The sequence below is a fragment of the Pongo pygmaeus genome, chromosome 2, assembly GCF_028885625.2.
Source record: "Pongo pygmaeus isolate AG05252 chromosome 2, NHGRI_mPonPyg2-v2.0_pri, whole genome shotgun sequence".
Taxonomy (NCBI): domain Eukaryota; kingdom Metazoa; phylum Chordata; class Mammalia; order Primates; family Hominidae; genus Pongo; species Pongo pygmaeus.
Genome location: NC_085930.1, coordinates 205,585,048 through 205,706,943, shown reverse-complemented (window position 1 = coordinate 205,706,943; position 121,896 = coordinate 205,585,048). Strand labels below are relative to the sequence as shown.

The window sequence follows — 121,896 nt, the reverse complement described above, 5'->3', positions numbered from 1 at the left end:
GCTTTCTGTCCCCAGTGATGAAAGGAGAGGTGGCAGACCTTTCTCCGATGAGCTCAGATGGGCCTCCCAGAGTCTCCTGGGATGCACAGGATTTCAAAGATCCAGGAGGAGCTGCCAGGGGCTGTGGGATCTGATGAACCTCTCACCTTCCCTCCCACACATGCTGTTTTCCTGTTTCTGTGAATGCTTTCCCTGTCCTTGGCTTCCTGGACTCCAGACCTCAGGGTCATCTTTTGCTTCTCTCTGCAAGGTGCCAAGTCTCTCTAGTTTTTTGTTTGTTTGTTTTGTTATTGAGATGGAGTCTCACTCTATTGCCCAGGCTGGAGTGTAGTGGCACGATCTCAGCTCACTGCAACCTCCGACTCCCTGGTTCAAGCAATTCTCCTGCCTCAGCCTCTGAAGTAGCTGGGATTACAGGTGCCTGCCACCATGCCTGTCTATTTTTTTTTTACTGATTTTTAGTAGAGATAGGGTTTCACCATGTTAGCCAGTCTGGTCTTGTTCTCCTGACCTCATGATCCGCCCGCCTTGGCCTCCCAAAGTGCTGGGATTACAGGAGTGAGCCACTGTGCCTGGCCATCTCTCTAGTTTTACTCTGCCATATCATTCATATCCATCCCCTTTCTAGTCCCACTGCTGAAGTCCTAGGTCACAGCCTTCTAACTGGTCCTCCTGCCCTAACTCCTCCCTGACTTGTCCTCCTGCCCTAACTCCTCCCTGACTGATCCTCCAGCCTTAACTCCTCCCTGACTGGCCTCTGTCCAAGCAGAGCTTGAGGATTGCTGGTTCCCTGCTCAAACCCACCACTGGTTGCTGGTTCTCTGCTCAAACCCACCACTGGCACTGGCTTCCCATCATCTACAGAATAAAGGCTAAATGCCTATGCTTGGCAAAGAAAGTCATCAACAGGCCCCAGGGCACATTTCTAGTGTTATCTTCTGCTAATGCCCTGCACCCACTCCTATGCTGCAGCTAAATGGAACAAGCCATTATCCCCTTGGGAACACTGGCTTCTCAGTAAATGATTATAGCCCAGAAGCCCTGTCATCACAGAACCCAGCTATTGGCTAATTGGCCAGCTTTAGCTTCATTTCTCTGAACAATTTATTTCAAAACATAATCCCAAGGAACAAGGTTAGGAAAAGGGGAGGGGAGACAGGGACAGAGGGAGAGCCCGTGCAAAGATGTGTTATCCATTCAGCCCCTGCTGTGGCTGGCTGGTTGCGCGATCCTGTAAGATCTTCTAAGAAGCTTTATGAGATGTAGTGAGAACCATCTGTCCTGGGGTGAGTCTGTCTGTCGCCTCCCATTCCTCATGGGTTACGAGTTGCTCCACAGGATTCTGGATGTATACAGATGTTCCTCATCTTAGGAAGGGGTTACATCCCAATAAACATGTGGTAAGTCAAAAATACTGTAAGTCAGAAACACATTTAATACCCTGATAAGCCCATCATAAAGTCAAAAACTTTTAAGTCAAATCACTGTAAGCCGGGACCATCTGTATACCCAAGACATATACAAGAATGTTCATAGCAGCTTTATTCAAAATAGTGAAAAACAAAACAATCCAAATGCTCAGCAATTGGAAAATGGACAACTAAATTGTGGTATATTTATACAATGGAATAATATGCAACAACAAAAAAGGATGAAGCATAATACTACACACAGCATGAGTGAGTCTCACAGACACAGTGTTAACAGAGAATCCAGACACAAAAGAGCCTGTATATGCATGATTCCATTTATATGAAGTTCAAAGACATGCAGAGCTAATCTATGGTGATAGAGATAAGAATGGTGGTTACACTGAAATGGGAGGATCACTCGAACCTAGGAGGCGGAGGCTGCAATGAACCATGATGGCACCACTGCACTCCAGCTTTGGAGACAGAGCAAGACCCTGTCTCTAAAAAAAAAGAAATAAAGATTGTTCCATTCTGTGGTCGCAAATGGGGGCTTGACTGGAAGGAAACACAAGGGCACCTGAGGTGCTGAGCACATTCTGTATCTTGACCTGAGTGTTGGATACATCCTGGGGACACATACATACATAAAAATTCATCAGGGTATAAGCTACTTAAGCTGGGCATAGTTTACAGTATGTAGGTTACACCATAAAAAAGAAGTGAATGAACCAAAGAATACTGGGCTCCCTGGCATTTCCTCTTCTGCAACCCAAGGAAATAAGCTTCGGTGTGGAGAGGGCCTGTCCTCAGGGCCTGGCAAATGCAGGTGATTCTTACCATGTCTCCTTCAGTAAGCCTGCCTGGCAAGTTCTCATCCACATAATCTGTGCATGCTCAACATTTGAAACGAGTGGGGACCCATTCAGACCCCAAGTGTTGGTATTAAAGATCATTTCAAAGTGAAAACTGGCCAGGCATGATGGCTTACACCTGTAATCCAAGCACTTTGGGAGGCTGAGGTGGGTGGATCACATGAGGTCAGAAATTCGAGACCAACCTGGCCAATATGGTGAAACCCTGTTGACTCAGGATGACTCAGATCAGAGCAGGTGACCGGGGGTGACTCAGGATGGAGCAGGTGATAGAGGCTAGGAGGGGGTTGTTTACTGAAACTAGGGGCAAGGAGATGAAGAAAACGAGGAAGTTAAACTTTAAAATGAAGAGCTGAACATACTGATACATTGATTCTTTGGAGAGGATCTCAGAACTCATTGTACTTAACAATTTACAGGCTAAAACCTTTGAACAGGAATTTATTATATCCTACAAACCTGGGAGGCAGAGGTTGCAGTGAGCCAAGTTCGGTCCATTGCACTCCAGCCTGGGCAACAAGAATGAAACTCTGTCTCAAAAAAACAAAAGTTGGCTAGGGCCAGGTATGGTGGCTCACACCTGTAATCCCAGCACTTTGGGAGGCTAAAGCAGGCGGATCACCTGAGGTCAGAAGTACAGGACCATCCTGGCTAATATGGTGAAACCCCATTTCTACTAAAAATACAAAAAAAAAAAAAAAAATTAGCCAAGCATGGTGGTGTGCGCCTGTTATCCCAGCTGCTCAGGAAGCTGAGGCAGCAGAATCGCCTGATCCCAGAGGCAGAGGTTGCAGTGAACTGGGATTGTGCCACTACACTCCAGCCTAGGTGACAGAGCAAGACTCTGTCTCAAAAATAAATACATAAATAAAGTTTTAGAGCAGGAATGAAAGGAAGTAAAGTACACTTGGAAGAGCTGTGTTGGCAACTGGAGAGATCTGAGTGCCTCATCTGACCCTTGACTTGGGATTAATACATTTTGGCATGAGATGTGAGCAGTGACTCGAAGTTGCTCAGAAAAAAATCTCTCCCCCGCTATTTAGTATTGCAGCTGGCACCTGCCCTTCCCAGACACTGCAGCTGGCACCTGCCCTCCCCACGCCAGTGCTCAGGATTCTTTCTCCCTGTTTTTCTTTTTTTTCCATAGTTTTCACCTTTCTATAATTCACTTATTTATTATGTTTATTGTTTTGTGAAAGGAAAATAAATCTTGGGCCCCCAAAATCACTAAACTAAAGGGGAAAGTCAAGCTGGGAATGGTTTAGGGTCAAACTGCCCCCCATTCTATTCAAAATCACCCCCTGCTCACTGAGATAGATGCATATCTGATTGCCTTCCTTGGAAAGGCCCATCAGAAACTCAAAAGAATGCTACCTTTGTCTCTCACCCACCTGTGCCCTGGAAGCTTCTCCTGGCTTCAAATTGTCCCACCTTTGCTTGGCGTTGCCCTGCCTTTTCCAGCCTGAACAAATGTTCATCTTACATATGTTGATTGATGTCTCATGTCTCCCTAAAACATATGAAATCAAGCTGTGCTCTGACCACCTTGGCACATGTCGTCAGGACATCCTGAGGCTGTGTCACGGATGCGCATCTTCAACCTTGGGAAAAAAAACTTTCTAAAATTAACTGAGACCTGTCTCAGATTTGGGGGGTTCACATGTTGGTAACCATGGAGGGATTCTGAGTGGAGATGCCCCTGACCTTTGACAGAGCTATTGGTGCTTGGTAGCAGCACGAGCTAACCTTATGGCTCAAACCAACAGGACAATTTGCTGAGGTCTGGGAGCACCCGCTCCAGAGAGTCCCTGATCTCTCACAACTTGGTCATGATCTAAAGTTTATTTGATGTACAACTCCCCCTCCCCTTCTTTTGGAGTTTTATTTGCTTCCAAGATTTCCTGGATCCGTGATGATGGAAGGCTGACAACTCTTTTATGGATTTTGAGCTTGCTCCCAGTAGGGAAGACAAGTTCAAGTTTTTTTCCTGCTTCAAGGATGGTGGAGAGCAGTCTTCAGCCTGAGACCCATCCCTAGGTAAGTAGCTGAATTGAGATTTTGTCTGGGCTAAAGGTTAACAACCAGCTGGTCTGAATTTCTTCTTCCCATTAGAGCAGTCTGTGGTCACATCATTTGGCTTTTTTTGTTGTTATTTGTTCTGGTCTTTCTCTCATCAGGTTTGACCAACTACCTGACTTAGTCAAATCCAAGTGAGAATTCCAAATTGTGGGTAACAAAACCTCTCTAATTTGGCTAAAATTCCTTGCAGCTGCAAAAAAGGAAAAAAAACTAAAGCCAAAAACCCAACAAATCATGTGCTTGGTTTCTGCGTTTGCTTTCTGTCTTAAAAAATGAACAAAAAAAAAAAGAAATGCTCTTTCACTTACTTTTCTTCCTCCCTATACCTCCTGCCCCCTTTGCCATCTGCAGTACTAAAAAATCTAGAGAAGGCTTCTACTGACTCGAGCCCCTTTAAAGGATTCAGAACAAAGGGGCCATTCACCCCTTCTGGAGTGCTCTGTTTTCTTTGTGGAGTTTCAAGAGTGATGGGCAGATTCTTCCTAGATCTAAAGCTCTGTCTTCCTGTATGGCATGACCTGACCACTTTGGCTTTGGGGGAACCAGAGATGACCCTACACTGTGAGAGGATTTGACCTTGGCGTGTGTAATGGCAGATGAGAACTACAAAGAAGGGTTGGCTGAGCACAGTTTACAGGGAATGGTCTTGGCTGGGTTTCTTTTTTTTCTCTTCTAGGAAGCTGTGATTTAAGGATCCTAATTCTAGTTCAGAGATGCATCCTAAAGGGTCTTCTCTATTGCTTTTTCTCCCAAAATGAATCTCCATTTGGGTTGTCTGTGTGTATTTGCATGAGTAACTGAACTGTTGTTGTCATAGGTAAATGAGAGATTGAGTTTTCTCAGCTCCAAAGAGAAAGGGCGTTTGCTCCTCCCAGCTGAGTACTCCATAGGGTTCCTGGTGCCTCTACTTGCCAGAGTTTGTGTAAAGTGGAAGTAATATGGACTTTGTGCACATTTACATTAAAAAAAAAGGAGCCCTAAGGTTGACCTGCAAACAATAGAGCTCCTGAGTTCTCTTTTTTCTCTATTTTCTTCTCTGCCTGCTTTAAATTTGCTGTTATTTTTCTATTAAGATAAAAAATGCTGTTTGGATCTGACAGTTTTTCTGTTGGTAAACTGGTGAATTTGTATTTATTTCATGGCTACATTTCTTTTTTTCTTTTCTCTTTCTCTTTTTTTTTTTTTTTTTGACAGAGTTTCACTCTTGTTGCCCAGGCTGGAGTGCAATGGCATGATCTTGGGTCACCACAATCTCCACCTCCCTGGTTCAAGCGATTCTCTTGCCTCAGCCTCCCAAGTAGCTGGGATTACAGGCATGCACCACCATGCCTGGCTAATTTTTTGTATTTTTAGTAGAGATGGGGTTTCTCCATGTTGGTCAGGCTGGTCTCAAACTCCTGACCTCAGGTGATCTGGCCACCTTGGCCTCCCAAGGTGCTGGGATTACAGGCATGAGTCACCATGCCCAGCTTTCATGGCTAAATTTCTGAAGTAAAAGCTATAGGATCTTTGTGTGTGTATATATATTTAAAAGGCCTTTATAATTTCTATAATTTTATGTTTAATTGGCAATTAAATCTGTTTTAATTTCCCTCCAGCACACCAGACTTTTTCTCTCCATATGTTATGATGTAAATTTTGCTATTCGATTTTCACCTCAGTTTCCTTAAAATGCAAATTCAAGGCTATTTAGCTGACAACTGCTTAGAGTAGTAAAACAGGTTATCAAGAATTTGAAGGTGTGGCTGGGCGCGGTGGCTCACATCTGTAATCCTAGCTCTTTGGGAGGCTGAGCCGCAAAGATCTCTTGAGGTCAGGAGTTCAAAACCATCCTGGCCAACATGGTGAAACCCCATCTCTACTAAAAATACAAAAAAAATTAGCCAGGTGTGGTGGCAGGTGCCTGTAATCCCAGCTACTCAGGAAGCTGAGGCAGGAGAATCGCTTGAAGCAAGGAGACAGAGGTTGCAGTGAGTCGAGATCAAGCCATTGCACTCCAGCCTGGGCAACAGAGTGAGACTCTGTCTCAAAAAAAAAAAAAAAAAAGTAAAAAAGAATTTGAAGGTGTAAGAAAAAAAGCTCTTTATGAATCTATAAGGTGAACTTCTTTCAGCATACCTAATACATCTATGTATTTATGTGTTGTGTACACATGTACACAATATTTTGCTACTGAAAATATATAAAAGAGCTCTAATTACTTGGCTTAAGAAAATAAAAGCACTTGGCTGGGTGCAGTGGCTCATGCCTGTACTCCCAGCACTTTGGGAGGCTGAGGCGGGTAGATCACCTGAGGTCAGGACCAGCCTGGCCAAAATGGCAAAACCCTGACTCTAATAAAAATACAAAAATTAGCCAGGCATGGTGGCATGTGCCTGTAGTCCCAGCTAATCAGGAGGCTGAGACAGAAGAATTGCTTGAACCTGGGAGGTGAAGGTTGCAGTGAGCTGAGATCATGCCACTGCACTCCAGCCTGGGTGACAGAATGAGAATCCATCTCAAAAAAAAAAAAAAAAAAGAAAAAGAAAATAAAAGTGCTTGAATGAAATACGTTATCAGGAAAAAAGAAAAGACTAGTCAAAGTCAAATGCTTGTTCAAGTTTATATAACTTAAGTAAAATCTTTAATAAGTAAGCTAGCTTTAAAATTATTGGTAAAGTAATATTAGAAATATCTTAAGAATTGCCAGCATACATTTTTGATTGCATTTATTAATCAAGCAATTTTATACTTATCCCTGCCAAATAATACAAAGTGTCAAAATTTGGCACAGAGGTTACAAAACTATGAACACAGCCCAAGACCGGATGATCTTTGCTTATGTAATTTTTAATAATTAGGATGTTGATATGGGTTTAATGAAAACAGCTACATCGTAAATTTGGTAAGATTACCATAACTTCTAATCTTGTGGTTTTAGGCAGTCTAGTCCACAGGGAGTAAGGTTTGTTTTGGGAAAGGACTGTTATCCACTTTGTTTCAAAGCTAAACTATAAACTAAGTTCCTCCTAAAGTTAGTTTGGCCTGTGCCCAGGAATTAACAAGGACAGCTTGGAGGTTAGAAGCAAGATGGAGTTGGTTAGGTCAGATCTTTCTCACTGTCTCAGTTATGATTTTGCAATGGCAGTTCCATAACTTTAAATGATGACTATTGCAGCTTTCATAAATAATCTGGGTAAACAACTAAAATAAAATAATTAGGCAAAGTAATGGGACAAATACTTGTAGACAAACTCATCATAATTTGGAATCTAAAGTTATATTAAACTAAATAATAGATATTTCATTATTTGAGTATTTTCCAATAAAAATATATTGTAGAAAAACATTCTAAGAAAATGTGTATCCTTTTTAAAAAAGTGAACAATATTTGTCTAATTCAAGGTTTATTTAAAGGTTATGTATAAAACAAGTAAAAGGAACCAGGAAATAAGAGAGTAGTAAAGAAAGTTATAAAAATAAAGAGGTTTTTTTCTCTTTAGTAAGAAAGTTAAAGAGACAGAATTTTATATGAGAAAGAATCTTGTATGGTAAACATAGTCCTAAAATAAAATGACTGGTTGTTTAAGAAAGAGAGATGTTCAGGACAGGCCAGAAAATCCAAGCATATCATGAACAGTCTGTGTAAGTCACAACAAGAGGATTTTTTTAAAAAACCAAACCAAAAAACTTTTATATGATTAAGTTGTCTATAATTAAAGGGAAATTATAATGGTCTTTCTAGAGATTGGGCTTGATGTAGAAAAAAACACTTATACACTAAATAATTGGTTAAAACAATGAAATTTTATTAAGGGATTTATTTACTCTTAATAAATTATGAGACTAATTTTTTTAACCCAAAGTTCAACTTTTATTGCATCTCACCATTTTTTATTTTCTCTCCTCTTTGAAAGGGTGCAAAATATTAATGCTCTCCTTCAACTCATTTTCAGCTCATGTAAGTTTTTTTCCTCAAGTTCTGTTTGTTGTGGCCTGATGCTAACAATATTCTCTTAAAGGTCTAAAGGAAATGTTTTCTTCCATCATAATATTCTGTGCAGTGCAGAAGGTCTTTTCTTTTGCCTTTGGTAACTGGCCCAAGAGATTTTATGGTTTATTGAAATAATTGCCATTATTATTAAATTTTGGTTTGCTTAGGAAAAAAACTGAGATTGAAAAAATTTTCTTAAATTAAGGTTATTACATCCATGTGTCTTTCTGTATGTGCTTTTCAAGTCCTTGCAACATGAAGTTACAGAGCTTTGACTCCTGGATCTAAAAAGGGCACCAAGTCCTGCTAAATCTTAAACACTGACAGTAATTAAAGCCTCATCTTCAGGCCCAGTAGAAAATCTTAAACACTGACAGTAATTCAAGCCTCATCTTCAGGCCCAGTAGAAGATGCCAGTCAAAATGAACTGCATCCTGAGACACAGAATTAAAGCTGTTAACTCCTCAAGGCCCAGGGACTAGCATGGGCATGTGAGATTGTAAGGGCCAATTTTCAGAGATAAAATAAGTTGAGTTTCCCTGTAAATTAATCATTAATGTCAAAGGCACGCTGACACAAGACCAGCATATGGGCCCCTGTGTCAGATTAAGAAGGTTTTCTTGAAGCAGTAACTGGCTCCTCAATAAAGATTATAAAAGGCTTATGGAAGTTGTATGCTATGGTCAATATTACAATTTTATAGACTGTTTATAAAATTTTGAAAAACAAATTTAATTAGCTTCCTGCTGTTTTTTTAAATGAGGGTTTATTGTTTGAAAAATTAAGTCTCCTTTCCCAAACAATGAAGGCTTTTGCCTTTTTTGAAATCCTTGAGCTATCACTGTGGTCAAATGAGTGACTTATTTTACAATGACCTGTGATATCAAGTGTTTTAAACCTTTGATATCTGACAAACTTTCCAAAATCAAATTATAAATTATGTATTTTTCTGTCCTAATCATTTAAGATACTAGGTTCCCTAAAGTTCAAAAATGACATAATTTGGCTTATTTGGTATAAAAATTATACAGAAAGCATTGTCAAGTATGAAATTGTGTTTGGTTTTCTTTGAACTCTATTTGTATAAATATGTTATTGGTATGTGTTCTAAAATTACCAGAAACTCCTATAATTCTGATATGACTTAGTGTACATTATCGGTAATAATTGTTATGTTACATTATTTTGTGCCACAGAGCTAACAAATTTCCTTGTCCATTGTGTCTTTGACTATGGTTGCCTTAAACTTTTTGTTATCCACAGACAATTGTCTTGTTTTGGTCCTCTTTAGAAGGTGGTTTTATAGCTGGGTGCAGTGGCTCACACCTGTAATTTCAGCACTTTGGGAGGCCGAGATGGGTGGATCATAAGGTCAGGAGTTCAAGACCAGCCTGGCCAAGATGGTGAAACCCTGTTTCTACTAAAACTACAAAAATTAGCTAGGCATGGTGGCAGGTGTCTGTAATCCCAGCTACTCGGTAGGCTGAGGCAGGAGAATCACTCGAACCTGGGTGGCAGAGGTTGCAGTGCACTGAGATCACACCACTGCACTCCAGCCTATGTGACACAGTGAGACTCTGTCTCAAAAAAAAAAAAAAGAAGGTGGTTTTGTAATCAGCTATAAAACTCTAAAAGGTGCTCTCAAATGCAGGTTTCTGATAACTTTGGATATTGTGACATCAGAATAGAGGAAAAACTTTGGGACTCATGGAGAGCTGAGATGTTCATGAATATCAAGCAGAACATGAATTAACTGCATGGACTGAACTTATAGAAGACTGAAGTAATCATCTTTTTGACTTTTTGCTTAAAACGTTGTTGATCCTTTGTTTTATTTTTTCAGAGTGAGGGAAACTTGTCTTTTGAGCTATTGACAGCTTTTAATAAGTTATTATACTCCTATGAACAAAATTTGGAGCATATTTGTTTCTCTCTGCCTGATTTCTCCAGAATTTGGAAACTATTTGTGAGTATTCTTATCACAATATAGTTATTTGCATAAGTGCAATAATAATCTGTTTTTATTTGTAACAGGACACAATTGGAGAAACTGGTTATTCTACCACGGCTTTGACTGGAATGGTGTGCTTTCCTTTAAGGAATTAAACTTGTTTTATGGAGCCAGTAAAAGCCACATGCCCTGTCTACACAGTCCCTGAACAGGTTTCCTGATCTGTGGTAAATAAAGAATGTCACTTTCCGACAGGCCCAGGAGCCCCAAGTTTTATCTTGGAACCTCAAGAGGAGAGGAATTCATGCAACTCATAGGTATTAGATGGTACAAATCCATGGCAGGGCTCGGCTTTAAACAAGTCTTTTCTGAGATTCCTTCTATGGAACAAAGTTCCATCAAAGCCAATTTAAAAGCCTGTGTAAAAAAATAATTATTCTTGCTGCACTGTATACAAATAATCAGGCCAAGTATAATGAAGGAAATCAGTCCTACCATGATTTGTCTTTAGTAAAAATGAGAAACTGGAGAGAGAAAAACTATGTTTTAAAAACTATAGTACACCTGTTGTTAGATTCTAGTCTTGCCTAATGTTTTTCCATTTTTATTATTTTCTATAGTTTGGACCAAATTCTAATTTCTCTTGGCTACAAGCCTTCAAAATAATGTTTTCAATTTTTTTCCCTTTCTTTTTTCCCATTTTTCCTAATTTGGAATCACTGAAAGCTAAGCTGCACTTTTTGAAGCACTGTGAACTGAAGCTAGACAACTTAAACTTCAGAAGAAAATAACAGCAGCCTATTTACATGTATAAGCTACTTTCATACCTGCCTACTGACATATGGATTTCAGAGTAATGTGGCCTATATCGATTTTCTAGGATCGTTATTTTGTTTGTTGTTTTCCTCTCTTCCTCCCCCTATTTTCTCTTCATAGGACATGGGTATTCTCAACCTGCTAATAATGAGCTGCCTATCTAGGGTAGCTATCGGGACCTACCTATCTATGAATAAACTATCCTAGCCATGAGAGACCCGATGAAACCTGAGACCAGAGACTCGTTTTCTTCTAAAATGCTTTCTCCAAAAGATGTTTTAAAATAAAAGGGGAAATATGAAAGGAAACTATCTTGGGCCCCCCAAAATCACTCAGCTAAAGGAAAAGTCAAGCTGGCAATGGCTTAAGGCAAACCTGCCTCCCGTTCTATTCAAAATCACCCCGTGCTCACTGAGATAGATGCATATCTAATTGTCTCCTTCGGAGAGGCTCATCAGAAACTCAAAAGAATGCAACCATTTGTCTCTCACCTACCTGTGACCTGGAAGCCCCCTCCCTGCTTGAGTTCTCCCACCTTTCCAGAGTGAACCAATGTTCATCTTACATATGTTGATTGATGTCTCATGTCTCCCTAAAATGTGTAAAACCAAACTATGCTCTGACTGCCTTAGCACATGTCACCAGGACCTTCTGAGGCTGTGTCATGGACGCGAGTCCTCAACCTTCGCAAAATAAACTTTCTGAATGAACTGAGACCTGTCTCAGATATTCAGGGTTCACAGTTTGCTGTCTCTCTTCACTAGGAGAGTTGTTCTGTGAAGGCCGGGATCTCTTTTACTGAGTGACGTATTCCAAGTGCCTGCAGCGATGTCTGGCATATAGAAGGAATTCCATACATGTGTTAAATTAATGAACTAGCCTCCTATGCTCATTCAAGGTGAGAGCTGAGTTTGGCTAAAATATGGCCCAGGAACTTTCTGCATAAGACTGTTATGGCCCCCAGGGCTAACAGTCATCTGCCCAGGCTTGTAAATTTCCCAAATACTGAGGAAAATGGTCAAAAATTCAGCAAACCCAGGGAAGCTTTCAGCCAGGCTTCCTTTCCAGGGATTCCTCACTTCCTCATCTGCAATGGGCTGGGGTGGACTCACCTGCTGCTGGAATGAGGAAGCCCCTATCCCTGTGGGGGCGGGGCTGGAGGAGGGCTGGGGTGGCTGAGAGGAGGTGCATTGTTGCTTAGTCTCTTCTCCATCTTCCCTTGGGCTAAGGCTAACAGTGGATCGCAGCTACTAGATGGGTCTAAGAGAATACAACCCCTGCTGTGACCCTGGCCTCCTCTCCCTAACTGACTTCTCCCAGCGGGGGGGGGGGGGGTCCTTGTCTCATTTGATAAGCAAAGAGCTGAGGCTGAGTGGAGGATGGAAGGGACTCAGCCTACAGATCAATGGTGTCCAAGATCCCCACCCCAAGTGCTGGGTTTTGTCCCCTATGGACCCCCCTCAAACTCTTCTGGGGAGTCTTCCTCCTCCCATTCCCTCCCATTCCCTCCCATTCCCTCCCATTCCCTCCCATCCCCTCCCATCCCCTCCCATTCCCTCCCATTCCCTCCTTCTTCCCAGCAGCACAGCCCAGAGCAGAGTAAATTTCTGGAAGACAATGTCACACACCCAATGCAGAATCCCAGACCACGGGGCCAAAAGGACCTTGTAGATCACGTTGACAGAGGCCCAGAGAGGGCAGATGACTTGTACGTTCAGACAGCTCCTGGGTCAGTGTTAAGAGTAAATTTCTGGAAGACAATGTCACACACCCAATGCAGAATCCCAGACCACGGGGCCAAAAGGACCTTGTAGATTATGTTGACAGAGGCCCAGAGAGGGCAGATGACTTGTACGTTCACACAGCTCCTGGGTCAGTGTTAAGAGTAAATTTCTGGAAGACAATGTCACACACCCAACGCAGAACCAGACCACAGGGCCAAAAGGACCTTGTAGATCATGTTGATGGAGGCCCAGAGAAGGCAGATAACTTGTAAATTCACACAGCTCCTGGGTCAGTGTTAAGGAGAGAGCTGGAAATGGAACCTGGACCTTCCAATTTTCTTTCTCTTTTTTTTTCAGACAGAGTCTTGCTCTGTCACCCAGGCTGGAGTGCAGTGGAGCAATCTCAGCTCACTGCAACCTTCACCTCCCAGGTTCAAGCAATTCTCCTGCCTCAGCCTCCCGAGTAGCTGGGATTACAGGTGTGCACCACCACACCCGGCTAGATTTTTTATTTTTAGTAGAGATGGGGTTTCGCCATGTTGGTCAGGCTGGTGTTGAACTCCTGGCCTCAAGTGATCCACCCACTTTGGCCTCCCAAAGTGCTGGGATTATAAGCGTGAGCCACCATGCCTGACTAGTTTTTGTATTTTTAGTAGAGATGGGGTTTCGCCATGTTGGTTAGGCTGGCGTCGAACTCCTGGCCTCCAGTGATCTGCCCACCTTGGCCTCTCAAAGCACTGGGGTTACTGGCATGAGCCACTGCACCCGGCCTGGTTTTAAAGTTCTTTCCAGTTCTGAGATGTTGTGATTCCCTGATGCAGATCCAGCAGGCTTTCTTCTACCCAAGAGCTGCCTTCATCAGCGCTCCTGCCCTGAAATTCCCAAGCTACCTTGTCTGGTCACTGGCCAGTGGCCATAACAGTTCACGTCCGTGACACATGGAGGGAGTAAGATTCTTCTCTAGGGCGTTTGGAAATATATTCGGTAACTGCATGTCCCTTCTCATGGCTGAATCTCTAGCTTGGCTGAGTCATCACCCTCATGCGTCCTCTCTTCCTAGGCCCCAAGACTCAGATAAGCGCCCTCACCTTTTCTCTCTTCCCAGCTAGTCTCTTCCCCAGCCCCGTGCCTTCAGCCTGGCCAGTGTTCCTGGCTTTGACTGGGATGCAGAATCACAGGATGATGAAGATGGAAGGTTGTTAGCATTAGAGTTGTCCCACACTGGGGAGCCGTCTCTTCTCCCCAGCGCTTGAGGATCAGAATGGATGTCAGGGTTCTCGCTCATTTACTGAGCACCTAAGATGTATATATTTTTGATGAGCATCAACTGTGCAGCAGGCAATGTGTGAGAGCTTTACTATCACATGTGAACCTCACGACAACAGCCCAGGGAGGTACGGTTTATCCATTTACAGAGCAGGAAGTGAAGGTTCAGACTGGCTCTGAAATTTGCCCTCGGTGATAGAGCTAATCATGCCCAGGACCAGGAATGAAACCCGGGTCTGACTCGAAGCCCAAGCTCCAGGCATGGGAGGCGGTGGTGGTGAAACGTGACCTCCTGTGGCTTTCCCAGCACAAGACTGAGGGGTCAAGTTCACTGTGGAAGTGATTTGGCCAGGCGCAGTGGCTCATGCCTGTCATCCCGGCACTTTGGGAGGCCGAGGCAGGTGGATCACCTGAGGTCAGGAGTTCGAGACCAGCCTGGCCAACATGGTGAAACCCCGTCTCTACTAAAAATGCAAAAATTAGCTGGGCATGGTTGTGCACATCTGTAATCCCAGCTACTCCGGAGGCTGAGGCAGGAGAATTGCTTGATCGGGAGGAAGAGGTTTCATTGAGCTGAGATCTCACTACTGTACATTCTAGCCTGTGTGACAGAGCGAGACTCCATCTCAAAAAAAAAAAAAAAAAAAAGCTAGTGATTCCATATCTTCAAATCAAATTTCAGTGGAGTGTTTACCAGGCAAGGAAGGCAGGGGGGTCAGCTTGCTGACAGCCTCAACCTGCCAGCCCTCAGCCAGCACATTTGTGATCACCTGGTCACACACCTGGGCAGGAGGCTGCCCCTCCTCCCTGTTTGAGGAAGCAGGAAAAGGTACCCGTGAGAGACAGCCAGCAGTTCTGTGGAGCGGCGGTGGCTGGCTAGGATGGGCTCTCTCTGGGGTCTGGCTCTGCCCCTTTTCTTCTTCTGCTGGGAGATTGGGGTCTCTGGGAGCTCTGCAGGTAAGGAGGCCAGAGGGGCCTGGTGGGCCTCTCCCCTAGTGGGGCTCTGGGAGTGAATTTCAGTATGAGCCGCCATTCATGGGCAAGGGCAGGCTCTCTTGGGTTGATTATAATGAACCACAGTGCTACCTGTGAAGTGCTATTATTGTTGATAAAGAGTGTGCAAATGACAGTGTGAGTGAGTGTAAGAGTGCATGGCGCTGCAGTACACACTAATCAACCATGATGGTGTGTGTGAGTGTAAGAGTGCATGGCGCTGCAGTACACACTAATCAACCATGACGGTGTGTGTGAGTGTGAGTGTGCCTGGCATCGCAGTATACACTAATCAACCATGACGGTGTGAGTGAGTGTAAGTGTGCATGGCGCTGCAGTACACACTAATCAACCATGACGGTGTGTGTGAGTGTGAGTGTGCCTGGCACCGCAGTATACACTAATCAGCCATGACGCTGCCATCGTAAAGGGTGGCTGAGAGTTTGTCTTTATGAATGTGGGACAGTAAGTGGGGCATGGAGCGGGGGTGCAGGGAGGTGCCAGCTGGTGATCATTGTGCAGAAAGCTGAAGAATGTGGCTTAACAAGATTCTGACTCCTCCAAGTTTATTACCTAGCATGGATTTCCTTTAAAATACAGATTTTGTGTGAAAAGTCCAATTGCCACAAACTGCTTGGGAAGGGTGGATACTGAGAGGCAGGGCTTTTGTGAAACACGGGAATGAACCCTGACCTGTCGCCAACAGGAGTTGTGCCAAGCTCATCACATACATTAAAAAATAAAAAAGGATTTATTTTATTTATTTATTTTTTTAGAGCAGTTCTAGGTTCGCTCTAAACCTCCAGTGGAGAGGTTGGGTGTGGTGGCTCACACCTGTAATCCCAGCATTTTGGGAGGCCAAGATGGGTGGATCACCTGAGGTCAGGAGTTCGAGACCAGCCTGACCAACATGGAGAAACCCCATCTCTACTAAAAATACAAAATTAGCCAGGTGTGGTAGCAGGTGCCTGTAATCCCAGCTACTCGGAAGGCTGAGGCAGGAGAATTGCTTGAACCTGGGAGGTGGAGGTTGCAGTGAGCTGACATTGCACCACTGCACTGCAGCCTGGGCAACAAAAGTGAAACTCTGTTTCAAAAAAAAAAAAAAACTGGAGTGGAGAGTATGGAATTCCCATCCCCACCACTCACAGCCTCCCCCATCATCAACATCCCCACCAGAGTGGCACATTTGTTAGGACTGAGGAATCTACTTTGACACATCATTATCATACATTATATTTTTAATCCTCACAATGACCCCACAAGATCGGCCCTGTTCTTACCACCCCCCACCTCCACTGCTTTAAGGACAGGGCCACTGTGCTTCTGGGGATCCAGTAACAACTCCTCGGAGCCAGGATCTGACTCCACACAGGCCTGAGCACTGCACCCCGCAGCCTCCTGCCTGTGCTCACCGTGGCCTGGTTTGTGCTGCATGTGTCCCGTGAGCTCCACTTTGCAGGTGCGGAAATGCAGGCTTGGAGCTGAGAGACTTGGCCAGGGTCACAGAGCAGAGAGCAGATTCTCCACCTCAGGGTCCCAAGTCCACATGCTTTCCTCTCCACCAGATTTGAAGATTGTACCAGGAGAGCAGCAGTGTTCCAGGGCTACCGAGGGACTGGGTCGGGCTTTGCTGTATTTGAGAAGACCCCCCTGGACCCGAGAGGCTGTGGGCTTGGGGAGCATGAGGAGGTTTCACAGCAGAAAGGACACTCCGGGGCTACCGGACAAGCCGGAAAATGTGCCAGGGGAAGTCAGGCTCCAAGGGCACCACTCTGGGCTTCCAGCTGTGTGGACTGGACCAAGAAGGCTCAGAGAAATGATCTCAGGCCTGGAAGTGGGGAGAAGAAACTGTATTATGAAGGCAGATGAACAGTTCCTGCAAAAGTGAGATTTGTGTGTGCAGCTGGGCTGCACCGGACCAGGGATGAGAGTGGGTGCCCGGGACTCGCCTACACTGCCTGGGGGTGCAGCCCGCACTCCTCACTACAGTCAAATCGACTGTGCGTGCCTTCCAGTGGCTCAGGAGAGGACTCCAGGGGGAGGGATGCTTACCTTGTGGGCTTTGGAATATAAGCCCTTTCACCTTCTCCGCTGGTCCTCACCACCTTGGCAAGGCAGGTATTGTAACCCTGTTTTCTCAGGTAAGGACATGGAGGCTGGGAGGAGTCTAGAGACTGGCCTGGCTAGTAGGAGGCTGAGTCAGGATTTGAACCAGCAGATCATCTGGCCCCAGAGCCGGTAGTGGGTGGCACAGCAGGAGCTGCAACCGAGGCTCTTGACTCCTGCCTCGTCATTCCCTGAGGTCCACAGGACAACCAGCCGGGGACCTGGGACCCCATCTTGATGCCCTGGGGAGAGGTGCTAGGCCTCTTTTGGGTCTATGGGCTATTTTTGGGCCAGTGGAGCCCAGTAAAGACCATCTCAAACCGTGTGCCAGGGGAGGTCAGACTCCAAGAGCGCCACCTTCGGGCTTCCAGCTGTGTGGGCTGGACCAAGAAGGCTCAGAGAATTAGGAGGTTCATATCTGATCCTTTTCCTTCCAAGACTGGGATTACCAGATAAAACACAGGGCATCCAGTTACATTTGAATTTCAGGTAACAATTTTTTTTAAGTGTAAGTGTGTAGCCAATATTGCATGAGAAATACTCATGCTAAAAAGTTATTCGTCATTTATCTGAAATGCAAGTTCAAATTTAACCAAGTACCCTGTATTTTTATTTGCTAAATCTAGAAACCCTCTCCAAGAGGCTCCTTGCCCTACTCACAGGGAGAGCCCGATCTCCCTCTAGACAGGGGAGGCCCCCTTTTTCAGGCCGGAAAAGATCTTGTAGTAAACTACTCAAGAGGCTGAGGCAGGAGGATCGCCTGAGCCCAGGAATTCAAGACCTGCCTGGGAAACAGAGCAAGACCCTGTCTCTGGGGAAAATATCATACCATAGCCTCCCTCAGGGACTCCCGTTCCTCCCACCTCAGGGCCAGTCAAGGGAACAGGCCTCTGCTCTAGGCAGAAGTGCCAGCAGCCGCTCTCTGAAAAGCTAGATTTTGCCTGAGCTGGCTCCCTGTGTCCTGTGGAAAATGCCTGGCCACGGTTTCTATGGTTCCCAGGCTCCAACCCTGCAGTCCTCAGCCCTCATCAGCAGGGGCCTCGGCAGGGTGGGGAGTGCCCTCTTTCCCTTGCCGGAGCCCCAAAGACTCTGCCAGCTCCCTCGGTTTGGCAGCAGCACTGCCCACCCTGTCTCAGGAGGTTCCTCCCCCTCAATCCACCCAGCTACCATGAAAGGCAAATCATAGGCCTTTCTCATCTTTTAAGTGTTTTTACTTCCATGGGGAATCATGTGTTGGATGAGAAAATTATCCAGGGAAGGAGACACAGGTTCAGAAAGCTCTGCGAGTCCTGGATGCTGGTCTGCCTTCTTGGCTCACCCTGGAAGGTGGACGCTGGCCCCACACATCCCCTCTTAAAGATGCAGGCCGACAGCCAGCAGATCCCGGGGCTTGCTGGCCCCAAGTGAGTTGTCAGGGCTTCAGAGGACGCCAGTCACGGCAACCCCAGCTCCGTGGCTGCCACACCGGCCTGGGCTTCCCAGGACTGCCTCCTTCTTGTTCCCTTATGTAGATGAAAAATGAGGTAATGGCACTCCCCCTCCCCACCCTCCTCCCAGAAGTGCCCAGGGTGTAAACGCAATAGCTTGTGTGAAGTCCACTGGAACCCAGGCTCACCAAGTCAGTCTTAACCAACACAGGCCCCAGCACCCGCAGAGCAGACACTGCGATGACAACAGACGACACAGAAATGCCTGCTATGACTCCAGCACCAGGCCACGCCGCTCTGGAAACTCAAACGCCGAGCGCTGAGACCTCTTCTAAGGCCTCAACCCCAGCCAGCCCCATTCCAGAAGCGGAGACCAGAGGAGCCAAGAGAATTTCCCCTGCAAGAGAGACCAGGACTTTCACAAAAGCACCTCCCGACTTCAGGGTGCTGATCGCCACGTCTGTGGAGACATCAGCCACCAGTGGCAGCCCCAAGGGAGCTGGAATGACCACAGTTCAGACTGTCACAGGCAGTGATCCAGAGGAAGCCATCTTTGACACCCTTTGCACCGATGACAGCTCTGAAGAGGCAAAGACACTCACAATGGACATATTGACATTGGCTCACACCTCCACAGAAGCTAAGGTGCTGTCCTCAGAGAGCAGCACCTCTTCCGACGGCCCCCATCCAGTCATCACCCCCTCACTGGCCTCAGAGAGCAGCACCTCTTCTGACAGCCCCCATCCAGTCATCACCCCGTCACGGGCCTCAGAGAGCAGCGCCTCTTCCGATGGCCCCCAACCAGTCATCACCCCGTCACGGGCCTCAGAGAGCAGCACCTCTTCTGACAGCCCCCATCCAGTCATCACCCCGTCATGGGCCTCAGAGAGCAGCGCCTCTTCCGATAGCCCCCATCCAGTCATCACCCCGTCATGGTCCCCGGGATCTGACATCACTCTCCTCACTGAAGCCCTGGTGACCGTCACCCACATCGAGGTTATCAATTGCAGCATCACAGAAATAGAAACACTGACTTCCAGCATCCCTGGGGCCTCAGACAGAGATCACATCCCCACGGAAGGGGTGAAGGCCTCGTCCATCTCCGATCCACCAGCTCTGCCTGACTCCACTGACGCAAAACCACACATCACTGAGGCCACAGCCTCTGCCGAGACCCTGTCCACAGCCGGCACCACAGAGTCAGCTGCACCTGATGCCACGGTTGGGACCCCACTCCCCACCAACAGCACCACAGAAAGTGAAGTGACAGCACCCAGGGCCACGACCCTCAGTGGAGCTCTGGCCACAGTTAGTGGGAATCCCCTGGAAGGAACCTCAGCCCTCTCTGTTGAGACACCAAGTTACGTCAAAGTCTCAGGAGCAGCTCCGGTCTCCATAGAGGCTGGGTCAGCAGTGGGCAAAACTACTTCCTTTGCTGGGAGCTCTGCTTCCTCCTACAGCCCCTCGGAAGCCACCCTCAAGAATTTCACCCCTTCAGAGACACCGACCACGGACATCACAACCCAGGGGCCCTTCCCCACCAGCAGGGACCCTCTTCCTTCTGTCCCTCCGACTACAACCAACAGCAGCCGAGGGACGAACAGCACCTTAGCCAAGACCACAACCTCAGCAAAGACCCCCATGAAGCCCCCAACAGCCACGCCCACCACTGCTCGGACGAGGCCGACCACAGACGTGAGTGCAGGTAAGTGGCTCCCACTGGTGATCTTCGGGGATTTGGGATGCGGAGTTTCCAGGAGGTCTCCTCACTTGAGGAGTGCAGAGGAAGGAAGGATCTGGAGCCTATTCAGAGCCTGCTCCTGATGTTACCTCTTTGTAATCTTCTAGTGGTTCTTGGCGAAATCAGGAAAAGGCAGATGGAGGGTTGTGTATGGAAAGATGTGGGGATGGAAGTCTGGAGAAATGGTTTGCGGTCTCGGCTCTGCCTCTAACAACCTGAGTGACCTTGGGCAAGTCCCCATCCCTCTCTGGGCCTCAGTTTCCCCACCCATAGTTGGAGAGGGTTGGAATGGGCACTGAAGTCCTGTCCAACTCTGACCTTCTGTGAAGTGCACTGTTGAGCAGCTCTGGAAGCTTCTATTCCAGCCATAGCCACACAGAGGAGCAGCAGGCGGGCATCAGGCCCAAGCTGCTGCTCTCTGACGGGCTGGGACCCCATGAAATTGGGGCCTGCTGGATGCATTTCCTGGGATTTATGCCATAGATAGTGACTTAAAATAAATTAATACAGGCCGAGTGCGGTGGCTTATGCCTGTAATCCCAGCACTTTGGGAGGCAGAGGTGGGCGGATCACCTGAGGTTAGAAGTTTGAGACCAGCCTGACCAATATGATGAAACCCCATCTCTACTAAAAATATGAAAATTAGCTGGGCTTGGTGGCGGGCACCTGTAATCCCAGCTACTTCGGAGGCTGAGGCAGGAGAATCACTTGAACCCGGGAGGCGGAGGTTGCAGTGAGCTGAGATGGAGTGAAACTCCGTCTCAAAAAAAAAAGTAAGATAAAATAAACAAATAAATACGGCGAAGGCTTGGGAGTTTAAAGCTACATCTCGGAGGCAACAGGGACTTCTCAGGGGAGACGTTCATTGTCAGAGGCTGCTTGGTCAGTCCAGCTTCTGGTCAGCCTGTAGCCTCCACCTCCACACTTCCTGTCACTCTGCCCTTGGGCCTCATCTCTGTGTATCCGCAGCTTGTTACCACCTTTCTGGGGGAGGTGGGAATACAAATATTAATCACAACCACTCAATACATAAAGATATTATTGAATATCTTTTGTATTGTAGGCAGGGGTTTTATAAACATGTTTCACACCCAGTAAGCATCAGCCCCAGGTGAACATTCTCTCCAGTGCCAGGCAGTGTGCCACCAGCTTTGCATATGTTATCTCCTCTATGTAACCTTCAGAACAGCCTGAGGAGGTGGGTAACACGACCCCATCTGACGGGGTTAAAGATGGTAGCTAAACTGCCCTGGAAAGTGAAGGGGTGGCCTGCCCCTCCACACCTGTGGGTATTTCTAGTCGGGTGGGATGAGAGACTTAGAAAAGAAATAAGACACAGAGACAAAGTATAGAGAAACAACAGTGGGCCCAGGGGACTGGCACTCAGCACACCAAGGACCTGCACTGGCACCGGTCTCTGAGATTTCTCAGTTTTTATTGATTATTATTTTCATTATTTTAGCAAAAAGGAATGCAGTAGGAGAGCAGGGTGATAATATGGAGAAGGTCAGCAAAAAACATGTGAGCAAAAGAATCTACATCATAATTAAGTTCAAGGGAAGGTACTATGCCTGGACGTGCACGTAAGCCAGATTTATGTTTCTCTCCACCAGAACATCTCAGCGGAGTAAATAATAACAAGGCAGCATTGCTGCAAACATGTCTCACCTCCTGCCATAGGGCGGTTTTTCTCCTATCTCAGAATTGAACAAATGTACAATCGGGTTTTATACCAAGACATTCAGTTCCCAGGGGCAGGCAGGAGACAGCGGCCCTCCTCTATCTCAGCTGCAAGAGGCTTTCCTCTTTTACTAATCCACCTCAGCACAGACCCTTTATGGGTGTCAGGCTGGGGCATGGTCAGGTCTTTCTCAACCCACGAGGCCATGTTTCAGACTATCACATGGGGAGAAACCTTGCACAATACCCCGCTTTCAAGGGCAGAGGTCCCTGTGGCTTTCCACAGTGCATTGTGCCCCTGGTTTATTGAGACTAGAGAATGGCGATAACTTTTACCAAGGATACTGCTTGTAAACATTTTGTTAACAAGGCACGTCCTGCACAGCCCTAAATCCCTTAAACCTTGATTTTATACAACACATGTTTTTGTGAGCTCAAGGTTGGGGCAAAGTTACAAATTAACAACATCTCAGCAAAGCTTGTTTAAAGTACAGGTCTTTTTTCAAAATGGAGTCTCTTATGTCTTTCCTTTCTACGTAGACACAGTAACAGTCTGATCGCTCCTTCTTTTCCCTGGAAAGAAAAATACTTTATTATTTGTTGATTAGATAAGACTTTCATATGATCTGAAATGGAAAGGCACAAAAAGGTTCGCCATAAAATATCTTTCTCCCCTGGCTGTGCCCCCACCCAGTTCTCTCCACACATGTAACCCGTGAGATTGTCTCGTGTGCAATTTTCTGCAAATGAAATGTACATACGGAAGCAAATATATGTGTCTATTTCATCTTCCTCTTTTTTTTTTTTTGAGACAGAGTTTCGCTCTTGTTGCCCACATTGGAGTGTAGTGGTGCGATCTCAGATCACCACAACCTCCACCTCCCAGGTTCAGGTGATTCTCCTGCCTCAGCCTCCTGAGTAGCTGGGATTACAGGCATGCACCACCACTCCCGGCTCATTTTGTATTTTTAGTAAAGACGAGATTTCTCCATGTTGGTCAGGCTGGTCTCAAACTCCCGACCTCAGGTGATCCACCTGCCTCGGCCTCCCAAAGTGCTGGGATGACAGGCGTGAGCCACCCCACCCAGCCATATTTCATCCTCCTTTTTCGTGCAAATGGAGCACATGATAAGCTCAGAAGAAAAGGTTTTCATTTACTTTGTATTTTAAGTTCATATTCGTGGCCTTGTGTTTTGTTTCTTTGACTGATGTTATTTATTTATTTATTTATTTATTTATTTATTGAGATGGGGTCTCACTCTGTTGTCCAGGCTGGAGTGCAGTGGCCTGATTTTGGCTCACTGTAACCTCTACCTCCTGAGTTCAAGCAACTCTCCTGCCTCAGCCTCCTGAGTAGCTGGGATGACAGGCGTGAGCTACCACGCCCGGCTGATTTTTGTATTTTTAGTAGAGATGGGGTTTCACCATGCTGGCCAGGCTGGTCTCGAACTCCTGACCTCAGGTGATCCACCTGCCTTGGCCTCCCAAAGTGCTGGGATTACAGGTGTGAGCCACTGCGCCCAGCCCTGATTTTGATCTTACTGTTCTCCATTTGCAGGTGAAAAAGGAGGTTTCCTCCTCCTGAGGCTGAGTGTGGCTTCCCTGGAAGACCTCACTGACCCCAGAGTGGCAGAAAGACTGATGCAGCAGGTGAGCGGGCACTTTCCGGGTGGGGGGAGTAGAGGAAGGGGTGAGGTTCACAGGGGCTGCTGGGAAGACCCACAGGACACAGAACAGCAGCTGCCGCACTTGGAAGGGAGTCTCGTTTCTTATGGAGAATTAGGAGCTGAATCTGAGGATCTGCCTGGCTTTGCTTCTGCCTGCCTTCTCCGAGTTCTTCATTTCCTTCTCTGCAATGTAAACACATGACTCTCAGAGCCCCCAATTTCTTCTGGTCCTTGGAAGCTTGGCCTTCTGGCCCCTGAGGCGAAGGTCGGTGATATTGATGGGAGGGGAGGCCGGACTCTTGGTTGTAAGTGGCAGAAACCCAAGTCAGAGCAGTTTATGCAAAAACAAACAAACAAACAAAAAGGCAAGGTCTTAGAAACCTAGAAGCATCTCTTCAGCTTCAGTACGGCTGGATCCAGCAGCTCCAACATGATCACAGGGATTTTCTCTCCCTGTACCTCTACTCCCTTCATTCTTCAGTCTTTTTTCATATGTATGAAAAGGCAGCCTTGTTAGCCACAGATTCACAAGGCACTTCCCTCTCCCCAAATTTTCTTTTCTTTTCTTTTTTCTTTCTCTTTCTTTCTTTTTTTTTTTTTTTTTGAGACGAAGTGTTGCTCTGTCGCCCAGGCTGGGGTGCAGTGGCGTGATCTTGGCTCACAGCAAGCTCCGCCTCCCGGGTTCACGCCATTCTCCTGCTTCAGCCTCCCGAGTAGCTGGGACTACAGGCGCCCGCCACCAAGCCCGGCTAATTTTTATGTATTTTTTTTAGTAGAGACAGGGTTTCACCGTGTTAACCAGGATAGTCTCAATCTCCTGACCTCGTGATCCGCCCGTCTTGGCCTCCCAAAGTGCTGGGATTACAGGTGTGAGCCACCGCGCCCGGCCCCCTCTCCCCAAATTTTCATGTCATCTGGGGAAGAGCAGGTCTCCGTGGCCTGCAAGGGTCACCAGGACTGACAACCCAATCAGGATCCCACAGAGGAAGGATGAGCTCCAAGAAAATAGGGAGGCTAGGCAGAAAAAAACCCAGAGATGTATATTCTAGATGAGGACCATGATTGGGATGTATTTGTACAAGTTGGGAAAATTATCCTAAAACCCACTGGACAGAACTTCCAATGGTGAAGTTCCGGGGTCAGGGTTTTGAGGATGGGTATGGTGTGGCTTGTTGGAGGTTAGACTGGGTCAGCTCAGTGCAGATGTCACGGGCCTGGCATCGCTGAGGGGTAGCTGGTTCTCCTACTGTGTGGTACAAAGTAGCAGATGGGGCATGATGGGAAGTGTCTAAGCTCTGCTCACAGATGTGATCGTGAAAACAGGCCCAGTGCACAGTCTGATGTGGATTGCCTCTTTGACAGTGCCCTTGCTAATATCTGAAGCTTGCATTTAGCACCTCTCACAGTCAATGGGTGCTGCACCGCTTAAAAGTGGCTCAGGCTTCCTGTCATCCCTTGCAAGGGTAAACCTGGCAGAGATGCTGGCTGGGGGTCTTATGCCAGGTGTAGAGTTCATAGCCAGGCTGGACAGGTGGAATGATTGCCCTTAGCAGAGGGAAGCAAGATATGTCCATGAAGAGTGGGATCCTTTGTTGCAGGCGAAAGAAAACCTCTGTCTGTCTGTCGTAAGTAAAAGGGGGATTTGTTGGCAGCATCCCAGAGTGCATAGAATCAAAGCAATGCCAGGACAGCAGGCTTGGAAAATAGGCAGGAGGGCCCCCAGGGGCTCTGGGGGCCAGACAGTGGGATCAGGCTGGCTGAGACACTGTCCCTCTTGCTGGTGAGTCACTATTGGATGCTGCCACAGCCAACGGGCATCACGCGGCCTGCGCACACGTTCACACAGGTTCTCGCTGCCTTTTTGTCTCGCTGGACTTTTTGCTCCAGAGCCAAAGTCCTGAGTAGGAACATTCGCTAGTCCGAGCTTAGCCCTTGTACTCCCATGAGCCCACAGCCAGGAGCCAGGGGTTGGGAAGAAGGGATATCTGCGTCCTTGGAGTTCTCTTAGCAGCAGCGAGACCCATCATGACTCCCACTGTAAGGAGTTCCCTAAACATGGCACGGGGTTCGACACCCGATGGCCAAATAAATGACAAATGCCCCTGGCACGTGATAATCAAAGTAGCGAGTGTGAATCCTTGTGGGAGAGGGAAGCCAGTTGCTTTTGTTTTGTTTTGTTTCGTTTTGTTTTCTGAGACTGAGTCTCACTCTGTCGCCCAGGCTGGAGTGCAGTGGTGCGATCTTGGCTCACCACAACCTCCGCCTCCCAGGTTCAAGCCATTCTCCTGCCTCAACCTTCTGAGTAGCTGGGATTACAGGCCCGCACCACCATACCTGGCTAATTTTTGTATTTTTAGTAGAGACGGAGTTTCAGGTTTCAGCATCTTGGCCAGGCTAGTCTCAAACTCTTGACCTCGTGATCCACCTGCCTCAGCCTCCCAAAGTGCTGGGATTACAGGCGTTGAGTCATTGCGCCCAGCTGGGAAGCCAGTTTTGTTTTCTTTTTCTTTTTCTTTCTATTTTTCTTTTTCTTTTCTTTTCTTTTATTTTTCTTGAGACAGATTCTTGCTCTGTCGTCCAGGCTGGAGTGCAACGGTGCAATCTCGGCTCGCTGCAACCTTCGCCTCCTGGATTCAAGTGATTCTCCTGCCTCAACCTCCCTAGTAGCTGGGATTACAGGTGCACACTACCACTCCTGGCTAATTTTTGTATTTTTAGTAGAGATGGGGTTTCTCCATGTTGGTCAGGCTGGTCTCGAACTCCTGGCCTCAGGTGACCCACCCGCCTCTGCTTCCCAAAGCACCAGGATTATTGGCGTGAGCCACCGCACCCGGCCGGGAAGCCAGTTTTGAATCTCAGGTCTAAGCCCCCAAACCAGAAACGATTTCAGGAATCAGAAAAAACCGGGAGATCAGGAGCAGGTCAGGCAGCTGAGGCGCACTCACCAGGCCATGTGGGGTTGGGTGTCAGTTCTCATCTGGGGACAGCCCAATGGTTTGGGCTCAGGGATTAGACAATGAGCTTCGGAACCAGCTAGATCTGGGTGTGAATTCTAGTTCCCAACTGTGTGATCTTGGATGAGTTATTCCATGCGACTTTCATCCCTTATAAAATGAGGATCGTAACACCTGCTTTACAAGGTTGCTGTGAGGTTTAGATGACATAATGTGTGTAAGGCACCAGCCTGTGTCCAGCATGTAGGAGGCCCAGGAAGGGTTGCTGTCCTCCGCATGCACTCTGCCCCACTGTCCCTTCCTGTCCTCTGCCTGTGGCAAGCTCATGGGCCAGATGGGCTGAAAGGACAGCTGGCTCCCTTGCTCTCCAGCTCCACCAGGAACTCCACGCCCAAGCGCCTCACTTCCAGGTCTCCTTACTGCACGTCAGGAGAGGCTAACAGACATCAGCTGCAGCCAGGCATGTCCTGTACGCCAAAAGAGAGTGCTGCCCCTGGCCTGGGCACCCACCGACAGACTGCAGCTGCGTTACTGTGCTGAGAGGTACCCAGAAGGTTCCCATGAAGGGCAGCAGGTCCAAGCCCCTGACCCCAGATGTGGAAACAGGACCCTTGCTCACGTCCACCGGAGCGTATGTGTGGGGAGGGGCTTCACCTGTTCCCAGAGGTGTCCTTGGACTCACCTTGGCACATGTTCTGTGTTTCAGTAAAGAGAGACCTGGTCACCCATCTGTGTGCTTTCATCCTGTATTAGAATTCACACAGCATGGCCCAGAGGCTGTCTATTGATCTGCATGCTTTCGCCATTTTCACAGTAAGGGATTGTGTATAGTCTCACTGCTACCTCCTCCTTCCACTCCCCCAGGTCTTGGTTTGGACTTTGATGATAGCATTTGCTGAGACGGGCCTGGAGCCTGTTGAACAGCATGCTGCGGCAGGGCAGGGACCACCTTTGTTCATCTCAATATCCCCTGAACTAGCAGAGTGTCTGGCCTGCAGTGGGATTGCAGAGAATGTGGAATTGACCTAAATTTAAATTTCAAGTTCTGGACACAAGCCTCAATTATTCCTCTTATATGTTATAACTTACATGCTATTATTTTTTAAAAAATTAATATGGTTTACTTTTTATTATAAAAGTAAAACTTGGCCAGGCTCAGTGGCTCATGCCTGTAATACCAGCACTTTGGGAGGCTGAGGCCGGTGGATCACGAGGTCAGGAGTTTGAGACTAGCCTGGCCAACATGGTGAAACCCCGTCTCTACTAAAACCACAAAAATTAGCTGGGTGTGGTGGCAGGTGCCTGTAATCCCAGCTACCCAGGAGGCTGAGACAGGAGAATTGCTTGAACCCAGGAGGCGGAGGTTGCAGTGAGCCAAGATCCCACCACTGCCCTCCAGCCTGGGCAAAAGTCAAGACTCTGTCTCATAAATAAATAAATTTAAAATAAAAGTAAAACTTGTTTATGATTTCAAAATTTTGAAATATTCCAAAGACCAAGCAAAGTAAGAAGTAGGAAGAGGAGAAAGAAAAACTTTTCTATAATCCCACCTCTTAGATACAACGATTTATTTTTTAAAATTGAGACAGGGTCTCACTCTCACCCAAACTGCAGTGCAGTGGTGCCACCATGGCTCCCTGCAGCCTCCACCTCCCAGGCTCCAGTGATCCTCCCACCTCAGCCTCCTGAGGAGCTGGGACCACAGGTGCGCCACCACACCTGGCTAATTTTTGTGCTTTTTTTTTTTGTAAAAAAGGGGCTTTACCATGTTGACCAGGTTAGTCTCCATCTCCTGAGCTCAAGCAATCCTCCTGCCTCAGACTCGCAAAGTGCTGGGATTACAGGCATGAGCCACTGTGCCCAGCCTTATATACAGCTATTATTATTAATGTATACTGTGTATTCAATTCAATTCTTAATCTCTCCACTTGGATGTTGATGAAATACATACCTCACATTCAACATTTCTTTCTTTTTTTTTTGAGATGGAATGGAGCCTGGCTCTGTTGCCCAGGCTGGAGTGCAGTGGCGTGATCTGGGCTCACTGCAAGCTCCGCCTCTTGGGTTCACATGATTCTCCTGCCTCAGCCTCCTGAGTAGCTGGGACTACAGGTGCCGCCACCATGCTCAGCTAATTTTTTGTATTTTTAGTAGAGATGGAGTTTCACCATGTCGGCCAGCCTGGTCTCAAACTCCTGACCTCAAGTGATCCACCCGCCTCAGCCTCCCAAAGTGCTGGGATTCCAGGCATGAGCACCGCTCCCGGCCTCCACATTTCTAAAATTGAAGTTCTGACCTTTTCTTCTGGACCTGCCCCACTTGCATCTTCCCTATCTCAGTTAACGTCAATTGCATCCTCCAGTTGCTCAAGCCGAAATCCTCGGCACCGTTCTTTATTCCCCCTCACATTTTGCACCGGGAAATTCTGCTGGCTCTACTGCCATCTAACTATGCCCAGAATGTGGCCCCTCCTCAGCATCTCCAGTGCTACCACCGAGATGGTCCACGATGTCATCATCTCTCACCTGCACTACTACAGGTCTCCCTGTTTCCAGCTCAGCCCCCACCCCAGTCTAGTCCCAGTGTCAGCCAGGGCTGTCTTTTCACAACATAAGGCAGACCACACCACTTCTTTGCTCCAATCCTCCCATTTCACTCAGAAGAAAAGCAGAGTTCTGACAACAGCTGCAAAGCCATGCACGACCTGCGCCCCTCCCCTGCCTCCTTAATTTGCTCACTGCACTGCAGCCACACGGATGTCTTTCTTGTCCCTTGAATGCACTGGGCCTGCTCTTGCCTTAGGACCTTTCTGTGCATTGCTTCGTCTGCTCAGAAGCCTTCTCCTCTACATATCCACTCGTCTAAACCCTCTACCTCCACCTTCACGCCCCTTCTTAGCGAGGTCTACGATGACTGTGTTGCCTACAAATTCAGTCTCCGCTTCTGTACTTTGATGTACTTCATAGCGCTCATCACAATTGAACATCATACGTATCTTATTTGTTTTCTTTATTATCTGAGTCCCCCAACTAGAATGAAAGATTTTGCCCATTACGCTTTCCCTAGTGCCAACAACAGTACCTGGCACATACCAGGGGCTCAGTAAACATTTGTTAGATGAATGGAGGAAACAAGGAGACAATGTTGATGTTGCTGTTGCTGTGAGCACGGGGAGTCTGAACGTTTGACGGATCCCTTCCATTTCTGGAGTGGGGCGGAATGAGTTTCATAAAGTAGCCTGGACAAAAATAATTCGCTCATCTTGGCATATGTGTTGAGCACCTGCTACAGAAGAGAGACTGAGCTATGTGCCGTGGAGGATTCAAATCTGTCTCTGCTCCCAGGGATTGAAGTTAGACATGTACAGCAATAATAAGTTGAAAGAACTTATTTACACCACACATAGCAACAACAGGATGCTCTTAATATATAGAGAATTCTTACAGGGTAAGAAAAAAAAAAAAGACAAACACACCAGTAGAAAAATGGGTAAATGGCAACAGGTAATTCACAAAAGAAGAAATACAAATGTCCTCTCCTCCCGCCACCACCCCCCCATGAAAAAGAACGTGTGACTTCAGTAGCAAAAACAGGTCCATTAATACAGTGAGATATTGCTTATTGTATGTCTGTACTGATCTATACTTGGTGCTGGGCAAATGGGCATTCTTAAACACTCCTAGTAGGGAAGAAATTGGTACAACCTTTCCGGAGGACAATTTAACTGATTTATTTAAAGCCCGAAAAATGTACATATCTTTAACTCAGCAGTTTCATTACTGATTTATCTTAAGGAAGTAATTAAGAATCTGTGCCTAACTGTTTACAACAACTAATAGATGAAAATGGCAAAACGAAACACAAATAACCTCAAATCTCCCCATGTAACAGTTTGCTTAAACACTGTAGTGTTATTTTACGCAAGCTACGGAAGCGTTGTTGAAACATATATTTATTAGGACGGAAAAAAGTTCATGAAATGTTCTTTTATCTTCTTTTTTCTTAAAATGGAACTTAAAAAAATTTTTTTTAACTCCAAGCTACCTTTTACACCATCTGCAGAGCTTTCCTCTCCCAAATCAAAGCTACTCCTGTTCCTACCTCCAGGATGAAATCCCCACCTTGGTATGCAAAGGTCTTCATGATATGGCCTCAGCCAACTACCTTAGCTCCAGGTCACGGCCCCATCTTCCATATCCTATGCTGCTTGCACAGGAAGCAGCTCGCTAACCCCAGGCACACCTGCTTTCATCTGGAGTGTCTGCCTATCATGATTCCTCCCCCTGGTCCCTTCACCTGGAAAACTCCTATTCATTCCTCAAAGCCTAGTTCAGATGGCACCTCTCCATGACTTCATCAGATTCCCTACAGAGGTGCTGATTTTCTGGTCTCTTTACTTGTGTTTCTGTTGTAACACTTAACATGCTGTACTATAATGTGCTTATTTTATTTACAAGTTTTTTACATTGTACGTGCTCTAGGACAAGCAGCCGGTAGTATTCACCTCTGTCATCACAGAAGCTAGCGTGGAGCCCTCCACGTGAGGGCACTGATGTGTTTGCTGAGTGACTGGGACAATGGTGGGCCACGTGAGCCCCGAAACTTTCAGTGGGCTCTGAAAGTTAAGAAAATGGCATTTGGTATTGAAGTCACACAAAATGTAAATTTAATGATATCATTGTTCTGAAGCTGCACTGTAGTTAGGCATGAATGGAGAGCAGTTTACAAAAATGACAATAACACCGCTGTTATATAAACCCAATTCTTAAATAGGTTTTCTCCTCTTGCTTTGTATTTCCTCAAATGGGTGATACCTAATACAGTAGCTCATGTACTCTTAATTACTACATATGAGGACACGGACATGTACATATAATGCTGATTACTGTTATTTTTGGAAGTAAAAAATTGTAAAATTTGACTAGTTTAACAAATCTGTAAAATATAGGATACACAAATTAGAGGCTGGGTGTGGTGGCTCACGCCTGTAATCCCAGCACTTTGAGAGGCCGAGGCGGGCGGATCGCTTGAGGCCAGAAGTTTGAGACCAATCTAGGCAACATGGTGAAATCCTGTCTCTACTAAAAATACACAAATTAGCTGGGTGTAGTGGCAGGTGCCTGTAATCCCAGCTACTCAGGAGGCTGAGGCAGGAGAATTGCTTGAACCTGGGAGGCAGAGGTTGCAGTGAGCTGAGATTACATCATTGCACTCCAGCCTGGTGACAGAGCGAGACCCTGTCTCAAAACATCAACAACAACAACAACACAAATTAGAAGCATTTGGGAACTAACGTGTATCATTACGATTGCATGTGGGTGGGTGGGGGGAGAAGAAAGAGGAAGAGAGAGAGTGTGTGTGTGTGTGTGTGCACGCCTGTATTACTGGGGATAACCAAAGATAGCAGGAGTAATGTTACCAAGCCAACAGGAGCCAGAAGTACCTGGAGAAAACTCTCCAGCTATTTAAGATTCTAAAGTGTGTGTATATGAGGTAAAAATGCCACATGTTTTATAAAGACAAATTTAAGCATGGACCTAAACAAGATGGCCTGTCTAAAGTCACCTGTGACTCGGCGTGAGCTCTGAGGTGGTGAAGCTCCACAGCAATGATGAAGACAACGTGAGCTGGAACTTCTCTGACCAGAGACCTCATCTGAAGCTTCTGCCACAGCCAGTCCTGCCTTCATCCTTTGAGAGGGGGATTGGCCACCAAAGTATGCAGAGCATTTGAACGGAAACAAATTCCATGGGTGTGCCCCACACTTTAATAGTGGGCATCATATCACTTTCTGGTGCCAGTAAATGCGTAAAGGGGTGTCTCATGCCAGTGACCTATTACTCATCATCCCAGTCATTAAGCCACTTACTTCAGGCCTACGGGGAGTTTCTGGAAGGCTCCTTTGAAGCAGGGAAGAATGGGCAAGGGAGTCTGTGTATTTGGCTAAGCTTTGCCCCAGATAGCTCCCTTTGCCACTCCCGAGCCCACTGAAGTTGTCCCAGCTGCTGCCACCAGCAGGGGACGGGGGTCTGCACCCTTCTCTCTTCCAAGCAAACTCACACCTGGCACCCTGGGGAAGGGTCAGTCAGTTATTTTATTCCAGGGGCCAAAGCGACAGAATCCAGACCACTCGTAGCCAGGGAATGAGCTGACGAAAATGGATGGTTGTGTCCTTGTCCTTCTAACTGTCCCACCCGTGAAGGGGAAGCTCCCTGTCCAGCTAGAGAAGGGTGTCCCCAGCTGCCCTCTCCTTTCCCGGGACGCCTCCTCCTCCTGTGTAGTCAGGGCCTCAGCGGCTTTGACTCACCAAGAAAACACAAGACGTCCACTTAAATGAGAACCTCGGATAAATGGTGGACACTTGAAAATATACAAGAATGTTCCAAATAGTTCATGGGATATCTTTAAACTAAAACAATTATTTGTGGTTAATCTGAGATTTAAGCTGGGCTTCTTGTATTTTCATTTGCTAAATTGGACAGCCCTACTTTTATTATTATTATTACTATTATTATTATTGTTATTGAGACCAAGTCTCGCTCTGTTGCCCAGGCTGGAGTGCAGTGGTGCCATCTCGGCTCACTGCAAGCTCCGCCTCCTGGTTTCAAGGGATTCTCCTGTCTCAGCCTCCCAAGTAGCTGGGATTACAGGTGTGCACTACCACACCCAGCTAATTTTTTATATTTTTGGTAGAAACGGGGTTTCACCATGTTGGTCAGGCTGGTCTTGAACTCCTGACCTCAGGTGACCTGCCTGCCTCGGCCTCCCAAAGTGCTGGGATTATAGGTGTGAGCCACCACACCTGGCCCAGACAGCCCTACTTTTAATGCATCCTCTCCCACGAGGGTCCCTGCCTCCTCTCTTCCCTCCAATCTGTGGGTCTCCTTCAGGGGTAGCAAGCTTCCAACCCTCTCCCAGGTATTGGGCCTCTCCTCTGCCTCGGGAGGAGCTGTCCATCAAACACAGACTCTGTCCTCCCACTCCCTCCATTGCTTAGTGTCCGAAGGTGGACGGGGGAGGAGGGACCTCGGGTTTGGGGTGGTTCTGCTCCCCACTCGCTACTTTGCTTTTGCTCTTTCTGGTTTCCCTTCTCCGCAGTTGCTGACACAGGGCACCCACAGCACTCACATACCTTCCACGGTGGGGGTGAATCCTTTGCCAATAGTGCCTGGTGCATTTCAGGTAAGTTGTAACTTTTGGACCTTCTGCTGTCTCTGACTTTGAGTCACATGACAAAGTCCTCATGGAATTGGGATTCCGGCGGCCAGGTGAGGGCGGTCTCACCAGCTGCTTCATGCCTGCAGGCCTCCCCCTTCCTCACAACTGACGGACGGTTGGCTCCCTAGCCGCCCCCTTAGTGCCATGTGTGCTTAATTCTTTTAAAAATTTAAATATATTAATTTTAAAATCATCTTTTAAATAATAAAATTTACTTTTTAGAGCAGTTTTGGGTTTACAGCAAAATTTTCCTGAGTGGAAAATACAGAAAGTTCCCATATACCCCCTGCCACACACGCATATACCTATGCCCAGCCTCCCCCACCACCAACGCCCTGCACCAGGTGGCACATGTGTGACAGTCGATGCGTCCACGTCAACATATCCTCATCAAAGTCCAGAGTTGACAGCGCATTTTTGGCGTTGGATATTCTCCATTCTCTATTCAACAATGTATCGGCTGGCCAGGCGCAGTGGCTCATGCCTGTAATCCCAGCACTTTGGGAGGTCGAGGCGGGTGGATCTCTTGAGATCAGGAGTTCTAGACCAGCCTGGCCAACATGGCGAAAACCCATCTCTACTAAAAATACAAAAATTAGCTGGGTGTGGTGGTGCACACCTGTAATCCCAGCTACACGGAAGGCTGAGGCAGGAGAACCGCTTGAGCCTGGGAGGCGGTGGTTGCAGCGAGTCAAGATCACACCACTGCACTCCATCCTGGGCGACAGAGTGAGACTCAGTCTCAAAAAATAAAATAACATAAATGTTTCTGCCATTGTAGCATCATACAGAAAAATAACTAGTTTCCGTGCCCTAAAAATCCTCTGTGCTTCACTTATTCATCCCCAACCCCTGGCAACCACTGATCTTTTCACTGTCTCCATAGTTTTACCTTTTCCAGAGTGTCATATAATTGCAGTTGTAAGGTAAATAGACTTTTCAGATTGCTTCTTTCACATAGTATATGCATTTAAATTTTCTGTATGTATTTTCATGGCTGTGTAGTTCATTTCATTTTAGCACTGAATAATATTCCCTCGTCTGAATGTACCATAGATTATTTACTCGTTCACCTGCTGAAGGACATCTTGGTTGCTTCCAAGTTTTGGCAATTATGAATAAAGCTGCTATAAATTATGAATAAAGCTGCTATAAACCTCCATGTGCAGGTTTTCATGTGGACAAAAATGTTTTCTGTCCCTTTGGGTAAATACCAAGGAGTGTGATTGCTGGACTGCATAGTAAGAGTATGGTTTAGTTTGGTAAGAAACTGCCAAATTGCGGGCACCTGTGGTTCCAGATACTCAGGAGGCTGAGGCAGGAGAATCACGTGAACCCGGAAGGTGGAGCTTGCAGTGAGCCGAGATCGCGCCACTGCACTCCAGCCTGGGTGACAGAGCCAGACTCCTTCTCCAAAAAAAAAAAAGAAACTGCCGAATTGTCTTCCAAAGTGGTTGTACCATGTTGCCTTCCCACCAGCAATGAAGGAGGGTTCCTGTTGCTCCACATCCTGAACAGCATTTGAAGTTTTCAGTGCTGTGGATTTTGATCATTCTTTTGTTCTTTTTCTTTTGAGACAGGGTCTCACTCCATTGCTCAGGCTGGAGTGAAGGCTGGATCACGGCTCACTGCAGCCTCAACCTCCTGGGCTCAAGCAATCCTGCCACCTCAGCCTCCAGAGTAGCTGGGACCACAGCCACATGCTACCGTGCCCATGTAATTTTTTAATGTTTTGTAGAGATGGGATCTTGCTTTGTTGCCCAGGCTGGTCTCAAACTCCTGGGCTCCAGTGATCCTCCTGCTTCAGCCTCCCAAAGTGCTGGGAGTACAGGTGTGAGTCACAGTGCCTGGCGATTGTGGTCATTCTAACAGGTGTGTATTGAGTACAGGTGTGAGCCACAGTGCCTGGTGATTGTGGTCATTCTAACAGGTGTGTATTGAGTACAGGTGTGAGCCACGGTGCCTGGCGATTGTGGTCATTCTAACAGGTGTGTATTGAGTACAGGTGTGAGCCACGGTGCCTGGTGATTGTGGTCATTCTAACAGGTGTGTATTGAGTACAGGTGTGAGCCACGGTGCCTGGCGATTGTGGTCATTCTAATGGCTGTGTATTGGTTTCGCGTCGTTTGCGGTTCCCTAATGACATATGATGTTGAACATCTTTGTAGATGCTTATGTGCCATGTGAATATCTTCTTTGGGGATATGTATGTTCAGTTTTTTTACCCATTTAAAAAACTGGGTTGTTCATTTTCTTATTGTTGAGTTGTAAGAGTTATTTGTATATTTAATTAATTAATTAATATTATTTTTTGAGACAGAGTCTCACTCTGTTGCCCAGGCTGGCGTGCAGTGGTGCAATCTCAGCTCACTGCAATCTCTGCCTCCTGGGTTCAAGCGATTATCCTGCCTCAGCCTCCTGAGTAGCTGGGATTACAGGCGTCTGCCACCATGCCTGGCTAATTTTTGTATTTTTAGTGGAGACAGGGTTTCACCATGTTGGCCAGGCTGGTCTCCAACGCCTGACCTCAAGTGATCCGCTTACCTCAGCCTCCCAAAGTGCTGGGATTTCAGGTCTGAGCTAGTGCACCCGGCTCTTTGTATATTTTAGATAAAAGTCTTTAATCAGATGGGACTTTTGCAAATATTTTCATTCTCTTGCCATTGCCTTTCACAGAGAAGAAGTTTTTAATGTTAATGAAGTTCAGCTCATCAATTATTTCCTTCATGGATCATGCCCTTGCTATTGTATCTAAAAAGTCATCACCATACTCAAGGTCATTTAGATTTTCTCCTGTGTTATCTTCTGGGAGTCTTACAGTTTTGCATTTTATTGAGGTTTATGATTCATTTTGAGTTTTTATGAAAGGTATAATGTCTGTGTCTAGATTTTTTTTTTTTTTTTTGCTTGTAGATGTCCGGTTGTCCCAGCGTCATTTGTTGAAAACACTATCTCTGCTCCATTGTGTGGCCCCTGCTGCTTTGTCAAAGATCAGTTGACACATTTATACAGGTCTATTAGAAATATTACTTTTAATATTCTGGGCTCTCTATTCTGTTCCATTGATCTATTTTTCATTCTTTTGCCAGTATCATGCTGTTTTCATGACTATAGCTTTAGAGTAAGCCTTGAAGTCAGGTGGTATCAGTCCTCTGACTGTTCTCCATCAATATTGATTTGGCTATTTTGGATCTTTTGCCTCTCCACATAAACTTTAGAGCCAGTTTATCAATATTTACAAATAACTTCCTGGGATTTTGATTAAGATTGTGTTATTATGTAGAATCTGTAGATCAAGTTGGCTATCTTGATCTGCTGCTATCTTGATAATATTGAGAACTGCTATCTTCATATTGAGTCTTCTGGCCTGGTGTGGTGGCTCACACCTATAATCCCAGCATTTCGGGAGCCGAGGTGGGTGGATCACCTGAGGTCAGGAGTTTGAGATCAGCCTGGCCAAAATGCCAAAACCCTATCTCTACTAAAAATAAAAAAAAATTAGCCAGGCGTGGTGGCGGGAGCCTGTAATCCCAGCTACTCATGAGGCTGAGGCAAGAGAATTGCTTGAACCCGGGAGGCTGAGGTTGCAGCGAGCTGAGATGGCACCACTGCACTCCAGCCTGGGTGACAGAGGGAGACTCTGTCTCAAAAAAAAAAAAAAAAAAAAAAGTGAGTCTTCTTGTTCATAAACATAGAATGTCATCCCATTTATGAAGTTCTTTGATATCTTTCATCAGAGTTTTATAGTTTTTCTCATAAAGCTCTTGTATATATTTTGTTACATTTACACCTCAGTATTTCATTTTGGGGGATGCTAATGTAAATGGTAATATGTATTTAATTTTATTATTAGTTTTTCTTTTTTTGTTTCCTGTCTTGCTCAAATGTTTTTAATTCTAAATTCCAGTTGTTCTTTGCTGGCACACACAAAAGCCGTTGACGTTGGGACACTAACCTTATATCATGAAACTTGGCTGAAATTGCTTCTTTGTTCTGGGTTTTTTTCCTTTTGTCAACGCTTAGATTTTTTTACATAGATGATTGTGTCATCTGTGAACAAAGCAGTTTTATTTCTTCCTTTTTATTCTGTATACCTTTTATTTCCCTTTTGTGTCTAGTTGCATTGGCCAAGACCTCCAGCAGGATGTTGAGAATTGATGGTGAGAGGGGACATTCTTGCCTTGTTCCTAATCTTAGGGGAAAGCATCTAGTTTCTCACCATTAAAGATGATGTTAGCTGTAGGTTTTTGTAGATATTCTTTTATTTATTTATTTATTTTTTGTGACAGAGTCTCACTCTGTCACCCAGGCTGGAGTGCAGTGGTGCGATCTTGGCTCACTGCAACCTCTGCCTCCTGGGCTGATTCTCCTGCCTCAGCCTCCCAAGTAGCTGGGACTACAGGTGCCGGCCACCATGCCCAGCTAATTTTTGTATTTTTAGTAGAGATGGGGTTTCACCATGTTGGCCAGGCTGGTCTCGAACTCCTGACCTTGTGATCCACCCGCCTCAGCCTTCCAAAGTGCTGGGATTACAGGCGTCAGCCACCACACCCGGCTAAGTTTTTGTAGATATCCTTTATCAAGTTGAGGAAGTTCCTATTTCTAATTTACTGGGAGTTTTTTTTTTTTTTTTTTTTTTATCATGAGCAGGGTTGGATTTTGTCAAATGCTTTTCCTGTGTCCACTGATATGATCATGTGATTTTTCTCTTTTTTTTTTTTTTTTTTTTTGAGACAGAGTCTCGCTCTGTCACCCAGGCTGGAGTGCAGTGGCATGATCTCGGCTCACTGCAATCTCCACCTCCTGGGTTCACACCATTCTCCTGCCTCAGCTTCCCGAGTAGCTGGGACTACAGGCGCCCGCCACCACGCCCAGCTAATTTTTTGTGTTTTTAGTAGAGACGGAGTTTCACCGTGTTAGCCAGGATGGTCTCGATCTCCTGACCTCGTGAACCGCTCGCCTCGGCCTCCCAAAGTGCTGGGATTACAGGCATGAGCCACCGCGCCCAGCCAATCATGTGATTTTTCTTCTCTAGCCTGTTGATGTAACGGATTGCATTAGCTGATTTTTGAATATTGAACCAGTCTTGCATACCTGGGATAAATCTCCGTTGGTCATGGCCTATAATTCTTTTTACATATTGTTGAACTGTATTTGCTAATATTTTGTTGGTAATTTTTGCATCTATGTGAAAGATATTGGTCTATAGTCATCTTGTAATGTCTTTGTCTAGTTTTGGCATTAGGGTGACAGTGACAAATGACTTAGGAAGTATTCCTCCTGCTTCTATCTTCTGGAAAAGATTGCAGAAAATAGATATTATTTCCCCTTAAATATTTGTTAAAATTCACCAGCGAACTCATCTGTGCTGTATGCTCTCTTGATAAATGAATGCTGTGACTACAGTTTTGTATGGAGACTTCATTACATTTCACTTTGGGGTGTATGAGGGTAAAGCTACAGCTTTGTACATAGGAGAGTGGCTTCACCTATTGGGAGAAGTCATTCTCCATGTAAGTTTGGAGTCTGCTCAGATCAAAGACTGTGAAGGTTAATACTGAGTGTCAACTTGATTGGACTGAAGGATGCAACGTATTGTTCCTGGGTGTCTCTCTGTGAGGGTGTTGGCAACGGAGACTAATATTTGAATCAGTGGACTGGGAGAGGCAGACTCACTCTCAGTCTGGGTAGACACAATCTAATCAGCTGCCAGCGTAGCCAGAATAAAGCAGGCAGAGGAATGTGGAAGGATTACACTGGCTAAGACTTCCAGCCTTCATCTTTCTCTTGTGCTGGATGCTTCCTGCCCTCGAACGTCGGACTTCCAGTTCTTCAGCTTTTGGACTCTTGGATTTACACTGGTGGTTTGTCAGGGGCTCTTGGGCCTTCGGCCACAGACTTAAGGCTGCACTGTCGGCTTCCCTACTTTTGAGATCTTGGGACTCAGACTAGCTTCCCTGCTTCTCAGCTTGCAGACAGCCTATTGTGGACCTCACCTTGTGATCGTGTGAGTTGATACTCCTTCATAAACTCCCCTTTATACATACATCTATCCTGTTAGTCCTGACCCTCTAGGGAACCCTAATTCAAAGATTATATATATATATATATATATATATATATTTTTTTTTTTTGAGACAGAGTCTTGCTCTGTTGCCCAGGCTGGAGTGCAGTGGCACAATCTCAGCTCACTGCAACCTCCGCCTCCTGGGTTGAAGAGATTCTCCTGCCTCAGCCTCCTGAGCAGCTGGGATTACAGGCATGTGCCATCATGCCCAGCAAATTTTTGTATTTTAGTAGAGACAGGGTTTCACTATGTTGGCCAGGCTGGTCTCAAACTCCTGGCCTCAAGTGATCTGCCCGCCTCGGCCTCCCAAAGTGTTGGGATTACAGGCGTGAGCCACCGTGCCCAACCAAAGATATTCCTTTGGGAGCTTCCTTCAGCAGCACTTACCCACCCGCAGGAATGAGCTTGAACACCTGCTTTGCACCATGTGACCTCCTTTCTGACCCATGACTGCATTTTATTGGACCAGGCATAAACAACTGATGTAAATTGGACCAGTCAGATTCTCTCTTCAGGGATTTGGGATTTAGAACTAAGAGGCAGCTACCTAGTTTCTGCATAAAGTTGGAATTGAGATTTTCTAGACACAGGAATTGTGGACCAATTGTGTTGGAGTTATTACACCAGATAGGTGTAAAAGTCCTGCCTGCTGAGAGGATTATGTGGAAGCTGATCAGGTTGCTGGGGACAAGTGGAGGCAGGGTAGAGGTGAAGGGCTGTGGGATGGAGAACCTCAGAAGACTCCATCCGGGGTCCAGGAAAGGACAGAGAAGGTATATTAGGGATCGGGTCCTCCAGATCTAAGGGTGGGGTGATGGCAGGTTTCTTGAGTTGGTCCCTGGAATTGGAGCTGAAATGGTTTAATACCTCTTCCATGAAACACAGGTGGTGGGGACAGCCACCAGACAGAAAAACACACTGTACATTGATCCTTTTATGACTTTTGTGAAATTGATGGACAGGCAGGCAGGGAGGGGTCCTGGGAGAGAGTCTGGGAGAGAGTCTGGGGCACTCCATCTTAGGGTATCTCTTTCGCTTTCCTCCTTAGCGGGCGAAGCTTTGGCCTGTGCTGGGGTGGGGGAAGAAGAAGGTGATGTGGAGCATGAAGCAAGGTTGGGGTGCAGCAGCTGAGGGTTTCCAGCATGGGTAACCGCGCTGATTAGGACTGGATCCAGCTGCCCCTACTGCTCCACCGCCTGCCCAGCACTTAACCTCCACACACTGTGCCCTCTGATGGTTGGGAGAAGCCTGTGCCCAGCTCTTCGGCCACCAGAAGAAAATCAGGAATGGAATTCCTGGTTTTGACAAAAGGTCAGAGAGACTTTATTTAAATAGAGTTTAATTTGAAGTAAACCAGAGAGTTTTGTGTGCAGAAGCATTTTGCTTAACTTAGGGCCATCACCACATTATGAACTCTTGTGTGTGTGTGTGTGTATGCACGCGCGCGTGCACAGGCTAGTGTCCTTCTGTGGGTGTGTCTGCGTAAGGACCCATCCATGCATGTTTGATCTTTATGGCCTCCCCTGTGCACCTGCGCCTGTGGATAAGGTATAGTCTTGTCTTGATTCCCGGTATTCATTCTCCTTGAAGAATCCTGACAGCCTTCAGTCCCCTTCCCTTTTCCAGTCTCCCAAAAGCAATGGCGCCTTAAGTGTGTGGTGAGGATGAGGTGGGTCTTGAGGTAACCTAGGCCACAGCTGTCCCTTCAAGGCAAGGCCTCAGCTGAGTTCAGGAAATAGGAGAACCTGGCCCTGGAGCAACCCCAGAAACGCAGGACCACGAACGTCCCGACCCCCAGCAGCAAGAGGCCGCCCAGGGCCCCAAAGAAGATGCCGAAGAACGCGTCGAGTTTCATGCTCAGGTGCTCACAGTGCTCGCCCCAGGCCGTGTAGATGGAGAAGGACACACAGCTGGGGACCGAGAGAGAGACAGGTGGTCAGAGGCGGGAGCTCAGCCTCCCAGCCCCTTCTCTTCTGCTGGGGAAAAAGAGGTTCTGTAGGAGAGGCTGGGCTCGCCCCACTCTCCGGAGAGACTGAGTCAGCCCTGAGGCCGTGCTGAAGTGAGACCACTGGGCAAAGGAGGCACGTGTGGGCTTTAAAAACATGGGCCTGGGCCGGCGCGGGGGCTCACGCCTGTAATCCCAGCACATTGAGAGGCTGAGGCGGGCGGATCACTTGAGGTCAGGGGTTCGAGACCAGACTGGCCAACATGGTGAAACCCCATCTCTACTAAAAATACAAAATTATCCAGGTGTGGTGGTGCGCACCTGTAGTCCCAGCTACTAGGGAGGTGAGGCAGAATAGCTTGAACCTGGGAGGTGGAGGTTGCAGTGGGCCGAGATTGCAACACTGCACTCCAGCCTGGGGGACAGAGCAAGACTCCGTCTCAAAAAACCAAAAACCTTGTGTGAGTTCAGCTGCACGTGCAGTCAGCTGCACCTGGGCAGCAAGGATGCCGGCCACAGGTGCGCAGTCACACCCCCGGGCCCGGCCCCGGCCCCGGGCCCGGCCCCGGCCAACGCATTTGAAGTAAGCCTTCAGCGTGCTCACGTTCACTGTCGGGAAGGACACAGATTAACACAGAAAGCAACTGATGAATACTAAATCAATACCTTTTCAGCCACGAATTCCTTTTCGGGTGTTTATCCTGAGAAATAATTAAAGAAGTGCACAGATACGTATGTCCCTGGACATTCAGATCAGCGTGGTGGATAACAGTAACGTTTCAGAAGTGGGGTCTGGTTAAGTAAACTACTGCACATACTTACCAAGGGATGGTGGTTCCTATGGAAAAAGTTTCCTAGGGAAAAAGGTTCCTATGGAAAAAGTTTCCTACGGAAAAAGGTTCCTATGGGAAAAGGTTCCTATGGAAAAAAGTTTCCTATAGAAAATGCTTTCCTGAAGAGCACATGCTTTGAGGGTGGCCAGACCTGGGTGGAAACTGAAACTCTACTAGTAACTAGATGTGGAATTCAGGGAACATTCCTTCACTCTTTCAGCTTCAGTTTCCTTATCTTTAAAAGGAAATGATCATAATAGCACTTATGCTGCTGTGAGATCTAAATGAGATAATGTGTCCACAGTACTCAGTACACTGCCTGACACACAGTAAGCACTCAAAGAATGGTAATGATTATTATAATGTATTTTAAAATGTGACACTATATTCAAACATACCATTATAATATGTCGAATGGGAATATGGACACAATATATGAGACAATCTCTTCACAATTGTTTAACGAGCAGGTTATCCAACATTATGAATGATTTGATCCTTCAATAAAAAATGGATGTATGAAGGTTTCTAGGCATAAGAGAAAGTTCAGAAGGATATGTACGAAATATTGTTGTCTCTCTGGGGGTTGGGATTACAGGGTTTTTTCCTCTTTTCTTTTTGTTAAGTTTGTGTTTCCTAAAGTTTCTGCAATAAGCATATGATGCTTGTATAATAAAAATTATAGGTTTTCCTTAATTGCATAGTCAGGGCTTGCCTCCCTGCACCTCCTACCCCAACTCCCCAACATACAGTAGTTCTGAGGGATTTCACTCACTGCTCCGGGAGAGAGCTGGCTTAGCCTGGATTCTGGGAGAAGCTCTTGCTTGGTCCCAGACCCAAGTAAAACAGCAGTTTCTGTTGTGTTTGAGGCGGCCCCTGCCCTGTTCTCTGCCCTATACAGAAAATAGGATGTGTTATTCCTTTGTTTCTCTGACAAGCTTGCCAACTTATTCCTGTTCCGGGAGAACCAGGGGCTGTCAGCACTGAAAGGGGGCTCAGAAATCCCATCTCATTTTCAGATGGGGGTGCTGAGGCCTAGCCTGGGGAAGGTGCTTGGGGGTGTTGAGGCCTGGCCTGGCCTGGGGAAGGTGCTTGGAGGTGTTGAGGCCTGGCCTGGGGAAGGTGCTTGGGGGTGTTGAGGCCTGGCCTGGCCTGGCCTGGGGAAGGTGCTAGGGGGTGTTGAGGCCTGGCCTGGCCTGGGGAAGGTGGTGGGGGGTATTGAGGCCTGGCCTGGCCTAGGGAAGGTGCTTGGGGGCGTTGAGGCCTGGCCTGGGGAAGGTGGTGGGGGGTGTTGAGGCCTGGCCTGGGGAAGGTGCTGGGGGGTGTTGAGGCCTGGCCTGGCCTGGGGAAGGTGCTTGCACAGGGTGACATCATTTCAGGGAGTAGTTGCCTCTGTCCCTGGCTAGTCTCCAGTCTCCAGCTTCAAATCCTCCCGCTGGAGGGCAGAGACGATGGGGGTGTCCCTGTGTATGTTTAAGTGCAATGGCATTTTAAGAAAACTATTAGCAATTTTATGAAAATAAACTGCTGCTGTTTTATTAGCAGCCATAGTCAGCAAGTACCCTGGCTGGGTACTTGCTCCGTGAAGCTGTGTACATGACTGCCTTAGCAGTGCTGGCTGCTCCTGCTCTTGAATCTAACAAGCAGCTGGATAAAATGTTCACATTTTCGCTCAAAACCAAACAAACAGAAAAACTGAATTAGCTTGTTTGTGTGGGCTGAAGCACCTCTGTTTACCCGCCCCCCGCAGTGACCCCCATAGTGTCCCCGGAATGGACGGACTCACGGGCTGTCACATCGCGCACGTCTTCCCTGGAGATGGGCTGGAAGACCACGTCGTTCCTGGGCTCCTCACTCCTCCATGGAACGTGGTATAAGAACGCCTCCACCACCGCGGCCAGCAGCTGGTTGTTCAGGAAGTCGATGACGGGGCCCCGAGGACGGTACTGGAACTCCGAGATGACCATCCACTGTTGAATGGGGCTTCCCGAGGCCGGTGCTGGGGAATTACTGTGTGGGAGGGCGACGGTGAGGGGGCCTGGGGGGCTAGGGGGCGGGGGATGAGGAAGAGGATCTGGGGGCTCAGGGGGACACAGTCCCACTTACATTCGTTTCACTTCGCTGTTGCGGAGAAAGGCCCGCATGTCCAGGGTCCCCAGTCTGTATGCCACCTAGGCCAGACGATGGCAGATGGGGGTGGGGGTGAGGCCTCATCCAGAGGGGAGACCCCCTCCCACCTTGATGGGTGTATTCATCCCTGTTTCCTCCTGGAACGGGAGCCCCAGGACCCCAGCACCTTCCTCACCCGTCTCTGCACCCTCGCAGTCCAGCCTAGCGCAGTGACTGTCATGGGTCCTTGCTTAATAATGTTTGTTGAGAGTGAAGGGTTTTCCATTCTGTCCCCCTCCTTGGCCTCATATGACGAGCGGAGACTCTGCCATGAATGGCCCCTGCCTTGCCTCTGACGCGTGACTCATGACCTCCTCCCCAGTATATTGAACACGGGTTGTTTAGACCTAGGAGATGGTCAGGGGCTGGGGGTGTCAAGGTGACTTAGGTGGAGTCTAAACTCAAAGAGCGCATTGTCTGGCGCAGGTGAGAAATGTCAACAGATTTTACCGTGTGGAGTGTGGAGTGTAGTGGGGAGTGGGGAGTGGGGAGTGGGGAGTGGGGAGTGGGGAGTGGGGAGTGGGGAGTGGAGTATGGTGTGGGGAGTGGAGTGTGGAGTGTGGAGTGTAGTGTGGAGTGGGGAGTGGGGAGTGGGGAGTGGGGAGTGGGGAGTGGGGAGTGGAGTGTGGGGAGTGGAGTGTGGAGTGGGGAGTGGAGTGTGGAGTGGGGAGTAGAGTGGAGTGGGGAGTTGGGAGTGAGGAGTGGGGAGTGCTAGGCTTGCAGTAGTAAAATAATCATCATGTTTGAATACCTGTGTGTCAGGCACTGGACTAAATGCTTGACACACGTTCTCATTTAAACGGTGATACGGCCTGTTGACTCAGGTGCTATGATTGTCCCCGTGTTTACAGATGACCTGTTATATGATGTGTCTAGTTAGCACACCTGCTCCAGTGAGGGGCAGAGCAGGGATTCTGATTCTGAGTGTGCAGGGTTCTAGAGCCCCAACCACTCAGCAGTTGTGCCACTTTGCCTGTGACTGAGGTATGGCATGGCAGCCAAGAAGAGGGAGCTGCCCGTTCCCTCTGGGAAGTCAGGGAAGACTCCCTGGAGGTGAAATGTCCTTTAGTTTCTTTCAGATCATAACCAAGATGCTTAGAGGTCTCGGCTGGGGTGACTTGGCACCCTGGCCTCTGCTTATGATGAGTTGAGGTTTCTGTCCCGGGCCTTCCTCACTTCCTAATGCCCTGCACCTCCCATGGGGCAAGAGGCTCCGGCCTCCTCTGGCAGTTGAATCCAGATGGATGACAAGACGAAGGCCGCACAGTGATGGTTCCGCCCTCGCCTGAACCCGCCAAGCGCCCCCTCCCACCCAGAGCTCGGCCTGCAGCACTGACCGAGGCGTTGACCTCTGCCATGGAGGCATTTTCCTCTTCACTGAGCAGGAGCTGGATGACTCTTAAGGGAAGTTCTGGAGATGGGAGAAGCAAATGTATCATCACCCCACGGTTTACCCAGACTTACCCAAAAGTCTGTCGGGCCAGCCCAGGCCGACTGCTCCATTCCAGTGACAGAAGGTCACTGAAGAAACCGGGAGAAGTGGCCCTCAGCCTACATTCCACCCTGACAGAAGGTCGCTGAACAAGCCGGGAGAAGTGGCCCTCACCCTAGCGCTCACTCCACTATGCTCTGGGCCTCCCCGACGCTCATCTCACTGAGCCAGCTGTGAGGTCTCTGCCTCCGTCCTTCCTCCATAGGCCACACAGGCCCGTGGTCCTTGCCGTGACAGCTTTCCACAGCCCGCACCTTACACCATCCCAGAGAAATCTGGAGCTCTGTCCTGTGACCCCAGAGCTTCCTCATCTTCCCCAAAGGTGGGCGGAGTGCGGGGGTGAGAGTGCGGGGCCCAGGCGGGGTGGGGGGTGAGAGGGCGGGGCCCAGGCGGTACCTAGGTGGACAGTTGGACTGAAGTTGTTCCCAGCCAGGAAGCAGCGGCTGTCGGTGAAGGCCGGGGGACAGGTGCACGTGGGCTTACAGCCCAGAGTCTGGGAGATGTAGCAGTGGCCTTGATTGTAGCAGCAATTCACAGGGCAGGACTGGTTCCGACACAGGAAAGAGCTCCCCACAGCTGCAGAGTGAGTAGGGAGGTCAGCAGCAGCGCGCTGGGCAGCAGAGGGACAGCCCAGCCTGTGGAAACCCGCTCCGGGACAGGCTTTCTTTCCCCCAGTGTTCCGCTTCGGGCCACTCGGAACCCCAAACCATCCTTCCTCCCTTTTCCAGGCGTTTCTCTGCAGGACAACCCCTTTCCCCGACCAGGCAGGTATTCTTCCACTTCTGGGGAGGGACTGGAGTGTTTCTCAGACCCTCTGCTTCAGAAAGGACCCGAAGGCTGGCAGAGGGGGGCCCCCAATCGGCTTTCCTCACACCCTCCCCTCTCATGTCCATCTCCTTTTCTGCCTTTATAAAAGCTGCGGTTCTACCCACTCTGGCCTCAGCTCTGAAGGCACAGCGATCTGTAGGTTTTATTTGGGTGCCTTAGGGGGCTTGGTAAAGGCCTCGCTGTGCTCTCCCTCATCAGGCTCTGGCGGCTCAGAGTGGGAGGAACAGAAGGCTGGGAGGACTGAAAGGGAAAATCAGGCACCTTTGCTGCCGGATCCCCACGCCAGCCCCTCCAAACGTCCTGACTCGTGAGATGCAGAGATCCCGGGCCTCGCGTCTCTGAAGATCCCCAGGGATCCCGAGGACCCAGCTTGCCTGGTTCCCTGGCGGCTGCTGAAGTCTCCTCCCCAAACCATCTTCAGTCTTTCGCCGGGGGCTTCCCCTGTCAATGCCTCAGGGATGCCCAGCCCCGTCCCCTCCCCTATGCCTGTACAACCTCTTCTCCTTCAGCCCCACACCATCCACCACCCCCTTTCCAGGCCTGCCTAGATTTCCCATACCTGCCTAGATTGAGCATTCTAAAGATCTGCTGGAAAAAGGAGAGAAATGGTTTGCCTTTGGCTATCTACACCCTTGAGCTATCAGCTGCTCCCAGAAGCGCCTGCTCCAGGCCCTGTTCCCAGCTCACCCGCACAGTGCAGCCCATCCCCAGTCAGGTTTGGAGGGCAGGCCTCGCAGCCCTTCCCAGGAACGCAGTGGACACTCGGGAAGCACGGCTCCTCACAGGCATCCTCGGTGCGCTCACAGTAGCGGCCGAAGGTGCCCCCGTCACACTTGCAGCCAGCCACCTGGAGGAGGGTTGCTGATCACGGGCGGCCAGGAGACCAAACTGGGAAGGGCTTCTGGGTGTTTCTGACTGACCCCTTTGGCCTGAGAACCCGTGGACCCTGAGTCATGTCTTAGCCCCACCAGCACCTGCTAAGCACCTTCCTGATCAGGCCGTGGGGCAGCAAGGCCCTGCCTAGAGCCACACGGTAGTCCTGCCCAGTTGGCCTCCCTGGGTCATTGTTTACCCTAACCCCCTGCCTGGCCCTGCACCAGGATCTCAGCCTCTTCCCTCTCACACTCTAGCTCTCTGCCTGAAATCCTTTCTAGAGTAAGATGGGGGATGCATGAATGATTGAAGCATTAATAAATGAATGAATGTATCCATGTATATATGTATGTATCCATGTATGTATCCATATGTGTATGTATCCATGTATGTATCTATGTGTGTATGTATTCATGTATGTATATGTGTATCCATGTATGTATCATGTATGTATCCATATGTGTATGTATCCATGTATATGTGTATCCATGTGTGTATGTATCCATGTATGTATCCATATGTGTATGTATCCATGTATGTATCCATGTATGTATTCATGTATGTATATGTGTATCCATGTATGTATGATGTATGTATCATGTATGTATCCATATGTGTATGCATCCATGTGTATATGTATCCATGTATGTCCTATTGCTTGACAACTGGATTCCTTATTTATTTTGAGACAGGGTCCCACTCTGTTGCCCAGGCTGGAGTGCAATGTCTTGATCTTGGCTCACTGAAAACTCCACCTCCCAGGTTCAAGCCATCCTCCCACCTCAGCCTCCTGAGGAGCTGGGACTACAGGCATGCACTACCACGCCCACTCATTTTTGTATTTTTCTTCTGCTTTTTTTTTTTTTTTCCTAATGAGACAGTCTCGTTCTGTTTCCCAGGCTGCAGTGCAGTGTCTCGATCTCGGCTCATTGCAATGTCCCCCTCCCAAGTTAAAGCAGTTCTTGTGCCTCAGCCTCCCAAATAGTTGAGATTACAGGCATATGCCACCACGCCCAGCTAATTTTTTGATTTTTAGTAGAGACAGGGTCTTGCCATATTGCCCAGGCTGGTCTCAAAGTTCTGAGCTCAAGCAATCTGCCTGCCTCAGGCTCCTATGTGGCCTGCAAACTGGATTTCATATAAGCTGAAATTGACCTCCCTTGCTGACTCCCAAACCAAGAAGACAGAGCCTCCCTGCTGAGCACTGTGAGAAAACGCAGCAGCCAGAACAACAGCTTAGCAAAGGCTGCAGTTCCGAGACCTCACCAAGCTCCCTGCGCTCCCCTTTCTAACTCCCTTACTGAAGCGACTCAGGGAATCTCCCTAAAATGGAATCCTCTAACACTTGCTACTCCCAAGAGTGGATATTTGGGGATCTATGGAATAGCATATTGATTTCAATCTCTCTTTTTCCCATTGTGTATTTTATCCTTTTCTACCCCCTACCCCACCAACCATCCCTACCTCTATCCCTTTCAAGTACCCATTCTCTGCTCATGCTTCAGAAGGATGTGTGTGTGTGTCTGTGTGTGCGTGTGTGTGTGTGTGTAAGTGGTGAAGGAGGTAGTTTTGTTTTGCCAGATAAACACTTTCCTTTCTGGCTCTTCCTTTACAACCAAAAATAAAAATAAAAAAGCAGATAGGACAAGAGTCGTGGAATTAGGCCAAGTATCTTGGCTAGAAACATGGAGAAGTAGTTTCTCCAAACTGGAAAAGATGTTTCTTTTAGCTGGAAGGAGATAGTAAAAGAGAAAGCAAAGGGGCTTGGAGGTGTCAAGATAGAGGGACCCACAGCTCTCTTCCCAGCACCGTGATGATGACGTCCTAGGGAGAAATGGCTGTGGGGTGCTTCTAGGCAGACGGGACTGTAAGCGGCCTCAGAAAAGGTGTCCTGTGTTTGAGCAAGGCATAGAAGCAGCAGTGCCTCTCCCTGGGTCTGAAGGGGAAGTGGGGCGGAGCTGTGATGGAAACTGTGTGGACCCAGGCCCAGGGACCCGTGACCACCTTCCACCTCTCACCGCAGGGCCCTGTGGGGCGGAGCTGTGATGGAAACTGTGTGGACCCAGGCCCAGGGACCCGTGACCACCTTCCACCCCACACCGCAGGGCCCTCTGCTGGGCTTCGCCGCAGAGCTGTGGAACTGGGAACCACTGGGCGCTGTGAGAAAGACAGAGGTGGAAGTTTCCTGCCAACCTGGCAGAAGGGGAGGTGGGAGATAAAAATCCAGTTGAACTATAAGCAATAAAGAAAGATTCTTTCCTCTTTCCTTCCTTCCTTTCTTTTTCTTTCTTCTTTCTTTCTTTTTCTCCAATATACTTTCTCTCTCTCTCTCTCTCCCTCCATCTCTCTCTCTCCCTCCCTCTCTCTCTGTCCCTCCCTCTCTCTCTCCCTCCCTCTCTCTCTCCTTTCCTTTCCCTCCTTCTTTCTTTCCTTTCTTTTCTTTCTTTTTGAGATGGAATCTCGCTCTGCTGCCCAGGCTGGAGTGCAGTGGTGCGATCTTGGCTCACTGTAACCTCCTCCTCCCGGGTGCAAGCGATTTTCCTGCCTCAGCCTCCCGAGTAGCTGGGACTACAGGCACCCGCCACTACGCCCAGCTAATTTTTGTATTTTTAGTAGAGATGGGGTTTCACCATGTTGGTCAGGATGGTCTTGATCTCCTGACCTTGTGATCTGCCTGCCTCAGCCTCCAAAAGTGCTGAGATTAAAGGCGTGAGGCACCGCACCCGGCCAGAAAGTTCTCTTTCTTCCCATGTGAGTTTATGGCCTGAGACTGGAATCTGCTCCACCCACCTCCCAACACAGACACACCCAAGACAGGCAGAATCACAGCATCCATTCCACTCCCATTTCCTCTCCCCTCGGCACAGAAACTCCTCACGCGCCTCCCAACACTCACCTCCAGGGAGGAGTTGCCTACCCTGCTGGTCTGGTTGTACAAACACTGGCTCTCTGCATTGCAATGGCAGACCACGGTCCTGGGCTGGAGTGCAGAGGCCAAGCCAATCTTGGCACTTCTTGCTAGAATCTCCAGAGTGAATGGCTCCAGCGACTTGGGTGTCCACAGCAACGTCCCATTCTCTGCCCCGGGGAAGATGAGAATGTGGAGAGCTGGGAGACTCCTCAGCTCTGTGGTCTGATGCATCCTTATCTAACACCCTGATTGCTGATACGGGGCTTCCCCCACCCCTCTCAGGCCATCTTCCCCCCTCTCCAGACAAATCTCATTGTCATTTCCTTTGAGCAAGGCTGGTATCGGGGGTGATCCTGGTCACGCTCCCAGCTGGAAGGAGGTGGCACCAGTCCAACATACTGATTGTAGCGGGGAATGCCACAGAGGGGAAAGCAGTTTCCTCCTGAAGAAACCCCAAAGGGCAGCCCTGGCTGGGCTCACACCAGGATGGGACATCCTGGGGGATGGAGGATCAAGGCCAGAATCCTCCAGACACCTCCTCAGGCTGCGCTGCCGGCCAAACTGGCTTCACTCTCACAGCAGCCCCATCCTTTGCCCTGATTTCTCACCCACCCCCCACTTCCTGGACCTTTCCCAGACACCCCCTTCAGACACCAGACTGTAGTGAAACACTACTACATATCTTCTGATCAAATTTATATTTTTCAAGAAAATAAGAAAGTCTCCTTAAAACAGCAGATTGAAAGGAAGTGACAGAGAATAGACGAACGTAATTTCCAGACCATCGTCCTTCAGGGGTAGGGCCCGTGGAGAAGAAAACCTCTCAATGCCATTGTCTCGCACCTGGGAGGACGCACGTGGGGCAAAAGGGATGCAGGCAAAGCAGTCCCTTCTGAGACACGGGGAGAAGGAACATCAGGCAGAGAGGCAAAGAGAACGCAGAATATGCCCCCTGGGGCTTTGATTTAGCCAAGAACAGTCACCCGCAGAATTAGTGCTGGCAACAGACAGAAAGTGGCATCCCTTTGATGCCCTTGGACCCTTTGAATTAGTGCTGGCAACAGACGAAAGCAGCATCCCTTGTGCTTGGACCCTTTGGCCCTGATCGTGGATGTAGGGCTCAGGGTCTCTAACACCTTTACGGAGAGGGAGCGATGGCACTTTACTGGGTCCTAGCCCAGGAAACCAGACAAGGAGAGACACGGCTAGGTAAACATGGTTACCAGACAAAAAGAGCAAGAAAGGTACCAAACAAAAGTATTTTTTATATTTCTTTAAATCTTGTCCTACATTAGATCCTTCCTTTAATAGATATAAAAATGTTGTAAATTGGTCATTTTAAACGTTGCACTTGATTATTCTAATAATTTGGTGAATGCATAATGACTAAAGATGACTGTATATGATCAGATTGAGATTAAATGATCTTCGAATCTTTTTTTTTTTTTTTTTGAGACAGAGTCTCGCTCTGTCACCAGGCTGAAGTGCAGTGATGTGATCTCAGCTCACTGCAACATCTGCCTCCTGGGTTCAAGTGATTCTCCTGCCTCAGTCTCCTGAGTAGCTGGGATTACAGGCATGCACCACCATGCCTGGCTATTTTTTTGTATTTTTAGTAGAGACGGGGTTTCACCATGTTGGCCAGACTGGTCTCAAACTCCTGACCTCAGGTGATCCTCCTGCCTCGGCCTCCCAAAGCACTGGGATGACAGGTGTGAGCCACCGTGCCCAGCCTTGAATCAGTTCTATGTGCCCAGAGTCACTCTAGCTATCTGGCCAAACTGCCATAAGCCCGTCACTACTACTTACTGGGGGGCACCTATTTGAGTTACAGGTATCGCTCCTCGGAAATACCGGTCCTGGATATTCAAATGAAAGAGTGACGGCAAGTGTTGCTGGGTACAGCAATGCAGAATTTCCCAAAGTTTGACTCTGACCTCATCCCCTACCCACCTCCCCACTCCCCAGCCAAATATTCTTACCAAAGAGTTTAAAGTCGGTGCAGCTGTCTCTGAGCGTGAAGGTGGCATCCTCAGCATTGCTGGTGTACTGAATCAGCGTGGTCTGCCCCTTGTAGGCTTCAACCACACGACCACCATTGATGGAGGGCGGGTACTGATCTGAAACACAAAGAGGGAATGGGAGTTCCAAGGCAGGACAGTCTCCTGCTTTATCAGCCTCCTCTCTTTCTCAACTCTAATATGTATGAGGCATTCCCAGGACTGTGACCCACCTCTGGAAGAAGGAGTTATTCTGTGTACCTGCTCTTGACTGACGCACAGCAGGCTGGGACTGTACTGCCCACCTAGCCAAATCTTTAGCCTCTTTCTCTCCCCCAACCTCCTCAAAAAGAGCTCCTTTCAGATTCTTTCCTGGACACGGTGCTATGCTGGGTATGACAAAAAGTGAATTAGAGAGCAGATTTGTTTAGACCATTACAGGGTTCTACCTTTGGCAAAGGGCTGAAAACCTGAAGGGTGCTGGGTGTCTCATGTCTGTAATCCCAGCACTTTGGGAGGCCGAGGCTGGCGGATAACCTGAGGTCCGGAGTTCGAGACCAGCCTGACCAACATGGTGAAAACCTGTCTCTACTAAAAATACAAAATTAGTCAGGAATGGTGGCGGGTGCCTGTAATCTCAGCTACTCAGGAGGCTGAAGCAGAAGAATCGCTTGAACCCGGGAGGCAGATGAGCCAAGGCTGCGATGAGCCAAGATCGCGTCACTGCACTCCAGCCTGGGCAACAAGAGCGAAACTCCGTCAAAACACACACACACACACACACACACACACACACACACACAAAACCTGGAGGGTCACATCTAAACGGACATTACATTTGTCCAGAAATAGAGAGGGAGTGAAACCTCTTCACGGGTCTGTTTCTCGGAGCCCTGCCATTTCCATTTCATAGTTGCTTCACGCATTCGTTCAGTCAGTCATTTAACAAATATTTATGGAGTTAAGTGGCTGGCACTGTTCCGGGTGGTGAGGATACAGTCATGAACAAATAATAAAAAAGATACCTGTGAAAATTATAAAATAGGTTGAGTAATTATAAATGCTAAGGAGAAAAAAATAAAGTAGAGAAGGCAAACACGAAGTGTGGGTGAATGTGACATTTTAGACAGGGCGGCCAAGAGAGGCTTCGCCGAGGAGGGTTCATTGGAATGAAGACGTAAAGGAGGTGAGGGGCAAGCATGTGGCTGTCCAGGGAAGGAAGGGTATTCCAGGCAAGAGAACAGCATGTGTGAAGCCTGGGAGCTGAGCACACCTGGCGTGTTTGAAGAACACAGAGGAGCCTGCGGGGCTGGAGTGGAGGGGGCTGGAAAGTCGTCCAGCACTAGGATGGAGTGGAGGGGGCTGGGAAGGCGTCCAGCACTAGGATGGAGTGGAGGGGGCTGGGAAGGGGTCCAGCACTACGATGCATTGGAGGGGGCTGGGAAGGGGTCCAGCACTAGGATGGAGTGGAGGGAGCTGGGAAGGCGTCCAGCACTAGGATGGAGTGGAGGGGGCTGGGAAGGGGTCCAGCACTAGGATGGAGTGCAGGAGGCTGGGAAGGCGTCCAGCACTAGGATGGAGTGGAGGGGGCTGGGAAGGGGTCCAGCACTAAGATGGAGTGGAGGGGGCTGGGAAGGGGTCCAGCACTAGGATGGAGTGGAGGGGGCTGGGAAGGCGTCCAGCACTAGGATGGAGTGGAGGGGGCTGGGAAGGCGTCCAGCACTAGGATGGAGTGGAGGGGACTGGGAAGGGGTCCAGCACTAGGATGGAGTGGAGGGAGCTGGGAAGGCGTCCAGCACTAGGATGGAGTGGAGGGGGCTGGGAAGGGGTCCAGCACTAGGATGGAGTGCAGGGGGCTGGGAAAGGGTCCAGCACTAGGATGGAGTGGAGGGGGCTGGGAAGGCGTCCAGCACTAGGATGGAGTGCAGGAGGCTGGGAAGGGGTCCAGCACTAGGATGGAGTGCAGGGGGCTGGGAAGGGGTCCAGCACTAGGATGGAGTGCAGGGAGCTGGGAAGGCGTCCAGCACTAGGATGGAGTGGAGGGGGCTGGGAAGGGGTCCAGCACTAGGATGGAGTGGAGGGAGCTGGGAAAGCGTCCAGCACTAGGATGGAGGGGAGGGGGCTGGGAAGGGGTCCAGCACTAGGATGGAGTGGAGGGGGCTGGGAAGGGGTCCAGCACTAGGATGGAGTGGAGGGAGCTGGGAAAGCGTCCAGCACTAGGATGGAGGGGAGGGGGCTGGGAAGGGGTCCAGCACTAGGATGGAGTGGAGGGGGCTGGGAAGGGGTCCAGCACTAGGATGGAGTGCAGGGGGCTGGGAAGGCGTCCAGCACTAGGATGGAGTGGAGGGGGCTGGGAAGGCGTCCAGCACTAGGATGGAGTGGAGGGGGCTGGGAAGGCGTCCAGCACTAGGATGGAGTGGAGGGGACTAGGAAGGCGTCCAGCACTAGGATGGAGTGGAGGGGGCTGGGAAGGGGTCCAGCACTAGGATGGAGTGGAGGGGGCTGGGAAGGCGTCCAGCACTAGGATGGAGTGGAGGGGGCTGGGAAGGGGTCCAGCACTAGGATAGAGGGGGCTGGGAAGGGGTCCAGCACTAGGATGGAGTGCAGGAGGCTGGGAAGGGGTCCAGCACTGGGAGAAGAGCTCTGAGAAGCTGAACTGGGCCGAAGGCCACTGCAAGGATGGAGAGAGCCGGGAAAGTCACTGAAGGGTTTGGGCAGAGGAATAACAGGAGTGAAAGAATCTGCTCAATGAAAGCAGATGCACAGGGAAAAGCAGGGCCAGGCAAGGGCAGCTCCTCATCTGCTCCCGACTCTGAAAAGGCCCCCCGGGGCCTCGGGCCACTTACTGAGGGTGGCGTTCACCTGCTCGTATTTTTTACTGACTTCCCTCGTGTGACGTCCGATGCTTGGGTTGCGCAGGGCCAGGGTGTCATAGATGGCATGAGCTGTCTCCGTCACAGCTGGAGATCAAATCTTCAGCCCAGGAGCTGTTTTTTTGCAGTTGTGAGTAGAAAACAGGGGTGAAGTTGGAAGGCAGCTGGTCATTCCTCTTGCCAAGGAGGCCTGTCCCGTCGATCTGCCGTGTAACACACAGAGCGCGATGGTACCAGGCATGGCACTCAGCCTTATTCCATTTGTGTCCACCTCTACCCCTCACTTTATATGGTTTGGAGCGGGGCGGTGGGAGTGCAGGGCCAGAGCGGTTTCCAGCTTCTGAGTCTGGAAATGCCTGCTGCAGGGAGAGAGGACACTCCACATCCCCCATTCTCTCCTCCAGGTAGAGAGAGGCAGGTGGGCTGGTGGTGGGGGGGACAGCCCCGAGGGGGCCCAGACTCACAGGTCATTCCATAGTGGAAAAGCATCTCCTCAGGGCTCCCTGGGGAATGGTGGAGCCATTGGGCATCCTGAAGTCGTCCTCCGGATTGTTATTCCAGACCCCTGAGGGACAGAGTGGGAGGTTGGCCACCCTGGGCACGCGGCTGTCCCCTTCCTGGGGAGCATCCGGCGGACTCAGTGGGGAGAAGCCAGGGCCTGGCAGCCTCTGCTCTTGCACCTGCTGTCCGGCCTCCAGGGGAGCTGGGAGGACGGGCCCTCACACCCTGCCCGTCTGCCTGCGGGAGGGGCGGCAGGAAACGCGGGCAGCGATGGAGGAGGGCGGGAGGGTGTGGGAAGCAAGAGGAAAGGGAGAAAGGATGGCTGTGCCCCCCGCCTCCCCGGAGCCCACCCCTGATGCTCCCTTAGAGCGGGAGGAGGACAGGAAGGGAGCCTCGGGGGAGGCTGGAGAAGCCCCTCCGCTCCCGGCCTGCTCTGTGCCCGGAGGGTTCTGCTCCAAGGAGGTGGAGAAAGGGAGGCCGAGCAGGGCTGCCCGGGCCGCCGGCGTGGGAGTCCGAGCTCCGGTTGGCTCCGCGGAGCCTCAGAGGCAGGTCCGAGCCGCCCTCACCCAGGAGACCCTCCGTGCGGTTCTGGTACTCGGGCGGGAGGCTGGCGGAGGCGTGGAGGATGTTGGAGACGCGATCACCGAGACGGTGGCCCAGCCGTCGAAGCTGGCCGAGACCACGGAGCCGTTGCGGCCCAGAAGGACTCCGGTGGCGTTGAACGTCTCCTGGCCTGGAGCATCCGGAGGCAGCGGAGAGGAAGCCAGGTCGGCACCACGGCCCTCACCAAACCCGCGCCCTGCCTGGCCCGCACCACCCCATCCCCACACCCCCCACCCCCTCCCCACCTCCCCGCCCCCCACCCCCTCCCCACCTCCCCGCCCCCCACCCCCTCCCCCCACCTCCCCGCCCCCTCCCCACCCCTCCCCCCCACCTCCCTGCCTCCTCTCCACCCCTCCCCCCCACCTCCCCACCTTCCCCCACCTCCCCACCTTCCCCCACCTCCGCCCCTACCTCCCCGCCCCCTCCCCCACCTCCCCACCCCGTCCCCCACCTCCACGCCCCCTTCCCACCCCCTCCCCCCACCTCCCCACCCTCCCCCACCTTCCCCCACCTCCCCCTCCCCCCACCTCCCCCGCCCCCTCCCCACTCCCTCCCCCCACCTCCCCGCCCCCCACCTTCCCCCACCTCCCCGCCCCCACCTTCCCCCACCTCCCCGCCCCCACCTTCCCCCACCTCCCCGCCCCCCACCCCTACCTCCCCTCCCCCTCCTCCCCTCCCCCTCCCCCACCTCCCCACCCTCCCCACCTTCCCCCACCTCCCCGCCCCCACCCCCTCCCCCTCCCCTACCTCCCCACCCCTCCCCCACCTCTCCGCCCTCCTCCCCACCCCCACCCCCCACCCTCCCCACCTTCCCCCATCTCCCCGCCCCCCCACCTCTCCACCCCCTCCCCCACCCCCCACCCCCGCCTTCCACCCCCACCCCCCATCCCCCACCCCACCCCCGGGGCTGAAGCCGGGAGGGATCCGCACTGGAGGCAGAGAAGAGGCCGGCAAGCTGCAGGCCCCGCTGGGGGGAAAGAGGCTGCACGCTCTTGGCCCTGCACCGCCACGCACTGGGGCCTGCACCGCAACGCGCTCGGCCCTGCACCGCCACGCACGGGGCCCTGCACCGCAACGCGGCTTCCCGCCCACCTCACTGCTCCCGGTGCGGGGAGGGGGCGGCCGGCGCTCCCCAGCCTACCTCCGCCGCCTTCATGGTCAGGCTGAAATGTCACAGTCTGGTTATCCAGCAGGACACGGATTGCGTCGTGAGGCTCAAGGGGCCATTGGACCTGGAAGGAGATGGGAGGGGGCCTGAGCCCGACCCGCAGGTGGAGCCGACGCCCAAGAAAGCGGCTGGGGGAGCCCCCGGGCTGGAAGCTGCGCCCTGGGCCGGGAGGAAGGCGCTGGAGGCCGCGGCCCAAGGTGATGCCAGCCGCCGTCTACCGTGTGCTCGGCAGGGCCAGGCATGGTTTTCGGATTATGCCCTTTAGCTCTTACAACAGCCCGTGACGCAGGTAATGTCATCCTCATTCTTACTAGGAGAAAACCAAGTTAAGTAGTTTCTTCGAAGCCAAACAGCTGGGAAACCGTGGGGCCAGAGCCCTAATCCACCATCCCCAGGATTTACTCCGGGACAGCTGCGTGGATGGGCTGTGTCCTCCCTCCCTCCTGCCCAGCTTCCCCTCCTTCGCTCTCTTCCTTCTCCTCGGCCTCAGTATGTGGCTGAAGGTCCCTGTGGGTGGAATGAAGGGAGGTCCCCGGCGCCCCTCACTCACCGTGACGGGGCCCAGGCTGCTGGAGCGGTACTGAGCCGCAAAGGCGATGAAGTTGGTGGCCTGGGCTGAGCCAGTCTGGGCGGTGCGGCCCTGCAGCAGGAAGGAGGAGTTCCCGTCCTGGGCCCCGACCAGCAGGAAGTCCCCCAGCCCATTGAAGGTGTAATTGACACCATCCAAGGTGGTGATGTGGGGGGTCCCCGAACATCCAGGCTGGAAGGAAAAAAGAGATGCCGCCTCAGCATGACAAATCATGCGTAGGGCCGAGGTTCCTCACTGCAGTCGGCTGGGGCACTTGTCCAGGCCGACTCAGCTGGGGAGATGTTCACGGAGCACAGAATCCTCCCCTCAAGCCTCCTTGCATTTTCGTGCCCCGCTATTCTCACTCCTTCCCCAACTCAGGTACAAAGCCCCTCCACTGACCGTCCGCCCATCACTGGCGTCATCTCCATCTTCCCTTGTGGTCACAGCTCTGCCCCTACTCCTCATCCAGACGCCACCTCCCGGAAGCCCAGAAGGTCCCCCTCCCCAGAGGCTCTTCCTGGGCCTGGGCCCTGTCGCTCACCGGGCCGTGGGGGCCTGTATGTAGCACAGCCCACGCGGGGCCGCCTCTGCTGGTACAGGGCACAGAGGTAGGGCTTGTCACTCCAGCGGCAGCACCAGCTCTGCGGCTCCAGTTCCTGGGCTGCGGAGAAGAGCAGTGAGTTGGGGAGGCTGAGGACCTGGAGAACCCAGCTGGAGAGCTTGGCAGGGCAGGGCGGTGTTGGTGGAGAGCTTGGCAGGGCAGGGCGGGGTGTTGGTGGAGAGCTTGGCAGGGCAGGGCGGGGTGTTGGTGGAGAGCTTGGCAGGGCAGGACGGTGTTGGTGGAGAGCTTGGCAGGGCAGGGCGGTGTTGGTGGAGAGCTTGGCAGGGCAGGACGGTGTTGGTGGAGAGCTTGGCAGGGCAGGGCGGTGTTGGTGGAGAGCTTGGCAGGGCAGGGCGGTGTTGGTGGAGAGCTTGGCAGGGCAGGACGGTGTTGGTGGAGAGCTTGGCAGGGCAGGGTGGGGTGTTGGTGGAGAGCTTGGCAGGGCAGGACGGTGTTGGTGGAGAGCTTGGCAGGGCAGGACGGTGTTGGTGGAGAGCTTGGCAGGGCAGGGCGGTGTTGGTGGAGAGCTTGGCAGGGCAGGACGGTGGTGTTGGTGGAGAGCTTGGCAGGGCAGGGCGGTGTTGGTGGAGAGCTTGGCAGGGCAGGGCGGTGTTGGTGGAGAGCTTGGCAGGGCAGGGCGGTGTTGGTGGAGAGCTTGGCAGGGCAGGGTGGGGTGTTCGTGGAGAGCTTGGCAGGGCAGGACGGTGTTGGTGGAGAGCTTGGCAGGGCAGGGTGGGGTGTTGGTGGAGAGCTTGGCAGGGCAGGGTGGGGTGTTGGTGGAGAGCTTGGCAGGGCAGGGTGGGGTGTTGGTGGAGAGCTTGGCAGGGCAGGACGGTGTTGGTGGAGAGCTTGGCAGGGCAGGACGGTGTTGGTGGAGAGCTTGGCAGGGCAGGGTGGGGTGTTGGTGGAGAGCTTGGCAGGGCAGGGCGGTGTTGGTGGAGAGCTTGGCAGGGCAGGACGGTGTTGGTGGAGAGCTTGGCAGGGCAGGGCGGGGTGTTGGTGGAGAGCTTGGCAGGGCAGGGCGGTGTTGGTGGAGAGCTTGGTAGGGCAGGGCGGTGTTGGTGGAGAGCTTGGCAGGGCAGGGCAGTGTTGGTGGCAAGAGCATGGCTTTGGAATCCAGCATGGCCCTTCTCATGACCTTGGGCAGTGGACAGGGTGCTGTCTCTTTTGCAGCATGGGGGCCACTGTGCAGCAGGGCGCATGGTAGCAGCTAAGCAAATTCCTGTGTTGAGGGTGGAGAGCCAAGTACTGCTGCTCTCAACGTGCTGGGAGTGGGGAGGGCACGGCTGACAGTCTGGGAACTGTGGAAACTGCCACGGGACAGGGGAGAGAAGGGGAGGACACAGACCACGTGACCCCACACCCCTGCGCTCTCCAGCTCCCTTGGAGCGTCTCTGTAGGAGCTGACTCTCAGTCTTCCCCCAAACATCCTGCTCATCTGGGTCTACAGGGACGGGGTCAGCCTAGGCGCTCTCTTCTTGCCTGGAGAGATGGCCCCACTCTGGCCTGGGGATGCGGAGCCAGGTATAGAGATGGGGAAAGAGGCACTCAGCTCATACATCCCCGAATGTCCGCTGGTGGGGATGTTGGAAGCTTCCTAACAGTTACCAGATCAGGAAGTGGAGGCCCAGAGAGGGGAAGGGTCTGGGAAGGAATGAGGACAAGAGGCTTCATGCTGAGGGTCCCCTGCTTGGCTGGGAGGGTGGGGTTGAGATCTCCACAGACTCACGCACCGAACTGCCAAGGACGCGGCACGTGCCAGCCTTCACGAAACTCTCCCCAGGGCCCGTAGCTGCAGCACACGCCTCCTCGCCAGGAGGTGAAGCTGCACAGCTGCCCGCTGCCGAGGCCCCAGCGACCTGAAACAAGTCCAGTCCCACTCAGGCCCAGGCCAGGGCTGCCAGGGACGGAGCGGGAACCAGCAGGGGCTGTTTCTGGGGAGAGGCTGAGGGCGTGAGCAGAGAGAGTGGTGGGTCGGCTTGTGCGGGGCGGGAAGGAGGTGTCACCTATGCTGACGGGTTGGAATCGTAAGTCCCGTCGTCCCTGCTGCCAGGAACAAGGGCAGGAGACCTGGTTCCAGCCCCAGCTGGGCCACCGAGGCTGGCTCTGCAGCCACTGCAGGCACTCGAGATGGTAGTTGGGCCTTTCTTCCTGGTGTAGCCTGTAGAACTGCAGTCCTCGGAGGCCTGAGGTTGGGGGATGCGGGGGAAAGGGCTTATCCCAGGGCTGGGGCTGCAGGCCCTGTCTTAGCTTTAGGGTCAACCAAAACTCACAAATGCACCCCCTCGTGCCACTTCTCACCTCTCTGGACCCAAGTCAGATGGGCAACAATTCCTCCCCCAAAGCCCCTCGCTTGACTTAGCGTCTGCTTCTGATGACCAAATGTGGTTGCCACAGAACAAATAGAACTGGATTTACACTTCACAGTTCACGTGGCTGGTTTCTAAGCCTAAAATGTCCTTCGTCCTATCACATTTTGGAAATTGTTATTTCTTTCCCATTGGGGCCTCTGGACTGAGTCATGGAGAAGGGCACCATCGTTTGCCTCTTGACGTTTGTCTTTCTACCCACATGAAAGCTCTTTGAGCGAAAACACAGTTGGTCTTTTTCCTTTGAAAATGTTTCTGGCCGTTAGCACAGTGTCCAGCACACGGCAGGTGCCCAGTAAATGATGACAATGAACGTGAGACTTCCGGGCCTCTTCTTGGTAGATTCTCTCTTTTTGAGATGGAGTCTCGCTCTGTCACCCAGGCTGGAGTGCAGTGGTGCGATCTCGGCTCGCTGCAACCTCCACCTCCCAGGTTCAAACAATTCTCCTGCCTCAGCCTCTTGAGTAGCTGGAGTTACAGGTGTGCGCCACAATGCCCGGCTAATTTTTGTATTTTTAATAGAGACGAGGTTTCACCATGTTGGCCAGGCTGGTCTCGAACTCCTGACCTCAAGTGATCCGCCCACCTCAGCCTCCCAAAGTGCTGAGATTACAGGTGTTGAGCCACAGCGCCCAGCCGGTAGATTTTCTTAAAGGATCTCACCTAGGTTCTCATTCCTGCTCTGGACAGGACACTTGGAGTATTGTCTGAACTGCCCATTCAAATCCCACCTCCCACAAGACCCTGTCCTCACTTCCAGGATCTGGGCTCCCCGAGAGCCCTCTTGGGCTGGTTCATCTGAGGGAGGAGATGTAGCCCCCTCCCTCAGAGGGGCTGTGCACAGACTGTGCCGTGTCCAGGGGTGCAGGAGGTGCCAGCTGCTCCCTGGGCGAATGCCACATCCCACCTAGACCTGTAGGAGGTTGGACTGTGTGGGGGAGGCCCTTCAGAATGGCCGTGATGTTAGGGAGGTGCCCTCTAGGACTGCGATGGTGTATGGGCTGGAGGACACGCGAGGGCTTGAGACCAGCTCAGGTGTGATAAGGTGGCACTTTTACCTGAGTTGGAATTCAGGAATCTATCAGGGCGATACCTCTCCCACACTGGCTGGGACATCAGTGGGCTGTTTTCGAAATAGCCATCTCCACTGCAAGAAAGGAGAGACTCTCAGGCCTCTGCCATGCACAGGCTCTTGCCTCGCGGTTGCAAGGCGTCTGTTCATCCCTCTAGCCGGTCAGCAGCTGGTCAACCAGCTAGGCAGGCAGTGGGTCAGTGGGTCAGCCAGCCCCCATCGTCGAGCCCCAGCACTGAGCAGGAGAGGGAACAAGATGGATGGGCAGAGGTAGGAGGCTCTAACCGATTCCACATCTGATCGCTAGCTGCAAGAAACTGGCAGGTCCGCTTGGTCATGAGACAGGGGCGTGAAAACAGCAGAGTTCAGGCCTCATTTCTGTTTGTTTCCCTTCAACAAGCAGAGGGTTTGGAGCGGGGCAGACTCTAGGGACAGTGTATTGTGATGGTTAAGAGCCAGTTTCTGGAGTTAGACAGTGATGGATTCAACTGCTGATCCCCACACTTACTAGCTTGGTGACCACGGACAAGTCACTGACCCTCTCTGATTCTTAGTTTTCACATCTGTATAAAAGGGATTACAGTAGCACCTACCTCACTGTATTGTGAGGATTAAATGCAGTAATATCTGCAAATCCCTCAGAATTGAGTGAGGCCTTGATACAACAGATGCTGCCACCGCTGCCACCACCACCACCACCACCACTTCCACCATCACCATCGCCACCACCAACACTACCACCACCACCACCACCGCCATCACCATCACCAACACTACCACCTCCACCACCACCATCACCATCACCAACACTACCACCACCATCACCACCATCACCATCACCAACACTACCACCACACCACTACCATTGCCATCACCAACACTACCACCACCACCATCACCATCACCACCATCACCACTACCATCACCACCACCATCACCACCACCACCATCACCAACACTACCACCACCACCACCGCCATCACCACCAACACTACCACCACCACCATCACCATCGCCACCACCGCCACCACCACCACCACCATCACCACCAACACCATCACCATCACCACCATCACCACCACCACCACCATCACCACCATCACCACCACCACCACCATCACCACCACCACCATCACCATCACCACCATCGCCACTGCCACTGCTGCCATTACTGCCACCACCACCACCACCAACAACAACACTACCACCATCACCACCACCACCATCGCCATCACCGTCCACAGGTGTGGGGTCCAAGCGCGGCTCAGGAAGGAGGAAAGCCTGGAGCGGCCGCCTGCAGCCCCACCCTGGGTGCCTGCTGCAGAGTGGGGACTCTTGGGCTTTTCCTCCTCTCTGACACGAGCAGGATGACGCACCCCCGCGTGACACCTTCCTCGGGTGTACTTGGACCGTGTGAAATTCCTAGGCAGTTGGGTAATTCCCCTCCTTTCTCCTTCATAGCACACCAAGAAACTAGTGAAAGCAGTGAAATCAAAGGGGTAACCTGAACACACTCAATGTAAGAGAAGACCATTTGCAGCAATTATCAAGAACAAAAGACGTGGCCTTCGTACTGATTGCCACACCCCAGCATATGGGAACAGAGATGGTGCACTGTTGCATCGGAGACAGCCTCCCACACACAGGAATCCACATTTCAACCGCCCACAGCCCCGTGCCTCCTCTCTCCCTTCACCACCGGCTCCATATAAGCTTTTGGGTGCCCCCTGGATAAGTGGGTAATTCTCAGGAAGTCAGGAAGGGAGATTCTAGCCTCAGGTGTCTGGGTTCAAATCTCCACGTTGCCACTTCCCAGCTCTGGGACTTTAGGCAAATTGCTAGTCTATTTGTATCTCAGTTTCCTGATCTGTAGAATGGGGATGATAAATAGTATCTGCCTCGTGGCGTGGCTGTGATCATGACATGCAATAATGTACATGAAGTGTTAGTGTCATCAGTCTTGGCTGTTATCACGATATTTGAGAAGGTAAGAGAGGCCAGCTAATGTCAGTGGAAATCAGGGAAGCCAAAGCTCTGGGAATTGTTACAACACACGGGGACTGGGATGGGAAAGGGCATGGCGGACAAATGGGTGATCTTGTCATGGGAAGCAGCCAGATGCCTGGCCCCAGCGGGAGCTGGAGTCAGCATGAGTCAGAAGCACCAGCCAGGAGGGTTCCCGCCTTGCCCCAGGATGGGAGTGTGTGTGCAGCAAAACCCGACTCTGCACCCCTCCCTGCCATCTGCTCAGTGCTGACAGCCCCTCCCATCCTACCTGGAGAAGCCTATGAGCACCAGGTTGCCTGAGTGCTGGGCCACATCCCACTGCATCCTACCGCTCTGGTAGAGAAACAGGGCATAGGACCTGCTCCCGTCCGTGGAGAGGATGGCTTGGTAGGTGTTGCTCTGGGGGTGGGTGGAAGCAAACACAGGGATGCCCATGAGAGATCCAGGGTCTCCTCTCTTATGTCCCCCCGCCTATCCCACAGACCTGCTCTGACATGGACAGCACCTGTTCCTGGTCTGCCCACAGCAAAGGCACGGGCCCAAAATGCTGGCAAGTTTTGGGTCAGTGAGGGCAGCTTTCACCCTGGGTGTGAACGCACTTACCACGGTGGATTTGCCTTATGGTGACTTTCTTCCAGGAGGGGAGATAAAGGGTTCTGGGTTACAATTCAGTTAGATGAGTGTTTGTTAGAGAAAGCTACCAGAACCTGGGATTAGCCAAGATACCAGAGAGCTAGAGAGGGGGCTTCATTAGCTCCCTCGTGGATATTTAAGGACGTTGCCCAAATTGTCTCCTCCACCTGAACAGCATGGATGACACTGGGGTTCACTGAAGGCGCACACATTGTCCACAGTAGGTGACCAGTGAACTTTTGTCAAGTGAATGAAGAAATGAGTGACTTTAGACCAGGCATAAGGAAGAACTTGGTGACTACAAGAGCGGGGTCCTCGGAGGGAGGACAGAGGAGATGGTGTGGCTCACCCTGTGCCCATTGGATGAGCCAGAGGCTGGAGTCACAAGAAGCTCCACTCAGGCCTGGCTTTGCCATTTGCCAGCGGCGTGACTTTGAACAAGTTACTTCACCTCTCTAACCATTGTCTCCCTCATCTGTGAAATGGGGATCATAATACCAGATTGAGCCACATGAAATTGCAAATAGCCAGACATTTTTGACTTAAAAAATGCCACTTGCTATGTTTCAGCCTAATAATACCCGGTTTGCTGGGCTGCTGTGAGGTCAAGCAGGCAAAGGGCTGAGGCAGGCCGGGCCCATGGTGAGTGCTCAGCCAACAGTGGTGGAAGTGAGGGGGTGGCAGTGTGGGGGTGGCATTGGGGGGGCTTGCTATAATTAGCAGTCTTTCCTAGAGCCAGAGAGGATTTTGGAAGAGTGGCCCCTGCCTAGGATTCTAGGATGTCTGACTCCCAGATGGTTCCCGGGAGCTGCCCGTGGGTCTACTCACCCCGAGGGTCCACTGGGCAGGATAGGCGTGGGCATTGACCCACGTGACCTTTAGGGTCCACCTGGCCTTGTAGCCCCCGTTGTTTGTGATCTTTCTAATCCAAGACTCGGCCTCCTGGACTAGCAGGCTGTGTTCACCATACAGCGTCTCGTATTCCTAGGAAAGGAGGGCAGATGAGAACAAGCCAACGAGGGTCCCACTCCTACACATGGACCCCCAGTTTCTGCCTGGGGACCCTGCCCACTTCAGCCCACCCACGTGGCCTGCTGTCCCCTGTCCCAGGCCTGCATTTTTGCCGTGAGCTCTTCTGAGGTGAAGTTCAATTCAAACTCGGGCTGTAGGAAGGCCTGCAGTGTGCAGAATACACGGTCGTGGCCCAGACGTCCAGAGAATGTAAAATGGTACAGCCACTGCAGAGAGCAGTATGACAGTTCCTCAAAAAAATTAAAACATACTAGCCATATAATCCAACAATTCCTCTCCTGGTTATATACTCAAAATATTTGAAAGTAATATTTCAAAGTGATATTTGTATACCATGTTCATAGCATCATTCACAGTTACTAAAATGTGGAGAAAACTCTAATGAATGATTGAATTGAAAAATGGTATATACATACAATGGTATATCATTTAGGCTTAAAAAGGAAAGAAATTCTGACATATGCTACCACATTAATGAAACTTGAGCACATTATGCTAAGTGAAATAAGCAAGTCACAGAAAAGATATATACTGGATGATTTCACTCATATGAAGTATTTAGTGTAGTCAACATTATAAAGACATAAGGTAGAACTGTGGTTGCCAGGGCCTAGGCACTGGGGTAGTGGGGTAATGGGTTAATGAGGAATTATTATTTAATGTGCAGAGAGCTTCAGTTTTGCAAGATGGAAAGAGTTCTGGAGATTAATCATGGTGATAGTTGCACAATATTAAGATACTTAATACCACTGAACTGTATATTTAATAATGGTAAAGACAGTAAATTTTATGTTATGTGTATTCTTACACAATAAAAACTTGGGGAAAAAATGAAGACAAAATAAAAACTTTTTTAAAAAAATGACATTATATGACTCTGATGTGATGTAATAAAGAAAACACACCATAATCTCTATATATTCTTAGTAAAAATATTCTAAATATTTTCATAAATAAAATATAAAAATTAAAATGGGGCTTATTCTGTGAAACCATTGGTGTAAATTCTTAAAAAAAGCAATAGAGTCATTATAAAAAGTAAAGTGTGGCTAACTTTCCAGATTAAATGAGACAAAAGAAACATTAATGTCTAATGAGACATTAAGTGTCATGATGTCTACAATATGAAAACTTGTCAACAAATGGTAAATATTTGGGTGATGTGTATATAAAAGCCCATTTCAATCTTCATGTATATTTTCCCAGTTTAAATATTTTCAAAATCAGAATTTGGTGGGAAATTTTAAGATATTAAATATCTAGTGCAAAAGCATGAATATTTAAAATACATTTCTATTTGGAATAAGGGCTTAATTACAACATAAATAAAGTGATACTTTAAAAGTGTATCTTATGTATTGCATGCATTTCTGATGGTATCTAATGACAAATAATAAGGTTATATTCTCATCAAGAGTTTTAATTCTATTCAAGTCTTCTCTGAACGGTATTTTGTTGTTCAAAATAAATAAATTGAAAGAACATCCTATAACAGATTATATAAAAAATAAATATAAAATACCTTTTAATATGTATGAATGTTATATATGTGTGTGTGTGTTTGTTTTATATGCATGTATGTGTGTGTATGTATGTGTATGTATATCATATCAGAAAAAAATTTGGTCACATGTTCCAGCAAATGTTTGATTTTGTTGACTAGTGATGGTGTTAAATCATTTTCAGATATTTTATGGCATGTAAATGTTGTTGCCCTGGGGCATCCAACTGATGCTATTGAAATTTCCGAGCTTCAATGAAGGTGTGTTCATCCTGTAGAATTAGCAATTTATTGATTGAATATAATTGTTAACCACGGGATTATGGACTTGCAATCTAAGCATTTTTTAAAAGGAAGCACATTTTATTAATTTCATTAGTGCCTGATTGGTCTTCTTGATCATGTTAGTGTTTTATGTAGTGGAGGTCTCAATTAAGGAAGAAGGGCTGTGAATGAAATTTTCCTGTCACATATAACATTGTAAAAATAAAAAGTGATAAATAACATTGCATATAATAAAACCTATGGCCAGAATACCCCTCTGTCGATGCAAGAATGGAATAATATTGGAGGGCTGAGTAATATTTGAGGGGTGAGATAATATTGGAATATTTAAGAAAAATGCCTAAGAAAGATCCCATCTCTCTTATTGTTTAGTACTCTCCATCTCACAGCACTTCACTGTTGAAACCACAGTATGACCTCATTAAGTGTGGCTATACAGGAGGAAGTCCTCAGTTTAAATATTCAAAGTTTTTCTCCATTTTTATTTTATATGAATAGTGTTAATATAGGAGTGGATAATATAGTCCCCTATAATATAATATGGGAGTCTTAATATGGGATCTCTGTTGCCAAAATGAACAAAGTGAACTTCCTGGTTCATGGTTATATGGGAATCATAGCAGACCAAAAAATGGCAGGTGAAGACTATGTAGATAGACCCGAGGGCATCCACAGTAACAAGGGCTGATGTAGAGCTGTCACAGCCCAGGAGACACCATAAATATGTACAATTAATACAAAAATAAGACTAATATAAAAAAAGTTTGGGAATTGGCATGAGATATGCCACCAGTGACAGCATGGGGTGATATAAGCAGGTATCAACTAAGAGCAAAATCTGGACTAGTGATTTCTAATCAGAGGCTACTGAGGATATCACTGTTACTTGACCCCCATAAGTTCAAATAATTCACATGAGTCTGCTGTGAATCCACTTCATATCTTGGAAATTAGCAATAAAGTACGTATGGAAAATGCTCTTTTGAAAGAACATTTCATTTAACAGAAACTGCATTACTTATGAGTATATAAAAATTATTAAATTAGAATGATTTTTCTGGATTTTAACAAATCCCCATCTCTCTTATCATAGTGAGGATTTTTAATGGAGAAGAATGACTTACAAGGAAATAAAACAAGGAAGGAATAAAATGAGTTATCTTTATATCTGAATATAGTGTCAGTAAATTTGAGACCACACATAAACAATGTAAAGTGTGTATAAGATAGAAAAAACTATACTAAAGAGATATAAATTATCTCTATGGAAAGATCGAGGTAAATTTTATATGCACACACACACACACACACACACAAACCACTTGAATAAGATTATTGAATGAACATTCATCAGATGCCACTAACTAGGGGGAACATTATACAAAGTAACCAGGATGTCCAATGTCACTGTATCATTATATATTCTAGAGGTTTGGGAGAAACAAGAGGTTTTAGAATCACATAAGTTTGAAGTGCAAATAAAAGGATGATGAAAGATTGGACTTGAGAAATAGAAAGAATTAGGTCATGGATTGTCTACTAAAATGTTTTCTTAAAAGGGAGGGCTATGATTTGATATGTGTTTTGGTTTGATCGCTCTCTTAGCAGTATGAAAAATTCATGTAAAGGTGGAAGATACATTGAGCAGAGAGATTACTTATGAAATATTTGTAGTAATCCTGGAGATTCAAGATGAAGATCTGCTGAAAGTAAATTGTTAATGGCAGGAATCCATAGGTGAAAAGAAATTTGAAAAATACTTGAGAGTTAAATTGATAGTATTCAGTAAATGGTTGGCCAAGGTTACTGAGGGAAAAAGTGAAGAGATGGACTCATCCTTAAATATATATGTTTATAATTGGGTGAGCACTGGTGCCATGTATAAAGTTAGAAAAAGCAGGGGTGAAGTGGGTTTGAGTGAGGGATCAAATAGAGGAAATGATGAGCTCAGTTTTTAAGTTGAATTCATTTTCACTAGCACATCAAAGAGGAAATGTCTTACAACAAATATTCTCTTCAGAAACTCAAAAGTAGAGATTTGAATGTGCTGGTCAGTGACTTACCTATCTACCATCCTCTTGTGCTTCTAAGCTGTCTGAGGAAGATTAATATTTCATTAATCTTTGAAACACTAAATGACTTAAATGTCACATTATAAGTAGTAGGAAGTAGTAGGTTCTCATGATTTCTTTTTATCTTTTTTTTTTTTTTTTTTTTTTTTTTTAGATGGTGTCTCACTCTTTTGCCAGACTGGAGTGCAGTGGCACGATCTCGGCTCACTGCAACCTCTGCCTACTGGCTTCAAGCGATTCTCCTGCCTCAGCCTCCCGAGTAGCTGGGACTACAAGCGTGCACCACCACGCCCAGCTAATTTTTGTATTTTTAGTAGAGACGGGGTTTCACCATGTTGGGCAGGATGGTCTCAATCTCTTGACCTCGTGATCTGCCCGCCTTGGCTTCCCAAAGTGCTGTGATTATAGGCATGAGCCACCGCACCCAACCGTGATTTCTTTCTTAATCAAAGAAATAAGTGAGAATGAACTCAAGCTGTCTGATAAACTTTTGTGACATTCCTATACTTTCTGTTTTGTAGAACTTGGGAAAACTTAAAGTTTTAAATTTGCACAGAATGCTTAGACACCTATTAATCTATTTGAGTGAGATATTTATGATTCCCCAGTTATAATATTAAAGGTAAACTCAAGGGAAAACTAGAACCACTCTTCTTTTTAGTCTTTGGCAGCAGGTAGACTTATGAACACTTATTTATTTGCAAAAAGAAAGTTTGCACTCCTTCCATTATATTAAAACTAATGTAGATATTTATATGATTTGGAGGAATCTAAACATCAGGATTTGGATTCCGTTTTAGCTGGGACAAGACATGAAATAAATATTGAAATTATTATAATATCCATCTTTTCTGAGTGGGTTACATTGAGAAAATGCTTTTTCTTTTCATTCATTTCGATTAACTAACAATCTTACCAGAAGTGGAATGTGATAGCAAATACATCAGTATACTCAACTCAAATCTTTAATATTATTCTTTACACAAATAGTTTGTAATGTCAAAAAAATCACTTTCGTGACATGAGCTAAAAAGAATAACAAAAGCACTAAAATGAAAGCCATCATTCCACTGAGTTAGACAGAAATTCATTGAACTCGTTAGGATTCTGTCTGAAATAACTGCACTCCATTTGTTAATAGGCGTGTGAGTTCTTTTATAGGCTGTAAATTTTAAAACTGTTCCACTGACAGTTCAACATTCACAAAACTAGCTCTAGTTCTATCAACTCACTGCATGAACTGTAAATTTACATTTGGCAAGCAGCAGAAATTGCTTTACCTACAGTGAGTATTCTGAAATGTAATTTAAGACATGGTGTTCAGTCTTCTGTTTGTTAATAGCATCTACTGAGAAATAACTTATATTGAGAAGCCAAACAACTGGAATTTATTTCATGCTCTATAATTTTATGAGAAACAAATGATAATAAACAGACTGATAGCATGACTATATTCACAAAAGCAACTTAGAGATTACAGTCAGTATAAATACTATATTAATAATCATATCTTTTACAGTAAGACACTTGATGTATATAGAATAAATCCATACTTATTAAAGGTAACATATTAAACTCTCAGAAGAAGAGAGCTTATTTGCAAAGTTTAGATTCTGGAGCTTAACTACTAGAATTTCAATCATTAGTATTCACCATATTTGTAATATTAAATGCAGACTGTGTTAATCTAGCTACAAAAGAAACAGGAACCCTACACATTAGGGTGTTGGTTAATTCTCTTTTCATTACAAATATCTATTTAATTGTACAATATAAAGTTTTAAAGAGCTGCTTATTATTCTCCCCATTTTATAGATGAGAAAACTAACACATTCAGTGATGAAGAAACATGCCTAAGTTTACCAACCAGTAAGTATTAAACTCATGTTATCAAACCAGTTAATTCTCCACAGATGCCAACGATATTTATTCTATTAAGAATTCTGTTCTAAATGTATTACTGTAGAAGAAAAAATATCTTAGGATGATCTAGCAGTCTTATTGGACTCACTAAAAGAAGGTTACAGTATCTAACTTTTAAGATAATATAATCTGAACTGATAATTATAAATGTCATTTCTTTACCTAAAGATATCACCAAAATATGTTTTGGACTCTTAGCTGACTAGACATTAAATGCAGAGTTCGCTTAGGCCCCATGTACTAGAAAATATCATGTCATTCTAGATAGTCATTGTCATTATTATTCTTAGAGTTTACCTAATAGTCGTTTAAAAATATGTAAGCTTGCATTTTTAACCTTCTTTTATTGGAGTTAATAAGTGAGGGTTTGGGGTTCATTGCACTGATGTAGCTCTCCTTCCCGGATCATTTGTCAAAACTCTTATGTGTATTTATTACTTATATGTGTAAATGAATATTTCTGTGGCCAGCCAGCCATGGAATACATGTCCAGCCTGTAGGTTCTCTATGGTTGTTTAGTAAATCTTAACACATGTTTTTGTTTACCTGTTTGTTTTAGTTTCCTACAGATGCTTTGAATCATGGACTTGCTTATGTTTCATGAATTGAAAGATGAAAATTTTATAGTAAAATATCTGTATTGCTTCCCTATAACAATTATTCTAGACTTTCAAAATGCCTTTTTGTACTTTTCTTATATCTGACTTAATCTTATTTCTTACATCCTCTTCCTTTGGCTTTAATATCTACTTAACCAATATCTTTGATATCTGTTTTTGTTCATGGTAATGAATGAGTTCTTTAATTTGTATAAATAAAGACTGGTATTTACATGTGTATTGCAAATAAGGAAACAAAGCAAAGCAAATCACAGGATACATTTTAGGGTATTTAAGTTTCAGAGTCAGGGCCAAAGGAAGTTTAACCAAAACAGATATAATAAAAATTGGCATATCCTAAGACCATCAATGGTGATATATTTAGTAATACTTACTAAATACTTAACTATGCATACTTATGGGTACAGTACATTTATTATAAAAGATGAACGAAATATCTGAATTTGAAATACATACTATTTAGAAGAGTATTTGTAACCCTATTAAAGATATATTTGCATGATTTGAATGCTTTTCTTATGGCAGGCAGGAATAAAAGCTGTGAATAAAGTCTGAAAAGCATAATGACTGACTCTAACACATACAGGATACTACGTTACAGGACCACAGCAGAGAGGAATGATGGAAGCAGGTATGTGAATGGAACCTGTTGTGGAAGGCACTGGCAACCTCTCTCCATAAAATGAAAATGTGTACCATCTTAAGTGTAGTGGATTGCTGATTACTGAGCAATTACTGTGAATCACTGACTCAGAGCTCAGATTTGGTTGTTGCTGTTATTGTTTGTCTTTTTGTTGTGCATGCTGAAATACTTCCATATCCAACTGCTTTGAGGCAGAAGTAGTAAGCCTTGCTAGTGTGACATATTTTTTTCTATTTGTAAACATTATATTGAAGTATCATAAACCATGCAGAGAGGTACACAAATCATAGGTGTTGTCTTCAATGAATTTTCACCAACTGATGTTTCCATGTAACTAGCATTTAGATTTTTAAAAAGAAAACATAAACAGGACCACAGATAACTGCTTTGCCTCTTTCAGACACTAAACCCTCTAAGGAGAATCCGACTGACTTCTAGCACCATAGACACATTTTACCAGGTTCTGGATTTTATATAAATAAACTTATACAGCATATACTCTTATTTCTACTTCTCTTGTTCAACATGGTGTTTTTCAGTTTCATCCATATTATCTTATATATAGTTTGAAATAACTCATTCTCAATGTTCACAATAGAACTTTCTGCAGTATTGGAGTACTTCTATTTCTGACTTGTCATATTGATGCTGTAATATAACAGTAGCCATTATTCACATACGGGTACTTAGTACTTAAAATATGATTAGTGTTAGTACTTAAAATATGATTAGTGCAAATGAGCAGATAAGCATTCCAAACAATATACCATTCATTCTTATGTAGAATACTATTTGGGTAGTTTCATGTTTATACTGTTTGGAATTCTATAATTCTGCATTATATTTATATGTCTTTTTGTTTTGAGACGGAGTCTCATTCTGTCATTCAGGCTGGAGTGCAGGATGCGATCTCGGCTCTGAAAGATTCTCCCCGGGGCCTGAAAGCTTAAGGGAATGGATAACTGCCCCCTCCTCAGGCCCAGTCCCAAGGCGCAAGACCACTTGTGCCAGCAGAGTGCGTCAGCAAGATAGCAGAAGCAGGAAGAGAGCTGGATAGCAGAAGCAGGAAGATACATACCCCCTGAAGATCCAGAGGGAGGCTGTCCGGGTACTACGTAGCAGTCACGTCAGACTGGGACACTTCCTGTTTACAGTGGACTATAAAACCCATGCCCCGTCCTCACTTGGGGCTGATGCCCTTTTAGACCCCAGCGCGCTTGCGCCCAGGCGCTCATGAAAACAGCGTGTTGCTCCACATTGCCTCGTGTTGTTTGTTGGCACACTCTCAGGGTTCGAAATGATACAAGAACCTTGCAGGCTCACTGCAACCTCTGCCTCCCAGGTTCAAGTGATTTTCCTGTCTCAGCCTCCCAAGTAGCTGGGATTGCAGGTGTGCACCACCATGCCAAGCTAATTTTGTATTTTTATTAGAGACGGGCTTTCACCATGTTGACCAGGCTGATCTCGAACTCCTGACCTCAGGTGATCTGCCCGCCTTGGCCTCCCAATATGTTGGGATTACAGGCGTGAGCCACTGCACCTGGCCTATTTTTATATTTCTTTTGGGGAAAATATGTATATATTTCCATTAAGTACTTATGTAGCAGTCATATTGCAACTCTGAACTTTAACAGATTCTGTCAAATAATTTTTCTAATTGGTTGCACCAAATTATCCTCTTAACAGCAAGGTATGTATGCTCTATCTATTCACTCCACATTCTCCTTAACTATATTGTCTGTCTCTCAATTTTACATTTTGGTAGATATTCGGTATAGCAATTGTGATTTTTACTTCCATTTTTCTTATTACTCAAGAAAGGGAACATCTTTTCATACGTTATGAGAATGGCAGTTCACCAATGTCATCTTCCTCCCAAACACTCATAACCCGATGTATCAGAAAAATCCAATTGAGTGGCATTCTAGAAAAAAGCTGAGCAGTACTTTTCACACTTTGAAGGAAGTGAAAATCATGAAAAGTCTGAGAATCTGTCACTGTCAAGGGAAGCTTAAGCTACACGACCACTAAACATAATGTGGTTTGCTGAACAGGAACTTGGACAGAAAAAGTACAGCAAGTAAACACTAAGACATTCTGAATAAGGCATAGACTTTAGTTACAAATAGTGTATCCCATCAGTTCATTAATTGTAGTGAATACATCATATTAATGTAATATGTCAATAATACGAGAATCTTAGTGTAGGTTATATGGAAATTCTCTGTACTATCATCACAAATTCTCTCTCAATCTACAACTGTCCTAAAATGAAAACTTTAAACATATACACCTAGAATGTATGTTTTTGCATCTCTTTCGACTGTCCAGAATCATGCTCCTAAATCTTAATAAACAACATTAAAATACTAATAAAGATATTGGTCAATCTTAGAGTAGAAATTGAAGTTTCATGTCTACGCATGTTTAAAAGAATGAATTTTTTTTCAAAATTCAGTGTAAAAGGTCACTAAATTCTTAAAGGTGCCTTTTGTAGACTCTGAACGAGAGACTAAAAGGAACATAGATTTCTAAACTGCCTCATAGCACTGATAGCCCATGATTGACTTACTGTGACAAATAGTAAATGAGATTTTTTTTAAAAGACCACAATGCCACTGTGACTAGTTTTTCTGCCCCAAGCACGCAGTAGGTAAAAAAAGCCAAATATGTCGTTTTGAGAAGGAACATCACTTTGATTTTATCAACACATGAGATTAATTTCAGTAGAGCTGATCTCCATGAATATATTTCCCTTCTGACATTGCCAAGGTCAATGGAATTTTAACTTGCTGGTGCGTTTGTACTGGTTACACAGCTTAAGCCTTCATAGAGCAAATATAACTCACCATCTATCAAGTTTGCTTTTTAAAGTTCAAGTTGAATATTTCTATTTCTGGCTCAGCCTTTACATGCTCTGCTGGTTTTTTCTCTGTGCCATATTCCTTGGCTTCTTTTATGTACCTAAGACCTCAGATTATATCGATTAAGGTTTCTTAGTGAACACCAAAAATAAAAAAGGAAAAAGGAAAAAAAGATTATTGGATTTAAAGTGATAATTACTCCTGAGCACTGAGCTTGCAAGCATAAGCTAGGGTTGATGTTTATTGTAATTAGAATTATGTGGTGATGAGAAAATTCAGTGTTATGTGTATATATGTGGAAGAATGGGTAATTTGATGGCCTTTTTAGACCATGTGACTTATGTGATTGTTCCAGGCACATTTTTAAATGAATGACTTCAAGCAATCCACAAAGTAGAATAATGTACACAGATTAAAAAATAAAAATATTGAATTTATGCATCTTAAATCATTTGGTTTTAAACTAAATCTGTAAACTCTAGACATTTATCTTTACAGATTTGATCCATTTGAAACACCTTTTAAGTTTTAGCAATTTATCATTTTTCTTAATGAAGATCTCCATCGAAGCTGTTCTTCTAAATTTCCCAATTCTAATACCCCCAGTTAAAGTAAACAACCCTGCATTTTGACAAATGAAAGTTCTGCTGTATATTTCAAAAAGTAAAACACAACCAAGCGCATCTGCTTGGGTATACTAAGGCATAAATATGATTTTACTTTTAGTGAAAAACTCACCTCTTGTTTAATGAGTGAATTTCTTTTTTAAGTTTAACTTTTATTTTAAGTTCATGGGTACATATGCATTTTTGTTACGTAGTTAAACTTGTGTCATGGGGGTCTGTTGTACAGATTATTTTGACACCCAGATATTAAGCCTAGTACCCACCTTTTTTTCTAATCCTCTCCCTCCTCCCACCCTCCAGTGGGAGGCCTCAGTGTCTGTATTTTTCTTTTATTTGTCCGTAAGTTCTCATCGTTTAGCTCCCACTTATAAGTGAGAAGATGCAGTATTTGGTTTTCTGTTCCTGCATTAGTTTGTTAAGGATAATGACCTCCAGCTCCATCCATGTTCCTGCAAAGGACACGAACTTGTTGTTTTTTATGGCTGCATAGTATTCCATGGTGTATATGTACCACATTTTCTTTTTCCAGTTTTCCTTGATAGGCATTTAGGTTGATTCCATGTCTTTGCTATTGTGAATGGTGCTGCAATGAACATACGCATCCATTTCTTTATGATAGAATGATTTACATTCCTTTGGGTATGTACCCAGTAATGGGAATTCTGAGTCAAATGGTGTTTCTGTTTTAGGTTAGGTTTTTAAAGTAATCGCCACACTGTTTCTCATAACGGTTAAACTAATTTATAATCCCACCAACAGTGTATAACCGTTCTTTTTTCTCCACAACCTCACCGGCATCTGTTATTTTTTGACTTTTTAGTAATAGCCATTCTAACTGCTGTGAGATGGTATCTGATTGTTGTTTTGATTTACATTTCTCTAATAATCAGTGATGTTGAGCTTTTTATATATGCTTGTTGGCGGCATGTATGTCTTCCTTTGTAAAATGTCTGTTTATGTTCTTTGTTCACTTTTTAATGGGGTAATTTGTTTTTTCTTGTAAATTTGTCTAAGTTCTTTTGAACTTTGTTTATTTCTGCACAAAGAGGGCAGAAACTCTTTAATTAAATCCCATTTGTCAATTTTTGCTTTTGCTGCAATTGCTTTTTGTGTCTTTGTCATGAAATCTTTGCTATTCCTAAGTCCAGAATGGTATTGCCTAGGTTGTCTTCCAGTGTTTTTATAATTGTGGGTTTTACATTTAAGTCTTTCATCCATCTTGAGTTAATTTTTGTATCTGGTGTAAGGAAAGGATCCAGTTTCAATCTTCTTCATATGGCTAGCCAGTTATCCCAGCGCTATTTGTTGAATAGAGGGTCCTTTTCCCATTACTTGTTTTTGTCAGTTTGTTGAAAATCAGACAGTTGTAGGTGTACAGCCTTGTGTCTGAGCTCTATTCTCTTCCATTGGTCTATGTGTCTGTTTTTGTACCATAATGGGCTTTTCCTTCTTAATTTACATGATAAGCAACTTGCCACCTGGCAACATTTGGAGATGATAATATTTGTATAAACATAAATGTAAAATTTTTTAAATGAGAATTTCACGCTATTGAAGAAAATAATATTAAAGAAATTCATCAGGGAAATAATTTGTTTATTTCGTGGTTTCTTTCAAAATGTCTAACATCACTTTTTTTATTCTAGTAACAGAGTCTATGTTTATTTTGGGGATAGTTCCTCTCTTACTTGATGTGGTCAAGTGAGGTCTTCAGCATAAGAAACACAGCTGTAGAATTATGAGCCAGGTCAGCCAGTATCTGCCAGCCCCTTGGGGATGGTTTTTGGTTGAGAAAAGGGCATATGACACAAACTGGGACAGTCAGATTTGTTTTACTGAATTGAAAGGACACAGAAAGATGACATTTTCTTTTAAAGATTATTAGGAATAAAGATACATTTTAGCCTAAACCTTCTGATGTTTATTTGTTCCACCATGTAGAAACATCCCTCAAGAGAACGGAGTCTGCCCGTAAGAGCATGGAGCCAAAACACAGACAGGCATATTCCTGAAAATATTTTTGAGTGCTTTTCTCAAGCCTTACCTAAAGCTACTTATAGCTTGACCTTCTCAGTGAGACTCTGAACACTTTGCATTTGGTTCCTGTCCCTTTCATTGAAACATAAGAGAATAATATGTGAAAGCATACATGTATAGCTATTTCCTTGATCTATATTTCCTTTTGATTTCTGGCCAACATTGTTTATAGCAGTTGCAATGGACTGAATGTTTATATGTCCTCAAAATTTATATGTTGAAATCCTAACCTGCAAGGTTTTTAAGAGGTGGGGCCCCTGAGAGGTGATTAGGTCCTGAAGGTGGAGTTCTCATAAATGACATTATTTCTCTGATTACAGAGACCCCAGAGAGCTCCTGTGCCCCTTTGTCCATGTGAGAACAGAGTGAGAAGACGGCCATCTGTGAGGAATTGGGTCCTCACCAGACCCAATCTGCCTGAGCCGTGACCTTACACTTTCCAGCCTCCAGAGCCGTGAGAAATAAACTTCTGTTTTCTTGTAAGCCACTCAGTCTGTGGGTTATACTATAGTGGGCTAGCCTGAATTAAAACAGCAGTCCATGATAAATACCACATATAAATTAGGAAAAAGGGGCCAACAATGCTTAAAGCATCTTGCTAAATACACAACCACCTTAAGCTTTTTAGGAAGTCACAACTATGAGAAAAGTCACTTCTAGCATGGGTTTCAGTAAGGTGATTCTGCTTTGTGACAATGGAATCTCTGAAAAAACAGAATTAAAAAAAAAACAAAACCCAAAATTTTTCTACAGATATTCTCCTTTGATTTCTTGTGTATCAGAAAAACACTAATTGGTCTTTTTGGGAATACAATTAAGAAATTAAAATGCATACATGCCAAATCAGTAAAATCTAAAAGAGCAGAATTGAAGAATTTTGCCATTAATCTGCATTTAGCCCTATTTGTCATCCAAAAGAGTAATGACCCTATTTTATCAATGTCAAGTTTTAATGCCTTACTTTTATGGCAGGGGCTCTATTTCTTTCACCTGGTGCACTTTTAAATTTCACAATTAGAGAACAGCATTTATTAGGTTTTAATTAAGTTTGATTAATATGTATGAATATTTTCCTCCTATTATTGGAAGAAATTTATGGAATTTGTTTCAGTAGATGACATGCCAGTCTAATATAAAAATCAGACTTTTAATTTTGAAATTTTGGCACATTTTGCTTTGTGGAATATTCCAGTGGATCAAATAATTTCATGTGGTATATAAGCTTAATGGCATTGGAAACTGCAGGGCCTTGGCTTGTTTTAAATCAGAATTAGAGATGTGCCGACCTGTCACAACTCCTGTGCACAAAGTACACTATAGTTCTTCACACCCTTTTGAGTTCATATCAATCATCTGAAAATAACATTTTTCCCTCAGAATGAGCTGTCACTGTCAATTTGAATAGTGGCTGTTGCGCTGGAATTTATCCAAATTTTCAGCAAGCAATTTGGTTCATTATATCACAAACCAAAAGACTCGCAAAACCATATTTTTTCATACTGTTTTAAAGCAAACACAGTAATATCTCTGCACAGATTTCAGTAATAATTAAGATATTTTAATGCAAATATCTATTTAGATTTCTATTTTTTCCTGTTTTGTTAGTATTTCTGATTCACTTTGCGATATTCAATTAAAAGCCATTTTTCTCAGTTGCAAATGTGTTTGATTCAGTGGTACTCTAGTCCTGGTTGTATGTGATTACCAAAATGCAAACAAATTTTTGTGATGTCCTGTTCCTGTTCCTGTTAGAAAACTGTAAAACACTAGATGTTATTCAATAAAGGTCATGCTCAAAGTAAAATAATACTTGTGAAACATACATCTGAATAAAAAGGGTTTTTCTCATTTGAGCACAGTTACCATACTTGGCATTTCATAACAGTCCTGTGATTCTAGGATGTTACTTGTACTGATATGTCACTAACTGTGACACAATCTTTTTCATGGGACCCACAATGTAAAATCAGCTGCATTTTTTTCCTAGAGGAAAACATCTACTGCCCTTCTCTCCTTGGGTTTTTGTTTCATTTTATTTTGAAATGAATACATAAGCTTTTGTATTTCAGGAGATAAATTATTTATTTTTTCAACCACAGAGATTTCCATTTGTATAAGCTATCAATTCCAATTTTGTATTATTAACTCAAATAAGCTTTATAAACTTTTATATAAGACCTATTCATAGAGGATTACTGCAATGAAATCAAAGAAACTTTGCAGAAAACATATTTCATAATTTCCAACAAAATTAATACCTGAGAAAATATTGTTGATGTAGAAAATATGAAGTCCGAATTGGGGCATTCAATTTTGATTCCTAGGTTTCAAATTACTTTGCCACTTTGAGTTTACTTTATGTTATATATTAGATAACATGAGGCTAAAACACTAAACTGCCTATATCACTAGGAAGTTGTAAAAGTAACACAAAGTAACAGGTGTAAAAGGAATTTGAGGCATTGGAAGTGTCACACTGCAGGAAGTACAGAGACATCACCTGTTACAATGATGCTAGAAAATCCAACTTAATTTTACCTACGTTTTTAAATGATGTCTGAAAACACCTTTTGCAGCACATTTACTTCCATCTTTTAACAAAACCTAAAACCTCAGAATTTATTTGTTGGTTCTCCTGTCTAACCAATCAATTCTTGGTAGTCACTCTTCCACCCTTTCTATTTTGCCCTAGGAAGTCTGCATTTTCATACTGAACAAAATTTTTGGTCTTGAACATTTGCAGTTATTTCTTTGATCCTGTGTTCTTCTCTGGGGATAACTTCTCTTTCAGTCATAGACAGTGTGCTTCCCATTCCCCTAATTCATAAACATGGTGTTATGGATCCTGATGTTATTAATTCACTTTCATTTGCAAATTATTGATCTGACACTACCAATAAAATTACTTCATGAGATGTAATGGCACTTTAGCATGACTTTCTATTTTCATTACCTCTATTTATGCCCAGGATTACATCAATATCTTGTTCATTTTCTTTGTAATTAGATGTGTTTTGCCATATATGTCAATGACTACTGATTTCCTACTGATTTTTTATTTTTCTTCTAACAGTTTCCATTTCTTGGGCTTCTGTGATGCTAGTGTTCGTCAGTTTTGTTGTAAGTGTTAGAAAGAGAACATATATAACCAGGAAGCTGATTAGAAAAATGATTATAAGGGCATGATCATGGCAGGCGATTAGCTCTTCTATGATAGGGGATGTTAAAATTATTATTTTTAATTCCCAAATTTCAATGAATTTTATGTATATTAGGTTTCACTCACTTACATGGGAAAATAACACTTTGATCACATCACCCTGAACTATTCTTTGATTCAAAGATTTTAAATTCTAACACTCATAGTCATCCCCAACAGCCTAATTATTGCAATATCTATATCCAATATTTGTATAAAGTACTCCCATTCCTTCAGTCTTAACTTCAGCATTTAAACCATCTCATATTTTTTCAGAACTTAAGCAGCAAAATGAATGTTCTGTCCTTCCGTTGACTCTATGGTGGATCATTTAAAAAAATACATTATATTCTCTTTTTATTGTTGTTACTATTATTATTATTATTGCCATATTAGTGGGTGTGAAGTGGTATCTTACTGAGATTTTGATTTGTATTTCCCCAGTGACTAATGATGTTGAGCACCTTTTAGCCATTTGTACATCTCTTTGGAGAAACAGCTATCCAAGATTTTATTCCCATTTAAAAAATTTGGTTCTTTGTCTTTGGTTGTCAAGTTTTAAGAATTCTTATATATTCTGGATAGTAGATTTTTATGAGACCTTTGATTTGCAAATATTTTCTTCTTTTCTGCAGTTGATGAAAATGTGCTGAAATTGGAATCCTCAAACATTGCTGGTGAAAATGTAAAATACAGCTGCTATGGAAAGTAGTTTGTTGGTGTCTCAAAAAGTTGAACATAAAATTATTATTATGAGCCAGTGATTTCACTCTTGGGTATATTCTCAAAAGAATTAAAAGCAAGCATGCAAACAAATACTTGTGCGTGAATGTTCATTGCAGCAGTATTCACAGTAGCCAAAAGGTGGAAACATAACAAGTGTTCATCAGAAGATAATAAATAAATGAAATAGAATGGATTCATACAAATATTATTCAGTCATTAAAAATGAATAAAGTAGTTATATATGCTATAACTAGGGGAACCTCAAAAGCATTATCTAAGTGAAAGAAGCCAGACACAACAATCACATATTATATAATTCCATTTATATGCAGCTTCTAGAATAGATAAATACATGGAGACTGAAAGCAGACTAGTGGTTATTGGGGCTTGGAGAAGGGGGATGGGATTGATTGCCTAATGAGTATGGGATTTCTTTTAGAATGATGTAAACACCTTAGAACTAAATAGGGGAGATGGTTGCACAACATTGTAAATGGACTTAATACCGCTGAATTGTACACTTTAAAAAGGTTAATGGTTAAATTGATGTTATATGAATTTTATCTCAATTTAAAATTTAAATATTATAAAATTTTGTAAAATGTCTTAAAATTCTTTCCTTCTAACTACAGTACTATCTTTGGGTATCCAGTGAGATCTCCTTGTGCTTCCACTCTTCACTGATGATATTTTTTTCATCGTATGTAAGACTTTCATTTCTTTAGCCACCTTTCATACCATTTCTCTGTTTCCAGCAAGAAATGTCTCATTCTTTTCCAAAGTTACAGTTTTTACATATGTTGGCTTCGTAACCCCTTCCAGGTCCTGCTTCATCAATTAAACCTACTCTTCCTCTTTTCTGTATATGTGCCATCCACATTTTGTCCTTTCTTCTGGATCTACACATTTAACTTGATTGATTTAATATTGGTACCTTCCTTTACCTTCATTCCATATGAAAACATCTACCTTTCTTTCTTTAAATCTTAACAGCACTTATTCTGAATGAGGGAGATGAAATACAGCTAAGGCACTAGGATTGTCTATTGTATTCGAGAAAGGGTGAGAAAAATATAGCCTGTGGGCCAAATATGGCCCAACATCTACTTTGTAATTAACATTTTTGGGAACAAGTCACACTTATTCACTTATATATTGTCTGTACTTACTCGTATTACAATGGCAGTGTTGAGTAGTGGACACAGAGACAATATTGCCCACAAAACCTAAAATATTTACTATTTGGCCCTTATAGGAAAAATAATTCAGTTTCCTATATTGAAATATCAATAGATTTCAGAATTCTATGTTAGAGTAGCAATAGGTATTTTAAGAGAGAAAGCTCCAAATCTCTGAATTTACATGATAGAAATGTATTCTCATCTAAATTCTATGAAATAGCAGTATGGATTCAGGAAACAAGCTTGCAGATGCCTTCCAAAAGTGCCTGGACTTTAACTGGCACGTGGTCCAAAAAAAAAAGTGAATAATTACATTGAACTTTTTCTATTTTTCTTTCTTCTTTAATAGAATATACCTGTAATTATTATATATTGCTTCCACCAATGCCACCTTCTTTTTATGCTTCTACTACTGCGCAATCATGCCTCTTCAGGGGTGCAGGGTACCAGTAACTTCTTGGAAGTTTTCTCTCCTTAGAGACCTTTCCTCCCAGTTCCAGAGATACCTGCAGCAGGCTTTGAAAATCCTCCTGGAGCTCTGGATCTTAGCTCTGGAGAGGGCCTCTTCAAACTGTTTGGATTCAGACAATATCAATTCCTGGTGTTTCCTGGATCTGGCTAAAATGACAACAGTGACATAATGCCAAGTTCTGCTGAAAGGTAAATTGAGTAGACTAAGAGTCTCCTATCTCAATCCAGAGTTGGTTTGGGGGCTTGGACTGGGCAGGTCTTGCAGTAAGAGAATGAATATCATCAGTGCTTCTAGAGATGGGAGAACACAACACTTCAGACAAACTTCCATTCTCCTGAGAAAAATGGCTTTCCTTGTGTGTCTGTTATTTATTTATTTATTTATTTATTTAGAGACGGGAGTTTCACTCTTTTTCCCCAGGCTGGAGTACAATGGCACGAACTTGGCTCACCGCAACCTCTGCCTCCAGGGTTCAAGCGATTCTCCAGCCTCAGCCTCCCAAGAAGCTGAAATTACAGGCATATGCCACCACGCTCGGCTAATTTTGTATTTTTGGTAGAGACAGGGTTTATCCATGTTGGTCAGGCTGGTCTCAAACTCCCGACCTCAGGTAATCCACCTGCCTCGGCCTCCCAAAGTTCTGGCATTGCAGGCATGAGCCACCACGCCCGGCCCTCTGTGTGTCTGTTTTGTACAACACACTCCTTAAACCCTTTGGCTCTAGCTTGGAGCAAGAACCAGTTACAACGTACCATATATCAAAGGACAAAACATAATGAATTCATCAACTGATCAACAATATGAGTGTTTTCTTCTTCCCAATCCTCAGTAGTCTACCTTTCTCTTGTATTTCAAAATACTGAAATACGATATTTTAACTGTTATTAAATATCTCTTCCTTTTTGAAATCTGTGTTCTTGCCTTCTTTAAAGCCCCTTGTTTTCCTCATACATATCCAAGATTATTCCACCTTTATCTCTCTGACTAAATCTGTATCCTAGCACCAACTAGTCATTGTCCTCACAGTTAATTATGACCAGATTCTGTACTTAGTTTTAATATCTTGTTTGTCAAAAGTTGTCTGCAGTTTCCCATTTCCCACATTCAAAGATCTCCATTATTTTATCATTTACATTTCTATGTACTCAGAACTAATGTTTTTTCAATAATTAAATGTAACATACAGAATAACATGTATATAAAGTATTTAAGTGCAATGTAGAAATAAAGTGAGCAATTGTGTAAACAATATTCTAATTCCTGTGATCAGAAATTAGAAGCCAGTAGATCTCTAAATTATTATTTTTTTAATTATAAAGCCTGCCCACTGCCTTCAGATAAATACTTTCCTGACTGATTTTCTTTCGTTCTGATTTTCTTCACAGATTTTATCACCTAAGTTTTCATCTCTAAACTATAATTTTGTTTTGCATATTTTGAATTTATATTAATGTAATCATACTTTTCAAGTTCATTTTGGCTAGCTTATTTCCTGCAGCATTACATTTTAAAATGCACCCATGTTCCTGCACACTGCTACCGTTTGCCTTTTACTGCAGTATAAAGTCTAATTGAATATGCACTTATTTAATCAGCTATAATATTTGTGAGGGATATTCAAGTTAGTTCTAGTTTTGGCAATAATAATCTACAGCTTATGAACATTCTAGTATGTACATTATGGTGTTCATAGGGGAAGTTTTATAAACAGCAGAAATAAAAATTGTGGCATAATAGGACGTGTTATTTTAAATGTTATTAGATGATGTCAAAGGTTTTCTAAACTGAACTTACCAATTGATATCTCAATTAGCAACGAATTAGGGTTCCCATGTCTCTGTATCTTTCTTGTAATTGCTTTTATGTACAAAAGCTTTCCTGATTTTACATTTTTTCACATGGATAATGGCACAATTAATTAAAAACTATATTTTCATCATTCTTTAATAACTTCTAATAGCTTTTAAAATGTTTCGTGATTATCTTTCCCATATCTGGTTGCATGTACTTTAAAGATGCCATATATTTTGATGTAATTATAACTGGTAGCTTTTAAAACTTCATTTTCCAATTAGTAGATTATCTGCATAAATAAAATATCTATTTTTACATAATTTTCATATATAGCAGCTATATCAAAAAAATCTGAATGATTGTAATATTTATCTGGAGACTACTTTTCAGATGTTTTTCATACGTCATCTCGCTTTTGTAAACACTTGCAGTTTGTTTTTACCTCTCCAATTATTTAACATTTTTTACTTTGTTTTCTTATATTTACTTATGTGCATTTTTAAATTAACATGTCAAAATTAAATATATTTACAGTGTGCATTGTGTTTTTTTATATGTATACATGTGAATAATTAAATCAAGCTGGTAACATCTATTACTTGAAACACTTTTCATTTGTTTGTGAACGTTTAAGATATTTGTTGGCATTTTTCAAGAATACAGTACATTATTAACTGTAGTCACCAAGCTCTACAGTAGATCTTCAGAACTATTTATCTTGTTTAACTGAAACTTTGCACCCTTTGAGCAACATCTCCTCATTCCCCTGGACCTTACCACCACAGCTCCTGTCAACCGCCATTCTACTTTCTACTTCTATAAGCGACTATTTTAGAGTCTACCTGTAAGTGAGATCGTGCTGTTTGTCTTTCTGTGGTTGGCTTATTTCACTTAGCATGCCATATTTCATATTTATTCATGTTTTTGCAGATGGCAGGATTTTTCTTTTTTTTTTAAGTCTGAATGGTACTACATTCATTTAATTTTTTTCGTTTGATTATACACCCAGAAATAGGATTGCCGAATTATCTTTCTATATTTTAAAAATTTGAGGAACCACTATATTGTTTTCCAAAGTGATGGTTCCCATTTAAATTTCTACCAAGTACATACTAGGATTTCCTTATATCCACATCTTCACCAGCAGTTATTGTTTACTTTTTTGATAACAGCCGTTCTAATAGTCATGAGGTTTGATTTTTAATAGTTCATTGCGGTTTGATTTTGCGTTTCCCTTATGATTAATGATGTTGCATATATTTTCACATATCCATTGGCCATTTGAAGTCTTTTCTTAAGAAATGTCTGTTTAGGTCTTTTGCCCCTTTTTAATTGGATTATTATCATTATTTTGCTATTGAATTGAGTTTATTATATATTTTAGATATTGACTCTTTATCAAATGTATGGTTCACAAATACTGTCTCCCATTCTGTAAATTCTCTCTTTGTTTATTGTTTCCTTTGCAATGCAAAGCTTCCTAGTTTGATGCCATCTTGTGTTTGGTGTCACTTTTGTTGTTGTGCTTTTTGGGTGATGATAAAAAAATTATTACCCATACCAATGTCAAGAAACTTCTTTCATGGTTCTTTCTAGCAGTTTTATAGCTCAGTCTTATGTATAGGTCTTTAATTCATTTCAAACTGATTTTTGTATATGGCATGTGATAAGGGCCCAATTATATTCTTTTGCATGTGAATACCCAGTTTTCTCCAACACCATGTATAAAATAGATTGTCCTGTTCCCATAATGTTTCCAGCACCTTTGTCAAAATTTAATTTACTGTAAATATGTGAATTTATTTTTGGTATCTCTGTTAGTTTCCCTGCCATTGGTCTATATAACTGTTTTTATGCCAGTATTATGGTGTTTTGATTACTACGGCTTTGCAGTCTATTTTGAAATTGGGTAATGTGATGCCTCTAGCTTTGTTCTTTTGTCAAGATTTCTTCGGCTATTTGGATCTTTTGTTGTTCCAATTAATTTTCGATTTTTTTTCTATTTATGTGAAAAATGTCATTGGTGTTTTGATATAGATTGCATCAAATTTGTATATAAAATTGGGTAGTACAGGCAGTTTAACATTATGTAGCCTTCCAATCCATGAACATGGGCTATACCTTTATCTGTTTGTGTCTTGTTTAATTTCTGTCGTTAATGTTTTGCATTATTGTATAAGTTTATTAGAGATATTGGCCTGTAATTTCATTTGCTTGTAGTGTCTTTGTCTGGCTTTGGCATAAGGGTAGTGCTGGCCTCATAAAATGTATTTAGAAGTGTACTCATCTCTTTAATTTGTTCATATTTTCTATTTCTTCATGGTAATCTTGATATGTTGTATGTCTTCAGAAATTTGTTCATTTCTTCTAAATTATTCTATTTGTTGAAATATAATTATTCATAGTGTTCTTTTATAACCTTTTTGTTTCTTTGGTGTCAGCTGTAATATCTCCTCTTTCATTTATGATTTTTGTCTTCTCTTTTTTTCTTAGTTGGTCTACCTAAAGGTTTGTCAATTTTATTTTAAAAAAACTGTTTTGTGGATAATTTCTATTAATTTTTGAGACTCTTCTTAATTTTATTTCTGCTCTGACATTTATAATTCCCTTCCTGCTTCTGAATTTGGTCTCAGTTTGTGATTCTTTTCCTAATTTCTTCTGGTGTAATGTTAGGTTGTTTATTGAAGATCTTTCTTCTTAATGTTTCAGTTTATCACTATAATTTCTTTTACATTTGCTTTTGATTTCTTCTTTAACCTTTTGATAATTCAGGAGTGTTTGTTTAATTTCCACATATTTGTGAATTTTCCACTTTTCCTCCTGTTATTAATTCCTAGTTTTATACCATCATGGTCAGAAAAAAAATACTTGTTATAATTGCAATCTTCTTGAATTTGTTAAGATTTGTTTTGTTGCCTAAGATATCGTCTATCCTAGAGGATGTTCCTTGTGCATTGAGAAAGAAGGCATATTCTAGTATTCTTGGATAAAATGTTTTGTATGTATCTGTTAGGTCCATTTCATCTATAGTATTGTTTATATCCACTGTTCATTATTAATATTCTGTCTGGATTACCTATGTGTTATTGGAAGTTTGGTGCTGAAGTCTCTTTCTATTCTTTCTATTATTGTACTGGTTGTTTCTTCCCTCAGTTCTGTCAATATTTGCATTATACGTTTAAGTGCTCTAACATTGTGTGCACATATACTTAAAATTGTTATATCTTCTTGAGGACTGACTCCTTTATTCTATAATGACCATCTTTGTATCTTCTGATAATTTTGACGTGAAGTGTATTTTGTCTGATATAAATATAGCCACACCTCCTCTCATTTTCATGAAATTTTTTAATCCCTTCACTTTCTGCTTATGTGTGTTCTTGAATCTACAGTGAGTGTCTTATAGGCAGATTATAAATGAATCATTAAAAATCAATTCATTCACTGTATGTCTTTTGGTTGAATGATTTAATCTAATATATTTGAAGAACTGATGAAGCGGTAAGGACTTACTATTGCCATTTTGTTAGTCTCTGATTATTTTGTATTTTCTTTTTTCTTTCTTTCTTTCTTCTCTATTTTTTGATTTGATTAGTTTTTGTAGTGGTAAGATTTGATTTATTTCTCTTTGTCTTTAGTGTACCTACTATAGGTTTTTTGTTGTTGTTGTTACCATGAGGCTTAAAAAAACATATTATAGATATAATACATTATTTTAAGCTGAGCATTAGTTAATTTTGACCATATACAAAAGATTTACATTTTAACTTCTCTCCCAACATTTAATGTTATTGTTATCTCAATATAAATTCTTCTTGTGCATCTATTAAATTATTATAGCTATAGTTATTCTTAGTATTTTCATCTTTTAAGTTCTATGTTAGAGTTAAAAGTGATTTAAGAACTTTTATTATTATTATTATTATTATTATACTTTAAGTTTTAGGGTACATGTGCACAATGTGCAGGTTAGTTACATATGTATACATGTGCCATGCTGGTGTGCTGCACCCACTAACTCGTCATGTAGCATTAGGTATATCGCCCAATGCTATCCCTCCCCCCTCCACCCACCCCACAACAGTCCCCAGAGTGTGAAGTTCCCCTTCCTGTGTCCATGTGTTCTCATTGTTCAATTCCCACCTATGAGTGAGAATATGCAGTGTTTGGTTTTTTGTTCTAGCGATAGTTTACTGAGAATGATGATTTCCAGTTTCATCCATGTCCCTACAAAGAACATGAACTCATCATTTTTTGTGGCTGCATAGTATTCCATGGTGTATATGTGCCACATTTTCTTAATCCAGTCTGTCATTGTTGGACATTTGGGTGGGTTCCAAGTCTTTGCTATTGTGAATAATGCTGCAATAAACATACATGTGCATGTGTCTTTATAGCAGCATGATTTATAGTCCTTTGGGTATATACCCAGTAATGGGATGGCTGGGTCAAATGGTATTTCTATTTTGAGATCCCTGAGGAATCGCCACACTGACTTCCACAATGGTTGAACTAGTTTACAGTCCCACCAACAGTGTAGAAGTGTTCCTATTTCTCCACATCCTCTCCAGCACCTGTTGTTTCCTGACTTTTTAATGATTGCCATTCTAACTGGTGTGAGATGGTATCTCATTGTGGTTTTGATTTGTATTTCTCTGATGGCCAGTGATGGTGAACATTTTTTCATGTGTTTTTTGGCTGCATAAATGTCTTCTTTTGAGAAGTGTCTGTTCATGTCCTTTGCCCACTTTTTGATGGGGTTGTTTGTTTTTTTCTTGTAAATTTGTTGGAGTTCATTGTAGATTCTGGATATTAGCCCTTTGTCAGATGAGTAGGTTGTGAAAATTTTCTCCCATTTTGTAGGTTGCCTGTTCACTCTGATGGTAGTTTCTTTTGCTGTGCAGAAGCTGTTTAGTTTAATTAGATCCCATTTGTCAATTTTGGCTTTTGTTGCCATTGCTTTTGGTGTTTTAGACATGAAGTCCTCGCCCATGCCTATGTCCTGAATGGTAATGCCTAGGTTTTCTTCTAGGGTTTTTATGGTTTTAGGTCTAACGTTTAAGTCTTTAATCCATCTTGAATTAATTTTTGTATAAGGTGTAAGGAAGGGATCCAGTTTCAGCTTTCTACATAAGTCTAGCCAGTTTTCCCAGCACCATTTATTAAATAGGGAATCCATTCCCCACTGCTTGTTTTTCTCAGGTTTGTCAAAGATCAGATAGTTGTAGATATGCGGTGTTATTTCTGAGGGCTCTGTTCTGTTCCATTCATCTATATCTCTGTTTTCTTACAAGTACCATGCTGTTTTGGTTACTGTAGCCTTGTAGTATAGTTTGAAGTCAGGTAGTGTGATGCCTCCAGCTTTGTTCTTTTGTCTTAGGATTGACTTGGCGATGCGGGCTCTTATTTGGTCCCATATGAACTTTAAAGTGGTTTTTTCCAATTCTGTGAAGAAAGTCATTGGTAGCTTGATGGGGATGGCATTGAATCTATAAATTACCTTGGGCAGTATGGCCATTTTCACGATATTGATTCTTCCTACCCATGAGCATGGAATGTTCTTCCATTTGTTTGTATCCTCTTTCATTTCCTTGAGCAGTGGTTTGTAGTTCTCCTTGAAGAGGTCCTTCACACCCCCTGCAAGTTGGATTCCTAGGTATTTGATTCTCTTTGAAGCAATTGTGAATGGGAGTTCACTCATGATTTGGCTCTCTGTCTGTTATTGGTGTATAAGAATGCTTGTGATTTTTGCACATTGATTTTGTATCCTGAGACTTTGCTGAAGTTGCTTATCAGCTTAAGGAGATTTTGGGCTGAGACGATGGGGTTTTCTAGATATACAATCATGTCATCTGCAAACAGGGACAATTTGACTTCCTCTTTTCCTAATTGAATGCCCTTTATTTCCTTCTCCTGCCTGATTGCACTGGCCAGAACTTCCAACACTATGTTGAATAGGAGTGGTGAGAGAGGGCATCCCTGTCTTGTGCCAGGTTTCAAAGGGAATGCTTCCAGTTTTTGGCCATTCAGTATGATATTGGCTGTGGGTTTGTCATAGATAGCTCTTATTATTTTGAGATACGTCCCATCAATATCTAATTTACTGAGAGTTTTTAGCATGATGTGTTGTTGAATTTTGTCAAAGGCCTTTTCTGCAACTATTGAGATAATCATGTGGTTTTTGTCTTTGGTTCTGTTTATATGCTGGATTACATTTATTGATTTATGTATATTGAACCAGCCTTGCCTCCCAGGGATGAAGCCCACTTGATCATGGTGGATAAGCTTTTTGATGTGCTGCTGGATTCAGTTTGCCTGTATTTTATTGAGGATTTTTGCATCAATGTTCATCAAGGATATTGGCCTAAAATTCTCTTTTTTGGTTGTGTCTCTGCCCAGCTTTGGTATCAGGATGATGCTGGCCTCATAAAATGAGTTAGGGAGGATTCCCTCTTTTTCTATTGATTGGAATAGTTTCAGAAGGAATGGTACCAGCTCCTCCTTGTACCTCTGGTACAATTTGGCTGTGAATCCATCTGGTCCTGGACTCTTTGGTTGGTAAGCTATTGATTATTGCCACAATTTCAGCTCCTGTTATTGGTCTATTCAGAGATTCAACTTCTTCCTGGTTTAATCTTGAGAGAGTGTATGTGTCGAGGAATTTATCCATTTTTTCTAGATTTTCTAGTTTATTTGTGTAGAGATGTTTGTAGTATTCTCTGATGGTAGTTTGTATTTCTGTGGGATTGGTGGTGATATCCCCTTTATCATTTTTTATTGCATCTATTTGATTCTTCTCTCTTTTTTTCTTTATTAGTCTTGCTAGCAGTCTATCAATTTTGTTGATCCTTTCAAAAAACCAGCTCCTGGATTCATTAATTTTTTGCAGGGTTTTTGTGTCTCTATTTCCTTCAGTTCTGCTCTGATTTTAGTTATTTCTTGCCTTCTGCTAGCTTTTGAATGTGTCTGCTCTTGCTTTTCTAGTTCTTTTAATTGTGATGTTAGGGTGTCAATTTTGGATCTTTCCTGCTTTCTCTTGTGGGCATTTAGTGCTATAAATTTCCCTCTACACACTGCTTTGAATGTGTCCCAGAGATTCTGGTATGTTGTGTCTTTGTTCTCATTGGTTTCAAAGAACATCTTTATTTCTGCCTTCATTTCGTTATGTACCCAGTAGTCACTCAGGAGCAGGTTGTTCAGTTTCCATGTAGTTGAGTGGTTTTGAGTGAGTTTCTTAATCCTGAGTTCTAGTTTGATTGCACTGTGGTCTGAGAGACAGTTTGTTATAATTTCTGTTCTTTTACATTTGCTGAGGAGAGCTTTACTTCCAACTATGTGGTCAGTTTTGGAATAGGTGTGGTGTGGTGCTGAAAAAAATGTATATTCTGTTGATTTGGGGTGGAGAGTTCTGTAGATGTCTATTAGGTCTGCTTGGTGCAGAGCTGAGTTCAATTCCTGGGTATCCGTGTTAACTTTCTGTCTTGTTGATCTGTCTAATGTTGACAGTGGGGTGTTAAAGTCTCTCATTATTAATGTGTGGGAGTCTAAGTCTCTTTGTAGGTCACTCAGGACTTGCTTTATGAATCTGGGTGCTCCTTTATTGGGTGCATATATATTTAGGATAGTTAGCTCTTCTTGTTAAATTGATCCCTTTACCATTATGCAATGGCCTTCTTTGTCTCTTTTGATCTTTGTAGGTTTAAAGTATGTTTTATCAGAGACTAGGATTGCAACCCTTGCCTTTTTTTGTTTTCCATTTGCTTGGTAGATCTTCCTCCATATTTTTATTTTGAGCCTATATGTGTCTCTGCACGTGAGATGGGTTTCCTGAATACAGCACACTGATGGGTCTTGACTCTTTATCCAATTTGCCAGTCTGTGTCTTTTAATTGGAGCATTTAGTCCATTTACGTTTAAAGTTAATATTGTTATGTGTGAATTTGATCCTGTCATTATGATGTTAGCTGGTTATTTTGCTCTTTAGTTGATGCAGTTTCTTCCTATTCTCGATGGTCTTTACATTTTGGCATGATTTTGCAGTGGCTGGTACTGATTGTTCCTTTCCATGTTTAGTGCTTCCTTCAAGGGCTCTTGTAGGGCAGATCTGGTGGTGACAAAATCTCTCAGGATTTGCTTGTCTGTAAAGGATTTTATTTCTCCTTCACTTATGAAGCTCAGTTTGGCTGGATATGAAATTCTGGGTTGAAAATTCTTTTCTTTAAGAATGTTGAATATTGGCCCCCACTCTCTTGTGGCTTGTAGAGTTTCTGCCGAGAGATCCGCTGTTATTCTGATGGGCTTCCCTTTGTGGGTAACCTGACCTTTCTCTCTGGCTGCCCTTAACATTTTTTCCTTCATTTCAACTTTGGTGAATCTGACAATTATGTGTCTTGGAGTTGCTCTTCTTGAGGAGTATCTTTGTGGTGTTCTCTGTATTTCCTGAATCTGAACGTTGGCCTGCCTTGCTAGACTGGGGAAGTTCGGATAATATCCTGCAGAGTGTTTTCCAACTTGTTTCCATTCTCCCCGTCACTTTCAGGTACACCAATCAGACGTAGATTTGGTCTTTTCACATAGTCCCATATTTCTTGGAGGTTTTGTTCATTTCTTTTTATTCTTTTTTCTCTAAACTTCCCTTCTCACTTCATTTCATTCATTTCATCTTCCATCGCTGATACCCTTTCTTCCAGTTGATTGCGTCAGCTCCTGAGACTTCTGCATTCTTCACGTAGTTCTTGAGCCTTGGCTTTCAGCTCCATCAGCTCCTTTAAGCACTTCTCTCTATTGGTTATTCTAGTTATACCTTCGTCTAAATTTTTTTCAAAGTTTTCAACTTCTTTGCCTTTGGTTTGAATTTCCTCTTGTAGCTCGGAGAAGTTTGATCATGTGAAGCCTTCTTCTCTCAACTCATTAAAGTCATTCTCTGTCCAGCTTTGTTCTGTTGCTAGTGAGGAACTCCATTCCTTTGGAGGGGGAGAGGCGCTCTGCTTTTTAGAGTTTCCAATTTTTCTGCTCTGTTTTTTTCCCCATCTTTGTGGTTTTATCTACTTTTGGTCTTCGATGATGGTGATGTACAGATGGGTTTTTGGTGTGGATGTCCTTTCTGTTTGTTAGTTTTCCTTCTTACAGACAGGACCCTCAGCTGCAGGTCTGTTGGAGTTTGCTAGAGGTCCACTCCAGATCCTGTTTGCCGGGGTATCAGCAGCCGTGTCTGCAGAACAGTGATTTTTCTTGAACTGTGAGTACTTATAGTATTAGAGTATTCTGAGTTTAAATGTATTTTTACCTTTACAGTGAGTTTTATATATTTACGTGTTTTCATGTTAGCAACTAGTATTTTTTCATATCCACTTAAAGAACTTTCTTTCGCATTTCTTTTAAGGCAAATATAGTGGTAGTTAACTCCCACCCTCAGCTTTTGTTTGTTGAGGAAAGTAACTTATTTTCATTTCTGAAGGACATCCTTGCTTGACATTCTGTTCTTGGCAGGCAGTTTTTTTTCCTTCAGCATTTTGAATAGATCATTCCATACTCTCCTAGCCTTCAATGTTTCTGCTGAAAAGTCAGCTAACAGTGTCATAAAGATTCCTTTGTATGTGACGAGTTGTTTTTTCTTGTTGCTTTCAAAAGTATCTCTTTTTCCTTGGCTTTTCAGAATTTTATTATAATATCAGTATATATCTGATATTATATATTACATATGATATATATAATATATGATATATATATAATATCAGATTATAATCTCAATAAAATTCTATTTATATTAACTTAGTTAGGGTTATTTTGACTTTCTGGATCTGATATTCATTTTTCTCTCCGGATTTGTGACGTTTCCTGTCATTATTTCTTTAAATAAGCTTCCTGTGATTTTATTTTTCTGATTATTTTTTGACTCTCATAATGCATATGTTTGGTCACTTGATGGTGTCCCATACTTCCTATAGGCCTCCCTCATTTGTTTTTATTTCTTTTTGTTGTTATTTTTGTCCCTCTTACTAGGTAATCTCAAATGATCTGTTTCTCAGCTCACGATTCTCTCTCTTCTGATTAACTAAACCTGCTGTTGAAGATTTCTATGAAATTTTTCAGTTCAGTCATTGTGCCATTTTGCTCAAATATTTCTGTTTGATTCTTCTTTATGATTTTTTTCTTGTTGAATTTCTAATTTTGTTCACATATTGTTTTCCTGATTTTGTTTAGTGGTCTATTTGTGTTCTCTTATAGCACACTGAGCTTCTTTAAGATGATTATTTTGAATTCATTGATAGAAAGATTATAAATATCCATTTCTTTTCAGTTCAGCTTCTGATTCTTTATTTTATTCCCTTGGCAGTGTTACATTACCTGATTATTCATGGTCCTCATCACCATGCATTGGTGTCTATGCATTTGAAGAATTAGGCACCTATTACAGTCTTTACAGACTGGCTATGGTAGGGAAAGCCCTTCACCAATCAGCTGGTCCAGAGATTCTGGGCAGGTTGTCTAGTGGGATCCTCAGATGGGCCTGCTGCCCAAATCACTGGGCAGGCTTGGTGCCTGGGTGAGAAGGTGGGGTGATTCTGGTGCCTGGGTCCAACGGGCCCAGCATAGATCCTGGGCCCTGGATCCACAGTTATAGGTCTGAAGCTTGGGTCCACCATAGTGATACTGCAGCTAGGATCTTCTCAGGTGGGCATGGAACCTCAGGTGTCCAGTCTGGCACTCTTAACTACTGAGGTATACCTGTGTATTGGGTCCATGGAGGCAGGCCTGGAGCCTATGTCTATAGGAGCAGCCGGAAGCATGGGTTGATAGGGGCTGGACTGGTATCAGGATGGACCTGGAGTTTGAGGTATGGGGGAAAGTCTAAAGCCAGGGTGTACAGGTAAAGTTCTGGAGTCTGAGTTTAGTAGGGAAAGCCTAGAGTCTGGGGCTGTGGGGACCAACCTGGTGCCAGAATGGGCCTGAATCCTGAGACTGTGAGGCTGACATGAAGGGTGAACTGTGAGGGCTGGCTTCACATTGGGACAGACCTAAAAGCTGGATAATCAGATTCTGTCCTGGAGCCTGAAGCTGTGGGGCTGACCTGATATTGGGGTAAGCCTGGAGGTTCAGTCCATAGATGCCAGAACTTGGGACAGTAGGGGTTGGTCTGCTTGAGTTTCACTGGGGTGGCCTAGTGCTGGGGTTCAAAGCAAAGTTGGGTGCTCACTCAACTCCTCCATGCAAGGAAGGAAGGAGTTCTCAACTGTCTTTCTATTTATTTAAGGTATGTGGATTATTAGATTATATATGTTATATCTGATTTTATATATTTTATATATATAATCTATATATAACATATATTATATATAATCTATATATAATCTATATATGTATTTATATAGATTATATATTTTATAGTTTTGCATTTTTCAATGTATTTTATCATCTACATATATTCTATAATACATGAAATTTTCTAGGTCTCTTAGTCTTACTTATTTTTTTCACAGGAGTGTTCACTGTCATTAAAGTCATTTTCCCTTAACTATTCCAGGACAAATATAGTGAAAATTCTCAATCCATTAAAAAAATTAGTGCTGAAAATAAGATGCTATCAGGAAACTGGCTGTTTATGCCTGTTGTGCAATCTACAACTTCTTATCTAGATTCACCTACAACGTTAATATTTTCACTGGAATCTGCATGCAGATGCATAGTAGCAGTTTTTCTATTTTAATATGAAATTTTGGATTAAAGTAATTGTAGTTATTATAGCCTATATTTGGGTATGTTGATATCAAGTTTAAAGATCTAGTCCTTTAAAATAAAGATGTATTAATACAAACATTAGGGAACTTAACCAGAGACACACAGAGAGAATAAAATTTGTCATAGTAAATTTATTAATTAAAATAGAAAATATTAAAAGATATTGTTAAAAAATTATTACCCCAATGAAAGCACCAAGTCCTGAGGACTTACAGTTGAATGCTATCAAAACCTCAAAGAAAAGATTTCCTTGGGGCTGTTGAATCAATCAATGTTATTGATTCAATCAAAAAATGTTCTATTGAATCAATAAAATTATTCACAAATTATTTTAATAAAATCATCATTTTACAAATATTCAAAACTGAAGCAAATTTTATTTTACCTTTATTACCAAATCATCAAATAAATCACTCAAAAGTTATAAAGAGAAAATATGAAGTAGGGAGAACGAATTTTCCTGGGGCTTACAATATTTCTCACAAAAGACTTACTACAATTTTGTAATTTGAGCCAGAAAGAGTGATCCTGGAATGAGCGCACTTATAGAGCCAAGAAACAAGAGATTCCTGACTTTGATGCCTTTAAAACTTTGATTGAATATGGCACATCAAACTCATTCACAAATATCTAAAATTCAAACACTTTCTCAGTTTTTTGTTAGCCAGAATTACATAATCAAGAGTTAGGATACTGAAAACCTAACAAATTTTATTTTATATTTTTATCACGTTACATTTTTAGTGAGTCATTTATTTTTCAAATAGCTGTTAAACAGCTATTCTTTACTAGGGACTACTCTAAGCTTTGGAAATGGAACAATAGCTGAACCAGGTAAAGTCTTACACTTCGGTAACTTACATTCTAGTAGTGGAAATATATGATAAATGAATGATAAAATAAATATATAGTGTGTCAGATAACTTTTAAAAACACTGAAAAGATTTTAAGAAATAGTGCATTGGGGACAGAGTGTGCTGGAGAATTAAGGAAGGCTTTCCTAATACTGGGACAGTTAGCCAGGACGTATGCAATGATCGTTTAATGGAAAAAATTTTCAGACAAAATTATGTTTAAAGATTCTGAGGTAAAACTGTACTTAGCCTAATTGGAGAAGGGCAAAAGGGTTAGGTAATTGAATCAGGTAAAAATGCAAGAATGACAGAAAATGGAGTCTGAAAAGTAACGTAAGAAAAGCAGCTTTTGGCTTTTGAAAGGTATATAAGTCATGGTAGAAATATTCATTTTATTTTATTGAAACAAAAACCCATTAGAAATTTTAGATTAAAGGCATGATCTTCATTACTTCTAAACTATTCACTCTAGTTTTATATTAAGGAAAGATTTCCTGGGACGAAGGAAGTGGTGCTGATAATTGTGGAAATAGGATGTGTTAGTTTGTTTTCACGCTGCTGATAAAGACATACATGAAAGTGGGAACAAAAAGAGGTTTAATTGGACTTACAGTTCCACATGGCCGGGGAGGCCTCAGAATCATGATGCGAGGCAAAAGGCACTTTTTACATGGCAGCGGCAAGAGAAAAATGAGGAGGAACTAAACGCAGAAACCCCTGATAAACCCATCAGATCTCATGAGGCTTATTCACTATCATGAGAATTGTCCGGGAAAGACTGACCCCCATGATTCAATTACCTCCCACTGCGTCCCTCCCACAACACGTAGGAATTCTGGGAGATACAATTCAAGTTGAGATTTGGGTGGGACACATCCAAACCGTATCATAGGATATCATTTAAAAGACTATTGCAGGTATTCAGTTGAGAGCTAGCATTGATGGATGGTAACAGTGCACATATTGGTTAATAGTTAGATTCTGAATCTATTTATGAGAACGAATCCACAGTACTTGATAATGTATTGTATATGGGGTCTATTGGAAGAGAACAAAGATGACTCTGAGGTTCTGTGTTGCAATTGATGAGTAGAAGAAATATCATTAACTGAGACATGAAAATGTGCAAGAGAAAAACTTTACTTTTTTCTACTACAAACTCATAGATGACTATCAGAAATCTAAATTGAGATGCTGAATGGACAGCTGTATTTATAATTCTGAGATCCATGAAAAATTCTACAAACACACACACACATGCACACACACACAAATGCACAGAAAGAGAGAAAAAAATTATCTAATGAGAAGTTTATATTCTGGATAACTTAACTCTAACTTGAGAATTTAAGAAAAACTTTGAGCAACAGAAAGATGAGGTCAAAAAGAAAATGAAATAAAAGTAAAATCAATATATTTGACTATTGGAGAATCATCACATATATTCCACCCTACTTTTGGAGTACGTGTGCTTCCTCTAACCCTATTCCAAATGGATATTTATCATTTTTTAAAGAAATTAAGTATCTTTAGCAATGACTGTGCATACTTACAATGTGAGATCTCTCTTAAAAATAGAGCACTTAAAACCAGAACACACTTCAATATTAGCATTTTTTTCTGTTCTCACATGAGAATGATTTTTTTAGACACCAATTTGTTTGTTGGATGCCATTATACATCAAAATTTTGGAAGCCTTGATCCATTCTATTAAAAACTTTAGGCCATTCACCTATTTTGTGTTTGATTGTGACCTTCCTGCTGCCCCTCCATCCTTCGACAGGAACTTTGATGATCAGCTTTTTCTGGTGTTTAAATAGTCCTGAAATTCGTTGGTGACATATTTTAATATGGATCTTTTACATTTATTGTCTTCGGCATGTGGTTAAGATTGTTTCTTCATTGCTGTCTTTGTTTGTGTTGCTATAGCACAATACCACAGTCTGGGTAATTCATAAAGAAAAGAAATTTATTTCTCACCATTTTAGAGGCTGGGAAGTTCAGGATCAACTTGCCAGCAGGTTTGTTTTCTAATGAGGATCCGGTCTCTACTTCCAAGATGGCACCTTCATCCAGAATGAAGGTGGAGGAACACTGTTCTCACTGGCAGAAGGTAAAATGGCAAAAAGGGACAATCTCCCTCTGTCAAGTCCTTTGATTAGGTGACCTAATCCCATTCATGATGGAGGTCCCCTCATGGTTCAATCACTTCAAAATGCCACATCTCTCAATGCTGTTGCATTGGCGATTAAGTGTCAACATGAATTTTGCAGGGGACAAAAACATTCAAACCATAGAAATTGCTTGGAAATTATATGTTTATATATAACCAATAAATAGAAAAATGTAGAGTCAAGGAGTTTAACACAGGGTAGTCGTAGCAATATACAGGTAATTGCTCTTTCTGAATAGGGTCATTAGAGTATATTCATTCTCACATGTTGTGCTTGTAATGTGATGTTGATACTCTTACTGTTGACTGGAAGAGTCCATTCCTCTTGAACTTCACTAAATTATTGTGTCTGCTTCTCTCAATAGCACATGCCAAGAGTAAAACTATTTGTCTTCTAAATCCAAGTATAAAAACGTTATGAACTTCTCCTTTGTTATTTTTGGGATGCTTTCTCTGGAATGCAGCCATCATGCTGTGAGGGAGACATGTACCTACATGAAGAGGTCCTATGTGGCCGTTCCAACTAGCAGACCTAGCTGAGGTCTCAGCCTACAGCGTGTATCCACCAACAGGTACATGAGAGAGCAAGCCTTCATGTTATAACAGCCTCCCCCTGTTTAGTTTTATAAAAGAAATCATAATAATCATATATTTTGACTCATCGCTGAATATTATCATAATGAGAATAACTACTGACTGCTAATTTAATGTTAAAAATCCATACATTTATTGGATTGGTAGCAGAGAGGAACCAGTGAAGATTTTAAACCTTTTCCTAGCAAAAAAAAATGAATTATTTAATAATATTTAAAATTGGTTATTCCAAAAATATATATATAACCATTTTTATTTAGAATGACACATTTATACCAAAGGAATTCTCCATTTTTTCAACCTTCAGCACTACTGCTTTTTAAAATATACACCTCTGTTACTCAATATAAATTAAAATAATATTTTAAAAATTATGAACTGTGTTCTTTAATTTGTACAGTTTATTTATTATGGAAAGTATAATTTGCAATAAGTCAAAGAAGATTTGGGGTCCTCAAAGTCCTATTTTTTTTAGATAAATACAAATTTCCCAGCTATCAGTTGTGATCTCCAATTACAGTCATCAAATAATACTTTAAATACCCATATTCTAGCACTAAATTGTTTCCAGTTTTGTTCATAAAACTGGTGCCTTCTTACATGAAACCATTATACCTCTTTTTTTAGGCAAAAGATGCTATAATATGATTTACATAAGGTCAGAGCCATCTTTACTGGTCTTTTCTAAGTTCTTTTTCATATGTTATCTTGCTATGCTGGAAAAAATTTCAATTTTCTAAAAGTTCTTATAAAACCATAAATTATACGAGAGTGAAATGCTTGTGACAAAACATAGAGAAAATAAAACTAGGTTTATTTTATTACCTCCATTGAAAATAACATATCCTTGGTACATAAAGGTGTGGGAGAAGACCAAGATTATCTTCAGAGACGGTAGAATGAGGTAGAAAGAGAACACTGTATGTTCCGAAAGAGTGCAATATCTGCCTTTGTAGAATATTGAATTTCCATCAACTCATTCCATAATTGGCTACAAATTTTATGCAGTTTAGTTAATTAAAAACACTGATAAAACGCTACCAAGAATTTCCATATAAGACTTTATTAAAGGAAAACAATATGTTACTGCAGGAGAAAGAAAACACAAGCAAGTATTAGGGCTTTGAGAGACTTACAGAAACGGCATCCTAAAGTGTATGCTTTGTCTGGAGTAGGATAATATAATACATATGAGAAATCTTGTTTGTAGAACTCCCACAAAAGTTTTCAATGGGGTCTTTTATGTCTCTCAAGTCAGGGAGTCAGGCCTGTCAGATTACAGCAGGTAAAAGCCAACAATGAACAAGGTCATCAGAGAAGGCTAAAACTTTAAACAACACAGTATAAGTTATTAGTTAGCTGACTCATCCTTATTTTGTCAAGAATCAGTATTAGATCCAGTCAGCACTATAGGTAAGCGTATAGCTTTTCAAGGTCTGCTATCAAATAACTTGATTTTATACACTATCACATAGTAGGCACTCAATAAATATTTGTTAAATGCCTGAAATAGTGTAGAGCCTCACCAAGCAGAAACCATAGCCCCAATAGGTAAAATACATGCTTTGAGGCAAGTTATATCAGATTATTAAAAATATGAATTAAAACTGGATGAAGCAAGTTCAATTCAAACTTGGATATCAGCAGAAATAATTACCATTAAAATAAGAGAGGTCAATTTATTCATTAGTTCATGCAATCAATCAAGAAATATTTGTTGATAGTCAACTATATACCACACATAGCACTCCCTATTACTATTATTTATTTATTTATTTATTTTTGAGACAGAGTCTTGCTCTGTCGCCAGGCTAGAGTGCAGTGGCATGATCTTGGCTCAGTGCAACTTCCGCCTCCCAGGTTCAAGTGATTCTTCTGCCTCAGCCTCCCGAGAAGCTGGGACTACAGGTGTGCGCCACCATGCCCAGTTAATTTTTTTTAATTTTTAGTAGAGACAAGGTTTCACCATGTTGGCCAGGATGGTCTCAATCTCTTCACCTTGTGATCTGCCTGCCTCAGCCTCCCAAAATGCTGGGATTACAGGCGTAAGCCACCATGCCCGGCCAGGACTCCTTATTTTTAAAATATATTTAGCCTCATCTTTATTATTTGTAAAACATATTTAGGTAGGATGTTTAGTAGAATCCAAAACCCTTATATATATATATATCAAGAATCAGCCTGTAACTCAGGTTTCTTGAAACAACTCTGCATTAATCTACAAAAACCAATCCATTGTTTCAAGAGTATTTTACTTGGATGTCAATAAGAAACAACCCAAGAGAAGAATATCGGTCACTGGGAAGCAAACTGCGAAGAATTAAAATGGCCATACAAATATAGCCAAAGGCGATGGTGAAAGTGTTATCCTACTGCTGTAATAACCATTTGGGTGGCTCAGTACAAATTAGGGCAGCCAAGGTTTTCTGGGTCCACAAATGATCTCTAGCTGCATCTTAGAGAATGCAGAAGGTAGCCAAATGATAAATTAACTGAACTAATAAACATTTTCTGTAGCGGGGCTTACAGATAAATCAGCATAGGCCATTGCACACACTGTTACTAAGGTACTTAGTAGAGAATGGACTAGAAAAGAAGACTTCTACAATGTTTTACTTTACTTTGTATCCATGGATTGCCTTTATTATGAAAAAATAGCAAATATGTTAAAATGGTTTAGATCCAAATTTCAAATATATCTAAAATTTAACATCTATTACGCATGCAAAATGTTTTGTGAACACAATATTTTAGAAATATTGGTATTTCAACTGTGGCACTCTGATAGTTGCAATTTGTCTTATTAAGGTGTTCTAATTATGGAAATTTGAAGAATTGAGTATGATTTTGTGATGTTTTAGTTTGCTTTTTTTATATGTAATATCATAATATTCAGTCAAAACACCATAAATGAGCTCAAAATTATTAACAAGTAAGACATGTAGTCAGGTTATAGCAAGAATAACAAAAAGCAAATTTTTTAGCCTGCCTGTCTCTGCTATCAGAAAAAACACAAAATCAAAGTTGATAAAATTTATTATGTGCACAACTGACCATATACCGGATTGAGAACACAATAGTACCCTTTAATAATTTCCTTCCATTTCTCCCACCCCACATGCAAGAGGAAAAAAATCACTTTATTAGCTTATTTATAAAAATGGGATCCAATTAAAAATACACATTATATCTAAATGTCTGTTATTATGGGTGGTTTTATCATGGGGTTAGCTATGTTTATAAATTGTCCCTATAAATCATAAATAATGAAAAGTCTAATTTAATATCACAACAGAAAAGTGTTTTGTTTTATTAATTAGTATTTTTTGTTTATGTCTTTACCATCAAATGCATGTGTTCTCAAGCATTTGGTGAAAATGTATTTAATATAATAATATGACTTTTGATTTTTGATAATGGATTTGTGCATTGTCTATTTTACTTTAATTAAAGATAGAAAATTGTATTAGAATCATGGGCCCTGTATTGACTTAATATCTTTACTCTCTAGTTCATCTTGACAATTCATTTGTTACTGTAACTCATAGAAAATAGAAAACGATATGCATCATTCTTTTCCCAGCTTTTGTTTTCTGAAGGGAAAAATTATATAAACCTTAGAAAGTTTCTGAACAATACAATTCTACAAGCTTTGTAACAATGTCAATCATGGAACCTGAAATGTATTTTGCAAAATATTGCTGATGTACATTAAATATTATCAGTAATCTACTCCATATAGCAAAATACTCCCTTGTATTTCTACCCTCCACAACATGCTTATTTCTTTTTAGAATGACTATTTTGTTTCTTATTTATGACTATCCTCCTAAACATGCATTACTTTATAGGGGAAGATAATAAAAATAAGAATTTAAGCTGTCCTGTGTTTTTCAGAAGACTATATTTTTATGGCCTTTTAGAGCTCTTTAACTACTTGTTTTTTGCTCTCCTTGCCAATTTTTTTCCCAAGCCACAGATGTCAATTCCTACTCGTCTGCTGCTCTGTTTCTTACTGACACCCTGTGATCGCATGAGTTGTATTCCAGCTCGAATTTGAGCATTTGAGTAAGATAGGAATTTTAAAATCTGTTGTCTTTCCTTTAACTTCTCTTTACCTCCTTCCCACACAGTTGTATACTTTTGTAAACAAAAGTATTTTGTAATTTTTTATTTTAATATTTTAATGTTAGGCACTTGACATATGCATAGGTCTTGGTTTTGCTTTTGAAAATTCTCAAAATACAAAGCAATTCTCTTTTCAAAAATAATTTATAATAGGAAATTGTGTATTTCAAAGACCTTAAAATGGTAGTCATTTATGTAGATATTTAAAGCAACAGATACCATAATTCTGAAAAAGCAACAAAAATGTCATATTACAATATGTTTTAGTGACATTTGGTTTGTCACAGTCAATATTAATTTCCAAATATTTTATTATAGTTTATTTTTTTGTAAAGGATAATCTAAAAACAAATAGTCAACATTTTTCAATACGTTAAATAGTTGGTAATCTTTTGTGATATTTTATAAACATTTACTTCTGACAAAAAAATAATGATTTGAGATCATCCTCAGTGGCCTCTCTCGGTAGCATTTTAATGTTTACAAGAATCTATGACTGTTTCTTTGTCTTTTCAGTCTTCCATCTTTAGTGGTATTACAGCTCAACAGTTTAAGCTATCCAATATATTCAAGCTCACTCACATCTTACTTTTAGGAATATACAATTAATTGTTATGAGAGTCAAAGTTTAACACTTTACTGTACACATAAATTACCTGAAAACTTCTTTAGTACCCAGTTTTGATCTCCACTAGAAGAAATGGGATATGTCTAGAAATGTTTAAATAATTTGTACATTTGGTAATTTTTATACCAGGGCTCTTTTTTGCCCACATTTTAGAAACTCTATACAAGAGAACAGGTGATTAATTACAACATGAAATATTTTCCTATCCATAAGCGTTTTTATTTTACTGTATTATTTTAAGCAAAGGGATTTAGTCATTTATTAATGGATTGAGAACAAACACAATGAGAAGAATGAAAGAGATTATGTTTTCCTGGAAAATCCTTAAATTGTATCATATTAATACTTTTAAAACATTTCAATACACTATGACAGCATTATCTGCAAAATTATTTTAGATAAAAATATTAACAACTTGCTGTTCTGTGACTGAAAAAAATTTACAAGCAGATTTTGAAGTCAGACTACTTAGTGTCAAGCTCCAGCTCCTTAATCTACTCAGTGATATAAACTGTGTTCTAGTTAACAGATTTACAAAATTCCTTGAAAACAATGTCAGCACTTCATAAAGTTATCATGAAGATAAAATCGGTGATAACATCTAAAACATTTAGAAGAGTGTGTCTCATTTATCACGTGTGCTTGTTAAATGTTAATTCTGATTACCTGTTATTTTGGTGATTAAGTCAATTATTACTTAATATTATTTTTATTTTAACTATAAATAACATACAATAAAATATGTTTATATATTTGGGCTAGTCAACTCTTCTAATAAAGATTTACAGAAAAGTTTCCTCCTTTTAATTAATGAAGATGCTCTTTGATTTTTGTAAGAAAATTTACCTTTGTTATTTTTGCAAATCCCAAGGAATATATAGAAATAGAACAATAACATATTATTGGGAGATAAACAGTCTGAAAGTTCCCTGCCCACATTTTGACTCACAAGAACTTTTAAGAAATGAATCATGCAATAGATGTACACAAAATTAGATATCTCATTAAATTCCTGCTATGCTTTAATGGCTTCAAAAGTTTAAAGATGTTGTATATAATTAGGAAATTATAATGTATTGTGACTTAATTCCATGCAATTATTTTACCTCAAAGTTTTGTCAAATCATATTATTTCTATTGCATATTTACCTCAAATGATGACTTCTTAACTTAATTCATACAAAGTTTCAATATGTATAATTTAAAATCATTTGAGCATGTGTCTTTAGAAATATCATTGAAATCTTGATATTCTACAGTCTTTGGTACAGATGACTGAGAAAATGAATAGTCCATGTGGACCATTTCAGTTTTCTGGTCACTGCTCTATCATGTAGAGTCCCCAGGGCTTCCGTGCCTCCTTTATTTTGTTTCTGGCAGCCTTGTGTAAATTGCAATGTTCCTATTCTCATCTGCTCATTCCTTTACTCTCTTAACAATCCCATTTCATATTGGAATTGGCCTTCTCTGAGGCTTAAATATTGTTTTATGTTCTTTATGGTTTCTATATTCTAAATGAAAACTAAGATTTATGATGCCCTGGAGAGACCACTTGGTTTCAGTCCTTCAAAGAAAAATGCTGCATTAAAGACAGTGTTAGTAACCCTGCAGTGTATCAGAGCATTTTAGGATGTATTAGATATCCTAGAAAGAGAGATAACAGCATGCCTGGTTATGGAGCTGACAATTATTGTATGTGCTAATGTGATATTACGAATGTTTACAACATTTCTTAAATTACTCTTTTTCTAATACAGTGATCAACACTAGACCTTTCCTAGAAATAACTCCTACCCAGTCATCAGCTCTTCACCTATTCTCTGTATATCACCACGCAGAAGGTGAGGAATAACCTCAAGGGAATTCATCTGTTGTCTTGTAAAAGAAGAATCTGTCTTTTAGGATAAATGAGAGGCATCAATAAATTCCACAGGATGCCATATAAGTTGCATTCCCATCCAAAGCAGAAAAGACAACTATTTCTAAGGTTTACCTTCAAAGGATTAATTTTACATTATTTTCCTGAACTCCAACTAGAATAGTGAATGAAACAGCCCACCTTTAATCTACCTATCATTTTAATCACTGTCATTTTAACTCCTTGTACATCCCAATTTCCATTTTCTATTTATTTTCCTTCTTCTAAGACTTAAAGCAGAGGATCTTAGAGTTAAGGAGGGTCAACCTTAGGAAATACCATTGACAAGATGGGTCGTTTTTGAGATATTGTAAGTATTTCCTTCCAAGTCTGTGTACTCCTGTCACTCGACAAAAATTATTTGGCAAGAGTTAGAAATGACCTTCAAATTACTAGTGTGTTTTTTATTTCTATATCTCACTGAATCAGAATCACTGTATTTAATTAATTAAGTTCTCTCTCTTCAAACTGTTGCTTGCTTGACTTCTGTGACACTACTTTCCTGCTGTTGGTTGACCATCAAAAGCCATGTCTTTTCATTTGTTGCTAACAAAGATTTAATTTTGTGGAGATATTCACCACTATATTTATTTACAGAAAGGTTTTAACCACTTTATGCCAGAATAAATAATCTTGTATCTAACACAGAGGTCCTCAACTCCCGGGTCACAGGCTAGTACCAGTCTGTGGCGCGTGAGGAACCCGGCCACACAGCAAGAGGTGAGCGATGGGCAAGCATTACTGCCTGTGTGTGGCCTCCCGTCAGATCATAAGCAGCAGCAGATTCTCACAGGAGCACAAACCCTATCGTGAACTGCCCATTCAGGGGCTCTAGGCTGCACGTTCCTTATGAGAATCTAATGCCTGAACAGTTTCAACCCCAAATCATCCCGCCACCCACCATCCCTGGAAAAATTGTCTTCCACAAAATTGGTACCTGGTGCCAAAAATGTTGGGGAGTGCTGATGTGACAGACTCCTTTGGTCGCAATCTCCTGGCTAGTGATTAGTAAGAGGATGCACATGGTGCCTAATTATGCCCTCTGGAACGTGAGAGAGAGCCTCTTGGTCAGCTTCTGGGAAAGGTTTTCTTTGATAATGCAGACAGTTGCTGGAGGAAAACACCTCTCTTCTCTGGGTATCGTCCTGTGTTCACACAGCGTTAGTATTGCTATGGCCATCTCATGAGCATGAGAGAAGCTAATACCAAGAGGTGGGGATGCCAGCATAGAAAGGGCCCAGTTCCTTGAAGATGTTGCTGAGCAACTAAACTAACCAACCTTGAATTGTTCCTATTTCCTACTTGCTTATTATCTCTAACTCACATATAATTCTAGCATTTCAGTGGAAAACATTCTAAATCATTTACCTGAATTTGGGGTGAATCTTTACTAGGCAGAGAATCAAAAAATAATTTGCTTAGGAATGGGCAATGTCTGGGCAATGTCAAGTCCCCGTGTGAGGAGTGGTGTCCCCATTTCCAATCAGACGCCTGGCAGCACTCACAGAGGGCACAGGCAGTTAGATTAATTTTTTCCTGAGATACATTCTGAAGTATTTTAGAAATAATCTTTAGTGTAATGTTGGAGAGTCAAAACATAGTCATCAGATTGTAGTACCATTGATGTCAAGTACAGGGCAGTAGAAATAATTGAAGAAGAAATATAAGCAGATTTTTTTTTTGATGGAGTCTTGCTCTGTCGCCCAGGCTGGAGTGCAGTGGCATGTTCTTGGCTCACTGCAACCTCCGCCTCCCAGGTTCAAGTGATTCTCCTGCCTCAGCCTCCCAAGTAGCTGGGATTACATGTGCGCACCACCATGCCCAGCTAATTTTTTGTATTTTAGTAGAGATGGTGTTTCACCATGTTGGCCAGGATGGTCTCGATCTCCTGACCTCGTGATTTGCCCACGTCAGCCTCCCAAAATGCTGGAATTCCAGGCATGAGCCACCGGGCCCAGCCAGAAGATTATGTTTAAAGAGTGTTTAGTGGCTGACATTTTGGTGGTATCAATGTCCATGATATAAAGATGTTATTATATGACTGAAGTAGAATGGGAAAAAATTTTGGATAATAGTTTGAGGAGCAGAGAGAATAAGTTGCCACAGAGATCTTAAGTTTCCTGACACGTTGTATAGAGAAAGTCAGTGAGTCAAGTGCTAAAGTTACCATTTCCAAAGAGAAATGCTGATAATTTTTAAAAATCCACTTATTTAAAAGCCTTTATTGAGCATTTGCTATGTGCTAAGTGCTGTGCTTTACTGCCAGATGCCAGCATTACAGAAAAATCAAAAACAAATATGTAACTTAATGCACTCATGGAATTAATAGTCTAACAGGGGCTACAAACATGAACTGAAAAATTTTATAGTACAGAGGTAAAGACACATATTTTAATGAAGGTGTCAAGTGAAAGGATCTGACATAAATCAAGGAGTCTAGGAGATTTTTCAAAGGAAGAAATACTTTCTCTGAGAACGAAGGATAAAAACTTAATAAGATATATATTAAAACAAGATTTTGAAATTTGGGAGGAACAAAATTATGACCAAAAGGTATGTGTAAGAATGTAATATAACATAATTCATAAAAAATAAGGCTGTCCTGTTTGAAACATAAGAGGAAGAAAAAAATGTACTAAACTTGTAGAGATGAGGAAGCTGGTCATATGAAGGATTTGGCTTCAACAGTAATAGAATTTTGCAAGCTAGTCAAGTGTGTTAAACAAGAAAGTAACATGATGATATTAGTTTTCAAAGATTAAATTGGCCGAGCTTGGTGGCTCATGCCTGTAATCCCAGCACTTTGGGAGGCCGAGGTGGGTGGATCATGAGGTCAGGAGATGGAGACCATCCTGCCTAACACGGTGAAACCCCATCTCTACAAAAATAAAAAAACAAAATTAGCCAGGCGTGGTGGCGGGTGCCTGTAGTCCGAGCTACTCAGGAAGCTGAGGCAGGAAAAGCGCTTGAAGCCAGGAGGCAGAGCTTGCCGTAAGCCGAGATTGAGAGATTGTGCCACTGCACTCCAGCCTGGGTGACACAGCGAGACTCCGTCTCAAAAAACAAACAAATGAAAAAAAGATTAAGTTGTTCCTGCAGTAATAATTACTGTGGATGATTTATCTGAATAAGTTCCAGTGTGAAAATGGCATTTACGATGGAATTAGCATTGAAAACTGTATTATTAGTATGTTCAGCTACTAGTGATATAAAATGCACAAAAAATTTAAGTTGAAATAATATAATTTATTTCTCTCTTACATAAGCAGCATAGATATATATAAGCAGCATAATTTCAGAACCTCAGTTCTCAGATCCAGGAACCCTTTTATGTTTCTGTCTACACTTTTCATCAAGTGAATTAGACTTTATCCAAAATGGCTGCACCAACTCTGACTCCAACCAGCAACCTAGCCAGCTGGAAAGACAGAAGTGCAGTAGAAGAATATGGTGTTTTCTTTAAGAATACCTTTCTGAAAGGTACGTATGCTGCTTCTGTTTGCATCCCATTGGCCAGAATTTAGTCACATTGTCAGAACTAGTTTCAACGGATCCTATAAATGTAGGCTTTATTTTTTGCTCAGCAAGCATTTGGAAATTCTACTATGTGCTGAGGAAGAAGGGAAGAATTAATATTGGGGACAATTATGTATTTTCACATAGGGTATGAGGTGGGCATCAATCTAATATCGGTCATAAGATTAATGTAGTGTGAAAAAATAAGCAATCTTTACATATATAGGTAGCTACAAAAGCTCTCTTGATTTTTAATAAATATTATACCCTATTGACAAAAGCAACAGGTACATCATATTGTTTCATTAATGCGAATTAAAATTGACCAATGGAAGAAAAATGACAAATTATTATCATTATATATCTAAAAGGGTAATATCTTGCCCTTTTACTAAGTTTAGTGAGTAGTCTAGAGAAGAATTTGCAGGAGTTGTGAAACTATATGTGCCCACAGTCGCCTGTGTACATTATCTTTGAATAGTGAGGGTTAGGCTCAGGAACAACCTATGACCTCAAGATAGAGTGAGTAACATTTTGAAAATTGGATTCTTGATTTCTTGAGGTTGCTGAATTATATTTTCCTATATTAGTAAGCATGATCTCAGAAAGGTGGTTTGGAACTTTCAGATTTTTATTTTAAAAATTACAAAAAGACACATTCAAAAACATGATAAGTAAATCTATATGAAACTCAAAATAATACCCACAGGAAGAAAATACAAATAACAAAGCATAACCAGAGAAAACAAAAGAGTAACTAAAGTGGCAGAGCTCTAACATCACAATAATTACCTTAAATATCAGAGCTCTAAATGTACCAATCAAAAGACAGGGGCTGGGCCAGGCGCGGTGGCTCATGCCTGTAATCCCAGTACTTTGGGAGGCCGAAGCAGGAAGATCACCAGAGGTCAGGAATTCGAGATCAACCTAGTCAACGTGGTGAAACTTCATCTCTACTAAAAATACAAAAATTAGCCGGGCATGGTGGTGGGCTCCTGTAGTCCCAGCTACTTGGGAGGCTGAGGCAGGAGAATGGCGTGAACCCAGGAGGTGGAGGTTGCAGTGAGCCAAGATTGTGCCACTGCACTCCAGCCTGGGCGACAGAGCCAGAATCCATGTAAAAAAAAAAAAAAGTAAATTAAAAAACCTAACCCAACTATGTGCCATTTATAAGAAACACATCAAATTCAAATTCAATGAAATACAGGTTGAAAGATTTAAACTTAAAATGTGAATGCAAATATTAGTTAAAAACGCAGGAGTTGTTACATCTTTATTTAATTAAGTAGAAGATAGTAAAAGAAAAAATTACTGGAGAAAAAGGGGAACATTAAAGATAGTAAAAGAAAAAATTACTGGAGAAAAAGGGGAACATTATATAAAGATTCAAGGATGAACCCATCAGGAAGACATAACTATTGAGATATGTACATATGTAACAACAAAACCCCAATATATGAAACAAACACTGATAGACCTGAAAGGAGAAATAGTAAAATTCACAATTATAGTTTGAAACTTCAACAGTCTCCTCTCAGCAACCGATAAAACTACTAGACAGAAAAATCTCCAAATATTTAGAATATATGAACAACACAATCAACCAACAGGATCTAATTGACCTATGTAGAGCATTCCTCTCAACAGAAGAATGAAGGTTTTGTTTTTACAAGTATCCATGGAATATTCATCAGTATAGACTGCAGCCTGGGACATAAAAGAAACTTCAGAAAATTTTTAAAAACTGGAATCACACAGATAATATTCTCTGACCATGAAGTAACAGAAAGGCTACAGTAAAATATCTGAATATGAGGAAATCAAAATAATATGCTTGTGAATAACCCATGGGTCTAAGAGAAAGGCATGAAAGCAAATTATATGTGTGTATGTATATTAATTAAATTAAAACTACCACATTTTAAAATATGTGTAATGTATTTACGGCAGTATTGGGTTCATAGCATTAAATGCTTGCAATAGAAATGAGGAAAAGTTTCAAATTAGTAATTTATGCTCTCCCTTAAAATCCTAAAGAAAAAAATGCAAAAAACCAAATCTATGCAGAAGGAAAAAAAGTATACACTACAGCAGGAATCAATGAAATTTTAAAAATAACAATAAAGAAAATAAAACAAATATCTTGTTATTTTTAAAAAGTCAATAAAATGACAAACCTCTAGGAGTCCAGACAAAAATAAAAATAGAGAAGACACAAATTATCAATATCAAGAATGAAAAGGGGGATTTCATTCTTATCTTGTGGCCATTTAAAGAATAATAAAGGAGTACTATTGCCATTTGTCTCATAGAAATAAAAATTATACTAAACCCTAAACAAAAATACATGTTGTAGCTTTAATCATAACAGTCTACCCTGGAAACAATCCAGATGTCATTTAATAGGTAGAGGAGAAGTGGTAAACAAACCATCTTATAGATGGTACATCCGTCTTATAGAATAACTACACAGCAATTAAAACAAACAAAAACACAATGACACATCCGACAACTTGGGTAAATCTGAAAGAAAGAAACAATCTCGAAAGGTTACATACAGGTTGATTTCATGTACAGGATGTTTCGAAAAGTCAAAATTAATTAACAGTTGCCAGCAATTAGGGTGTGGTGGAGGGAAGGGGATGGTGCCTGAGACAGGTGGATATTAAAAAGGCAACAGGAGAGTCTTGTCGTGATGAAACTGTTCTGTATCTTGACTGTGGTAGTGGATACATGAACCTACACATGAGATAAAATTGAAATCCATACACACACAACACAAATGAGTATGGGTAAAACTGAGGAAATCTTAATAATAATGTATTGTATCAATATGAATATCACGGTTGTGAGTAGAATACTGTAGTTTTGCTGGATGTTAACCATTAGGAGAAGCTGGGTTAAGGGCATATGGGATTTCCATTTTATATGTTATGATTTCATGTGAGTCTATAATTATCTCAAAAAAATTAACTATAAAATAAATAGTGTTCTAGACAACCGTGGTTTATACCTTCCCCCATTAATATTTTAGAAAAGGAATTTGGTTATTAAAAATTTAACCTGTAAAATAATCCTAAATTCGGACTTAATACCTGTTTGGTCTTTATTGTTCATCATATTCCTTTATATTTCACAAACATGTTGTATTAGTTTATGTATCTTTGGAGGCAAATAACAAAAACAAACAAAACCTTAGGTAGCTTAAATAGTAAAGAAGTGTGTCCTATATGAAGGGAAATTCAGTGATAGTGAACTCTCATGATTGACCAGATTTGGAGCTTAATGGCATCATAAAAATTTACTTTCTTTTCTCTTAACCACATTTGGTAGATAAGATTTTATGTCAGCCTAGTTTCCCTCTTGGTAACAAGAGGTATGCAGCTTTATTATATATCATATCCAGAAACAAATGTGTCCAGGGGAAACAGACATCACAGATTATATATTCATGTAGATCTTTCTTTACCCTGAGCAAACTTCTCCTAGAAATTCACTCACACCTACTCTTGTTTTACCCCAGTCTTACCTGCCTTCCTTTAATACCTCATTATCAATTTTTAAGTGTTAAGCCTAAAACAGCTACTAGTAATGGAAATTAAATAATCAAAATCCTCTCTCCCAAACTTGTGAGGGGAATGAGATCAGATTCCCCTGAGGAGTAGGATGTATTTTTGTAATTCTTTTTAACTGCTTCCTGTTCACCAAGCCTACAATATCATCACTCTAATGGTTGAATATGCTATCTAGGAGCTGCATGTAGTTTTACTTACTATTCCAGTTGTGGGAATTTTCACACGGACCATTTCATTTGTGTTCATAGAAATGTCTGATCCATCACCAGTCTCAAATACTATTATCTTTATCTCTTTTTTCCCCCCTAAAGTATGGTATGCTTGGTAGGGCTGACTCCAGAATTCCTAGAACTTCAGAAAATTCTAGGTGTTCTGTTTAACTAGGGATGTTGGAAAGAGGCCTTTGTTTCATCTCTACACTGGGGTAAATGAACCATTTCAGCAAAAGTTAGGCCATAGCAAAGCCCTGTCTCCAGATAACTAGCTTACTTGACTACTTACATTTTCAAGCTGCAGCATGTAGAACTCTGATTAATGTTAAATATTTTGTTGTTTCACAGTTTCTTCTGAAGGCAAAAATCTCTATCCCTGCCTCAGTCTGTTCTTACTACCTGCCCACTCAAAGTAGGTGGTTCACTTTCAGTGCAGAAAAATACTTTTAGGAGCTGAAATAATTCTGTACAGATATTAAGAAGACCCATGGACTGAAAGATTTCTATTTTATATGGCACTACTCTTATTCTCTTGCTCTCTTCTCTGGCTACAGACATTAGATTACCTCTCAAAAGGCATTCCTTCGCAGAGGCTGAAAGCTCTATTGTCAGCTTCTAAGACTTCATTATAGCTGGATTGGTCACATGACCTTGGTCTGTTAAGTTGTAAGCAGAAATCCCTGGCGATGCTCTCAGCCAAGCTGATGACAGAGACAGACTGGGTTGGCTTACAGGATTTTCCTCTTTGTGTCTCCGTACCTTTGGTCTTCCCTATTCTTTCTATCTGTGACACGGATTGAGGCTGGGAAGGGCTACAGCCACATTGCACTCATGAGGAAAACAACCACACACTAAAGGAGAAAACAAGCAGACAAAGGGACCCAGAGTAGTGACAACAGCCTGGGATTCATTCGAAGTCAACCTGAATGATAAAAATGAGGCTTTATGTTGTCAGACCATTGTGGCTACATTATCCATTTCTTATAACTACATGTACACAACTCACTGAAGCAATCTGTAAATTAGAGAGTATTGGTAGAGTTTTTCAGTATGTCATTATACAGTTTTAGCAATATCTCATTGCATCAGTGCAAGTTGTGAGCCAACGGCTGGAGACTTACCCAGCAGTGTGATGATGAGAATGGAGATGATGATGACTACAATTAAGATGATTATGACAACTGCAATACACATAAAGCTATTGACCACTTACTTTATATCAGACATTATTCTAAGTACTTCATAGGCATTATTGTCTTTATCTTTCCAAACAATTATTGTGACTGAAAGCCATTCTGTGTCTATTTTACATGAAATGAAGCTGAGCTCAGAGTTAAATTTGCTCAAAATGACAGTAGGGGTGTGGCAGAGGTTGAATGCCATTCTGGGTTTGCCCGACTCCAGAGCTGAATGTATTCATTCTTGCTAATTATAACTGCATTATGACTACTTGAAAACATTAACATATTTGACATCAGTGTGGCAGTATTTCTCAATATGAACACCACTGAAAATTTTTATTTCATCGTGGAAGTTTCCTTTTGATGAAATGGAAATTTTCTCCAAGTGCTGTGTGATGGCTGAACCACTTTGAATTCTCTGAGTTGGCAAAAACTGTAGGAGAGTCTTCATATAGTCTCAATCCTGTAGAAAATACCAAAAATATCATATAATTAATGTTTTCTGTGAAGGTAGCTTATTTTTCCAGATGTATAAATATGAATACAGATTTTAAAAGTATAGACATATTTGAAATTGTAAATATTATTTCTTTTGCAATGGTTGTAACAGTCAGAAGACAATTTTTTAAATGAGTAGTTTTCTTTCTCACTTAAATATCATTTTGTGGGTCAAAAATAAAAGCAAAACTAAAGAATCTTAAGTGATTAACTAAGGAAAATCAGTTTTAGAACATTTTCCACTTTAAAGACAACATTTAATCTGAGTATAAAATGTAAGTTTCACAGTAAAATTTATTTTCAAATTATCATATTTTTATTAACTTAGGTCTATCTAATCAATCCACTTTGGGCTTGAATTATATTGAAGTTACTTAGCATAAAAATATACCACTAACAATTACATATTTTGTGTTATTTATGCAAAGATAGTAGTCAGCTTACACAAGTAATTCATGATCATATTTTCTAGATATTTTAACATGTATTAGTTTGAATACCCAAATTGGAAGAGAATCACAAGTAGATGAGTCTTCATCTGTTTTTTGGAGCAAACATTGTCATGGATTAATTCTTATGATCCAGTTCATGCTGTAACACAATCACAGCGATCATCACTGGGGAGGCAGCAGACTCTGTTCCTTTTACTTGTCTAAGATTTTTTTCTAAGTTGTTGTACTCTTTTGATAGTAATAAATTCCATTATATTTCCTAGATTTCAAGTCAACTATAGCTACATCTAAATGGAATACAAAATCAATAATGGATGATATTCCAATTAGATAGAATAGTTAGAATGCCATTTTGCTTCCAGGTGTCACATACAATAATTGCTGTGATAGGTATTAGAAAGAATAGCCAAATACTGTAATTTCAACAATAAATTTTCATGTATTTTTGAAAGCATAATCATAAATACAAAAAACAACAAACCTGCAAGAGCGGATAAGGTAAGATTGTTATGCATATGAAGTGTTTGCTCTTTGAAAAACTGCTTAATTATGATAGTGCAATATAATCTGTATATTTGCCTCATCTGTGAGACTCTCATAAATCACATCCCAATGGATTATAAAACTGACACAATGCTAAGCAACACAGAACCTGTTTCTGTTACTGCAGTAACAGTAGTCGCTGCTTGGATTGGTTTCATTCTGTGTTACTGTTAATCTTTCCTTTTTTATTCATTTTTCAAAGACATTGTCGAGGGCACATAATGTTTATAGTAAACATTACAATTCTGAACAAATATACAGATATGGAATTATAAACCCAGGGATTCCACATGAAAGCAGTGTAGAGTACAATTCTAGTTTATTATATGGTAGTGTATAACACTTACATCTTATTTTATCAGTGGATGTCCAGTATCCTGCCTGAGTCTATTTGTTAGTGCTTAATTTTGGAACACTTTAAAATATTATTGTTCATTTTGACAAAACTTCTATTTAAAGCTGTTAAAACTTTATCAATATTAGCACCAACTAAAATATAAGTATTTTAGATAACTGTTGTGTTTAATGGCTTCATACAAATTGTTGTGATTAATGGCTTCATAAATAATTCTGAAATTATTTGACCAGAAAAGATGATATTTGTTGAAGATATTTACATTGCCATTATATCTAGTGTATTATATGTGTGTATGTATATACAGATAGATGTGCAAAAATATATATATTATTACATTTGCTGTTACTTGCTTTTTATGGTTACTAAATATATTAAACTTAAAATGAAAGTTTACCTAAAATTTAGCTTTCTTAGGTTTCTGTTTATTATATTCTAGTTACATATCATATTTCTGGGCTATCATTCTTTATTGTTTCTCTTAATGCATGAAAAATATGATGAGAAAATAATGAGTGAATTATGAGAAAAAAGTGGAAGTACTTTTATACTAGTTCTCGAGTATTTTTATTTTAATTATATTATTAGACAGACCTATTTGTCTTAATTCCCAGTTTTATGAAAGTTCACAAGTCTGTAGGTCATAATCTTTAAAGATCAATTTAGTTCCTAACCAAACCAAAAGATCAGAGCAGGGCAAGCATAAGTTAAATACACACCATTATCATGTATTTACCAACTTTACATTGGAAATATAATTGATAAAAATGATAGGCCGGGTGTGGTGGCTCACACCTGTAATCCCAGCACTTTGGGAGGCCAAGGCAGATGGATAACCTGAGGTCAGGAGTTCGAAACCAGCCTGGGCAACATGGCGAAACCCTGTCTGTACTAAAAAATACAAAAATTAGTTGGGCGTGGTGGCGACTGCCTATAATCCCAGCTACTCAGGAGGCTGAGGCAGGAGAATCACTTGAATCCAGGAGGAGGAGGTTGCAGTGAACCAGCCTGGGAGACAGAGGAAGAATCTCTCTCTCTAAAAAAAAAACAACCAAAAAAAAACAAAAACAAAAACAAAAAAGAATGATAGTGAGAGATTTAAAAAGTTCTATATGAGTAATGAATAAGATACAAATAAAATGATGCACATGCAAAGAATATTGATAGAAATTAGAAGAACAAGAAAGCAACAGAAAGTGAGAAAAACGAAAGTTTGGAAAAGGTAAAAATAAAGTTAAAATAGTGATAGTTAAGGAAGCCCCAGTACTGCCTTTCATAGCAGGATCCTGAATTTAATGCAAAGTGATCCTGAACTTTTGAATTAAACTGAGCTGGAATCCCTTAAACCCACATCTCTCATCTCCTCAATAAGGTATAGTGAGTTACACCTTATGCTTACGTTTTGCTCATCTCAGCTGGCAGTAAAATTTTTCACAACACTTCTATATGTCTGTTATGAATATCACTGCCGCTCTTATTTTATTTGCCTAGCATTAACAGTAATACTCCTGACATATTTCATTTCTGCACTACACATTTTGGAATAAAAACAATAGGTATAAAATTTCTTTTAGTGTCAGTTTTTGAAAAATGTGCAGAGAATATAATTTTTTCTTATCCTGAGTATGAATTTCAAGACTTTTTTTAAAAAAAGATTGTATTTGCTCTGTCGACTGGAAAAACAGAAAAATGAATAGATTTTATATATATATTTTTTGTTATACTTTAAGTTCTAGGGTACATGTACACAAGGTGCAGGTTTCAATTAACTCGTCATTTAGCATTAGATTTATCTATTAATGCTGTCCCTCCCCTCTCCCCCGACCCCACAACAGGCCTCAGTGTGTGATATTCCCCTTCCTGTGTCCAAGTGTTCTCATTGTTCAATTCCCACCTATGAGTGAGAACATGCAGCATTCGGTTTTTTGTCCTTGCGATAGTTTGCTGAGAATGATGGTTTCCAGCTTCATCCATGTCCCTACAAAGAACATGAACTCATTATTTTTTATGGCTGCATAGTATTCCATGGAGTATATGTGCCACATTTTCTTAATCCAGTCTATCATTGATGGACATTTGGGTTGGTTCCAAGTTTTTGCTGTTGTGAATATTGCCACAATAAACATACATGTGCATGTGTCTTTATAGCAGCATGATTTATATTCCTTTGGGTATATACCCAGTAATGGGATGGCTGGGTCAAATGGTATTTCTAGTTCTAGATCCCTGAGGAATCGGCACACTGTCTTCCACAATGGTTGAACTAGTTTACAGTCCCACCAACAGTGTAAAACTTCCTATTTCTCCACATCCTCTCCAGCACCTGTTGTTTCCTGACTTTTTAATGATCACCATTCTAACTGGTCTGAGATGGTATCTCATTGTGGTTTTGATTTGCATTTCTCTGATGGCCAGTGATGAGGAGCATTTTTTCATGTGTCTGTTGGCTGCATAAATGTCTTCTTTTGAGAAGTATCTGTTCCTATCCTTTGCCCACTTGTTGATGGGGTTGTTTGCTTTTTTTTCTTGTAAATTTGTTTGAGTTCATTGTAGATTCTGGATATTAGCCCTTTGTCAGATGAGCATATTGCAAAAATTTTCTCCCATTCTGTAGGTTGCCTGTTCACTCTGATGGTAGTATCTTTTGTTGTGCAGAAGCTATTTAGTTTAATTAGATCCGTTTGTCAATTTTGGCTTTTGTTGCCATTGCTTTTGGTGTTTTAGACATGAAGTCTTTGCCCATACCTATGTCCTGAATGGTATAGCCTAGGTTTTCTTCTAAGATTTTCATGGTTTTAGGTCTAATATTTAAGTCTTTAGTCCATATTGAGTTAATTTTTGTATAAGGTGTAAGGAAGGGATCCAGTTTCAGCTTTCTACATATGGCTACCCAGTTTTCCCAGCATGATTGTTAAATAGGGAATCCTTTCCCCACTTCTTGTTTTTGTCAGGTTTGTCAAAGATCAGATAGTTGTAGATGTGTGGTATTATTTCAGAGGACTCTGTTCTGTTCCATTCATCTATATCTCTGTTTTGGTACCAGTACCATGCTGTTTTGGTTACTGTAGCCATGTAGTAGAGTTTGAAGTCAGGTAGCATGATGACTCCAGCTTTGTTCTTTTGGCTTAGGATTGACTTGGCAATGTGGGCTCTTTT

At 43.0% G+C, this 121,896-nt stretch overlaps 3 protein-coding genes across 4 annotated transcripts in view; 1 reads left to right on the top strand and 2 right to left on the bottom strand.

The window, feature by feature from the left end:
• Window positions 1–13,485: 13,485 nt before the first annotated feature.
• LOC129032732 (mucin-20-like) lies at window positions 13,486–27,392 on the top strand. Of its 2 annotated transcripts, none has more exons than XM_054480492.2 (4): window positions 13,486–15,050; window positions 18,834–20,327; window positions 23,602–23,693; window positions 27,036–27,392. In XM_054480492.2, exons 1-4 carry the CDS (start codon window positions 14,975–14,977, stop codon window positions 27,102–27,104), a joined length of 1,731 nt encoding a protein of 576 aa, XP_054336467.1. In that variant the 5' UTR covers window positions 13,486–14,974; the 3' UTR covers window positions 27,105–27,392. The 2 variants fall into 2 exon arrangements, with proteins under 2 accessions (XP_054336467.1, XP_054336468.1); XM_054480493.2 differs by having other exon boundaries at window positions 14,990–15,050; window positions 16,655–20,327.
• A 14,262-nt stretch (window positions 27,393–41,654) lies between these two features.
• Window positions 41,655–71,182, bottom strand: LOC129032991 (mucin-4-like). Its single transcript, XM_054480884.1, is given in 26 exon segments — window positions 41,655–41,859; window positions 42,344–42,503; window positions 44,514–44,737; window positions 44,834–44,898; window positions 46,234–46,307; window positions 46,785–46,964; window positions 47,904–48,063; window positions 50,986–51,167; window positions 52,983–53,120; window positions 55,847–55,937; window positions 55,939–56,081; window positions 56,338–56,382; window positions 56,385–56,438; window positions 56,941–57,009; window positions 57,012–57,107; window positions 58,119–58,209; window positions 58,696–58,887; window positions 58,889–58,905; window positions 59,258–59,377; window positions 61,051–61,176; window positions 61,324–61,503; window positions 62,745–62,833; window positions 65,034–65,164; window positions 66,227–66,382; window positions 66,481–66,636; window positions 71,153–71,182. Coding segments are annotated over 26 exon segments (3,174 nt in total).
• Window positions 71,183–112,537: 41,355 nt separating this feature from the next.
• LOC129032990 (uncharacterized) overlaps window positions 112,538–121,896 on the bottom strand; it is a 137,416-nt gene continuing 128,057 nt past the window's right edge. Inside the window, exon 4 of the mRNA XM_063661426.1 lies at window positions 112,538–117,355. Coding sequence (XP_063517496.1) covers window positions 117,350–117,355 — 6 coding nt within the window. The 3' untranslated portion in view covers window positions 112,538–117,349. The remainder of the gene's footprint in view (window positions 117,356–121,896) is intronic.

What these genes read in the sequence shown, in the direction of transcription:
- LOC129032732 (XM_054480492.2), top strand. Translation starts at nt 14,975, where the DNA reads ATGGGCTCTCTCTGGGGTCTGGCTCTGCCCCTTTTCTTCTTCTGCTGG. An exon ending in GGTCTCTGGGAGCTCTGCAG is followed by an intron (nt 15,051 to 18,833) that starts GTAAGGAGGCCA and finishes TAACCAACACAG; the next exon opens with GCCCCAGCACCCGCAGAGCA. An exon ending in CAGAAAGACTGATGCAGCAG is followed by an intron (nt 23,694 to 27,035) that starts GTGAGCGGGCAC and finishes CTTGCTCTCCAG; the next exon opens with CTCCACCAGGAACTCCACGC.